The sequence below is a fragment of the Loxodonta africana genome, chromosome 11 (assembly GCF_030014295.1).
Source record: "Loxodonta africana isolate mLoxAfr1 chromosome 11, mLoxAfr1.hap2, whole genome shotgun sequence".
In the NCBI taxonomy this organism is placed as follows: Eukaryota; Metazoa; Chordata; class Mammalia; order Proboscidea; family Elephantidae; genus Loxodonta; species Loxodonta africana.
Genome location: NC_087352.1, coordinates 47064658 through 47208836, shown reverse-complemented (window position 1 = coordinate 47208836; position 144179 = coordinate 47064658). Strand labels below are relative to the sequence as shown.

Genomic DNA, 144179 nt, shown 5'->3' with positions numbered 1-144179 from the left:
AAAGTCCAATCTTCTTAAAGTACAAATAAAGGAGTTCTTTTCAAGGAGGCCATCTAAAATTACACACAAATGCAGAGAGTGACTGGCTGCCTGTTATGTCACATAATTGCACCTGAACAGCAGAACAGAGTGACCTCAAAAGCTGCCCTAGTACTGGTCACTATGAAAAGCAATGTCAGAAGTGCCATTTTTCTTCTCTTTTGTGCGAACTCCCTCTCACTCTCTCTTTGTAAGTTTTCTGAGTATATGCTTCCCTTCACTACTGACAAAGTAAACACTTTAAGGAAAAAGACTGTGAGACATTTTCTGGTTTGCAACATGCTTTTTCCATGTAAACATTAAATCCTGCTGCTGTCAAGTCGATTCCAAATCATAGCAAACCTATAGGACAGAGTAGAACTGCCCCATAGGGTTTCCAAGGAGTGGCTGGTGGATTCAAACTGCTGACCTTTCTGTTAGTAGCTGAACAATTAACCACTGCGTCACCAGGGCTCCTGTGGAATAACAATGAACCCGTTGCTGACTGAGTCGATTCTAACTCATAGCGACCCTATAGCTAATGTTTATTTAGTGTTCTCTGTAAAGTATCCACCAGCTGCTGGCCTGGAAACCTTATGGGGAGGTTCTACTCTGTCCTATCACAATAACCCTGAGATAGATCCTAATATTATCCACACATTGTAGATTGAATTATTGAAGTACCAAAAACCCAAAACCAAACCCAGTGCCGTCGAGTGCATTCTGACTCATAGCAACCCTATAGGACAAAGTAGAACTGCCCCTTAGGGTTTCTAAGGAGCACCTGGTGTATGTGAACTGCTGACCCTTTGGTTGGCAGCCGTAGCACTTAACCACTACGCCGCCAGGGTTTCCTAATGAAGTACAGATTGGTTAAATAGCTTGTCTAAGGCCACACAACTAATAAGTGGTAGAGCTAGTATTTAAAGTCATATTCTGTTTCTCTCAGGGATCACACACTTTGCCTTTGCATTTTATTGCTTCTCATTGGGTAAAGCTATTGGATGACATAAACAGATTTTTTTTCTTTTTTTAATATTTTTTTTTTGTGTGTGTGTTTCAGGTGAAAGTTCACATAGCAAATTATGTTCCCATCTAACAATTTTTTATACAAATTTTTCCATGACATTGGTTACATTTTTCACGATGTGTCAGCATTCTCATTATTTCCATTCTGTTTGTTTTATTTCCATTGATCTAGCTGCTCTTTCCCTCCTTGCCTTTTCATCTTTGCTTTAGGGTAAATGTTGACTTTGGTTTCATATGGTTGATGGTTTAAGGGAGCACAGCACTCATGGGTGATATTATTTATTTTATAAGTCATTCTACTATTAGGATGAAATGTGACCTCTGGATGTGGCTTCAGTCCTGAATTCAAAGGATATCTTAACATGATAGTCTTGGAGTTTCCTCTAGTCTCTGTCAGTTCATTAAGTATGGCTTTTTTAGAAATTAAGTTTTGTTCTACATTTTTCTCCCATTCTTTCTGGGACCTTCTATTTTGTCCCTGGTCAGAACTGTGAGTAGTGGTAGGTGGGTGCCATCTAGTTCTGTCTCAGGCTAGATAAGGCCTTGGTGCACGTGGGCTATTAGTCCTGTGGACTAGCTTCTGTTTTGAGTCTGGTTTCCTTCCTTCTCTTTTGTTCTAGATGAAAAGAGATCAATAATTGTATCTTAGATGGCTACTCATAAGCTTTTAAGACCCAGACACTACTCACCAAACTAGGATGTAGGACATTATCTTTATGAACTATGTTATGCCAAATGACCAAGTTTTCTCACGAGACTATGGTCCTAAGCCTTTTAACCCAGTAAACCAATCTGGTGGGGTATTTGGATAGGTCTAGGAAGTCTTCTAACTGTGCCCCCATGACCTCTTTTATATATATGAATATATATGTAGCATATACAAACATGTATATACATATGCCTATAGATACATGTCCCCCATGTGTCTGTCAGTTTGTCGTACTGTGGGGGCTTGCATGTTGCTGTGATGCTGGGAGCTATGCCACCAGTATTGAGATACCAGCAGGGTCACCCATGGAGGACAGGTTTCAGCTGAGCTTCCAGACTAAGACAGACTAGGAAGAAGGATCAGGCAGTGTACTTCTGAAAAGCATTAGCCAGTGAAAACCTTATGAATACCAGCAGAACACTGTCTGATATAGTGCTGGAAGATGAGCCCCCCAGGTTGGAGGTGCTCAAAAGATGACTGGGGAAGAGCTGCCTCCTCAAAGTAAAGTCGACCTTAATGACGTGGATGGAGCAAAGCTTTCGGGACCTTCATTTGCTGATGTGGCATGACTCAAAATGACAAGAAACAGCTGCAAACATTCATTAATAATCAGAACCTGGAATGTATAAAGTATGAATCTAGGAAAATTAGAAATCATCAAAAATGAAATGGAACGCATAAACATTGATATCCTAGGCACTAATGACTTGAAATGGACTGGTATTGGCCATTTTGAATTGGACAATCATATAGTCTACTATGCTGGGAATGACAACTTGAAGAGGAATGGTGTTGCATTCATCATCAAAAAGAACACTTCAAGATCCATCCTGAACTACAACGCTGTCAACGATAGGATAATATCCATACACCTACAAGGAAGACCAGTTAATATGACTATTATTCAAATTTATGCACCAACCACTGGGGCCAAAGATGAAGAAATAGAAGATTTTTATCAGCTGCTGCAGTCTGAAATTGATCAAACATGCAATCAAGATGCATTGATAATTACTGGCGATTGGAATGCAAAAGAAGAAGGACCAGTAGTTGGAAAATATGGCCTTGGTGATAGAAACAATGCCAGAGATCAAATGATAGAATTTTGCAAGACCAACGACTTCTTCATTGCAAATTTCTTTAACCAACATAAACAGCGACTATACACATGGACCTTGCCAGATGGAACACACAGATATCAAATTGACTACATCTGTGGAAAGAGACAATGGAAAAGCTCAATATTATTAGTCAGAACAAGGCCAGGGGCCGACTGTGAAACAGACCATCAATTGCTATTATGCAAGTTCAAGCTGAAACTGAAGAAAATCAGAGCAAGTCCATGAGAGCCAAAATACAACCTTGAGTATATCCCACCTGAATTTAGAGACCATCTCAAGAATAGATTTGATGCAGTGAACACTAGTGACCAAAGACCAGACGAGTTGTGGAATGAGATCAAGGACATCATCCATGAAGAAAGCAAGAGATCATTGAAAAGAAAGGAAAGAAAGAGAAGATCAAGATGGATTTCAGAGAAGACTCTGAAACTTGCTCTTGAATGCCGAGCAGCTAAAGCAAAAGGAAGAATTGATGAAGTAAAAGAATTGAACAGAAGATTTCAAAGGGCGTCTCGAGAAGACAAAGTAAAGTATTATAACGACATGTGCGAAGAGCTGGAGATGGAAAACCAAAAGGGAAGAACACGCTCGGCATTTCTCAAGCTGAAAGAACTGAAGAAAAAATTCAAGCCTCGAGTTGCAATAGTAAAGGATTCTATGGGGGAAATATTAAAAGATGTGATGGAAGGAATACACAGAGTCATTATACCAAAAAGAATTAGTCGATATTCAACCATTTCAAGAGGTGGCATATGATCAGGAACCGATGGTACTGAAGGCAGAAGTCCAAGCTGCTCTGAAGGCATTGGCGAAAAACAAGGCTCCAGGAATTGATGGAATATCAATTGAGATGTTTCAACAAACAGATGCAGCACTGGAGGTGCTCACTCGTCTATGCCAAGAAATATGGAAGACAGCTTTCTGGCCAACTGACTGGAAGAGATCCATATTTATGCCTATTCCCAAGATAGGTGATCCAACCGAATGTGGAAATTATAGAACAATATCATTAACATCACACGCAAGCAAAATTTTGCTGAAGGTCATTCAAAAACAGCTGCAGCAGTATATCGACAAGGAACTGCCAGAAACGCAGGCTGGTTTCAGAAGAGGACGTGGAACCAGGGATATCATTGCTGATCTTAGATGGATTCTGGCTGAAAGCAGAGAATACCAGAAGGATGTTTACCTATGTTTTATTGGCTATGCAAAGGCCAATGGATCGTAACAAATTATGGATAACATTGAGAAAAATGGGAATTTCAAAACACTTAATTGTGCTCCTGAGGAACCTTTACATAGATCAAGAGACAGTTGTTCAAACAGAACAAGGGGATACTGAATGGTTTAAAGTCAGGAAAGGTGTGCGTCAGGGTTGTATTCTTTCACCATACCTATTCAATCTGTGTGCTGAGCAAATAATCCAAGAAGCTGGACTATATGAAGAACAGGGCATCAGGATTGAAGGAAGATTCATTAACAACCTGCATTATGCAGATGACACAACCTTGCTGAAAGTGAAAAGGACTTGAAGTAGTTACTAATGAAGATCAAAGGCCACAGCCTTCAGTGTGGATTGCACCTCAACATAAAGAAAATGAAAATCCTCACAACTGGACAAATGAGCAGCATCATGATAAAAGGAGAAAAGATTGAAGTTGTCAAGGATTTCATTTTACTTGGATCCACAATCAACAGCCATGGAAGCAGCAGTCAAGAAATCAAAAGACATATTGCATTGGGTAAATATTCTGCAAAGGACCTCTTTAAAGTGTTGAAGAGCAAAGATGTCACCTTGAAGACTAAGGTGCACCTGACCCAAGGCATGGTATCTTCTATCACATCATATGCATGTGAAAGCTGGACAATGAATAAGGAAGACCGAAGAAGAATTGATGCCTTTGAATTGTGGCGTTGGTGAAGAATATTGAATATACCATGGACTGCCAAAACAACGAACAGATCTGTCTTGGAAGAAGTACAACCAGAGTGCTCCTTAGAAGCAAAGATGGTGAGACTACATCTTACATACTTCGGACATGTTTTCAGGAGGGATCAGTCCCTGGAGAAGGACACCGTGCTTGGCAGAGTACAGGGTCAGCGGAAAAGAGGAAGACCCTCAACAAGGTAGATTGACACAGTGGCTGCAACAATGAGCTCAAGCAGAACAACAATTGTAAGGATGGTTCAGGACTGGGCAGTGTTTCTTTCTGTTGTGCATAGGGTTGCTACTAGTTGGAACTGACTCGATGGCTCCTAACAACAACATAGATACATGTATATATACTTGCACATGTACTCACATGTGCACCTTTCTATACACATGTATACATACATATCTACCTATGCAACCACACACTTATTTTTTGATTGTTATTACTGCTGTTGCAGAATTGTATGTTATAGCTTTTACTGAAATTGTCCCTTATTCTTGTGTTCTTCTTGGTGTCTTCATTTTGAACTAAACAGTTTTATAGAGACATTCACTGGAAATGTAGATGCATAAATCTGTAAAATTTTTCTACAAGGAAGGACAATAATATAAGTCTAAATGTTAATGCAAAGAAAATAAATGGGACTGTCAAGAAGAAAAGTCGTGATCTTAAATGCTTATCCATATCTCAGTCCAAAGGGAACTGTACCATATCCTGTAATCACTCATATTTCTGATACCTGTGTAGAAGTGAACAAAAATCTTTGCAGAAACTATGAATAAATGAAATAGAAAAATGCTAATTTCAAAGATGTTAATTTTAATGTCAAAAATGTTAATTTTACACTGAGGTGCTTCAAAGAAACTATGCTTTCTCTTTGATAGTTGTATGAATTACGAAAATTAAAAAGGTAGATCCTCTAAGTTTCAAAATGTAAATATGTAATTTTTATGCTTTTATTTCTACTTTTCTTATGCTCTCAGATATAAGTTAAAATTTTATCAATCAAATATCTATAGTTGTTTTTAACATCCCTTTTATTTAAAAAATATATATAGCATCATGATGTCTCAGTTTTAATCTCACTTTCTTTCTTTGAAATAGGAATACACTCATATTCTGCAACTATATTCAGTCAGGCTGTTACGTAAAGAATTTCAATTCCTAATTATTTTTGAGTATATTTAAAAAATCAATTTGAACTTTGAGATTTTCCATCAATCCTTTTTAAAACTACACATTAAATCCAAGCTTTCAAATGGAATTAAATGACTATTTGAATCAAATAAATTGAATTAACTCAGGATTTTTTATTTAATTATGACTCCGTGGTATCAATAGAACTTCAGTGCTCTAGATGAAAGCCAAGATCACCTTGGGGGTAGGAACTATTATTCAGGATCATCCCACATTATTCTGAAAACGTTTTTACTATAGTTCAATCACCCAGACTGTAAATTCTTTCCTCTTCAAAGATAACTTAGAATCTATAGACTATATAGTCCTTTAGGGAGCCCTGGTGGCACAGTGGTTAAGAGCTCAAGCTGCTAACCAAATTTCAGTAGTTCAAATCCACCAGCTGCTCCTTGGAAACCCTATGGGGGAGTTCTACTCTGCCGTATACGGCCACTATGAGTCAGAATCGACTTGATGGCAATGGGGAACAAGGTAGTCCTTTAGAGCTGAGGTTTTCAGTGGTTCTCCATGTTGTCTGATCCTGAATGTTATCCAGCTGTTATGGATTGAATTGTGTTCCCCCAAAAAGTATGTTGAAGTTTTAACTCCTGTACCTTGTTTGTGGAAATAGGGCTTTTCTTTTGTTTTCAATTAAGTTAAAAAGGTCATACTGGAGTAGGGTAGGTCCTAATGTCTTTTGAGTAGTGTCTTATAAAAGGTGAGAACAGACATGAAGGTAACGACTGTCGTAGTGCAAACACTAGATCAATAATAATAAAAAAAAAAAGATCAATAGTCTGATTAAAACAAAAGCTTTATTGAAGGAATAATTTTACTCCATGGAATGGAGGAAAAAACACAGCATCCAAAAGGGCTGCTGTGCATGTTCTGCTTTGCAGGCAGAACAATGAGGTATTTAACAGGCAGGGTAAACAAATGTAAATTGGTTCACATCAAAGCAGTTTCAAGGGAAGGAAAGAAAATTTACAAGGGGTGATTAAACTAAAAACTTTCTTAACATCAATTTCTAGTCTAACACATATCTCTCATTTTTGATACAATTTGACTAAGGCAATATTTCTAAAATGAAACGTATAAACATTCTTGATGTGGAGGTTTAGCAATGTATTGCCAGTTGAGTTAACTTAGAGTCCTTGAAAAGAGTGAAGATCAAATCAACACAAAATCTAAAGTCCTTTGAAATGCAAACATTGGTTATTTAGCAAAAAGGGGAGTAAAATAGAGCTCAGGCATCTGCTAGAAAAATTCTCTGAAAGTAGTTAAGACAGCAGATTTATTTACAAAAGTTAAAACCTAAACCTCTGCACTCTTGTGTTACAGTCAAGACTTTTACAGCTGTGATCTGCCTCCTTATTCTAACAAACTTAGTTTCTACCTAGTTACCACTTTACAAAGATCTAGCAGTTTGCAGTAGTAAAATTCTAATGAGTTAAAATTAATTTGGGAGTGAAAACAGCCATAGAGCTTGACATCTACTTATCTTTGGCTATCAAGTTATTTATTTAACATTTCAGTAAGGTGCTTTCTCCGGGGCCAGCTGCGTAAACATTCCTAACAGGCACTGGCTTGCTTTTGTTTTTCAAGCAGTAAAACCCTGACAAAAGGCCAAATGTTTTCTTAGAAGAGTAGAAATGCAAATCTCAGTTTAATTCAGAATGGAGTTCTTAATTTTAGGTCTGAAGCCACCTAATTCAGATATGCCAGTACTTCACATTCCAAAACTTGCATTTCCATGCCACCGAGGGAAAAGACAGGTACCATGTCATGACAAGGCAGATGCATGTAAAAGCAGCCAAGGAATGTCAAGAAATGCCCTGGGCTACCAGAAGCTGAAAGACACAAGGAAGGATCTGACAGAGTGCATGGTCCTGCTGCTGTCCCGAATTCAGACTTCTGGTATCCAGAATTGTGAAAATAAATTTCTGTTCTTTAAGGTCACTCACATTGTGGTATTTTCTTATGACAGCCATAGGACAGTAAGGTGCCAGCAAACTCATTTGTCTTGCAACTCTGGTTCCTGATACCCTGTGATGCCTGAAAATAGGAATTCACACAGACTTATTAAATATTAGCACTTGACCTTCACTCCACTGTGGCCAGTTCAGGTATGCTGGCTTCCCAGAGATAATACTGTGGTTAATATAAGTTCCTATTCTAAAATCACAAAAGACATGAGTAAATAATCAAATTAGTAAAGAGAAGCAGAATCTCAAACTGAAAAATTAGATTTCCCAAGAATTTCACATAATGAGATTACTGATTGTAAAAAAATTCATATTCAAAATAATAAGAAGGGAAAATGGAATTGAAAACATCAGAAAATAATATGATACACAAGAAAGAGAAAAATGAAAGAGCAGGAGAAAAGGGGGATATGAAGGGCAAGAGCATGTTTACAAAGAACTAAACAGGATTTTCAGACAAAAAAAGTAATTGAAATTAAAATGTAATAGGATTAAACAACACACTAGAGAAAAAAAAAAAAAACAGACAAAAAAAATGAGTGAACTGTAAGATATACCTGATGAAGTTACCAAGAATGAAGAACATTGGGGCATCTACTCTATAAAGATCAAGACAAAGGAAAATAGAGAGAGAGATATAAACATGAGGGAAAAAAATAAAAGGGAATGGCAGATAAAGTGGGTAAGCCCAATGGGAGGCTCCAGAGAACTGGGTGGAGAAAATAAGAAAGAAATAATATTCAACAATACAGCAGTTAAAATATTTCCAGAATTGCTAAGAGATTCAAAAAATAAAAAATCCCAATAGATAAAAGAAACCTAAGCCGTTGCCGTGGAGTTAATTCCGACTCAGAGCAACCCTATAGGACGTGCCCCATAGGATTTCCAAGGCTGTAATGTGAAAGATGTGTAGATCGTCACATCTTTCTCCTGCAGAACAAATCATATTAAAAGTTCAAATAAATAAATAAATTCAAAGCAACCAGAAAGAAAACAGAAATTACCAAGAAAAGAACAACTTGCTTGATAGCTAATAAACAACAAAAATATAGGCCAGAAAACTCCCTTCATCCATTAATATATTTTGCCAGACTAAGAAAGACTTACATTATTTCTCAACAAATGTGAAAAAGAATACTTTATAAAATTTAACAAATTATTACAAAACTAGGAATTAAAGGGAACTTCCTTAATATTTTAAAGATATTAATAGGAAAAAGGAAAATTCCTTTTAAAAGAGATGGGGCAGAGAGATTTAGGAGGAGCTTCAAAGAAAAGGCAATCAGCCAGTATATGAAGAAAAAAAAAAAAAACACAATGAAATGACATTTCACACACATAAATTAAAATGTCTAACAATACCAAGTGTTGGTGAGTACTTGGAGCGACTAGAATTCTCACATACTCTAGTGGCAGTGCAAATTCATATAAAACATACAGTACAATTTGTTGATAGCTGGTAGGATTGAAGATATTAACACCTTTTGGCTCATCAATTCTACTGATAAGTACTGTATTTAATTACATCAAAAACACCATCAGTAGAACCACTTAGGAAGAGAAAAAAATTATTCCAGTTATTATGGTTAGACTCCATGAATTGTGAGACTTATTCTAGTTTTAGAGATGCTAAAGTATTTTTAAAGAGTACATCTCAGAATGAATAAAATACTGTAGAAAAGCTTTCATACATGTGAACAAAGGGATATATATTAGAATGTTCGTAGCAATACTGCTTGTATTAGAAAAAATTTAGAAACAACTTAAATGTTGATCAGCAGGAACCTGGATGAGTACGTTAGGGAATAGTAATAGTCCCATATCCAGTGAAACTGAAAGACCTGGAGGTACTAAGTCACACGAACACAAGATTGAATGCAAAAAAAAATTAAGTATAGAAGGATATAAAACAGATACGCATAGTAAAAAAAAAAAAAAAAATTTTTTTTTTTTTTTTTTTTTAATACACCTGTTGCTGTTGAGTCGATTCCGACTCGTAGTGACCCTATAGGACAGAGTAGAACTGTCCCATAGGGTTTCCAAGGAGCACTTGGTGGATTTGAACTGTTGACCTTTTGGCTAACAGCCATAGCTCTTAACCATTATGATCTTTACATAGAATTTTAAATTATGCAAAACTCAAGTTCTTGGTTTCTTTGGTTGGGAGTAAGGGAAATGCTATCAGAGAGCAACTCCAAGGCTTTTATTGCATTTGTAGTGCTTTATCTTTCAAGGTTTCCATTGTGTACATGGTTGCTGGTTAACAATATTCTTCTTACAATTTTTATGTCTGATACATTTATAATATAGGCTTTACATATTTCAATGCAATCAGATATCACCTTTTTTTAACTTGATAAAATATATTCTATGTTCTTTAATACTTCAAGCCAATCAAGTGGTGGCAGAGTTAGGGGATAGTTTAGACGAAACTTCTCAAAATATTCTGAATGTGGTTCAGGTATGCTCTAAAGCCTTAGAGAGCCATTTACTCAAATACTGAAGTAGGTCCTGATTCCACACTAAAAGCAGATTTCACTGGGCTTTCCAATTTGCCGTGCTATTTAGCTGAGAGTGGTGAGAATTTCTCTTTTAACAAATAATCATTTCTATAGAATTCAGAAATTACTACACATTTCTAAGTTAATAAAGATCTTACTTAGTCTTGATCTTTTGAGTTTTTATCCCAACATTTAATTATAATTATTATTGCATTAAAAAATAGCAGGAAGCAAATCCTGTTATTAAAACATCATAGAGAAACACATGCTTTATTAAAGTATTCCTATGATCAAGCAGATCAAACGTAACCTCACTGCAGTTTGTATCATAGTCACTAAGACTTATTATGATGAGAAGAGGTGAACATTTATGTAATCAGCAGAGAGCGATGATGAAAATTGGAGATTTTACTTATCTATTTTAGCCTTGGAAGCCCAGGTGTCATATTGCTTAAAGAGCTACGTCTGCTAGCCAAAAGGTCAGCAGTTGCTACTTGGAAACTCTATGAGGCAATTCTACTCTGTTCTATAGGGTTGCTATGAGTTGGAATTGACTCGATAGCATCACGTTTGGTTTTTGGTATTTTAGCCTTATATCAATAGGTATAGAATATTACATTAAAAAAAATCAAAATAGTGTTATTTTTGCTTAATAATGGCCAATTGTTACTCTGTAATAAAAAATTAAGAAACATTCTTCTAAACTAGTAACTATATAGAAAAAAAAAGATGAAGATTAAAGCATTGGATTGTTATAGCTGTAAGAAAAAAACTGTTGGAAATTTTTAATATGACCCATTAGAGTGATTTAGCTACAATTTCTGTTTATGTCTTTTCCTAGCTGACCACTTTTAAAAGTTGGTATTTCTCTTCTTTATTAAGGTTCAAAAGTAAGCAGTTTGCCATCCTTCTCAATATCAGTCTTTTATTCACCCTTTCTATGTTTCTAGAAAGATCCATGTTCCACAGAAGTTTCCCCTTATTCATGTAAGAATGCCCAGGCTTGCACAGATAAAGGAAGCTTGGTCAAAAACTGCTTCTCTTGTAATCACTAAACTTTTTTTTAAAAGGGCAAGTGGATAAACAACAGAGTCATCCTGATCTTCTAACCAGATGGAGCCAGAGACCAAAATAGTTTAAATCCACAGTGTGGAACAATCCTTGGCAATTTCAATTTGTAACTGTAATCCAATCTCTCCTGAAAGTGTTTGCCAGGTTAATCTTTAGAAACCACTTCTGTTATGTCACTTCTCTGGTTAAACACCACTTGCCTCTTTTTATGGATTGAATTGTGTCCCCTAAACATGTGTGTCAATGGCTCGGCCGTGATTCCCAGTATTGTGTGACTGTCCACCATTTTGTCATCTGATGTCATTTTCCTATGTGTTGTAAATCCTACCTATATGATGTTAATGAGTCAGGGTTAGAGACAGTTATGTTCATGGAGCAGGACTCAATCTATAAAATTAGGTTGTATCTTGAGTTAGTTTCTTTTGAGATACAAAAGACAGAAGCGAGTAGAAAGACAGAGGACCTCATACCACCAAGAAAGTAGTGCCAGGAACAGAGCGTGTCCTTTAGACCTGGGGTCCCTGCGCTGAGAAGCTCCTAGACCACAGGAAGATTGAAGACAAGGGCCTTCCTCCAGAGCTGACAAAAGAAAAAAAGACTTCCCCTGGAGCTGGCACCCTGAATTCGGACTTCTAGCCTACTAGACTGTGAGATAATAAACTTCTGTTTGTTAAAGCCATCCACTCATGGTATTTCTGTTGTAGATTTTTGGGGTTTTTTTTAGCACTAGATAACTAAGATACCCTTAAGTTGGAATTATTTCTATTTCAGTTTGAATACTTAAAGCACAATATTTTTAAAATGTTTCAAAATGCTGTAAGCCTCCACAGACAACTGTGCTATACATTTGGATATAGTTGAAGCTTAATGCTGAGTCAAAAGGAACGTGTTTTAGGAAGACGTTGCCTTTAAGATCTAAGAGGTGTCAGAGAACAGTAGAAACAGAGCATCTCAGTCAGGAAGAAGGAGGAAAGAACTGCCTGTGGGTTTAAGAGATCAGAAGAACAAACTAGAATGTCTTAGGAAATTTCCAGAAAATGATGATGGTATGGGAGCAAAACCTCTTTCTCCCCAAACCTGATGAACAACACCACTAAAACAAAACAAAAACAAAACAAAAAAGTTGTCTTTAATGAAATGCACAACCACAATTACAATAATTAAAAAACTCTTTAGGTTCTTGTTATTACGCTCTGACTCATGGAGACCCTATGTACAACAGAACGAAACACTGCCCCGTCCTGCGCCATTCTCACAACCGTTGCTGTGTTTGAGTCCATTGTTGTAGCTACTGTGTTAATCTATCTCTTCAAGGGTCTTTCTCTTTTTCACTGACCCTCTACTTCACCAAGCATGATGTCCTTCTCCAGGGACTGGTTCCTCCTGATAACATCTCCAAAGTATGTGAAATGAAGTCTCACAATCCTTGCTTCTAAGGAGCACTCTGCCTATACTTCTTCCAAGACAGATTTGTTTGTTTTTCTGGTAGTCCATGGTGTATTTAGTATTCTTCACCAACACCACAATTTAAAGGCATCAATTCTTCTTGGGTCTTCCTTATTCATTGTTTAGCTTTCACATGCATATGAGGCAGTTGAAAATACCATGCCTCTCTTTATCACAGTCATAATGTATAGCAGCAACTACAGCACCATTGTATCACACTCTCTCTGGTAAGTAGGGAGGCTATATGGTATTTAGGAGCTTTGGTGGTGCAAGCGGTCTGTGATCAAGTGTGTTGGGAAGACAGTTGGCCTCTATGATTCCCATTCGGGCCACCTAAACTGAGGCTTTGGGCACAAAATATTCTCTGATAAGACGGCTGGGAATTGGGCCTCTCTTTCTCCCCCAGTCTCTTCTCCTTGTCAAAAAAGACTTTCTCCCTGTTCTGAGTTCACAGTAACTTTCTCTGTCTCTTGCTCAAGTGCAGGCACCGTATGGCACCTAGCCAACCCCTCCATTTTCATGACTACAGTAACATCAGAGAATGTGCCCCATGGAGAACAGGCTTCTTGGTGTTTTTATCATTAATCAGGAAACGCAGGTTTACAAAATTAATCTTGTAGCTAGAGTAGAAAGCACGTTCTTTCTGGTTATGCTGTGTGGGCCTGAACGAAAGACATTTCCCTGGTAAGAGGTGGTCAGGCTAGGTGTACTTGAACAAAGGCCCCTTCTTCTTACCTCCTTTCATCTTTTCTATGCAATCCAGCATGTATGCCTGTCATGAATTGAATTATGTCCCCCTAAAAATGTGTGTATCAATTTGGTTAGGCCAGGATTCCCAATATTGTGTGGTTGCCCTCCATTTTGTAATTGTAATTTTATGTTAACAGGATTAGGGTGGGATTGTAACACCACCCTTACTCAGGTCACCTCCCTGCTCCAAGGTAAAGGGAGTTTCCCTAGGGTGTGGCCTGCACCACCTTTTCTCTATCAAGAGATAAAAGGAAAGGGGGGCAAGCAGAGAATTGGGAACCTCATACCACCAAGAAAGCAGCACCAGGAGTAGGGTACATCCTTTGGACATGTGGTCCCTGTGCCTGAGAAGCTCCTTGACCAGGGGAAGACTGAGGACAAGGACCGTCTTCCACAGCCAACAGAGAGAGGAAACCTTCCCCTGGAGCCGAAGCCCTGAATTTGAACTTGTAACCTCCTAGACATGGGAAAATAAATTCCTTTTTGTTAAAGCCATCCACTTGTGGTATTTCTGTTATGGCAGCACTACATGACTAAGACAATGCCCCTCTGGTTTACACTATAAAAACATCAGACTTGAGTCCCCTTTGTTCTCTCATCCATGATACATTGAGTGGTGTGCATGGAAGTGACCAAAAATATTCTATGCTTGGGCGGTTGTCTTTTGGGAGAACCTGGCTCTTGATAAATCCTACTATGCTTATTGTCTTCCCAATTACTGTAAGTATTGAAAGCCTGTGACCACGTCAGTAAACAGTGTGATTATTCATCTGATTCAAAGAGCCCTGCGCTATCTGATTTATTTCACTCAGAACATCTCAACCTGCTAACCTAAAAGTTGGCAGTTCAAACCCATCCAGTGGCTTCACTGAAGAAAGGCGTGGTAAGCTGCTTCTGTAAAAGTTATAGCCAAGAAAACCAAATGGGGCAGTTCTATCCTGTAACAGATATGGTCTCCAATTCAATTCAATGGCAACAGGTTTCTTTCTTTCTTTTTTTTTTTTTAATGGTATTTAGAAAGTTAAGGAAAAAAAAAAACCCTATGGTAAGAGAGGCATCATCACTTTTCTTATTCTACCTGGCTGTAGAGAAAAGGGAAATTCAGAGACCAGAATATTTAAAGGACTCGAAACCAATGATTCTGTAGATAATCATATCGCAAAATACAGTTTGTAGGCACTTATTTACTACATTCAGTAGGCCTGAATTTTAAAATTTTGAAGGTAAATGAGTACTAGAAATACGGGACAAGGGAACATTAGATTTGCCAATGGGAACGTTAGACTTGCTAATGTTTCATGGATTTCCCAGTGTATGACAAGGAGAGAGCGGAAGACTTTAATCCAGACTTTGTTCTATCTTCTCTGTCAAGAAGTTTTCTCAGGCCAGGAGGAGAGGACAAAAAATGATAAGAAGAAATTGGAGATTAAGACTAGAGATGGGCTGTAAAAAAGGATATAATTGCTCCACATATGTTTTAAAATCATGCCCTAAGTAAATTACCTTAAAGGTTATTGACATGATTTATTAAGGTGATAGAATACAAATTTCATTAAAGATCAGAAAGAATTACACTGACACTTAGAATTTTGCAATGAATTATTAACGGAATGGTTTCTGATTACTTAGAAAATCCATATTGGTTCCTATGTTATCTGCTTTCTTATGTGGAGACAACTAATGCCACATGAACCTCCATTTCTTTCTTTCTGACCTATTAAGAAGTCTAATAGTTCAGGAAAATTTGGTGAACACTGAATAACCAGATTTTAGCACAGCATATTAGGATGCGTAATAGTTAACATGAGCAATACGAAAAAATGTGGGTGAAATGATAATAAGCTTAGTTGTTGTTGTTAGGTGCCATTGAGTCAATTTCCACTCACAGGGACCCTATATGACAGAGTGGAACAGCTCCATAGGGTTTTCAAGGCTGTAATCTTTACAGAGGCAGATCCTCAGGTCTTTCTCCTGCAGAGCTGCTGGGTAGGTTCAAAGTGGCGTTAACCTTTCAGTTAGCAGCTGAGCGCTGAATCGTTGCACCACCAGGGCTCCTGCTCAGTTGGTAAATGGTTTAAGGGACCTGATTAATGGATGAATGTCAACTTGAGGATGTTTATCCTAGTCCTGTCTTGCTTTACTTCAATAAAGCCAAAGCTAAATAGGAGAGTGACATTAAGCTGAAATGGATATTGAGTACGTTAGATGACAACCAAAATTTGCAGAATTATCAGTCTAAGTGTCCCTTTTAATAAAAGAGAAAAATATACCACATATTTATAAGCTGATAAAAGAAAAAATAAGTACTAGGAAAAAAATGGATGGTGTGGGGCTGGGGGCAACTTGTAATACAATAGCTTTGCAGAGGCTAGAGGAGGGGGCATTTAATGCATACAGGCAGCAGTTGGCCTTCTTAGGAGAAGAAACCATTCATCTACCAGAGGCAAGGTGAATTTTAGGGAGGCAGATGCTGTTAGGTGGGCAGAGGTGTGTTTAGGTGCATGAGGAAAGTTTTTTTTCCTGATGGCTTATATTTTTTTTAGTTAATTAAGAATATCATCAGCTGAAGGTGAGGACACAAGAGAAGGTTTTAGGGGTTTGAGGACAGAAGGAGAAGTGGCTAGTAGTTGTCTTGTACCATTTAAAATACAGCCATTACATGAAGTCGACACCACAGAAAGAAGACAGCAGACACAAAAAGAAACTGGGTCTTTAGTGTCCGGAAAGACTTGCCTGAAGCATCCCCTGGAATTTTCAGTTAACCCAGTACATTTCCTTCATTGCTAAGGTTGTTTTTGTGTTAGATTTTCTATTTAGTGCAACGAAAAGATTCTTTGCTAATACCAAACCAGTTGCCATAGACTCAACTCCAACTTACGGTGACCCCATGTGTGTCGGGGTAGAACTGTGCTCCACAGGGTTTTCTGATTTTTCAGAAGTAGATTGCTAGGCCTTTCTTCCAAAGTGCATCAGAATGGACTCAAAGCTCCAACCTTGTGCTTAACAGCCAAATGCTTTAACCATTTGCACCACCCAGGGACTCCACAATAAAAAAATTGTAGCAAATAAATCGGTGAAAATGAAACTAGAAAAAAAATAAGGGTAAAAAAATAGAGCCAATTATTCTAACACATACACTAAGGTAGTTACCGTGATTACGCATCCTTGGATTGCTGGAGGAATAAGACCAAAGTGTCATAAATATTAACATGTGTGTCTTCTAATGAGACACATCCTTGGCATAGGTCATTTTGATCCTTTCATCACTTCGAATATTTGGTGGTACTGAGTATTACGCACTAAGTACGTGGGAAATGACTGATTGCAACATAGCTCTACAACATACAAGAAAGAGTAAAATGAAGGAGGTGGAATCTGAGGAATACTTACCTGAGATACTCCTTATGCATTATTTTAAGTAACAATATTTTACTTTTTTAGATTATTGTTATCCAGGGCTCTATCCCAAACCCACTGTCATCAATCAGTTCTGACTCACAGCAACCCCATAGGGCTTCCACGGCTGTAAATCTCTACTGGAGTAGACTGCCACATTTTTCTCCCTGAAGTCCCTGGTGGTTTCAAACCACCAACCTTGTGGTTAGCAGTCTAGTGCATTAACCACTGTGCCACCAGGGCTCCATAGGGCTCTATCAAGCCCAAGCTCATTGCTGTCGAGCTGATTCCGACTCAGAGACCCTAAAGGACCGAGTAGAACTGCCCCATAGAGTTTTCAAGGAGGACCTGGTGGATTCGAACTGCCGACCTTTTGGTTAGCAGCTGTAGCACTTAACTACTATGCCACCAGGGTTTCCTAGGGCTCTATGTTGTTATTGTTGTTGTTAGGTGCCATTGAGTCAGTTCCTACTCATTGTGGCCTTATGCACAATATGAGCACAATTAAGTGTTCTGGAATTCCCATTCTTCGCAATGTTATCCATAATTTGTTGTGAGCCACACAGTTGAATTCCTTTGCATAGTCAATAAAACACAGGTAAACATCCTTCTGGTATTCTCTGCTTTCAGCCAGGATCCATCTGACATCAGCAATGATATCCGTGGTTCCACATCCTCTTCTAAATCCGGCCTGAATTTCTGGCAGTTGTCTGTTGATATACTGCTACAGCTGCTTTTGAATGATCTTCAACAAAATTTTGCTTGCGTGTGATATTGATTACATTGCTCTATAATTTCTGCATTCAGTTGGATCACCTTTCTTGGGAATTGGCATGAATATGGATCTCTTCCAGTCAGTAGCCAGGAAGCTGCCTTCCATGTTTCTTGGCATAGATGAGTGAGCACTTTCAGCGTTGCATCTGTTTGTTGAAATATCTCAACTAATATTCTGTCAATTCCTGGAGCCTTGTTTTTCACCAATGCCTTCACTGCAGCTTGGACTTCTTCCTTCTGTACCATTGGTTCATGATCATGTGCTACCTCTTGAAATGGTTGAACGTCGACTAATTCTTTTTGGTATAATGAACTTTGTGTATTCCTTCCACCTTCTTTTGATGCTTCCCGCATTAATATTTTCCCCCATTGTTTAGTATTTTCCTCCATAGAATCCTTCACTATTGCAACTCGGGGCTTGAATTTTTTCTTCGTTTTTTTCAGCTTGAGAAATGCCAAGCGTGTTCTTCCCTTTTGGTTTTCTATCTCTAGCTCTTTGCACATGTCAGTATAATACTTTGTCTCCTGGAGCTGCCCTTTGAGCTCTTCTGTTCGGTTCTTTTACTTCATCACTTCTTCCTTTTGCTTTAGCTGTTCAATGTTCGACAGCAAGTTTCAGAGTCTCCTCTGACATCCACTTTGGTCTTTTCTTTCTTTCCTGCCTTTTCACTGATCTCTTCCTTTCTTCATGTATGATGTCCTTGACGTCATTCCACAACTCATCTGGTCTTTGGTCATTAGTGTTCAACGCATTAAATCTATTCTTGAGATAGTCTCTACATTTAGATGAGGTATATTCAAGGTTGTATTTTGGCTCTCGTGGACTTGCTCTGATTTTCTTCAGTTTCAGCTTGAACTCACATATGAGCAATTGATGGTCTGTTTCACAGTCCCTGGGCTTGTTCTGATTGATATGGAGCTTTTCCATCATCTCTTTTCACAGATATAGTCAATTTGATTCCCGTGTGTTCCATCTGGAAAGGTCTGTGTGTATAGTCGCTGTTTATGTTGGTGAAAAAAGGTATAAAGGTATTTGCATAGAAGAAGTTGTTGGTCTTGCAAAATTCTATCATTCGATCTCCGGCCTTGTTTCTATCGCCAAGGCCATAATTTTCAACTACTGATCTTTCTTTGTTTCCAACTTTTGAATTCCAATCAGCAATAATTATCAATGCATCTCCATTGCATGTTCGATCATTTTCAGACTGCAGAAGCTGATAAAAATCTTCAAATTCTTCATCTTTGCCCTTAGTGGTTGGTGTGTAAATTTGAATAATAGTCGTATTAACTGGTCTTCCTTGTAGGTATGTGGATTTTATCCTATCACTGACAGTGTTATACGTTAGGATAGATTTTGAAATGTTCTTTTTGACAATGAATACAACACCATTCCTCTTTAAGTTGTCATTCCCAGCATAGTAGACCGTATGATTGTCTGATTCATAACGGCCAATATCAGCCCATTTCAGCTCACTAATGCCTAGGATATTGATCTTTATAGGTTCAATTTCATTTTTGATGATTTCCAGTTTTCCTAAAGTCATACTTCATACATTCCAGCCTCTGGTTATTAATGGATGTTTGCAGCTGTTTCTTCTCATTTTGAGTCGTGCCACATCAGCAAATGAAGGTCCTGAATGCATTACTCCATCCATGTCATTAAGGTCAACTCTACTTTGAGGAGTCAGCTCTTCCCCAGTCATCTTTTGAGGGCCTCCCAGCCTGGGGGGCTCATCTTCCGGCACTAGTGCTCTGTAGTCACTTATAAATCAATCTGTTCAACATCCAGCCATATACATTTCTACAATATCATGACCTACTGTCTAAATTCCTGTAAACCTATTTTTTTATGGTATTTGCGCTCCATTAGTCCTTTGAACTAATCTTTTCCTTGTCCTGCAAATTTCTTTTGTTCTCTTTAAGAACTTATGTTTCTTTTTTATTAAACTGAGATAACCTTACATCACATTTTACACTGATTTATAATAAGCTACATGTCCATTCAGGAGCAGATTATGCCATAAACAAGGTAAGCAGGGGCTTACTTGTGCTTAGTTACTAATGTCTTAATGTTTTAAAAAGTAAATTTCGTGCAGTGAAATTGTTCACTACAGATTAGTAAGTAAGCACAAGTAAGCCTGCGTTTCCCTTGCTTACTGGGTCATCCACCCCTGTTGGGATTCTAAATTTGAAAAGAGAGTTTGATTCTGTAGGAAGGTGCTGTGGTATTGGGAGAGAGACAGATACCAGCCATATCTAGAAGCAGAATCTTAGATGTGGTGAAAATGTGAAACTGTTTACTACAGACGATGTGGTAAGCAAGGTAAGTGCTGTGCTTACCTTGCTTACCGTGTCCATAACATGAAATGTAACTTAAACTGCATGAGTAAGCCACATCTTTCTCACCTATGAAGTAGCACACAGTATCTGTGACTTGTCTTTGATGTAGTATGGCCAAATCTTTTGTCCACAAGGTGACACTCTCCTACTTAGAATACACACATGTTTATAGAATGTAATATCGTTGCTAATTATTCATGATTTTGCTGTTTTATCAGATAATTTTTAAAAACTACAAAACAAGTAACGTCTGGTAAAAAATTTATAAATTGTACATTTTAATGTGGTATTTTCTCCCATTTTTTATTTAACAGGAAGGAGATGTATAATGTGATGAGTTAAAAAGTATAAATGCATAAGATAAGGTTGGGGGAAGAAGACGCCAATACTCAGGTAAATGTTAACGCTGTTGCTGTAAATGAACATACAATTTAGCACTTATCTTCCTGTAGCTAAGGCAAAAAGGAAATGTAATTACTTATAGAACTTACCTTCCTGTTTCCAAAGCAACCTATGTATATGTCTAGAACTGAACTCATCATATTGTTTTAAAATTAACTTGTTTAATGTGTCTCTCAGTAGATTGAGTTCTTTGAGGTTACAGACTTTGTTTGCAGAAAGTAATTCCCCCAAAAAGCATTTTTTTTCCACAAACTAGGATTCATCGGCCAGGAAGATAGAAATTACTCAAGTTTGCATAAGACAATAGGTTTCCGTTTACTAAATCCAAAGGGAAATTTCTTGTTTGGGGTATTATAAAGGGTCCATTGTGTGACACTTGGCTGCTAACTGAAAGAAAGGTTGGTGGTTTGAAATGACCCAGCTGCTCTGTAGGAGAAAGACCTGGTGTTCTGCTCCCCTAAAAGATTACAACCAAGAAAACCTTATGGGGCTGTTCTGCTCCGTCACAAGGGGTGGCTGTAAGTCAGAATCGACTCAACAGCACCTAACAACAACCACACTGTGTGACACACCAGACACTGTCCTCTACAACAGCTTTAAAGCAAATGCAGTAGTGAAATCCACATGGTTTAGACAATAGCTATTAGGTCCAATCTCAGCAAAACAGAGATGGAGGAGGAAGTAATCTTCAGTTCTCTTCTACATCCCATCTCTGGGCCCTTGTTGACATTTTGATATCTTCTTGAACTGTTTTCCCAGTTTTCAGGCTGTCTCTCTGATTTACTTTGGCACCATGGAAGGGCTAACTTTAATCAGATGATTGTCTTTGATTCAAATGCAGGTCCATTCTTTAAGCCCATCACAACCTGCATTTTCTCAGGTCAGAATCTTCCATCTATGTGCTATAGTGTAAGGAAAGTTAGACTGGAACAAATAGGTCTGAACTCTGATATTGGATTTGCTGTTAACTGTGTGACCTTATACCACTCCCTTCATTTCTTTGACCATGAGTGCTTCCATTTGTCAACATAACTAGTCTGACTGTGATCTCTTAAGGTATCTTTTAGCTCTTTCATCTTGAACTTCTGCAATCTGCACAGCAGAAGCCTGGGTTCAGACCTAGTTTAAAAAAAAAAGAAAAGAAAAATTGGCTCCTGTTTTACAAGAGGCTTCCTTCCTGAAATGAGTTTTATATCAGTTTTTGAAGTCCACGCACTTGGTGAGTATATCTGCTTCTGCTGGCTACTTGGCCCTCATCTTGGGTTTCATCCCCAATTTTTCCTCTCTGCCTTTTGACACTGGCTTTGGTCTTTCTTCTGGAATTGTCCTCCCCATTTTTTTTTTTTTTTTTAATTTCTCTTGCCTACTGACTCATTCTTCCAGTCCAGGCATTTAACTGGGGCCCATGACTGAGCCTGTCAGAAGGGCAACTGCATTAGCTGGTTTCTAGGAGGAAAGGCTCTAATAAAACTTTGTAGGAATTGATAGATCTTAATTGTAAATAATTTAGAGTAATATCACATAGGAGACTGCCTTTTTTGTCCACTGATAAAGTCATTGTGGGGAATCAATTTTCTTTCTTTTTCTGCACAATTACCATTCCTGAGAGATTCCACTAAATAGTCCTGCTTAGAAAAAGTAAGAGTCAATTTTTGGTGTTGTATTTTACTTAGCCTTTGCTTCAAAGTCAGGTAGTTTAAAAGGGCTTATACACTGAAGGAAACTAGTCTTATCTAACATCCTTTTTATCACTCACTGATCTAGAGACTAAGCCTAGCAAGGATAAAATAGATATGAATAAACAAATTACAATGGGAAATGATTTTTTAAATAATCCAACCATTTTGGATAAACTATTGAGTTTTAATTATATTTAAGTTTAATATTAACCAAAACCAAACTCGTTGCCATGGAGTCAATTTCGACTCATAGCAACTCTATAGGGCAGAGTAGAACTACCCCTTAGGGATTCCAAGGAGTGGCTGATAGATTTGAACTGCTGACCTTTTGGTTAATAGCCAAGTTCTTAACCACTGGGCCACCAGGGCTCCATAATGTAATACTAGCTTATTGTTATTGGGCACATTGGGACTGTTATTTGGATGTAACAGGCTCAATTTAAGATTCAGTGTTCTCTGATAATATTATTCTTATAATTATTATTTAATCTCTCAATAGAAAAATCAGTCCTTTACATCTGATTTCTTAAAGGTCTTTCTCTAAAATTGAAAGCTAAGAAAACAGCTAAGTTTTAACATTCAAGGGCAATGAAACTTTTGGAAATACAGATCGTTATTCTTCCTGTTATAACTTACTGTTCTGAAAGAAACATCTAAACAGCATGACAGGAACAGTTTGAGTAGATGTTAAGACTTCACAAGTGAACCATGATCAAGTTGCATTGTCAGTATTAAAGTCAGGATTGGTTTTAAAGTGTTTCCCATTGGATTCTTTTGACTTGCCTTTCATACATTGCATTGGCTAACGGAAAATGTACATGTGTTTTGATTCAAAACTAGACAGAATAATAAAACACATGCTTTTCAGGGGAAAGATTTGACTCTCCTTGAGGTACTTCAGAATTTCATTGCTGGGTCGCGTTCCTGCTGAAGTAGCCTCGGAAGTCACAGCAGCTTCCTGTCGTTGTTGTTAGTTGCCATCAAGCTGACTACGACTCACGGCAACCCCATGTGTGCAGAATAGAACTGTCCTATAGGGTTTTCAAGGTTGTGACTGTTTGGAAGCAGATTGCCAGGCCTGTCTTTCAAGGTGCCTCTGGGTGGGTTCAAATTGACAACCTTTTGATTAGCGGTTGAGCAGCTTCCTAAAGTCTCCTGTCCTCAAACTCCTGACTACAGAATACACAACACACACCAGTCGCCAGCCCTGTAATACAGAGTATGAGCTTTGGAGTAGAACAGATGGTGTGAATACAGTAAATAGGAAGGAATTCTCTGTTTACTGATTGTGTGCTTTTGAGAATGTTGTTTGACCTCTCTGAGTTCTAGATATCGCATTAGCGAAAAGGGTATAACAGTATGTATCTACATCATACAGTTGTTATGTGTAATAAATAAGATAAAAATCTCTGTCTAGCATCTTTTAGCGTCACAAATGATTAAATGCTCAACTACTAACCAAAAGGTTGAAACGTCTCAGAAGAAAGGGCTGGAGATCTGCTTCTGAAAAGTCACAGCCTTGAAAACCCTGTAGGGCACAGTTACACTCTGCACACATGGAGTCACCATAAGTAGGAATTGACAGCAACTGGTTTTTTGGTAGCATCTTTTAAATATGCTTTTTTTTTTTTTTTTTTTTAAAGCATCTTTTAGGGCCCTGCAAATGATAGGTACTATTATTGCATTCTTAGAAATTCTGACTGTGGTACCACTTTACATGGAAAACTCAATCTAATTATCCTGTATTTTTTTTTTTTATAAGAATGATCCTAGCCTGCTGTGAAACAATAGTCTGAGCATGAAACCCAGCAGAGTTAATCATCATTGCTAGACTGCTTTCTCCCTTATTAAAAGTTCTATCCCCAGGATCACCTGGGAGGCATCTGAAACAAAGTCTAATGTTAAAAAAAAATGTTAGAGACTCATAAATTAGTTTGATTTTGAAAATGGTCAAGTGAAATTCATGAGGAACAAGAAAATAAACGGGTTTAAAAATACAGCTACGCTTATTTTCCTGGTCTTCTAAATTTTTAAAATTATAACCTAACAATCTATGTTGTTAACAACAAAACAAATTATGTTTTGCATACAGGGTCCTTGTTAAGTTAGTGCTGTTCTAAATAGTAGTATGATTAATGAAATATTAGGAGATGAAGACAGACATAATAAAAACGAACATACACATTCATTTAAGTACACCAACAGACTAAGGGATGTTACCTTATGTCATGGCTTGAATTACGCCCCCCCCCCAAAATGTTTCAGCTTGGTCAGGCCATGTGTGGTTGTCCTCCATTTTGTGATTTTCCTATGTGTTATAAATCATAATCTTTGCCTGTAGTTAAAAGGATTAGGTGGGGATTGTAACACCACCCTTACCCAGGTCACCTCCCTGATCCAAGGTAAAGGGAGTTTCCCTGGGGTGTGGCCTGCACCATCTTTTATCTCTCAAGAGATGAAAGGAAAAGGAAGCTAGCAGAGAATTGGGGACCTCATACTACCAAGAAAGCAGCACCAGGAGTAGAGCTTGTCCTTTGGACATGAGGTCCCTGTGCCTGAGAATCTCCTTGACCAAAGGAAGGCTGAGGACAAGGACCTTCCTCCAGAGCTGACAGAGAGAGACAGCCTTCCCCTGGAGCCAATGCCCTGAATTGGACTTGTAACCTACTAAAAACCAAACACAGTGCCGTTGAGTCAATTCTGACTCATAGCAACCCTACAGGGCACAGTAGAACTGCCCCATAGAGTTTCCAAGGAGCGCCCGGCAGATTCGAACTGCCGACCCTTTGGTTAGCAGCCATAGCACTTAAGCACTACGCCACCAGGGTTTCCTGTAACCTACTAGACTATAAGAAAATAAATTTCTCTTTGTTAAAGCTATTCACTTGTGGTATTTCTGTTATGGCAGGACTAGATAACTAAAACACCTTATTAAATCACTTTTAAAATTACTGTTTTATAGAATAGAGTCCTTTCTGAAGCTTTGGCTGTTTTCTCTTTGAATTAAATGCTACCCTATGGGAAGAAGCACCTACAAAATATTGTTTGAAAACGTTTGGCCCTAAAAATATCGAGACAATGCTCCAGAGCAGTGAAATATGTAGATATGCTCTTCCCAGGCCTACCAGAGGTGACCTGGGCCCTGCTCCTGTCAGGCTGGGCCACCAGCCTCCCTGTCCTGACTTCCAGGACCTATATCCACTTCAGGGGATGTCCTCTCTCCCATCCGCCCACACAGACATTTGTTGAATTCAAGTTTTGTGAGTAAATAGTTTTAACAGGAAAAAAAAAAAAAAAAGGGGGCCCAGAATATTGCTAGAATGTCCTTAGTAGTAATATTTAAACAAAAATAAACTAATATTATTAACTAAACATTTAAAAAATCACATTAAAACTCCTAACATAACTATAGAGCTATGATAAGTGGTTTGGGAAATATCTAGAAGACAAACTGGGCAAAAATTGTAAAGTTTTATAGTATATTTTGAATAGGAGTCATAATTAGAAGACCCGAGACTTGCCATTCTACACATTTCCATTGAGGTTGGATAAACTCAAAGACGCCTTGGAGGAAAGTTAGTACCAGAGTAACAAATTTAGCTTTATGTAGTTTAATGTGAAAATGGCAAACTTTTTTTTTTCACTTTTATGTGTAACTCACTGTTGTCATTTTGGAAATATGGCAATTTTTCACCATAGACATCAATCTATGGCATTCATCAAAAAGTTTTTCATAAATAAATGTTGTGTCGAGAAATCATACACTTATGGGTATATTTAGCTTTGAACTATGATGAATGTGAAGGTTTTATGATCTAGGTTGGTTGTCAGAAGACTGATACTTTCGTTTGGGGGAAAAATATAAACTTTTAAGAATAAATACAAACCACTGTTGAGCAATACATAAATCTGAAGTACCAAAGTCATTTTGGAAAAATATGTAAACATTGCCAACTTAATATAAAAATAGAGTTATTGAAAGGACATGATTAAAAAGAAATTTACGTTCATCATCACAAGCTAAAATTGATGTGCGATAGTAAAATAGAGAAGGCTTCTATATATTCAGCAACTAAGAAACCTTATTCTAACTTAAAGCTGAGGGTCTGGGTACGGCTGTGTTATTTTTATTGTTTCCTGCTTACCGACTCTCAGAAGAAATAAATCTGGAAAAACTGTATATGAATTAGAACCATTGATAAACTGAACAGGTCACCTTTTTTTCTTGTAAGACTTTATGTAGATATCTTCTATATGAATCTCTGATTAAACTACTGGTGATAGTTCATGAGAAAGTGTCAAAACTGTATTGACTTAATCTCTGAAAATTAAGTAGGTCTGTGTCATTGGGCAATTTATTTAGCTTCAATGAAAATAAATTTTCGTAGCTGCAAAACATGGATGATACAGTGTCAGAGGTTGTTTTCAGAGATCAAATGCAATTACTCTATGTAAATAACTACGTGGAATTAATTGTTATTTTGTTTGGGTTTACATTAATATAGTATATAAATCAAATTAATCTTCAGTAAAAGGGTTAATCAATTTTCCTCAAGATCCCTCATAAAACCCCAAAATTCTAAGGCTTAAATCTATAATCTAATTTTGTCTGGGTGAAATACAGTAATATGTTATCTCATCTGCTGTTTTTAAAACATACTAATTAGTTTTAATTTAAGTTGGTAGAAAGCTAGTTGAATCTGCTTACCCATTTTCAACTTTATTATGACATATTTATAAAAACACTCAAAAAAAAAGATCTAAGGGTTTTGCTTTGATCATGATGAAATAATTGGCACTGCATTAACCCTATTGCCATAATTTATAAAAAAAACAGGACAAAATATAGGAAGCAATGTTTTATAAGGTTTGAACAATGGGCAAAGCAAGACTGTGATACTTGAGTGAAGAGAAACTTACCAAGCGAGTTCCATGATCATACCTAGATCCCTGCCTGAGGACAATTTCCTGACTACGTACAGAAAGCCCAAGCAGAGCATGTTATCTGACCTGAGGAGGTAAAAATGAGATTAAGGGGCTATGGAAGCAGCTGAAATCTATGGGATATGGTACCAGAGAAGAACAATCTGCACAGAGGAAAGAACCCAAAAGTCTTACAGGGTTAATTTGAGTCCTTTTCTGAAGGCTGTGCAGTGCATATGCAGAGAGAGACTGCTAGAGGTTATCAGAGAATGGTTGCTAATGGAAGAGAGGGAACAGAGATGCTAAGGTTAAGCAATGCTGAGAGATAATGGAGTTTGAACCTAGAGTGGAAAGATTTTGTTAACAGCTGTGGGCTTCCAACTGAGACAACAGAAAGCCTACCCTATAGAAGTAAGAACCCACCCTTAAAAAGTCTATAACCAGACTGGAAAAGGAAAAAAAAAAAAAAAAAGCCACAGTGGAGACAGAATATGGAAGTTCAGTTCCAGAAAGCTAGAGGGTCTTTAAAAACACCTTGTACTTTCCACAGATTTATCCTAATGAAAACTAAAAAGATTCAAGGTAATCAGCTAGCAATTGAATACCTTCTAGAACTAAAATCAAAACACCTTAGAAAAGTTAGCAGAATCCAGAATCAGACTAAAATCAAAACACTTTGGAGAAAGCTAGCAGAGTCCAGAATCTACACAATATTACCCATAAGGTTCAGCACAAAATAAAAATTATTATACATGCAAATAAATGAAATATGTAGCCTACAGTCAAGAGAAAAGCAGTTAGCAGAAACTGAATCCAAGATGGCCATTATAAATATGTTGAAGGAGTCAAAGAAAAATATGGTCATAATGGATGAACAGGTAATAAGTATCAGCAGAGAAATAAAATGAAAACTATACAAAACAAAAAATTTAAAACTAAAAATATAATAACAGAACTTAAGAACTCATTGTATGGATTTAAAAGTATATTTAAAAACATACTGGAGACAGCGGAAGAGAGAAATAGAGAATTTGAAAAGACATCAATAGAAAGTGTCCTATCTGCATCTGGAGGTTAAAAACCAACAGCCCTTAAAAACAGCAGACTTCACCACCAGGCGCCGCCCAGTTTGACATTTTCTAACTGGATATTTGGACTCTAAAATCAGGTAAGAACAATAAAATCTTCATTGTTTTTATTTTTATTTTTTAAAAAGCAAGTGTTCGGAGGCGGGGCCAAGATGGCAGACCAGGTAGACGCTACCTCGGATCCCTCTTGCAACAAAGACTCAGAAAAACAAGTGAATCGATCACATACATAACAATCTACGAACCCTGAACAACAAACACAGATTTAGAGACGGAGAACGAACAAATACGGGGAGGCAGCGATTGTTTTCAGAGCCTGGAGCCAGCGTACCAGTCAGGTAACCTTCAGCGCCTGATTTGGGGCAGAGTCCAGGGAAGCAGATGGCACAAACAAGGGGCCCAGCCCTAGCCCCCGAACTCACTCCAGGAGGGGGCCCAGCCAGTTCGCGTGGCCAGCGTGGCAAAGCACCTGGTGGGAGAAGTCCCCGGGAGGCAGTGACTGATCTTGGAGCGGGGAGAGCAGCGTCCCAGCCGGGACGCGCGGTCACGGCACAAGCACGGGGAGCTGCTCCACTCACCTGAACTAACCCCGGGAAGGGGCCCAGCCGGTTCTCAGAGGCGGCACGGCGACGCGGCTGGCGGGACGAGAAGTCCCTGGGAGGCAGCGACTGATTTTGCAGTCGAGAGTGCACCGTCCCAGCAGGGGAACCTTAACATTGGGCGTGGGTCTGGCAGCAGAGGATCTGACTGTGACTCCAGCGGGACAGAGCCCCCCGGGAGCAATCTCCACACAGCCAGCACACATAGGCGAAGCGCCCTGGGGGAATCTCAGATATAATAGTCATTCCAAGCAAGACAAGCAACTCTGGCTATATTCTGAGGTGCTACTCTCCTATCTCTCTGATCCCTCCCCCACCCTCCCCAGGCGGCTTCATTAACATCCGAATAGCCTGAGCCAGAGGGAGAACTCTGATAGGGATCTGACTGTATTTTTTTTTAGCGGATTTTCTGGAAAAACTAGTTTCCCAGTGATGACTCGGAGACAGCAGTCCATATCAAACCACATAAAGAAGCAGACCATGACAGCTTCTCCAACCCCCCAAACAAAAGAATCAAAATCTTTCCCAAATGAAGATACAATCCTGGAATTATCAGATACAGAATATAAAAAACTAATTTACAGAATGCTTCAAGACATCACAAACGAAATAAGGTAAACTGCAGAAAAAGCCAAGGAACACACTGATAAAATTGTTGAAGAACTCAAAAAGATTATTCAAGAACATACTGGAAAAATTAATAAGTTGCAAGAATCCATAGAGAGACAGCATGTAGAAATCCAAAAGATTAACAATAAAATTACAGAATTAGACAACACAATAGGAAGTCAGAGGAGCAGACTCGAGCAATTAGAATGCAGACTGGGACATCTGGAGGACCAGGGAATCAACACCAACATAGCTGAAAAAAAAATCAGATAAAAGAATTAAAAAAAAATGAAGAAACCCTAAGAATCATGTGGGACTCTATCAAGAAGGATAACTTGTGAGTGATTGGAGTCCCAGAACAGGGAGGGGGGACAGAAAACACAGAGAAAATAGTTGAAGAACTCCTGACACAAAACTTCCCTGACATCATGAAAGACGAAAGGATATCTATCCAAGATGCTCATCGAACCCCATTTAAGACTGATGCAAAAAGAAAAACACCAAGACATATTATCATCAAACTCGCCAAAACCAAAGATAAAGAGAAAATTTTAAAAGCAGCCAGGGAGAAAAGAAAGGTCTCCTTCAAGGGAGAATCAATAAGAATAAGTTCAGACTACTCAGCAGAAACCATGCAGGCAAGAAGGGAATGGAACGACATATACAGAACACTGAAGGAGAAAAACTGCCAGCCAAGGATCATATATCCAGCAAAACTCTCTCTGAAATATGAAGGCAAAATTAAGATATTTACGGACAAACACAAGTTTAGAGAACTTGCAAAAACCAAACCAAAGCTACAAGAAATACTAAAGGATATTGTTTGGTCAGAAAACCAATAATATCAGATACCAGCACAACACAAGGTCACAAAACAGAACGTCCTGATATCAACTCAAATAGGGAAATCACAAAAACAAACAAATTAAGATTAATTAAAAAAAAAAATAATACACATAACAGGGAATCATGGAAGTCAATAGGTAAAAGATCACAACAATCAAAAAGAGGGACTAAATACAGGAGGCATTGAACTGCCAGATGGAGAGTGATACAAGGCGATATAGAAAGATGCAAGTTAGGTTTTTACTTAGAAAAATAGGGATAGATAATAAGGTAACCACAAAAAGGTATAACAACTCCACAACTCAAGATAAAAGTCAAGAAAAACGTAACGACTCAACTAACATAAAGTCAAACACTATGAAAATGAGGATCTCACAATTTACTAAGAAAAACCTCTCAGCACAAAAAAGTATGTGGAAAAATGAAATTGCCAACAACACACATGAAAAGGCATCAAAATGACAGTGCTAAAAACTTATTTATCTATAATTACGCTGAATGTAAATGGACTAAATGCACCAATAAAGAGACAGAGAGTCACAGACTGGATAAAGAAACACGATCCATCTATATGCTGCCTACAAGAGACACACCTTAGACTTAGAGACACAAACAAACTAAAACTCAAAGGATGGAAAAAAATATATCAAGCAAACAATAAGCAAAAAAGAAGAGGAGTAGCAATATTAATTTCTGACAAAATAGACTTTAGACTTAAATCCACCACAAAGGATAAAGAAGGACACTATATAATGATAAAAGGGACAATTGATCAGGAAGACATAACCATATTAAATATTTATGCACCCAATGACAGGGCTGCAAGATACATAAATCAAATTTTAACAGAATTGAAAAGTGAGATAGACACCTCCACAATTATAGTAGGAGACTTCAACACACCACTTTCGGAGAAGCACAGGACATCCAGTAAGAAGCTCAATAGAGACACGGAAGACCTACTTACAACAATCAACCAACCTGACCTCATTGACTTATACAGAACTCTCCACCCAACTGCTGCAAAGTATACTTTTTTTTCTAGTGCACATGGAACATTCCCTAGAATAGACCACATATTAGGTCATAAAACAAACCTTTGCAGAGTCCAAAATATCGAAATATTACAAAGCATCTTCTCAGACCACAAGGCAATAAAACTAGAAATCAATAACAGAAAAACTAGGGAAAAGAAATCAAATACTTGGAAACTGAACAATACCCACCGGAAAAAAGACTGGGTTATAGAAGACATCAAGGAGGGAATAAGGAAATTCATAGAATGCAACGAGAATGAAAATACTTCCTATCAAAACCTCTGGGACACAGCAAAAGCAGTGCTCAGAGGCCAATTTATATCGATAAATGCACACATCCAAAAATAAGAAAGAGCCAAAAGCAGAGAACTGTCCCTACAACTTGAACAAATAGAAACTGAGCAACAAAAGAACCCATCAGGCACCAGAAGAAAACAAATAATAAAAATTAGAGCCGAACTAAATGAATTAGAGAACAGAAAAACAATTGAAAGAATTAACAAAGCCAAAAGCTGCTTCTTTGAAAAAATTAACAAAATTGATAAACCATTGGCTAGACTGACTAAAGAAATACAGGAAAGGAAACAAATAACCCGAATAAGAAATGAGAAGGACCACATCACAACAGAACCAAATGAAATTAAAAGAATCATTTCAGATTACTACGAAAAATTGTACTCTAAGAAATTTGTAAACTTTTTAGAAGAAATGGATGAATTCCTGGAAAAACACTACCTACCTAAACTAACACATTCAGAAGTAGAACAACTAAATAGACCCATAACAAAAAAAGAGATTGAAACGGTAATCAAAAAACTTCCAACAAAAAAAAGCCCTGGCCCGGACGGCTTCACCGCAGAGTTCTACCAAACTTTCAGAGAAGAGTTAACACCACTACTTCTGAAGGTATTTCAAAGCATAGAAAATGACGGAATACTACCCAACTCATTCTATGAAGCCACTTTCTCCCTGATACCAAAACCAGGTAAAGACATTACAAAAAAAGAAAATTATAGACCTATATCCCTCATGAACATAGATGCAAAAATCCTCAACAAAATTCTAGCCAATAGAATCCAACAACACATCAAAAAAATAATTCACCCTGACCAAGTGGGATTTATACCAGGTATGCAAGGCTGGCTTAATATCAGAAAAACCATTAATGTAATCCATCACATAAATAAAACAAAAGACAAAAACCACATGATCTTATCAATTGATACAGAAAAGGCATTTGACAAAGTCCAACACCCATTTATGATAAAAACTCTTACCAAAATAGGAATTGAAGGAAAATTTCTCAACATAATAAAGGGCATCTATGCAAAGCCAACAGCCAATATCACTCTAAATGGAGAGAAGCTGAAAGCATTTCCCTTGAGAACGGGAACCAGACAAGGATGCCCTTTATCACCGCTCTTATTCAACATCGTGCTTGAAGTCCTAGCCAGGGCAATTAGGCTAGACAAAGAAATAAAAGGTATCCGGATTGGCAAGGAGGAAGTAAAGTTATCACTATTTGCAGATGACATGATCTTATACACAGAAAACCCTAAGGAATCCTCCAGAAAACTACTGAAACTAATAGAAGAGTTTGGCAGAGTCTCAGGTTATAAAATAAACATACAAAAATCACTTGGATTCCTCTACATCAACAAAAAGAACATCGAAGAGGAAATAACGAAATCAATACCATTCACAGTAGCCCCCAAGAAGATAAAATACTTAGGAATAAATCTTACCAAGGATGTAAAAGACCTGTACAAAGAAAACTACAAAGCTCTACAACAAGAAATTAAAAAGGACATACTTAAGTGGAAAAACATACCTTGCTCATGGATAGGAAGACTTAACATAGTAAAAATGTCTTCTACCAAAAGCCATCTATACATATAACGCACTTCTGATCCAAATTCCAATGTCATATTTTAAGGGGATAGAGAAACAAATCACCAATTTCATATGGAAGGGAAAGAAGCCCCGGATAAGCAAAGCATTACTGAAAAAGAAGAAGAAAGTGGGAGGCCTCACTCTACCTGATTTCAGAACCTATTATACAGCCACAGTAGTCAAAACAGCCTGGTACTGGTACAAGAACAGGCACATAGACCAATGGAACAGAATTGAGAACCCAGATATAAATCCATCCACATATGAGCAGCTGATATTTGACAAAGGACCAGTGTCAGTTAATTGCGGAAAAGATAGTCTTTTTAACAAATGGCGCTGGCATAACTGGATATCCATTTGCAAAAAAATGAAACAGGACCCATACCTCACACCATGCACAAAAACTAACTCCAAGTGGATCAAAGACCTAAACATAAAGACTAAAACGATAAAGATCATGGAAGAAAAAATAGGGACAATCCTAGGAGCCCTAATACAAGGCAGAAACAGAGTACAAAACATTACCAAAAATGATGAAGAGAAACCCGATAACTGGAAGCTCCTAAAAATCAAACACCTGTGCTCATCTAAAGACTTCACCAAAAGAGTAAAAAGACCACCTACAGTCTGGAAAGAATTTTCAGCTATGACATCTCCGACCAGCGCCTGATCTCTAAAATCTACATGATTCTGTCAAAACTCAACCACAAAAAGACAAACAACCCAATCAAGAAGTGGGCAAAAGATATGAACACACATTTCACTAAAGAAGATATTCAGGCAGCCAACAGATACATGAGAAAATGCTCTCGATCATTAGCCATTAGAGAAATGCAAATTATAACCACAGTGAGATTCCATCTCACACCAACAAGGCTGGCATTAATCCAAAAACACAAAATAATAAATGTTGGAGAGGCTGCGAAGAGATTGGAACCCTTATACACTGCTGGTGGGAATGTAAAATGGTACAACCACTTTGGAAATCTATCTGGCGTTATCTTAAACAGTTAGAAATAGAACTACCGTACAACCCAGAAATCCCACTCCTCGGAATATACCCTAGAGATACAAGAGCCTTCACACAAACAGACATACGCACACCCATGTTTATTGCAGCACTGTTTACAATAGCAAAAAGCTGGAAGCAACCAAGGTGTCCATCAACAGATGAATGGGTAAATAAATTGTGGTATATTCACACAATGGAATACTACGCATCGATAAAGAACAGTGACGAATCTGTGAAACATTTCATAACATGGAGGAACCTGGAAGGCATTATGCTGAGCGAAATTAGTCATAGGCAAAAGGACAAATATTGTATAAGACCACTATTATAAGATCTTGAGAAATAGAAAAAACTGAGAAGAACACATACTTTTGTGGTTACGAAGGGGGGAGGTAGGGAGGGAGGGAGAGGGTTTTTTATTGATTAATCAGTAGATAAGAACTGCTTTAGGTGAAGGGAAAGACAACTCTCAATACTTGGAAGGTCAGCTCAATTGGACTGGATCAAAAGCAAAGAAGTTTCCGGGATAAAATGAATGCTTCAAAGGTCAGCGGAGCAAGGGCGGGGTTCTGGGGAACATGGTTTGTGGGGACTTCTAAGTCAATTGGCAAAATAATTCTATTATGAAAACATTCTGCATCCCACTTTGAAATATGGTGTCTGGGGTCTTAAATGCTAACAAGCGGCCATCTAAGATGCATCAATTGGTCTCAACCCACCTGGAGCAAAGGGAAATGAAGAACACCAAGGTCACACGACAACTAAGAGCCCAAGAGACAGAAAGGGCCACATGAACCAGAGACCTACATCATCCTGAGACCAGAAGAACTAGTTGGTGCCTGGCCACAATCGATGACTGCCCTGTCAGGGAGCACAACAGAGAACTCCTGAGGGAGCAGGAGATCAGTGGGATGCAGACCCCAAATTCTCATAAAAAGCCCATACTTAATGGTCTGACTGAGACTAGAGGAATCCCGACGGCCATGGTCCCCAGACCTTCTGTTGGCACAGGACAGGAACCATCCCCGAAGACAACTCATCAGACATGAAAGGGACTGGTCAGCAGGTGGGATAGAGATGCTGATGAACTGATGAAGAGTGAGCTAATTATATCAGGTGGACACTTGAGATTGTGTTGGCAACTCTTGTCTGGAGGGGGGATGGGAGGATAGAGAGAGAGGGAAGCTGGCAAAATTGTCACAAAAGGAGAGGCTGAAAGGGCTGACTCAATAGGGGGAGAGCAAGTGGGAGTACGGAGTAAGATGTATGTAAACTTATATGTGACAGACTGATTGGATTTGTAAATGTTCACTTGAAGCTTAATAAAAGTTAATTAAAAAAAAAAAGCAAGTGTCCAATCTGAAGAACAGAGAACAAAGATTAAAGAAAAGTGAACAGACAGAGCCTCAGTACCTGTGGAAAAATATATGTGTTATACATAGACAGTATCTGGTCTAATATATGTGTAATTGTGGTTCCAAAAAGAGAAGAGACTGAGAATGGAACAGAAATAAGATAAAAAAGGAAGACATACGGCCAAAGATTTTACAAATTTGATGACAAACTTTGATGTAGACACAAGAGGAAAAAAAAACTGACAGTGAGAAAACAGAAAAAGAAAACAAATCAAAAACACTTATGCACAACGTAGTCAAACTCTGAATTAAAAAAAGAGAGAGACAAACAGATAATTTGGAATGCAACCAGAGAAAAATGACACATTTAATACAGGTAAATTATAGTCTTAATGCACATGATGTCATCAAATATAAAAGCAGCTAAGAAAACAATGAAACAAAATATTTAAAGTGCTGAATAAAAACAAAACAAAACAAAAACCTGGCAATCCAGAATTTTATATCCAGCATTTTTCCCAAAAACCTAAGGTGGATTGAAGACAATTTCAGATCAACAATAACAGGTAAAAAAATTTGTCAAAGGTTCACCTGTACTATAAACAATATGACCACACATTAAATGATAATGCAGCCTAAACTTAGTTTTTTTCATGCCACAGCAAATTTTAGCAAATAAGAAGAGACAACAAAGTATAAATTTAATTTCGCTTTCCTTTTACAAATGATAAAGTGTTCATACCTGAAGTAGTCAGCTTTTCATATTATATTAGCAATCTTCGGTGCTTACTCTTTGCACTTATTTTGGCAAATGGGCAAACTAAGATTTATTAGCCCCAAATTCCAACATCAGAAAGCTTTAATCTAGAAAGCTGAATCCAGATACCTTTCTACATTTTTAAATCAAGGGCTTAAAGTAATTTTTGGTAGTCAGTTCAGACTTGAAAGATTTAAAAGCGGAGAAAAAAAGACTTTGTGATTTCCTTTGAGGTCTTTCTATTTTTGTTTTTTATATGCTCCTGATAATTCAATTTTACAGTAAAATTATAGGTGCCTGGCATGGCTCATTATTTCCCTCTTCTAAAGTTATACTCCTTATTGCCCTCTGGACAGAAAGAATCTATCCTTCTATGACCATGAACTTAGGCCTGTGAGACCTTTGGTACAGCAGCAACAGAGAGCCATATGGGCTTGAGCCAGTTGACCTTGCTACAGCTCATCACTGCAGTCCTGAGTCAACAGCTCCATGGCACTTCGACACCTGACAGGGTGATTCTTCGTAACAGGGTTAGTATATGGACTCATCACGGTTTCTCAGCCACAACATAGTCACAGTAGGTCAGAATTAAATCATGACAATGAGGAGCCCTCAGCAAGTGTTACAGATGACATGAGCTTGGTGCCACATTTGTCATACCTGGCCATTTCAGCACAGATTGCTAGATCCCCTTTATTCATGCAAAGTAACATGTGAATTTGGGACACAAAGGGGGAAAAAACATGCAGTTTAAATTTGATTAAAGAAATCTCAAATACACGGTCAAATGAAATACAAGACAGCCTAATGAGTAGTAAATGAAGGAAAAGAGAATGTCTGATGAACAAAATCTCTTACTGCCTTTTGCAATTATTAAGCCATATTTATATTTTCTAATATTTAGTTTATTTAAATTTTCTGAAAAGCCAACACGTTACCCAGTTTAAGATTATTAACTTTTTTTTTTTTTTTTTACTATCTTTTAAGAGCACAACAAACACTGACTAATACAGCTGTGCTTTTTATTTATCCTTCTGGAATCCATAAACACCAAGTGCTTAGCACATACAACTTAGACAACTAAAAGAAGGAAAAGCTGCATTTTCTAGTACAAATTAGTTCTTGTAAGAGAAAAGTGATTGGTCATTTGCCACCACTAATTCAGAGATTTGTTTGTCTAAAGTGAGAATGCATAAAATAATTGATTTCATTGTCAAGAATAAGACTCACAAGCACCCGTTTTTATAGCTTCAGATCAGATTACTGAAAGTCAGGAAGCTGACTCACAGGAAGAAAATCCTCAATGACACAAACCTCTCCAACAAAGGAAAACATCAGTCTTCTTTCTTCCAATATTCAGATATAGTCCTTTGGTGGAAAGGGAAGATTATTGTAATTTAAAATAAAATAATCAAAGTTATTCTCTCCATAGGGTTTCCACTACGTGCTCAGTTGAGGTGAACTAAAGGCCATTTTGCCACTGACGTTAAAAAAAAAAAAAAAAAGCAGCCAATAAATCATGCACCCAGAAATAAAGTGTGCATTTCAAATAATGCTGTCTATCACACATATTGTTGCAGAAATCCAGATTCTTAGCAGTGGTTGAAAATGTCAGCAGGCAGTCAGCAGTGGGCACATTACTGGAATGGAATATTACCCTCACGCTCTGCATTATTAACTCAGAGGCTTCTCCTGGAATTGTGTAAACACTATATATTTGCTGCCTTGAGAATGTGGTCTTGTGAGGTGTCATCACGTGGTATTCCCTGAAATGCAATCATAGAGCCATCAGTTTCACGGCATTAGAGTGATAAAATAGTTTCTGCTACTTCTCAGCCTAGTGCTTTATCCAAGTGCATTGCCAAATGGTGATACGCTCCATTTATGAACATAGCCTCTTCTATAAAGCATTAGCCGTAGACAGAAATGGCTGTAATCTTATAGTAGTTCCATTCACTCACTTCATGAATTTTTAGGTCCCTGCAAACATCCTACAGTTTTCCTTATAATAACAGTAATTGTAATGTATAGAGAGGCAAGGCAGTTTTTGCTTTTACTGATACTCTCACAGAGCCATCAATTTCTTTAACCTTTCAGGGTGTTCCTACTTTAAGGATAAACAAGTTAGGCACTCACAAGTGACTTCAAAGGACGAATGGGCTGACTTCATATGAGTCAGAACTCTGACCACCAATTCTTATGTACATGACCATTTCTTTCCCATGACACCACTGCTGGACCAGGACTTTGGAAATATATTCCCCATTTTAGAGTGTGGACCTTATAAAAACACAAACCCACTGCTGTTGAGTCGATTCTGACTCATAGCAACCCGATAAGACAGAGTAGAACTGCCCCATAGAGTTTCCAAGTAGCGCCTGGTGGACTTGAACTGCCAACGTTTTGGTTAACAGCCGTAGCACTTAACCACTACACCACCAGGGTTTCCGTGGGCCTTATAGTGTTTTGGAATTAAGCAGGCTGGGATTTCAGATCAAACTCCAGAATTTACAGTCTATGTGAATAACCTCATTTTCTTTGAGCTTCATCTTTAAAGTCGAAATAATAAATAACTCTTGCAGGGTTGTTTTGAAAGCTACTTCGTGGAAAGATATGGTCCTCCAAGTAGTGATGGAAATTAGACAAGGCACCTGTGCATTCGTAACATCATGAACACTGTATCCATCCTAACCTTGTGGCGATGTACCTTAGCTGGTCACTACAGGCTATGTCCTCTGTTCTACACTGCCTGATGCACAAGTACTTAGCATATTACAATTACTATAATCTTATTAGGAAGAATAAAGATAGTAAGAGTTCCTACTGCGTGCCAGGCATCGCTCAAGGCTTTAAGAATGCACTTGTTTTGCGCTTCCAGAGCTTTGCTGCAGAGACAGCAGTGTCCATACTTAATTCACAGTCAAGTGAGTGCTAGCTATTCTTCAGGAAGAGCTATTGTTTCATTTGTCTGTAGGCTCGCTTGCCTACACATGGTATATGCTCAGGGAAGACCCTGAAAAAATCCTGGGAGGTGGCAAGATTTCAGGCTGTGTTCTCACTCCAGAAAAACTTGCAAGCAGAGAAGACTTAAGTTTTGATGTCAACATGCACTACAATGACAGGTAAAGTCACCTAGCACCCCAGTGACACTCCTATCTCCTAATATTTGGGGAATTCTTTTCATTGTCCATCTGTCTTAGTTACTTAGTGCTACCTTAACAGATATGCCACAAGTGGATGGCTTTAAAGAACAGAAATTTATTTTCTCACAGTTCAGGGGGCTAGAAGTCCAAATTCAGGGCATAGTTCTAGGCGCAGGTCGTTCCTCATCTGTTTTAGCTTCAGTAACTGCCAGCAATCCTTGGAGTTCCTGGGTTTGTAGCTGCATCTGCCTCTTTTGTTTATCTTACTTTCCCCCCTGTGTGTGTCCCTGTGTCTATTTTGATCTTTTTATAACTCAGTAGTGGTTAGATTTAAAATCTACCCTACGTTGGTATGACCTCATTAACACAGCAAAAGTAACCCCTCTATTTCCAACAGGATCATATTTACAGGTACAGGGGTTAGGATTTCAACACCTGTTTTTGGGGAACAGAATTCAGTCCATAACACCATTCATCCACTTGCCCTAGAAGGACAGATTTATATCATAGGCACATATTCAAATGCAATGATTGTGCTGTGCCAATTAAAGTAGAATGGTTTACTATGCAAAGATTATGAACAACGATGAATCCATGAAACATATCGTAACACGGAGAAATCTGGAAGCCATTATGCTGAATGAAATTAGTCAGTTGCAAACGGATGTATGAGACCACTATTATAAGAACTCAAGAAATAGTTTAAACACAGAAGGAAATATTCTTTGATAGTTATGAGTGTGGGGAGGGGCACTCACTAAATAGATAGTAGACAAGGACTAGTTTAGGTGAACAGAAAGACAACATACAATACAGGAAAGGTCAGCACAACCAGACTAAACCAAAAGCAAAGAAGTTTCCTGAATATAACTGAACACTTTGAAGGCCAGAGTAGCAGGGATGGAGGTTGGTGGACCATAATTTCAGGAGACATCTAGGTCAATTGGCATAACAAAATGTATCAAGAAAACGATCTGCATCCCACTTTGGTGAGTGGCTTCTGGAACCTTAAATGCTAGCAAGTGGCCATCTAAGATGCATCAATTGGTCTCAACCCATCTAGAGTAAAGGGGAATGAAGAATACCAAAGACACAAGGTAAATATGAGCCCAAGAGACAGAGCTGTTGTTGTTGTTGTTGTGTGCTGTCGAGTCGATTCCAACTCATAGCGATTCTATAGGACAGAGTAGAACTGCTCCATATGGTTTCCAAGGAGCCTCTTGGGGATTCGAACTGCCGGCCTTTTGGTTAACAGCCATAGCTCCTAACTGTTATGCCACCAGGGTTTCCAAGAGACAGAAAGGGCCACAAAAACCAGAGACTCCATCAGCCTGAGACTGGAAGAACTAGATGGTGCTGGCTGTAACCGATGACTGCCCAGATGGGGAACACAACAGAGAATCCCTGATGAAGCAGGAGAACAGTGAGATGTAGACCTCAAATTCTTGTGAAAAGAACAGACCTAATGGTCTGACCAAGACTGGCAGGTCATAGTCCCCAGACCTTCTGTTAGCCCAAAACTGGAAACATTCCTGAAGCTAAGTCTTCAGACAGGGATTGGGACTGGACTATACGACAGAAAATGATACTGGTGAGGAGTGAGTTTCTTGGCTCAAGTAGACACATGAGACTATGTTGGCAGCTCCTGTCTGGAGTGAGATGAGAAGGCAGAGGGGGACAGGAGCTGTTTGAATGGACATGGAGACTACAGGGTGGAGAGGAGGAGTGTGCTATCTCATTAGGGGGAGGGCAGCTAGGATTACACAGCAAGGTATATATGTTTTTGTATGAGAGACTGACTTGATTTGTAAACTTTCACTTAAAGCACAGTAAAAAAAAAAAAAAATGAGCCAAAATAAAAATAAATCCTCATATGTTGTCCAGTTTAGTCACAAAAAGATATACAAGCTTGCATTTTTTTTTCATATTGATTTGTGCTTCCTGGTTTCTAATAAAAAAGAAATTCTAAAATATAAGGTAGAAATCTCTTACGTTGTGTGTGTGACCCTTACTATTATTAAAATTGAAAGAATTGTTGATTTAGTTTTTATTATTGCTGAATATGTTTATTAGAAATTGAAATAATAAATATCAATGTCTCCAGCAAGACACAGTACTGAGTTGAAGTGGCTCCTTTCCCATGACAAATAATAATAAAATGCTGAATAAAATACAAAAATAAACACCTAAAATGCACAGCTAAGTTCTAAAGAAAGAAAGCAAAACTTTGAGTGCTAGAAATGGATAAGACACTCAAAGCAGAGCAATAAACTAGAGCTGATAATTTTACAACTCCAGGTGGTGGGAAGAGAAGGGAAGAGGTCCAGATATAAACTCTAGAAACTTGGGGCAGGAGTTCCAACCCCACACAGGGCCTTATACCAATTATGTCTAAATTAATAAAGTTATAAAGCTGGGCCACAAAGGTTTGCCTTTTCTGTGAGAACAAAATCAGAAAACTCTTTCACCAGCCTGGAGAAACTGAAAGGAAGAATATCTTGTCTGGGGTACAGGCTACCGTTGGGGTAGGGAGTATCTTACAAACATTAAAAACTCCAAAAAAGGTGCCACTTATGAGTGGCTTTCACATTTGTGGTACAGGGAACCAAACTGAAAGGATAAACATAATAATTGGACCTTACTTCTAAAAGCTATGAGGTTTGGCAGTAAAAGCAAACAAAAAATTGTACTGCAGGCATACTCCCAAAATTCAGATCATATGAGATTCCATAGGAGGAGAAGTCCGACAAAGAAGGGATCAATATTAAAAAACAAACAAACAACAATGACAACAAAAAACCATGACCGTATACAAAATGAACTATCATGAAAGTGTATAGCAACAGATGCACAAAAAATGGAATTTGTATTTCAAGTACTAGAAGCACTAGTGAAATCTTAAAATGACTATGCCATAAAATCTAAGAGGATAGTAGCTAAAAAAGCAAGACATCATAAAATAAAGAATAGGCTTTCTTAAGAAAGAACCTTATTATCCTGAGGTTCGAACATGTCAACACTCAGTAAACATAGGCTAATAATACAAAAATTACAAAACAAGGGTGGTTCCTGTCTGGAGGCAGGATGAGTAAGCAGGAAGGAACAGGAGCTGGTTGAATGGACCCAGGGAACCTGTGGGGGAAAAAGGGAATGTGTTGTCACATTGTGGGGATTGCAACAAATGCCACACAGACACAGACACAGACACAGACACACACACGATCACAAAACAAGCCATCATGAATGAGTCAGCAGAAGCTGAAAATGGCAGAATTTAACTCTAAGAACTTAGATAATGAAAATTATTACAGATTATAAAATGAAGGTCCCAAAAGCTTGACTCCATCCACGTCATTAAGGTCTACTCTAATTCGAGGAGGCAAGTCTTCCCTAGTCGTATTTTGAGTGCTTTCCAATGTGGGGGGCTCATTTTCCAGCACTATATTAGATAATGTTTCACTGCTATTCATAAGGTTTTCACTGGCCAAGTTTTTCAGAAGTAGACTGCCAGGTCCTCCTTCCTAGTCTTCTTATTCTGGAAGTTCCACTAAAACCTGCCCATCGTGGGTAACCCTGATGGTATTTGAAATACCAGTGGCACAGCTTCCAGCATCACAGCAAAATGCAAGCCACTACAGTACAACAAACTGATAGATGCATGGTAGCTTCAAAGTAGAGTCAATCTTAACGACATGGATGGAGTAAAGCTTTTGAGACCTTCATTTGCTGATGTGCCATGACTAAAAATGAGAATAAAAATAGCTACAAACATCCATTAACAATCGGAATGTGGAAAGCACAAAGTATGAATTAAAGACAATTTGAAGTTGTCAAAAACGAAATGGAACAGCCGAAGACCTATATCTTAGGCATTAGTGAGCTGAAATGGACTCGTACTGGCCATTTTGAACTGGACAATTATATGGTTTACTATGCTGGGAATGACAAACTGAAGAGGAACAGCATCACATTCATTGTCAAATAGAACAAATCAAGATCTATCCTGAAGTACAATGCTGTCAGTGACAGGATGATATCCATATGCCTATAAGAAAGACCTGTTAATATGACTATTATTCAAATTTATGCACCAACCACTAATGTCAAAGATGAAGAAATTGAAGATTCCTACCAACTTCTGCAGTCTGAAATTGATTAAACATGCAATCAAGATGCATTAATAATTATTGGTGACTAGAAAACAGACGTCAGAAACAAAGAAAAAGGATCAGTAGTCGGAAACTATGGCCTTGGTAACATGAATGACACTGGAATAAGACCAATTGCTTATTCACTGGAAATAGCTTTTCTCAACAACATAAAGGGTCGCTACACACATGGGCCTCACCAGATGGAATATGCAGGAATCAAATCAACTAGACCTTCAGAAAGAGATGATGGAGAAGCTTAATATTATCAGTTAAATGGAATAGATCATCAACTGCTTATATGCGAGTTTAAGTTGAAGCTGAAGAAAGTTAAAACAAATTCATGAGAGCCAAAATATGACCTTGAGTATATCCTACCTGAATTTAGAGACTATCCAAGAACAGATCTGACGCATCGAACACTGATGATCAAAGATCAGATGACATCAAAGACATCATATATAAAGAAAGCAAAAGGTCATTAAAAAGACAGGAAAGAAAGAAAAGACCAAAATGGATGTCAGGGAGACTTGGAAACTTGCTCTTGGATGTTAGCTAAAGAGAATGCAAGAAATGATGAGGTAAAAGAGCTGAACAGAAGACCCCAAAGGGAAGCTTGAGAAGACAAAGTAAAGTATTATAATGAAATGTGCAAAGACCTGGAGCTAGAAAACCAAGAGGGAAGAACACATTCAGCATTTCTCAAACTGAAAGAACTGAAGAAAAAAGTCAAGCCTCGAGATGCAATATTGAAAGATTCTATGGGCAAAATATTGAACGATGCAGGAAGCATCAAAAGAAGATGGAAGGAATACACAGAGTCACTATACCAAAAAGAATTGGTCAACGTTCAACCATTTCAGGAGGTAGCATGTTGTCAAGAACCACCATTACTGAAGGAAGAAGCCCAAGCTGCACTAAAGGCATTGGTGAAAAACAAGGCTCCAGGAATTGACGGAATACTAATTGAGATGTTTCAACAAACAGATGCAAACCTGGAAGGGCTAACTTGTCTATTCCAAGAAATTTGCAAGATGACTACCTTGTCAGCTGACAGGAAGTGATTCATATACGTGCCCATTCTAAAGAAAGGTGATTCAATGGAATGTGGAAATTATTGAATAATATCATTACTATCACACGCAAGTAAAATTTTGCTGAAGATAACTTAAAAACAGTTACAGCAGTACACTGACAGAGAATTCAAGCCAGATTCAGAAGAGGACATGGAATGAGGGATATCATTGCTGATGTCAGATGGATCTTAGCTGAAAGCAGAGAATACCAGAAAGAGGTTTACCTATGTTTTATTGACTATACGAAGGCGTTTAACTTTGTGGATCATAACAAATTATGGCTAACATTGCAATGAATGGTAATTCCAGAACACTTAATTGTGCTTATGTGGAACATGTATGTAGACCAACAGGCAGTTGTTCAAAGAGAACAAGGGAATACTGCATGGTTTAAAACCAGGGAAGGTGTGCATCAGGGTTGTATCCTTTCACCATACTTATTCAATCTGTATGCTGTGCAAATAATCCGAGAAGTTGGACTATATGAAGAAGAATGCAGTATCAGGATTGCAGGAAGACTTATTACCAACCTGTGATATGCCGATGACACAACCTTGCTTGCTGAAAGTGAAAAGGATTTGAAGCACTAACTAATCAAGATCAAAGATATGGATTACACCTCAACATAAAGAAAACAAAAATCTTCACAACTGCACCAATAAGCAGCGTCATGATAAATGGAGAAAATATCGAAGTTGTCAAGGATTTCATTTTACTTGAATCTACCATCAAAGTCCATGGAGCAGCACTCAAGAAATCAAATGACATATTGCATGCAAATCTGCCACAAAAGTCCTCTTTAAAGTCTTAAAAAGCAAAGATGTCACCTTGAGGACTAAGGTGTGCCTGACCCAAGCCATGGTATTTTCATTTCCCTCATATGGATGTGAAAGCTGTACAATGAATAAGGAAGACCAAAGAAGAATTCATGCATTTGAATTATGGTGTTTGCAAAGAATATTGAATATATCATGGACTGCCAGAAGAACTAACAAATCTGTCTTGGAAGAAGTACAGCCAGGATGTTCCTTAGAAGCGAGGATGGTGAGACTTTGTCTCACTTACTTTAGCCATGTTTTCGGGAGGGACCAACCCTTGGAAAAGAGCATCATGCTTGGTAAAGTATAGGGTCAGTGAAAAAGAGGAAGACCATCAACAGGATGGACTGAAACAGTGGCTACAACAATGGGCTCAAGCATAGCAAGGATTTTGAAGAAGGTGCAGGAATGGGCAGTGTTGTACGTAGGTTTGCTATGAGTCAGAACCAACTTGAAGGCACCTAACAAAAACAACAACCAGCAATTCCTGACCTGTTAGTTTCCCATATACCTTACTTAACTTTTTCTCCCCAAATACTGTTTTCCCGGGTTCCTTCCTCAGTAAGGATTTACAAACTTGGAAACCCTACAAGGCAGTTCTACTCTGTCCTACAGGGTTGCTGTATGTCGAAATTGACTCAACATCAATGGGTTTTTTTTTTGTTTTGTTTTGTTTTACATTGTTATAAATGACATTGGACTAGAAGTCTTGGCTACTTTAAATTTTATGTTTGTGATTTGCAAAATGAAATGGATATCTGCCTCTCCATACTGTTACTAAGATCCAGTGAGGCAAAGTGTGCTTAAGTGCTTGAGAAACAATAATGTACTTTTGAATTATAAAGTATAATCATTAGCTATCATTCAAATACCACCTTAGACCCTTCTTGTCTCTGCAGTTATTCTTACCTATTTTAGCTTATACTGATGACAATAATGACTAACACTTCGAGATATATGCCAGATAGTGTCATAAATGCTTTACGCATGTAAGTTATTTTACCCTCACAACAACCCTAACATGTAGGTTATATATCATTTCCATTTAACAGCTGAAGAAACTGAGTCACAGGGCTGTTAATAACTTGCCTGAAGTAAAACATCCACTAACTGATGGAATTGAAATTTGAATCTTAGCCTTCTAACTAGAGTGTTTTGTTCAGAACTATAATGTCAGTATGATCTGTGCCAATCACTTTTGCATTTAAACATATGAAGTAATTAAATAGAATGTTGCAGCAATTACTTCTTGTCTCCCTAGTGTGTTTATAAATTCCTTGAGGTAAAAAAACAAACAAACAAATGCATCTCATATTTCATTGGTACTGCACATGGCAAAGTATATAGTATGTTGTTGTTGTTGTTAGGTGCGGTCGAGTTGGTTGCGACTCATAGCGACCCTATGCACAACAGAACAAAGCATTGCCTGGTCTTGAGCCATCCTTATAAAGTATATAGTATATGCTCATCAAATACTTCATAAATTAACTAAATTAGAGAAAATACTGACTGAGGTTGAGTTCCCTGGGAGACAGTCTGTGAGACAGAGACTTGAGTGTGGGAAGTTTATTGGGTAGCAATCTAGGGGAAAACATCAGTGAAGGAAGGTGAACTGGGAGATTAACTGCAATGCAGTCACTACCATGGCCTCAACAAATGCCATGTAAAATTCAGAACTGTCTCAGTTGAGGCAAGGGGCTAGAACTTTTTACCTCTGCGTCTATCAGTCATTAGATATGGCCTTCTCCATAATCTCTTCTTGAGTAAGGCAGTTCACCCTGGCTAGAGGCAAAGAGACTCAGCTCTGAGCCATTTGCTCCAAATACTCTTGGCAGCTGGGGTAATTGGTATCTCCGATTGCGATGGCATGCCACAATGTCCTCTCTACTTGATTTCTTGCACCACACACTTCTATTTGCTTTGTATAATAAGTTCACACCACCTGGAAACAGTGTCTCTAGGATTTTGTCTGGTCACTTTTCCTAGGAATCTTGCAAGAGTGATAATGGAGTGTCCTACAACTGCAAGCACTGCAGCTAGTCTCAGGGTAGCAACTACCACTCATTACCTCCTTCCATTCTAGATTCCTCTCACCCAGCACATTTACCTGGTGCAGTAGCACAGATCCTCATACTTAAGGGCTCTGAAGCCATGGTTATACAATGCTCTTATTGGAAGTGGCTGCTGCACTTGTCTGTAGACCATTAAAATTGAGTGAAGGAGTAGAAATAGATGACCCTTTGGATCATCTAGATGTTAAGACTATTTTTTCCTTCTCACTTTGTGTAAGAGCAGAGTTATCTCCTCCTGATAAAAAAAAAAATTTTTTTTTTTTTTTTTTTGATGATCAGGGTCAATTACCGCTGCCAGGATGATTACTCATTTCTTTGCCTGCAGGTGTCATGACACCACAAGAAAAACCCAAAATAACCAGGCAGCAGTTGCAGTTTAATGGGCATCTTGCTGTGTCCCTTGGTTGAAGTGTTCACTATCTGGAAACCAAAAACTTTGTCTTAGTTTGCTATGGCTGCCATAACAACATACCACAAAGCGGGTAAATTTAAAGAAGAAGAATTTATTTTCTCACAACTCTGAAGGCTAGGAGTCTAAATTCAGGGCATCAGGACAACCATTTTTTCTCTTTCTTTGTCTGATGTATGGAAGATTTTTCCTGTCTTTTCCAACTTCTGGTAGCCTCAGCCATCTATTGGCATGTCTTGGCTGTTTGTAGTTGTATCTTTTCATGGCATTTTCCCCCTATAATACCCTCTTTCCATGTCTTTTATTCCCTTTTATAAGACACCACTCAGAAGAGATTAGGACTGGGACCTACCCTGCTCTTCTATGACTTAAGTGATAATGTCTTCATAGAATAATCTATTTCCTCCAAAGTCATATACACAGGTACAGGGGTTAGGAATTCAACCTATCTTTTTGGGAAACACAATTCAATTCCTAACAGCCTCTGAACCTGAAATGACCAGAATTGTGAGGTGAGAAGTATAAGGTCCTCAAATGGCTCTGTGGGGAGTAATGTAGTGAGACACTTCTACTTCAACTCGTGTTTCCTGAACCCATGATTTCTATTTCTTTGTGATATAGCACATTATGATGGTTGTGATTTATGATGGACATGTTTTCCTGAAGGATGGCACCTTATCCTCAAGGGTATAATCTCCTAGTTGCCCCTCAACTGCAACTCCAACAGGTGATTCCATCACTCTATTAGGCTGGCAGCTGATAGATGATGCAGTATGTGATAAAACCAGTAGATCCCATGCCACACATCACTGTCCCATGTCACTGGTGCACCTCCTTTGTTATAAAGTGGGTCTTTGGTCTTATGCAATGATACATGGAATCCTGTGTCAGTGGAGAAAATTTGTAAGCCCTGTCCGTGGTGCTGATCGAGGCCCTGGGACAAGGAGAGACAAAACCATACTTGGACCATATTGTCTATCCCTGTCAAAATAAATCACTGCCCTTTCTAGGTTGGGAGGGGTCCAAATGAACCTATTTGCCACAAAAAGATTAAAAATATCTTTTACAGCTCTGACAATCTAGTAAGTGAACGAGTCATGAAAATTAAACATTACACGGCATCTGTTTCGTGAACCAAGTTCACTTAAGAAAGAATTAATCACTTGGGGCTGGTCAGGAAGGACTCTTACCCAAGAGCATGAGAAGAAGAAAAAATTGCTGCTCTTGGTTTTGGGGTCTCTAGACTGAGGCTGCATTAGCATGGCTCTCAAAAGTTTAGTAAGAGGGGTGGCACTTGCTGACTAACTAGTGTAATAATAGGAAGTGCTTTATGACAGAAATAAAAAAAATGACTGGATTTCAGTGAAGAAATAAAGACTATAGCTCATGGATAGCAAAAAGCTTGGTGACTATGGTGACATTTGTACTCAGTGTTAAATGTTTGGTAGGATTTTGACTTAAGAAGGGATAGGATTAAGAACACTCATCTCCATCAAAAGGAGCAACTAGATTTCAAACACCTGCATCATAAGATGACTGTTTGAATAAACTGAATACTCTGAATATGGATAAAAAAGAATTTATCTTATTGTGGGAATTTTGAATCAATCACATCTAAATCATATTGCTTTTTGCTCTCTACTTGACCTCTCCAAACCAATAATGTCTTTTCTAGAACTGAAAAACATAGACCTCCTAACTTACTATAAATCTCACTATCTGATTTTATCAATGATTTTCCTATGCTGTTTTTAAAAAAAATCCTGTATAAGTAATATAGTAGCCCTATTTTCTTTGTAAACTGTAAGAAGAAAAAACCAGGATTTTGGCTATTAAATACTAAAAAAAGCAATACATTTTTTTCCTGGTCTGGCCTGGTAAACAAAGAAACTGATCATGCTGAGTTAATTTCTTGAGTTTTCTCATTCACAGGCTTCCTACATCCGATTGTAAGTACAAGGGCGCCCTCTATATCTCATTTTTTGTGCAAAATTCCAGTGTTTGTAGATTAGCTTAACAGAATGATCAAGAAGGCAAAGTCTAGTAGATTTATATCCTCAAAATAAAATAAGGAGAAAAACTTAATCACATAATCTTGTAATCTAAATAAAATGCATAATGCTATTTCCTACTTTTTTAAATACTGTAACTAGATACTTTGGTCTTCTAATAATATAGATAACAGGAAGAGTTTTAAGCCTTATACATTATATTCAAATATTACCTATGATATTTCCAAGGTCATATTTGAATTAACAGAAATTTAAAAAATTTCTTTCTTAAAAAATTATGACCTCTTGGAGATGGAGGCAACATGGTGCTATAGACAGAAGCAATATTCCATCCCTCCATAGCAAAGACCTGAAAAACTAAGTAAAACAGATTCAAATGCCAATCCTGGAACCCTAAGCATCAAATGAAGGGATAAAGAACTTGATGAAGCACCAAATGGAATAAGAAACTGACAGACAACAGAGAATGAGGAGAGCTATGGAGGGAGGTCTCCCACCAGCTAACGTGGCATGGATTCTCCGTCTTGGATTACAGCCACCAAGGAACACAGATACGGAGTATGGGAAGGCAACTTCACAGAGCTCTCAACAGGACGCAGAGCACCCGTTAACCAGGGACATACGTTTTCCCACCTCCACCCTTCTTCCCTCTACTCAGCCTCTGCCACTTTCCAACAGACCATGGTAACTAGGCCAGAGGGACATCAACTATCTGCCCCAGGCCCACCCTTCCCTCAGCAGCTGGCTCCTTCAGTGCTTTTTTTGTTCTTGTTGTTGTTGGGTTTTTTTTTTTTTTGGCTTTTTTGGTTTATTTTCTCTCCCTCTTCCTCCCTTCCTTTCCTTTCTCCTTCCCACCTAGCCCTGTGCACCATCCCCTCCCCTTCTTGATGGACTGTGCCACACCACTCAGCTAGAGAGCCACTGGCACATGGCCTCCCCAGGTCTGTGCCATGTCCGCCAGCAGGCTCCCTCAGTGCCATTTTTTTTTCAGTTTCTTCTCTCCCTCTCCCTTCTTTCCTTGCCTTTCTCCCACCCACTTAGCCCTATGAGCTGCCCCCACCCCTTCTCGATGGGCATGTTGCACCAGTCAGCTAGAGAGCCACTGGCACGCAGCCTCCAGGGTCTGTGTTGCCCCCATCAGTTAGCTCCCTCAGGCCTATTTTTTAATTGTTGTTTTGTTTGTTTGTATCTTCTCTCTCTCTCCCTTCCTTCCTTTCCATTCTCCCACCCACCCCATATCCCCCCCCCCACCCTTTTTGACAGGCTGTGCTGTACTGCTTGGCTAGAGAGTCTCTGGCACATAGCCTCTCTGGGTCCTTGCAGCATTATTCAGTATAGCAAAAGAATGGAAACAACCTAAGTGCCTATCAACAGATGAATGGATAAACAAACTGCATACACACAATGGAATACTATGCAACAATAAAGAACAATGATGAATCTGCAAAACATCTCACAGCATGGATGAATCTGGAGGGCATTATGTTGAGTGAAATAAGCCAATCACAAAAGGACAAATACTGTACGAGACCACTATTATAAAAAAACTCATGAAAGGGTTTACACACAGAAAGAAGCAATCTCTGATGGTTACAAGGGAGGGGAGGGGTAAGAAGGGAAAAACACTAACTAGACAATAGATGAGTGGTAACTTTGGTGAAGGATAAGATAGTACACAGTAATGGGGAAGTCAGAACAACTTGACCAAGACAAGGTCATGGAAGCTTCATAGTTACATCTAAACTCCCTGAGGGACTGAATTACTGGGCTGCGGGCTGGGAACCATGATCTCAGGGGACATCTAGCTCAATTGGAGTAATATAATTTATAAAATAAATGTTCTACATCCTACTTTGGTGAGTAGCATCTGGAGTCTTAAAAGTCTGTAAACAGCCATCTAAGATACTCCCCTGGCCCCACCCCACTGGCAAGGGAGAAGGAAGAAAACCATAAACATAAGGGAAAGATTAGTCCAAAAGGCTAATGGACCACAACTACCAGAGCCTCCACCAGACTGAGTCCAGTACAACTAGACGGTGTCTGGCTACCACCACCGACTATTCTGGCAGGGATCACACAGAGGATCCTAGACAGAACGGGAGAAAAATCTAGAACAAAATTCTAACTCACACACATACACAAAAGACTAGATTTACTAATATGAGAGAAACTGGAGAAACCCTGAGAGTATGGCCCCTGAATAACTTTTAACTTGATACTGAAGTTACTATTGAGGTTCACCCTTGAGCCAAGTATTAGACAGGCCCATAAAAAAAGAGACTAAATGGGCACACCAGCTCAGGGGCAAGGACGAGAAGGTAGGAGGTGACAGGAAAGCTGGAAATGAGGAACCCAAGCTTGAGGAGGGGAGAGTGTTGGTATGTTGTGGGTTTGGCAACTAATGTTACGAAACAGTATGTGCGTTAATTGTTTAAATGAGAAACTAATTTGTTTTGTAAACCTTCATTTATAGCACAAACAAACAAACAAAAAATTATGACCTCTGTTATAAATGCAATCTCTAAAGTTTATCTCCACTTGGAACTAATGGAGCTAGATTTTAAGAAGGCCTGATCCTATTTTAAATCTTTTGTCTTTCAGATCAAGCAACTCTTAACTTGCCAGCTATTATTAATTGTCCTTAGTATTCTCTACTTAATATCTTAATAGATTTAGAAACAGCACCCTTTTCTAAATGATTTCACCTAATTAAAGTAATAGCAGTTTCATTTTACAGATTCCATTTTAATTAACTATGTGCTTCATTTGACTGATTTTTAAGAATTTTGATGATGTGCTGAAGAACTTTGTTATCATGACCAATTCAGTTATTTCTGAACGTAGAAAATTTTTAATGTGGCCTAATTTATATGTAGCAGCAGAGTTCCCATTAGATGTGAAACTTTATTTTGTGATTGAAAGTACTGTTTTCATAGCTAAACTCACTGAGTTCTAAAGAAGTAGTTCAGCAATACAAATGTTTTTAGAAAGAAACAACAAAACAAATAATTGATCGAGTCAAAAAATCATTATTAGGTGTTTAATATGTACCACCACTATTCGGGGAGGTAGGGATACAGAATCAAATAAGCTGAAAGCATCACAGCTCTCATGGGAAGGTGTTCAGACAATAAAGACATGAAGAACACTGCCAACCAACTGTAAAACACTCCACGGAGCTAAGAACAATACAAATTCTATTTAAGTATACATGGACCATTCACCAAGATAAACATTGTGCTGGGCCGTAAAACAAGTATCAAAACATTTAAAAGATTTGAAATCAGAGTATGTTCGCATCACATTGGAATTAAATTAGGAATCAATAAAAAAAGATATCTAGAAATTGCCCCTCGTCCCCCATTTGGAAATTAAACCACACACTCCCACTGAACAATGAGGAAATTACAAGAAAATATCTTGAACCAAATAGAAATGAAAACACAATATATTAAAATTTGTGAGTTACAGCTAAAGCCATGCTTAAAAAGATATTTATAGTTTTAAAATCTTATAGTGGAAAAACAAATCTAAGATCAAATGCTGTAAATTTCTATCTTAAAAAAAAAAAGCATTGCCATCAAGTCAATTCTGACTCATAGCGACCCTGTAGGACAGAGTAGAACTGTCCCATAGGGTTTCCAAGGAACGCATGGTGGATTTGAACTGCCAACCTTTTGGTTAGTAGCCCAACTCTTTACCACTACGCCACCAGGGTTTCCAAATATCTCAATAAGTTATAAAATGAGTAAAGTATATGCAAGAAAGAAGGAAAGAAACAAAAAAAAATTATATGCAAGAAAGAAGGAAAGAAATAATAAAGATAAAATAAAAAATCAATGAAAACAAGACAAAATAAGAAAAAAGATTTAAAAAAATTGGAATGAAAGTTGAGAAATTATTACAGATCCTATAGATATGAAAAGGGTAGTAAGGAAATAGTACAAAAAATTTATGGCAATACATTTTAACTATTTAGATAAAATGAACAAATTTCTTGAAAGTTGCAAACTACCGATTTATTAAAACTTTTTCCAGAAGGAATAGAATATCTAACTGGTCCTTTTATAAGAAAACTCCAGACTCAATGGCCTTACTTGTAAAAAAAATAGCGACCCAATAGGGCTTTACCAGTACGCTCTTTAAACATGAAAGGAGAAATAATGCCAATACTACAAAACTCTGAGAAAATAAAGGAGGAGGAATTACACTTCCTAATCCATTTTATAAGGCTGACATTACCCAGACACAAAATTAAACAAAGGTATTTGAAGAAAAGAAATCAATAGGCCAAGTTCAATCAAGAATAAAAAGGTGTCAAAGTCATTATCAATATATTTGCACATTAAATCTAACAAAATCTAAAAAGAGACCACACCATGAATAACTTTAATACCAGAAATGCAAAATGAATTTAACATTTGAAAAATTAAACAGTGTAATTCACCACATAACAAAATAAATAAAAAAAAAAACATATGAATATCTCAATAGGTATATAAAAATTATTGGACAATATTCAATGGTTTTCATGATAATAACTCTCAGCGAGGTAGGAAAAGGAGGAAACATTTGCTACCTGAAAAAGGTCATTTATGAAAAACCTACAGCCAACACGCTTAATGATTGAAAATGATTTCCCCTTAAGATTAAAAAAAACAACAAAAAAAGAGGCAAGTGTATTAGTTTCCTACTGCTGCTGTAATAGATTACCACAAATTTAGTGACTTAAAACAATGCAAATTTATTATCTTACCATTCTAAAATTCATAAGTCTAAAATGGGTCTGCACAGCTCCGTTCCTCCCAGAGGGTCTAGTGGACAATCTGTTTCCGTGACTTTTCCAGCTGTTAGAGGCCACCTACTTTCCCATTTCTTGGCTTGCAGCCCCTTCCTCTATCCTCAAAGCCAGCAGTGTAGCATCTTATCTCCTCTTTAACCTGCTTCCTTCTTACAGGGACCCTTGTGATTACATTAGGCCCAGCTGGATAATCCAGGAAGCTCCTCCTATTTTAAGACTCTTAATTACACCTGCAAAGTTCCTTTAGAATGCCAGGCATCATATTCACAGGTACCAAGGATTAAGACGTGGATGTCTTGCGGGGGCGGGGGCAGAGGGTGGTGGTGGTTATTTAGCCTACCACAGCAAGGATAATGAATCTCACCACTTGTAGCCAACATTGCTCTGGAGGTCCCAGATTTCACAAAAAAAATGGGAAATAAAAAGAAATATGGCTATATAATAGTGTAAAAATATCAAATACTGAAGAATACATTTAACAGAATACATGCAAGTCCTCTACACAGAATATAACAAAATTTTGCTGAAACAAGTTGAAGAGGACCTGAATAAATTGAGAGGTTTTCCATGCTTTTGGATTAGAAGACTAATTATTGTCAAATATTTAATCATCTCTGAATCGAAGTATACATTTAACTCAATTCCATTTAAAATCCCAGTAGTCTTTTTTGTAGAAATTGACAAGGGGAAATGGAAAGGACCTGGAATAGCCAAAGGAATTTTGAAATAAAAGAACAATTGCACTCCTTACCTTACTATAAGGCTATATTAACACTGTGGTATTCATATGAGAATAGGAAATTGGTTAAGGGAATAGAATAGAGAATATAGGAATAGACTCTCATACATACGGTCAATTGACTTTTTACAAAATTGCCAAGGTGATTCAATGGGGAAAAGGTAGTCTTTTTTTAAAAAGTGGTGCAAAAAAAATTGATATCCAGAGTCAAAAAAATGAACCACAATTCTTATATTAAAACAGGAGCCCTGGTGGCCCAGTGGTGAAGAGCTACGGTGAGCTACGACTGCCAATCAAAAGGCCGGCAGGGTGAGTCCACCAGCTGCTCCCTGGAGAGCCTGTGGTGAAGTTCTACTCTGTCCTGGGCTGTTACCGTTGAGTCAGAGTTGACTTGACAGCAACGGGTTTGGTTTCTTTATATTAAAACATGGCAACTTCATGACTTGCAGAATACACCTGCTCCATAGGGTTTTCTTGGCTGTAATCTTTATGAAAGCAGATCTCCTGGACTTTCTTCTGTTGCACCATTGGATGGGTTCATAGCCTTTAGGTTAGTAGCCAATCACAAACCACTTCCACTGGTTGCATGAGTTGGAATTGACTCAATGTCAACAATTTTTTTTTTTTTTTAATTTGAAACAAACTCAAAATGTATCATGTAAGAACAAAAATCCCAAAACTTCTAGGGGAAAATCTTTGCAATGAGATGATGAATGCAGATATAGGGGACGCACTCATTTTTAAGGCCATTTTCCACTGTAACAACTTTATTTTGACTGGCAATGGCCATGACGCTGGTTTGCTTCAACAAGACATTTTATTTGGGGACTCTTCTACCATAATTAAAACAATTGGATCTGTGCAAGGGAGACTCTGAAACAATTAAAATAACCATTTGTTATCTTAAATCATAACTAAGCTTGAGACACTAAAATTAACCTGTTATGATCTATCAGAAAGGACTAAACACTAACCATGAATTTTGGAAAGGAGTTTGGAGTTAGAATATTTTAGCAATATTTCACTTATCCTTTGGGGGGGGATTGAAATAGTTTTTAATTAGGTTATTTAAACCACATGTTAATGGTTTGGCTAAAGTTTTCGATTGGTACTCAATTGGCACACGTGTTAAAGTCTGACACTGTGAAATAGGAAAGGCTAGATAAATTTAGATAAAAAAAAATTTAGATAAGCTAAGTAAAAAACCGAATATCTAATATTTATTCTTCTTGCTTTAATTCTCTAATGGTAATATGCAGCTTTAAAATAGTCTTTTATTCAAAAACAAAAGTTTGAGCATAAAAAACACATTGAATTTATTCACAGTCGACTACGCCTTACCTAGGTTTTAAGGAAAATTCTATCATTTACCAGTAGATATTGTGCTCGATGTCAGCAAAGTCTCTAAGGGGAATAAATGGCTGTTCACAAAGACAAATTTACAAAGTTATCATAAGCAATGCTCACACTTTACATTCTAATGTGAGAGAAGTCTAAACTAAGCCCCAGCATTTTTAATACATTCTGAAACAAAAGGCTTACGAAAATCAAGTTATAATCATGAAAACCAATAGTGTATTCTATGTTTTTCTGGGCTGATACGAAAATTGTAGCTATTCTCCAAATTAATCATCATCCACCGTGTGGGAACTGAAAGTTTTAAAGAGAAGATTGATCCAGTATTTTCATCTCTGCAAAGAGGATGAAGTTACTTGAATACCAGAGAGACTATAAAGGAAAATTCTAGTTTAAAAGAAAATGATGCATCATTTGACATCAATATTCCAGAGGAAATACTGTAACTTTGGTAGAGTAGTTAAATGAGACTTGATTTCATGACAGAATGTGTCTCTAAACTTATACTAACAATGATTGCTGTAAAATTTTAAGTTCAGAACTTGCTGAATTGATGTAAGTGATCCAGTCAAGCTATTCAAGTTTATTCTGTTCTATTATTCTCTGTCCCCCTCTGCCTTTTTTTTTTTTTTCAGAGACCCAGCTTCAAAAGGTAGGGGAATATAGAGGTAATTATAATTTTTTTTTTTAATTACAGGATAACAATGGTGATTATATCTTTCAACTGGAAGACACTCTACTTCCTTTTCATTTGTCAAATTTTACAACAGAACAAACTTCTATGGCTCGAACAATACTTGAATGAACACTAATTGAATTTCATGCCTCATCAGTCAAATTTATGAATATTCCCAATTACTGTCACAGAGCACAAAGCATGGATTTCATTATACTCAACATAGAACAATGTCCTTTAGAGCTGCTGACCTTCAGATCTTTGAGGGACTGAATAAGGACAGGTCCCTTTAAAAATTAGCAAGCCTTCTGATGGTTTACCTAACAAAATCATCCTTTCCATGCAACACTAAAAAGCTAAATACCTGTATATTTGCAGCACTGACAGTAATAAGGAGGTAAAATGGTTGTGCTTCTTCTCAACTCTTTGACTTTCCAGGTTGTGTGTGTGTTGGTTAGGAATCATTTCAATTCCAGCCACCCTCTCCTTGGTACTCAGGGTAAGAGAAGTGATCACTTGGGCCCTGACAAAGCAGCCTCTTGAGAAGTCCCACCTGAGAGGAGGGAGGGAGCAAGTCAAGGTCAGAGGGGAGAAAGGCTCAGGAAATGCGGAGTACCAACCGGGATTTAGAGGATGGATCCCTGCAGATACAATGCAACAGTTCAACTGACTATTTCCCAGGGGGAATTCGAACACCCCTCCTCTCCAGGTAAGCTTCTACTACTGAGTACTTATAAGACATGCAAAAGGGTGTCTCAGGCCAAGTGAATGCAGGCAGCATTGATCGATTGACATTCCCACTGCCCCATCTCCAGTCTGACGCATTCAACACACTGCAGTGTCCACTATTTCCTTAGTATGAAAAGGACCTTCAGATCTCTTCAGACCACAGTCTTCTTTGCTTCGGATGCTCTCTTCCAACCTTCTTTACAGCTTTACTTCAAAGTCTAGTTAAATGGTACCCTCATTTATGAAAGCTTTCCCAACTCTCTCAAGCAAGTTGGCTATTCTCTCTCTGTGCTCTCACAGTATTTGATACTACACACGCATATAGTTTTAATATTGAATTCGCATGAATTGATTATAGACCAGTTTTCTTTTTTAGGATGCACGCAACCTGTGAGAGAAGTCTGGTAATTTTTTCAAGCTTACTCCCCTGAGTAAACCCATAATAGACAGTGTTTGTTTACTACACTCAGTTTTTTAAAAAGTGTTTTTATATATATTATTTAATTTGGCATTTGCAAATTTTTGTGGTTTTCTGAGCAAAAATTACTAAATCCATCTCACAGTGACTCTAAAAAAATTGTGACTTGTGGTACAAGACCACAGGTGGTTCATTTATTGATTTTTTAAATTAAGCATATAGGCTAGCTCCTCTTTTGTGCCTCTCCCTAAACGTCCTCTTCTTTCAGCCTTTTTCCAGAAATATCCAGTAACCTAAAATTGTTATATATTCTTCCCGCTTGTGTTAATGTATTTTTACTACATGTATTCTTAGTACTTTATAGGAGTTGAACTTCTAGCACCTCTGCCTGCTCTCCAACATAAGGTTAAATAAGGCCAGGTTTTCAGTCTCAGTCACACCTATGTATTTTGTTGTGTGTGTTTTTTCTTATCTACAGAAGATTTGATCTTGCTTTTGATCATGGTTTTATTTTTAAACACGTATTTAAAAAATATTTTACTCCTTTTTACTATCGAATAAATGGGGTATACCACAAAGTATGAATTTATAATTCATCCTGATTGAAAATTCTGTTTTCAACTTTTATTTTTACCAACCTCTTTTTCAAAAGCTTTGAAGCAAATGCCATGAAGGAAACAATAGTATCGGGTCTTGAATTTTGATAGCCACCGCTCCAATTCCGGTTTCAGCTCTGATGCGCTAGAAAGATTAGGTCAGTTGAGTTAAACTAGCCCATACTGAACACCTCCTGTGTGCCAAATATTCTTAGGGGATGTTGAACATTCCAAAATACATAAATCAATGAGTCAATCAACAATATCTCTTGAACACCTATTCTATGCTGTCAGTGGGCAGTGTACAAAGGAAGATGTGTATTGAACAAATAGTTTCTAAGGTAAATATCAGGTGTAGTAGAAACATGACAAGGTGAGAGGGGTTTGACTCAGTCTAGAACCTCAGGAGAGGCTTACCTAGCATAAAAAATTTAAAAATGTATTAAGTTTTCTACTTGAGGACGGAGAGAAAGAGAGAGAGGAAGAGTGTGTTTGAGTGGCATTGGGGTAGGAAAGGAAAGGAGAATTTTAGGCACAAAGATAAGTGGCTTACAGAAGAACAGCATGGAATAGTGAAGACACTCAATAGTTTGTGGTGAAGATGGTCAGAAAGTGAGTGAGGCAAGGGCAAGTTCATAAAAGCCTTGTGTTCTGTGTTAAATATATTGAAAGATTTTATGAAGTAAGTTGTCATCATGTTTAAAAGTGCTTTTCTGCTCAGTTTGGATACAGAAGGGACAACAGTTTGGAAATGGCAAGAAGACACATGGATTCCCTTATCCCAAAGACAAAATTGTTAAGTGTTTAAGGCATCAGTGTTAGCACACAGCCTTGAGTAATCTATGTTGCAAGTGCTGGCTCTAGGCTTTCTTCTAAACCATAGTGTAGGTCACTTGCCACAGGATCTTCATTCCCTACAGCCAATGGGGCACAGACTTAGACTGACATATGTGCAAAAACCTACTTGTAATTACTTTCTGTTTTCATTTTCCTAATCAATGACATACAACTTACTTCAAGATTGTTTCTAAAGGAAACTTCATTTATCATTCCCTTAGGGTCAATTTAAGCCTTAATTAGATGCTGTTCGTGAAGTACTTCACACTAAGAGCTCTCAAATGTCAATAAAAACAGAAAATTGGATTTAGAATGTTCTTCCTAAAGTCTCAAAGCTTTTACAAACAGCCATCAGCTTTTGCAGTTTCAACTGATCATGTATTCAAATAGTTTTGCAATTATTTAGTAGTTGTTATTTTTTCCCTGTTAACCATTTCAGGCTCAGATTCTCATTCTATACTCATATCTTCTCCTCTCAAAGTCTGTAATCTCTTTCTGCCACTCCTCATAATATTTATTTTAGGTGTGTATTTTGCTTTTCTGAAATGCTTTTGATTCAGTGAATATATTTCTTTTATTTGAAGACTTGTTTTGTTTTGTAAAACATTTTCTCCCAGGTATCACTGATACTCCCTCTCTTTGAATTCTTTGTAAGGTATCGAGGTTAGCTGCTTTCTTTTCCAACCATGAAGAGCCTAGTTGTATGATGAATATGCTTCTATTCAAGAGAGATGGACTTTGAAGTGCCTGCAAGAGGTTTGGCCCTATTTATTTTGTCCATATAGAAATGTTAGGAGAAACAAATATTTATAAGGCTGACAAAGCAAACACACAGGAAGCGAACACAATATAAAAGTCTATAGGACTTTTTTTAATTGTGCTTAAGATTGTGCTAGGATTATTAACTGCATGTTAGCCTCAGATTCATTTTCAGCAAGTCTTAAAAACATTTTATGTAAAAGCAGACTATTCACATCAGTCAGAAGTCAGAAATTTCAGTTAAAGAAATGTAGCTTTATTAATTCCTGGTTTATCATTTGGATTTTAGTGCATTTAAGTGTAGCCACTAGTGCCAAAATGCTGCTGTTCAGGGATTTTATTATTATTTAAGACTACTCCCATCAGGTCTGAGGGAAGCCATGCTAAATGGTGACAGTATTTAACGATAAACCAAAACCAAAAGAAAACCCATTGCCATCGAGTCAATTCTGACTTATAGAGACCCTACAGGACAGAGTAGAGCTGCCCCAAAGGGTTTCCGAGGAGCATCTGGTAGATTTGAACTGTTGACCTTTTTGGTTAGCAGTCATAGCACTTAACCACTATGCCACGAGTGTTTCCATATTTAATGATAAAAAAAAATTTAATATATTTAAATTAAAATAAATATTTAATATATTTAATGATAGGATCAATAAAATGTCATGACATGAGGAAGGGATAAAATGGCGGTGTGCTTACAAAAGAGCTGTAGGCTTTCATCTATTTAAGAAATTAATCTCATTATAACCACGCAATATATGTTACCTCTTACATTGTTTTGTTTTTCCTATCCTGTAATTGAATCTCCAAAATGAAGAAATAGCATAACTATATGCCACCATTAGTATTTAATTTGATATAAAATATTATTTTTAGAAACTAATTTCAAATGTAAGTATGATACTCAATGCCATCGAGTCAATTCCGACTCATAGCGACCCTATAGGACAGACTAGAGCTGCCCCATAGGACTTTCAAGGCTGTGGTCTTTATGGGAGAGCCCTGGTGGCACAGTGGTTAAGGCGCTCGACTGTTAACCTTAAGGCTGGTGGTTCGAACCCATACAAGTGAGGTCCATGCAATTAAGTGAGGTCCATGTGACTGAGTCCTGGCCAAAACGATGTGGGCAGAAATGATATATACCATTTCAAGCACTGGCTGTAAGTTCCCACATTGGTCATCTGCTCTTTGTCTTCCTTTTTACAGCAACTGCGGGGGACACGTGTTAAAGGTGATGGCTTCATGCGATGGACTGCGTCAGGATGCCTGCAGCATGTTTGGAGGAGAGTTGCCCAGAAGGCTGCCCTAACCTCACTGGGTTTTGATAAGAGTGAGAAATAAACTTATGTTTCATTAAGCTGGAGCCCTTGGGTGGTATAAGCAAGTAACATGTGCTGCTGCTAAACAAAAGTTTGGGCGTTCGAATTCACCTGAAGCTTCCTTGGAAGAAGGCCTGATGATCTACTTTTGAAAAACCAAACACTGAAAATCCTGTGGAGCACAACTCTACTCTGACCCACATGTGACTGCCATGAGTTGAAGTTGACTCCATGGCAACTGGTTTTCAGTTAAGTTTCTGAGATTTCTGGGGCAGGCATTGGAGCTAGAGTCATTATCCTGACTAATGCCATGGCTAAAAGGAAAGTTTTTTGCATACCTTTCAAGGTAGAGGAGTTCCTACCAAGATATGGTTTTTATCTGCCCTTCTCATTCCCTGCTTGGCCATTTTTTAAAAGAAAAAAAATATGCTTGCCTGTCCTTTGATAAAAAAAAACTAGATATATATTTCCCCATTCCTCTATTCTAAGAGAACCTATCAAAGGAATCACATCTGTTATCAAATTTAGCCTACCTGGTCCTGGCTCTTTTCTGAAAGATTATTGAATGAGCCATCCATGGATATTCATTGTCATACTTGAGTGGGGGGCAGTATGGCACCTGGTCCTTTGCAGACTGTGACCTGTAGAGGAGCTGTGGAGATCAATAGCTGTGCTCAATCTCAATCAGAGAAGGCTTGCAGCGTTCTCCGGGGTACCATGCCTTCTCTGACTGAGACTAAATGGAGCTTCTGACCCCCACTGCTCCTCTGTAGGCAACTCTCTCCACAGAACCATAACGGATTTGCTGACTATTTTTTAGGGCACCATCTCTTTAAGTATCTGTATTCTGTAGTCCTACCAAAGATTTTGTATTATCCTCAGGGATCTGTTAGTATGGAGCATGAAAACACTGACACCTATGCTCAGTATCTATCTCTTATTTCGGTAGGTTACATTACTGGGGTAAGGCTGGAGCTCCACGTCCCCTGAAAGCCAGGCGAACTGTAAATTCCATCTTGTAATAGTAGATAAAAAGCCAGTTTATGATCTAGAAATGTAGTAACAAATTTTTACGTTATGTAGCTGAATATTGAATACTTCCCATTTTCATGATGTTTGAGAAAGGACTGTGAGGACTTACGTAAAAATAGAGCACAGTCAGAGATAAGTCTCTTAAAGCAAATCCTCTTACAAAATGACACCTTACTGGATTTTGCAGATTCTGGCTCTAAAATCCTAGGAGTAGTAGATAAAATTTTTCCAATGTACATCTGGCTATCTGTTCATCCACCCATCCGTCCTCCATCCATCTGTCCATCCGTCCATCTATCTAGCTACCTATCTATCTATCTAAACAACCTTTTTCTTAAGCTCAGGACTTCATGGAGTTAATTTATTGAAAAAGACTATTTCTCATTTTGGAACATTCCAGTTTTCCTCTCACCAAATAATTATAGTCATTTACCAATATATATTCTTTTTATTCTGAACTGATGATGGGTGCTCCCATGACACAATAGGGATCCCAGAACAAGTTATCTGAGCAAATGCATCAGCAACGAGTAAGAATTTAATGTGCTCTCCAAGTTCAGGCTCAAAGACCATTTCTATAGCAACGTATTTCTGTGGAAGAAATTCCCTGACTATGCTAAAAAAAAAAAAAAAAAAAAAGAGTGTTCTGACTTATAAAGGCAGTGCCTACATTTATGCAGTACTTTAGCTTTTTATCCAAGATGCTCATTCTACATTATAGTTGGAGGTTCCGATTTCTGTAGGAAGAGGATGCTACACTCTGGCATTTTAAATATCTGTCAGCTGCTGAGATTTTACTAACTGCTTAGAGTCCAAGCCTTGAAATAAACCATACCGTGGTACCTCATGAGGGAAAAAAATTAAAGTTGAAAGTATCTCCCTTCAGCTACGGACAATAGCAGCTCTTTAAGAGTACAAATTAAAAACCTCATGCCCAAAGCACATAAATGTAGTACTGTTGTTGTTTTGTTGTTAGGTGCCATCAAGTTGGTTCTGACTCATAGTGGCCCTACGTACAACAGAACAAAACACTGCCGGATCCTGTGCCATCCTCACAATCCTTGCTATGTTTGAGCCGATTGTCGCAGCCACTGTGTCAATCCGTCTTATTGAGGGTCTTCCTCTTTTTTGCTGACCCTCTGTTTTACGAAGCATGATTTAGTACTAGAACTTCATGAGGTCTAGAAAAAGACATAAACACGGTGAAATGACCAAGATTTGAAGCAGTAACATGCACTAATTGAATATCAAGAAAGAATTGTACTTTTAGATTGAATTAAAAAAGTACAATTCTAGATTAATGGAAACTAAAGAAACATAGCAGCTAAATGCAAGGTATGATAGAAAGATAGATGTTAGGTGATGTCGAGTTGGTTCTGACTGGTAGCGACCCCATGTAAACAGAACAAAACATTGCCTCGTCCTGAGCCATCCTCAACATCATTGTTAAACTTGAGCTTGTTGTTGCAGCCATTGAGTCAGTCCATCTTGTTGAGGGTCTTCCCCTTTTTTGCTGACCTTCTACTTTACCAAGCATGGTGCTCTTTTCCAGGGGTTGGTCCCTCCTGAAAACATGACCAAAGTTTGTGAGATGAAGTCTCTCCATCCTTGCTTCTAAGGAACATTCTGGCTGTACTTCTTCCAAGACAGATTTGTTTGTTCTTCTGGCAGCCCATGGTATATTCAATATTCTTCACCAATTCCGTAATTCAAAGGCATCAATTCTTTTTCAACCTTCCTTATTCACTGTCCAGCTTTCATATGCTTATAAAGTGACTAAAAACACCACGGCTTGGATCAGGTGCACATTAGTCTTTAAAGTGACATCTTTACTTTTTAATACTTTACAGAGATATTTTGCAGCAGATTTGCCCAATGCAATGCATCATTCATTTCATTTCTTGACTGCTGCTTCCAAGGGCATTGATTGTGGATCCAAGTAAAATGAAATCTTTGACAACTTCAATACTTTCTCCATTTATCATGATGTTGCTTATTGATAGGTAATTTTTTCTTATGAAGAACATTAATAACTAACTTACAAATTATATTATTAAAACTCTCTCTAGTCTTATTAATTTTTTTTATCTCTTTATCAAAAAGAGAAGAGCCCTGGTGGCACAGTGGTTAAAGTGCTTGGCTGCTAATCAAAAGGTTGGCTGTCAAATCTACCAGCTGTTCCGCAGAAGAAAGATGTGGCAGTTGGCTTCTGTGAAGAATACAGCCTTGGACGCCTATAGAGTTCTATAGAGTCGCTATGAGTCGGAATCAATTTGGCCCTCAATGGGTTTGATTTTGGTTTGGTTATCAAAGACAGGTATGTTAAGCTCTCCCACTCAAATTCTAGATTTTTCAATGTTTTATTTCTGTAAAGTTTTGATTTATAAGGTTTTGTGCCTGTAAGTAAATGTAAAATTAGAGTTTTTATGTTTGAAAAATTGATAACAATAACAATTACTGTGCAGTCACTTATTTGCCCCTAAAAATCCTTTTGCCTTAAAATCTAATTTATTAATGTTAATATACCTAGCTTACCTTTCAGATAAGTTTTATCTCTATATGCATTTTTTATCCATTTACTTCCAAGTTTTCTGTATCCATGTGCTTTTGGTTTGTCCTTTGTGGAAATATTTACCTTTATTGTTATATAACAGTATAACAGCAAATTTCTATCCCAATTTTATTGTAATTGCTGGTACAAGGAACTCACTTGCCCTAAATTATTTTGTGTTAATCATTTATGATGCTTTTCTTTGCTTATTTATCTTCCCCTTTCTGCATTCTGTTATATTCATGGATACTTTGTATATGCCGCCTTGTATGAACTCAGTCATGAATAAGTTAACCCTTATCTTTTAATAAAATCATTCCTTCTCATATCTTCATTCTCCCTGAAGTCCTTCTTTGGTACATGAAGTCTATTCATGACAAAATTTCTCTGATTCTCTACTCTCTATTCTATGGCACTGGAGTGGAGCATATTAGAATATATCTTTATTTCAACTTTATGGCTGAATAGTTATACACCTGGGTATGGAACTCTTAGTTTGTCCATTATCTCCTCTAAATATTTGAAATATAATAGCACTGCTTTTTCAATCCATTCTTGATTTGAAAGGTTGGCTGAAGCTCTAATGATCACTTTCTTATAGGCAACCTGAATATCTTTATTTTTGCTTTGAAGTTCTCTTTATCTTTGGATATATTGGCTTTATTAAAATATGTCTAGATACAGATTTTTTATTTTGTTTGCATTTATTTATCTTGCTTAGATTTATTTTGATCCCTAGATGTAGATTTTTTGTTTGTTTATCCTACTTGGGTTATTGTTTTAAGTGTGAAGCACTCAAGTTTTTCAGAATTTCTGGAAAGATTTCAGCCATACTTCTTTGAATATTATTTATTTCACCCCCTATCTATTTAGTAGGTTGAACCTATTATACAGGTGAAGCTGTATAAAATTGCAAATATTTGACCAATTTTAAACTATAAAAGTTCATACTCTTCATGTTTGGAATCCTTAACCTTCTAATTCTATTCTCCACATTGCCTAACCGTGTTTTGTTGTTTTTCATCTTTTTATCTCCTGGTCTGCATTTTGTAATTAACTGATTCTCAATTCAGGTAAGTCTAATCTCCTTTTGACTTATGCATAATACAAAATATTCTAGTAGTGTAGGGAAATAAAGTATGTCTATACTGGCGGGGCCAGTGAAGCCTGCCTGGTGGGAGATAAAGGTGGAAATCTAGCATCGGGTTATATCTCAAAAGGTCTCCTGTGCTTGATTAAAAAGGTAAGGATAATTTTTATTTTATTAACAAAGAAGCAAAAAGAAAACAAGCAAACAAACAATTACCGTCAAGTTGATTCCAACTCTGGCGATCCCATGTATGCAGGGTAGAACTGCAATCCATGGGATTGTCAAGGCTGCGAACTTTCAAAAGCAAATTAGTAGGAAGCACTTAACCTTGTGCCACGCAGGGACTCCTAAGAAGAAAGGTTCTTATTTTATTAACAAAGAGGCTTGAGGGACATTAATGTGCTTTAACCTGATCTGTGTTTTAGAAAGATCATTGGGCCATCAATGTGGAGAATGAGTTGGAGAAAAGAGAGGGGATAATAATAATTTTCCTATTAGGAAATCAATACGAGGTACAATGCTTTTCTTTTAAAGATGAGCTTCTTCTAAAAGAATAAAAAATAAAGTAGTTTTTCCAAATTTCCTTGTGTCTTATAAGGTATACCAATAACAAAAAACAAAACAAAAAAACCCGTTGCCATCGAGTCAATTCCTACTCCTACTGACCCTAAAGGACAGAGTAGCACCTGCTGGATACGAACTACTGGCCTTTTGGTTAGCAGCCATAACTATTAACCACTACGCCACCAGGGTTTCCATACCAATAATAGTATTTATTATTATTATTTTTTTTTCTAGTGGGTAGAGAATGGCTGTTTTATCTGTATTGTGACACAGATAACATGGTGTTTTGGCATCAATTATCATCAGTAGAGGAGTCAGTAAAATGATGGTATCTCCTTGACACTGTTTAAGAAAATTTCCTGAAGAACATTCTGTTTGGTGGACATCAGAAGACAAATTAGAACTGACTCAATGGTGTATATACCAGTAACTGGAAGCAATAATAAACTCTAAATAAACACTAATAGATGAAAGTCTTAAGATGTAATAATTTCAGGGGTTTTAAGTGAGTACTTTTTTTTGGAGTGAAAATGTAACCTACAAAATAATATATTTTGTGAGATCTTTTTGTTTCAAGTTTTCTTTTATCTTTAAAGCATGATCTACTTCTGAATAAAAATTTGATATACATTACGGCATTCACCTCAATATTTCAGTAGAAACAAAATTCTCAGACAATGTATTGTATTTAATAATATAATTCATAGTAACCTTTCCATTAAATTAGATTCCCCTCCCCCCTCATGGAGTTCATTATGTGTGAATTAGGTCCTGCATTATTAGCAAAGGTAAGCATATTATTTTGTTCTAAAATTGTTACTTGACTTTTCAGAAATGATTAGTGATTTTGTGGCCAAATATACAAGGCATCTAACCTTTAAGCAGGAAATTCGAAGAAACGAATCTTGCTATAATTGTAAAAGGAAACTCAGGTAAAGCAATGGTGAACTAAATGTATGAAACATGTAAGAGAATAGGCAACTCTGAGAGAAAGTAGCTGATATTTTTGAGAGTTGGATGGGCGCAAGGTTAGTCCAGTTTTCAGGAATCAAAAACAGTTGAGGCTTCTGTAAAATATATATTACTAAATTACACATTGATGAAGAAATAATGGAAAGAACTGGTTGGACTTTGTTGTTGTTAGATGCCATCAAGCTGATTCTGACTCATAGCGACACCATGTACAACAGAATGAAACACTGCCTGGTCACAATCATTATGCTTGAACCCATTGTTGCAGCTGCTGTGTCAATCCATCTCATGGAGGGTCTTCTTCTCTTTTATTGACCCGCCACTTTACCAAGCATGATTTCCTCCTCCAGGAACTGGTTCCTCTTGATAACATGACCAAAGTGCGTGAGACAAATCCTAGCCATCCTCCCTTCTAAGGAGCATTCTGGCCGTACTTCTTCCAAGACAGATTTGTTTGTTCTTCTGGCAGTGTGTGGTATAAAAAAAAAAAAATTTTTTTAATATATTCAATATGTTTCACCAACACCATAATTCAAAGGCATCAATTCTTCTTCAGTCATCCTTATTCATTGTCCAGCTTTCACACGCATATGAGATAAATGAAAATATCGTGGCTTGGATCAGGTGCACCTTAGTCCTCAAAGTGACATCTTTTTTTTTTTTTTTAACATTTTAAAGAGGTTTTCTGCAGCAGATATGCCCAATGCAATACATCGTTTGATTTCTTGACTGCTGCTTCCATGAGTGTTGATTGTGGATTCAAGTAAAATGAAATACTTGACAATTTCAATGTTATTACTGTTTATCATGATGTTGCTTATTGGTCTGGTTTTGAGGATTTTTGTTTTCTTTATGTTGAAGTATAATCCATACTGAAGGTTGTAGTCTTTGATCTTTGTCAGCAAGTGCTTCAAGTCCTCTCCACCTTCAGCAAGCAAGATTGTGTCATCTGCATATAGCAGGTTGTTAATGCGTCTTCCTCCAATCCTGATGATGCATTATTCTTCATATAGTCCAGTTTCTCAGCATGAAGATCGGATAAACACGGTGAAAGTTTACAGCCCTGACACACACCTTTCCTGATTTTTAACCACACAGTTTCCCCTTGATCCATTTGAACGACTGACTCTTGATTGGACTTAGCTGACAGCAAATGTAGAACGCAATAACAGATTAAGTATCATAAATTCTCATTACGTACTGGGCACATTTTACAATAATGCTATTGAAAGAACATATCCTGAAGTTTTATTTTTAGCATTTATTATATTTCACTTTAGCGTCTTCCTTAGTGCTTAAGAAAATTTCTCCAACAATTTTCTTCAGGCTTTCTTTTCACTGTAATAAAACTTGAAGTATTGTTCATTAAGTGTAAAACTTTAGGGATAAATAGTCTTAAAGTAAATGAGATGTATTTTTAAAATAAAAATTATACTTTTTAAGTATCTCAAGTAAATTAGGAATTTTTATCTTTTAATTTATGTCATCTTGGAATATTTAGATCTCTTTATGGAATTTCACACAAGATTAAAAAGCCGAGAGAAAAAAGTTGCAGCGCAGTGCTTTGGGCTGAAAGCAAATGACAATTTAAATGATAAATTATCATTTACCTTCCATTCTAAGTGAAGAAACTCAGTACACTATTTTTTATTATAGCTCAGGTTGACATATTTACAACTGGACTAATTTTTAGAAATCATTTGCATTCAGGGATACTAGAAAGAAAATGGACAGGAACAATAGCCAAGAGAAGGAACAAAAAAGAAAAGGAAGGACTTTTTTTGTGTGTAATTTCGATATATTATATGCCTAGTACTGTTTTTTTTAGTACTGTCCTTAGAAGGAGTCCTGGTGGCATGAACAGTTAAGCGCTCAGCTGCTAACTGAAGGGTGGTTTGAATTCACCTATTGGCTCTGAGGGAGAAAGCCCTAGTGTTCTGCTCCCATGAAGACTACAGCCTAGGAAACCCTATGGGGCAGTTCTGCTCTGTCATATGAGTCACTGAGAGTCTGAATCTACTCAATGGCACAAAGCGACTAAGAATTTCAAATATGTTGTTCTATTTTTTTTTTGCAACAAATATGCCAGGGAAATATCGTTATTATAAGCTTACAAATGTGGCATCAGAGCTAAGCTAACTTTCCAGGGCCATCTATTAATTTTAAAAGCGGGTTCAGGATTTGGGCCCAGATCAGTCTGGACCCATTCACATTTACATTACAGTCACCAGTCCAATTTCCTTTGGGAGAGATGGAGCGAGCCAGGTAAAAAAGCACATCTAAATAAAAGGAGTCTAATGTAGGACTCCTCAAGGAGCCATGATGCTGCAGTGTTTAAGCACAGGGCTGCTAACTGGAAGGTTGGTAGTTTGAACCCCCAGCCTCTCCATGGGAGAAAGATGTGGCAGTCTGCTGCTGTAAAGATTACAGCCTTAGAAACCCTATGGGGCAGTTCTACTCTGTCCTGTATGAGTTGAAACTGACTCGATGTTAATGCGTAGGCATCATCTTGATGCCTTATTTGAAGGCAGAGGCTTTTACTGTCAGGCATTCAATTGTGGGATTGAAATAATTATTTTGTTCATTTTGAAAAACTCTTAAGTGAACATTTACTATGTGCTAAGCATATTCAAGAGGCCAGAAATACAGAAAGCAAGTACAGTTCCCAACCCTGAAATGACCAAAGTCTAGTTGGAGACATCACTTGGTTTGTACCTATGAGTGGCCATCACTCAATGTAATTACAGTGGTTTGAAGATCTACTGGGAGAAGTGAGCTAGATGCAATGGATTCTGGAGCTGGTTTGGAAGCATGAGTAAATCAGCTGGATAAGAGTAAGAGAAAGAGTATTCCAGGCAGAGGGAATAATATGAACAAGGACACATAGAGAAACGTTTAACTGCTTAACCATAATTTATATCTGCTCTGAATAGGTAGATTTTTTCCCAGAAGTTTTTTCCAGAAAGGAGTAACTAACCCTTCTTATGCATTGTTAAAAAAAAAAAAAAAAATCCTTGAAAGATTCCGTTTTGGAGAATTAAATACAACAGGAAGGAAAAATTGATGCAGGGCCTACATGAGACTGGTAGGAATTAATCTAGAATAAAATCAAGCTGATGACTTATTCTGTTACAAGACTTATGATTTTACCCTATGTGATGTATAAGATAATATGTACCTATGGAAGTCTCTCATAAATATAAGGGAAAAAATGGTTACTAACTCATTTATAGAATAATCCCCTCAACTGTATTTATTTCAAAAATTGTTGTGCGTTTCATAATTAAACCTGTAGGGTCGCTATGAGTCGGAATTGACTCGACAGCAGTGGGTTTGGTTTTTTTTTTAGTAATAAAAAACCATAATTAATTTAAAAGCAATGTGTGGGATGGGAAAGTCTAGATTAGATGATTTCATGAGGTAAGTAACTGTTATGGATTGAACTGTGTCCTCAAAAAATATGTTCTTTAAATTCTAGACTCTATGCCTGTGGTTATAATCCCATTTCAGAATGGGTTGTCTTTGTTATGTTAAGGAGGCAGGATTAGTGTAGGGTGTATCTTGAGGCAATTTCTTTAGAGATATAAAAAAGACTAAATGCAAGCTAGCAAGCTGAGATGGGAGAAGAGAGAGGAGAATCCACATGAAGATCTCCCAGGAGCAGGAGCTCAGAAGAGACAAGAACCTTCCCCCAGGGCCAACAGAGAAAGAAAGCCTTCCTCTACAGCCAGCACCCTAAATTTGGGCTTCTAGCCTCTTACGCTGTGAGCAAATAAATTTCTGCTTGTTAAAGCCACCCACTTGTGGTATTTCTGTTACAGCAGTACTAGAGAACTAAGGCAGTAATTAAAAGAAAATCAGTGTTATTAATGCATGTTTCATCTTTTCCTCATGAAAGTGTTTCTGGGTTAGAATAGTTGCAAAGAATTCCACCTATTTTATGTTATTTACTTCAAATTTTTGAAAAATCAAGAAGCAAATTATAGCCTTTTTGCAAATGTATAGCTTTTCAGGAAGAAAATAAATGTTCCATTTTGAAAAAAGACCAGGTTGATTTCTCTTCAGAAACCCTAGTTACTACATTCTGAGGATGTTAAAATTTGAACAGGAATTTTGACAAGTTTGTCAACAGCCTAGTAACAGGAAATAGCCCCTGTGATGGGAGGATGGGAACGATAAGACAGAAGGATGGTGGTAACAGTATGAGGAATGATATAAAACAAAACAAAAAAACAAACCATATTTTTTGGTTGCAAAGAAGTAGCCACAGTGGTAATCATGATCAGAGTTGTCAGGTGGTGATTCTCTGAGAATTCCTCCAAAGAAATAGAAAGACAAGACGAGTTGTGCCTTAAATATCTTTTAGGATGATGAAATACCATTCCTCAAAAATTAAGGAGAAAGAATCCATTTACTCACATTGTAATAATAAACGATTTCATTTAGCCCAGTTTTGAGAACAGTGTATTTGCCCTTAATTTATTTTCTATTCAACCTGTAATTTATCTGATAAATTGAAGATACTTCCATTTCATTATCCTGTTACAGATGCCATCTCAATTTCATTTAATGTCCTTCACAGTAATCAGAAAAATATTCTATCACAATTTTTAATATCATTTCTGAGTTTAATGCCAATTCTTACAAATCAACTTGTTCAGAATGAGTCTACAGAATTAAGGAGACCCTCGAGAGCTTTTCCACATTTTAACAGCATCCTCAGCTTGTCCCCTTCTAATCACCTCTTCCCTTACAAGTGGAGAGAGGATTAAACTCTAGAGACTTTAATATTCTTGGTTTTGAGTTAACTCTGAAAACCTTACTGTTCCACTCGTGAATCAAATTGACTATGATCCACATTATGGTCAATAACAATGCTGTTAGCATTTTGAACTTGCTCACTCAGAGGTATTGAATTAAGGCCTCTTATAAATTATTGACCTTATAATGTCTACAGAAATATAGCATGAATTTGAGGGCCAGAATCCAAAGGCTATAGAGGAAATGGAGGGGTTACTAAATATTTAGCCCTTTTCTTGCATAGTAGTTTAAATAACATAACTTAAGCAGTCTTTAATATATTTAGGGCTTCTTGGTTTGTTTTTTCTTTTTTTTATAAACTTAAGAGAATGTTGATAAATGTTATCTTGCTTTATGTACGACACATCACATATGCGAACCAAGAATTTGGAATTCACCTTTCCACCAAAACCCGCAGGATTCCAAACTTTAGGAATTAGTCTCCATGAAAGGGAATCTGCCTCAGTTTCTTAGTCTTGTACTCCAGTTTATTTATTTATTTCAGGAGGACTAATATTTAAATTAGAGACCACTTCAAGCATACAGAAAAATATAGAGACTGGTATAAGGAATATCCATGTATCCACTCTCAGCTTTGTCAGTCTTAACATCGATTGTGTTTAAGGTTTTTTACAACTTTGATATGCAACATTTGATACATAAAAAGGAATACATTCACCGCAAATGTAAGCTAAGAAGCAGAATGATAAAACAACACCTATAAATCAGACAGAACATTATCAGGACCCTGCTTCAGATCTTTTTCTCAGAAATAAAATATTCCAGATGTAGTTGAAGCTCCCTATGTTCTTCTTTCAATCCTCTTGCCTTCCTTTTCTGCTACCTTGAATTTGTCATTTGTAAAAACAAATATATGAAATCATAAATAATGTGTACTCGTTTTGCATATTTTTCAGATTTTACACAATTTACCATTGCATTTTCCTTCTACAATTTGCTTTTATTGGTCAACATTATGTTTTTAAGATTTATTGAGCTGGTACTTGCAGCTCTAGTTAATTTTACCTATCTATAAAAAAAAATTTTTTTTTTTCTTTTTTATTACATTGGAAACCTTGGTGGCGAAGTGGTTAAGAGCTACATTGGAGCCCTAGTGGCTCAGTGCTTAAGAGCTCAGCTGCTAACCAAGAGGTTGGCAGTTCAAATCCACCAGCCGCTCCTTGGAAACCCTATGGGGCAGTTCTATTCCGTCCTGTAGTGTCATTTTGAGTCCGAAGCAACTGATGGCAACGGGTTTGGTTTGGTTTTTGGTTGCTATATTACATTGGATGACTACACCAATATTATTTGTCACTTTTTCTATTGATGGACTTTTGAACGATGTGTTTGGATAATGTTTTTGTTTTCTTTTTTGTGTTTTTGTTTGGTTTTTACAGTTTTTATTAATATTTCTATGTACATTCTTATGTAAAAAAATGTAAGGTGCACATAAATATGGATGCTTCTCTAAGGTTGAGGCTCTTAACTTTGTACATTGAAACCACCTGGACTGTGTTAAAAAAATCCTGATGTGTGGACCCCCCCCCCCCCGCCAGGGATATTCCTACTTACTAGGTCTGCAGAGTGGGCTGGCATTAGGATTATTTTAAAGTATCCCAGGTGAACTGAGTTTAACTTGGGCTGATAAACCTAGAATTAGAATTGCTAGGTTGTAGTTTATATGTATAAACACTTTCTACTTTACTATACATTACTAAACCGTTCCTCCAAATGGATGTACTGTTTTATACTTCTAGCAGAAGTATATGAAAGTTGTCCTTTACTCTATCCTTGCCAGCATTTGGTGTTGACAGGTATTTCAGTTTTCGTCAATATACTAAGTGTAAAATGTTATCATCTATTGGTTTTAACTTGCTCTTGCCTGATCATTAGTGCATTAGTGAGAAGGAGTACTTTTTCAATTTTATTGTTCATTGGGGTTTTTTTTTTTTGTTTCGTGAATTATTTAAGAGATTTTAAGCACTTTAAATCAAAGATTAAAGCATTTTTCTTTCACATGTAAGCCATTAACCAATTCAACATTTTTACTTGCGTATCATATGAAAGAAGTCCTACATGGCGCAAATGGTTGCTCAATGAACTCTAAGGCTCTGGTTTTGCTTTTATCATGTGAAAAACCTTTTTTTTTTCCTCCCACATGAATGACTGATGGTCTCAGCATCATGTGGTCAAATGTTGTTAGTTGCCTTGGAGTCAATTCCAACTTACGGTGACCCCATGTGTGCAGAGGAGAACTGCTCTATAGGGTTCTCAAGGCTGTGATCTTTCAGAAGCAGATTACCAGGCCTGTGTTCTGAGGTACCCCTGAGTGGGTTCAAACCACCAGCCTTTCCCGCTAGTAGTTGAGTGTGTAACCATTTGTGCCATCCAGGGAATCCATGTTGTCGAATAGTTCATCCTTTCTGCACTGATGTGCACTGTCACTTCAGTCATGAATTGTTTCCACACATGTGTGGGACTGTTTCTGGGCTCCTTATTCCGTCCTAGTAGTTTGGTTTCCCTTCACCGGTGTGACTCTTCCTTAATAACAGCTGTATAGGAATTATATCTGTTAGGGCAAATCCTTTGTTTTCTTCTTCAGCGTTATCTTGGCCATATTGAATCTTTTTATTTTCCTTACAAGCAGTCTTTTCTTTCCCACAGGTCACGACTGCTGATATCTGATTGTACCTTGTGCTCATATCTGTTCAATATATAACAGGGAGTTTAAAAATTTCAGGTCAAATGAGAGGAAAGTGGATATTTTAATCTGATTTTTTTTTCCTGTGTGAAACAAATGTTATTTCTTCAGTCATTTATCTTGTCGGGAATTAAAAATCCTACCCACAAAGGAAACATCTCTTCATCAACATAGAAAGAAGGCAGATTTACAATTAAGCGTACAGATGAAGAGACTCATGTAGTCACAGCATGAGCATGTAGGTAGCTCACAAAAGACTACAAAAAACCAAAAATAAAACCAAACCCATTGCCACTGAGTTGATTCTGACTCATAAGTGACCCTATAGGACAGAACAGAACTGGCCCGTAGAGTTTCCAAGGAGTGGCTCGTGGACTCAAACTGCTGACCTTTTGGTTAGCAGCCAAGCTCTTTAACCGCTGTGCCACTAGGGCTCCAAAAACCAAAAACCTGTTACCCCCGAGTCGATTCCAAAAGTCAGGGTAAAATTCCACACAATTTATACATCACCATTGAGGTCCAGCAGATTCCAACTCATAGTGACCTTATAGCAAAGCAGGTACAAAGTTCACTTCAGAATTGAGATAGCTATTTGTTTAATTGAACTCCTCCTAGAGAATAATAAAGCTTCTCTTTTCTCTCAAAAAACAGAGGGTTATACCTTGAGTAGCCCTGGAGACAAATGGTTATTCCTGGAGGTTGGCTCCAACTTCCATTCCAGAGATAAAAGCTTCCTGTGCCCTTGGCCTGAGAGAAATCTGCATTGTAAAACTGAAGACCGGACTTTCTATTCCCTAGACAGATTTGTCTACATTCCAAAGGCCAGGCGAAAGGATCTCAGCCAATTTTGTTTCAGGAGAACTTTTCAAGAGGGCAAGAGGAGGCAGCTGCCTTTTTCCCTTTGTAAGCAAAGAAAATTATTTTTATTTTATTCATCCCCACAATTTCATACATAATAGAAGTAATTTATACATTGAGTTTTTCCAAATTTGTTTAAAATTTACATTTGGGAACATTTGAAAATACATGATAACATTTAATGGAAAACTGCAAGTTCAAAAGGAAGAGGCATCAGACTGGATTACACCATCCTAATTAACCAATGATTTTCATTTTCTTCCTTTTGAAAACCCGAAATACACTAGATTTAGAAAGAAGTTCATTTCCTGATTTTTAAAATAAACGTTAGAAAATAAGATTTTATCTTTCTAAATTACCTCTATAATTGTAATAGTAATGATTGTAAAAGAAATCATTTATATAGAATAATTTTAAGCTTATTGGAATTTTAGAATATTTAAAAAATTTATTAACATAAATCGCTATGCAATAAATAGCATCATGAATAAAGATTTTTTTTGCATTATTGTATTTTGGAAAATTAGATTGTAGTGCTAAAACATGCTCATATTTATGAATTTTCTGGTCAGTCCACAAAATTCTCAAATGGGCAAAAACAATAATTATAACAATAAATACCAAAACTAGCAATGTTTGCATGTGTCAGTGTCTTCACAGGGTCACTGGCATTGTATAACATTTTTCCATATTTCAGCGCAAACAATAACTATTGACAAATGTTTACAAAGCAGAAATTCAAACAGTAAATGTCAGTAGGATAAAGAATAATATGCCAAAGTTCTGAAATCCTTATATTTCTTATGCAGTTTAGGGATTTTTTCTAAGATTTCTGGCTTTACTACTTATTTGCTTAGTAGTCCAGTGCTTAACCTTTTTCACTACCCAAAGACTCATAAAGTGATTAAAAAATTACATGTGCTTAAATCAGTCAGCCTCAAGTAAATTCAGATTACCTTTCACAATGTAGAAGCTGAAGGCCTTAAGAGCAAAAAGAGTTCCCTAGAGTGTGTTCTACCAGATTATAAAAAGACATTTTGCCTGAATACTCTTACTCTTTACTTTTATTGTCACCTGAACTACAAATTTTGGGACATAAGCCTGAGCCAATTCCTAGAAATAAATGTCTCTCGATATAGATGTAGACGTATGATGTATATAGCACACATTTGCGCAATCTTTGCAGCAGATCCCTTGGTTTATTAATCTTAAGGGAACCAGCATTGTAGCTGGACAATGAATAAGGAAGACCAAAGAAGAATTGACGCCTTTGAGTTATGGTGTTTTTGCAAAGAATATTGAATATACCATAGTTTGCCAGGAAAACAAATAAATCTGTCTTGGAAGAAGTACAGCCAGAATGTTCCTTAGAAGCAAGGATAGCAAGACTTCATCTCACATACTTTGGACATATTATCATGCTTGGTAGAGGGTCAGTGAAAAAGAGGAAGACACTTAATGAGATGGATTGACACAGTGGCTGCAACAATGGGCTCAAACATAACAATGATTGTGAGGATGGTGCAGGACTGGGCAGTGTTTAGTTCTGTTGAACATAGGGTCACTATGAGTTGGAAGCTACTTGATGCACCTAACAACATATGATGTATAGAAATAGGTATCTCCAGCTTGCTTTAAATTTTAGAAAATGTAGAAGCCATTCCTTAACTAAAACCAATTTCTAGTTAAGGATGGAGGCCAGCTGATGTGTTTAAATACATTTCTTCAAACATACACTCCATTAATGAGCATTAAGGATGATTTCCAACATGTCCTAAGAAGCACCTCAGTATTTGTAATTCGAAGTGAAGTATGTTAATTTAGATGTAAGGTCTGGAACCAGGTGGCAGTTAGGAACAGAGTTTGAGGAAGAAGCATGAGGCTGTCAGACCAGGCAATTGTCTCCATGAAGGCATTAAGTACCTGAAGATCAGAGGAAGAAGTCAATAAACACATCTGAAGTTTATTCACTGCTTAACACTTAGACTTTCATTTTCATTACCATGTATGAGCCTCACAATGATTTGTGGAGGAGAAAATCGCCCTATTTCATAGATTGGGAAGGCCCCAAAAGGTTGAAGGGACTTGAACGCACAGTTAGCTGCTGTGGTACTAGAACTTTCCTTCCTTCCTCCTTTCCTTCCTCTTCCCTTTCCATCTCTCTGTCTTCCCCTCCCCTCCCCTCCCCTTTTTTTCTCTCCCTTTTCCTCTTTTCCTTTCCACTCCTCTTCCTTTTCCTTCTCTGCCTTCCCTGCCTCCCTCCCTTCTTTCCTTTATTTTTAAACAATAACTTGGAGCCTATTTTCTTTACATCAATGTGTAATACAGTAATGTAAGATCATCAAATATTGTATTTGGCTACTTTGCAGTTTTCTTTCGTATCTTTTGTTCTTATTTTCATTTTACATAGTTAAGTCCATTATAGCTTTCTATACACGATTAAGCTTTTAAATTACTGCAACATTTTCAAGTCTCTCTCTCATTATTTGGGAAATAAAATTTTCCCTGAGGAGAAATTATGATTAACTTGGAATACCTTTTATCTGGAAAATAACAGAGAACTATTTTCTAAGCCAGGTTTTTAAATAAAAGTTTCCAACAATTGATTAAAGTAAGTAAAATGTCAAGTGTCCCTTAAGGTCTTTAGCTGTGTATTATTGTTATAAAATATCTGAAACTTTTTTCTTTGTAATTTTTTTGGAAGCTTTTCTTGGGCTTATTAATTTGAGTGATATATATGTATATATAAATACACATATTAGTATATATACCTTCTATTTTATGCCAAGTAGAGGTTTTTTTAGGGCCAGATCAATGAATAAACCAAAGCCTTCAAAAACTTACACTCTAGTTGGCAGAAACAGATAAAGAACAACTAAATATATAAAAATTTAGGTGCAATCTCTGCAGGGGTAGCAAATATGAGCAAGTTAAAGCAATGCTTTCATAAACATTTACATAATCTTACACATTTGCACAATCTTTGCAGCAGGTCCGTTGGTTTATTGATCTTAAAGGAACCAGCAACGCAGCCCAGTTCACTTTCTCTAACAGCATTTGTTATGTAAGTGCCTCTTCTTACTGCGTCCTCTATACACTTGCAACTCTGGTCTATCTGAAGCATGAATCTGATAATGTCACTCCATGAAAAACTCCTCATGGTTTCCTATTTCCTATAATGGTCTTCTCAAGCTGTTTCACCGAAGTACCCCTGGTAAGAGTAAAGGAAGGTTTGATAATAAACGCTCAAATGACCATCTATGATTGTGAAAGTATTTACACCATGCCTTTTATCATAAGTCTACTGGCAGATTTATATTTTATTCAAGATATGTTTGCGTTAATATAAAATATTATTTATAATTATATATTATAAGGGGAAAAAGCTTGCTGCTACCTCATTGATTATTCGATGAAATATTGGTACATTTACCTATCAATTTTGAAAGTATTGAACTAAGGAGAGCTGATGTTTATTTTACATTGTTTTAGTATCCAGTTGAGTTTATATTTTTTTCAGATTTTATATTTCACTATTTGGTCAATCTTTGTTATTTATTACCCTACTTGAATAACATTATTAACAAAGGAAGATATAAATGACATAATACTTCTTGAACTACCAAGATTTCACTTTATCCTCTGTTCTCTTTTTAGCTGTTAGAGAAAAGACTTTAGCATAGCAGGATATTTTTGGTTATATGTAGCATAATTTCAACTTGAACTAGTGAAGCAATAATAATAAAAAGAAGGGAGGGTGTTGATTGGATGCTGGAATAGTTCATACAACAGAAGCTACTATTCCAGAAGAAAGGGTCATGCCACGGTCCCTCGAGGCCCAGAACCAGGGGCTGGGTAGAGCCAGGACTTGCTCCCTCTTCCTCTGTTCTCTGCTTCCTCAGCCTGAATTGTAAACTGTTACTTCTCGAATAAACCCCATAATCATGAGTATTGTCTGTGAGTTCTGTGTGGCCATTGCAATGAATTATTGAACCCAGCAGAGAAGCAGAGAGTGCCGTGGGAGGGACGGTTGGTGCTAGAGTTGGTGAGGATGGTGGAAAGAGAAGGCATGCCTGACCTCTGCCTTGTAGGAATCAGCTTTAGGCTGTCGATCTTGATTCTCCTTCCCCCTTCTGAAGTCAGAGGAGATCGGACACTGCCCCCATATCATTTTTACAGTAAGTGACATTTGCTTGGCCATAGCTTTTAGGATTAGAAGAAAAATTAATTTCTTGATGAAGGAATTCCGTTAGGAAGCTATTGAAATATTCTGGGCAATTTATAAAGTGAAGGAGGCAAAGGAATGATTAAAACATGATTTCAAAGGCTGTAAATGTGATGTGACAGATGCTTTGGATGTCCTAGCTCAAAATCCCTTGGTGCTGGAAAAGTCCCACCTCAAATGCCATTGGCTCTGCTTTTCTGGCTGGGCACATTCTCTGCAGCCCTGAAGCAACAGGGATTTAATGTTCCCGGGGATAACCTTCAACACACAAAGCAGAGGAGGCAATGGACCAACATAGGGCAATTTCAAGGTATATTCCCTATACTTCGTGCAGGATCACCAACTGGAATGATCCGCAGTTGCCAACACTGGTAACTCTTATTGGCTTTTCTTCCACTTCTACCTCACTTTCCTTACTCCCTCATTTCTACTTCCTAGGATTACCTTTCAGATAAACTACCTGCACCCAAGTCTTTGTTTCAAGGTCTGTTTAAAGGAAATCCAAATTAAGACTTTGACAACTATTAATAGATGTGAGGGAGACACAAGAATAAACAGGTTTGAGCCATCAGAAAGATGCAAATCAAAACGACAATGAGATAATATTTCACTCCCACTGGGATGGTTAAGACTTAAAAAAAAAAAAACCAAAAATAACAAATGTTGGAAAAGATGTAGGGAAATTGGAACCCTTACCCATTGCTAGTGGGAATGTAAAATGGTACAGCTGTTATGGAAAACAGTGTGGTGCTTCCTCAAAAAACTAAAAATAGAACAGCCATATGACCCAGCAGTTCCACTCTTAGGTATATACCCAAAAGACTTGAAAGCAGAGATTCAAACAGAGACTTGTACACCAATGTTCATTGCAGCACTATTCACAATAGCTAAAAGGTGGATACAACCTAAATGTCCACAAACAGATAAATAGATAAACAAATTGTGGCACATACATACAATGGGTTGCTACTTAGCCAGTAGGAGAAATGAAGTCTTGATACATGCTACAATATGGCTGGAGCTTGAAGGCATTATGCTGAGTGAAATAAGTCAATCACAAAAGGACAAATATTGTATGATCTCCATTATATAAAATGAAATAGAGAAGAAAGTGTATTAGTGGTTACCGGGGAAGAGGGGGAAGGGGAGGTTAATGGTGATGGAAATATCACATTAAAGGTAGGATTGCACAGCTGACTATTGTAATTGCTGTCAGTAAGTTTTATACCTGTAAAAAGTTGAATTGGCAAAAGTTGCATGATAGACATATTTACAAAAAAAAAAAAAAAGAGAGAGAGTAACTGCTCAGGCTACTTATGTACAACCAAAAACCTAATGGGATTTGGTTTCTTTGTGTGAAGGTTTAGGATTATAGTTTCATGGGACATCACAGTTAATTGGCCTAATATCATGCTTAGTGCCTCTGTTCTACCTCTTAGTTCCTTGCATAGTGTCTGGGGTCTTAAAAGCTTGCAAGCGACCATCCAAGTCACAACAATTGGTATCCATTTGCCTGGGGCAATAGAGGAAGAAGAAGCATCAGGAAAAAGAAGGATATAGAATGTGTGGCTAATTACCTCCATGAACAACTGTGCCCTTTTCCATGAGACCAGAAGAACTGGAAAACGCCTGGCTACCATTGCTGAACATTTTGATTAAAGATTGCATAGAAGAATCCTGATAAAAGGGGAAAATTGCAGAACGGATTTTCAAATTCTCATGGAATCCAGACTTCCTGGATCCATGAAGGTTTGATCAACTCCTGAAACTATTGCCCTGAGATAATCTTCAAACATTAAACCAAAAATATTCCCTAAAGTCTTCTTAAAACCAAACAATAGTTAGCTGAGCTAGTAAAAATTGTCTGCCTTGAGCATTATGCTCTTTTGAGAACTATCTATATAGGATCAAACTGACAACAGCAACTTGAGCAATTAGATAGGAACCTTGGGGGCAATTAATTTATGTTAATGAGGGCAAAAAAAGTCAGCAAAGGAGGATGAGAATGGTTACACAACTCAGAGAATGTAATCAATGTCACATATAGAAACCGTTGAATTAATGTATGCTTTTTTTTTTCTTGCTGTGTATAGACTCAAAAAAAAAAAAAGAATAAATAGGTTTGGAGTCTTGGAACTACTTTCTGGTGATAATATTATGAAAATGATCTATCATAAAAATTTTATCCCAATATACATTTATAATCAACATTTTATATTCATAATTTTACAACAAAAATAATTATCAATGAATTTAAACATTATTTTCAGGGTGACTCACATCATTTTAAAATTCATTAAGCCCTTGTCATAGGAAAGAGATTAGTATTAGTATTTGTATAGCTGAAAGACTAAAATGGGAGTAATTTCTGAAGGATTTCACTTGAATTACTAGTGAAATTTGATTATTCATCATATTTCCAACAGTCACTTCTCCATATAGCCTAATATTTAGTAATTGGAGTTTTGCTATATTTTAGAAGGAAAAAAGACTACATTTAGCATTGATTCCAAGATTTAAGAACATAGGCTTTTTTATTTTACAATAGGAAATACTATAGCATTCTCAAATTCTTATGCAATAATAATAGAAAACATGAAAACGTTACTCTTGACTTTCTTGTGAATAAAATATGGTTTTGGGCCCCTTCACCAAGAGATTGGCTGGAGCTGCGCTGAGTCAGAATTTAAGCTATTTAACTCACTTCAGTTAACATGAAATAACCACCTACCAAGTGCTCAGTTTTATACCAGATCGTTACAGACAAAGCTGAGTAAGACACAGGAACTGATGATCTATTCAATGAAATGGATATGTATAAATAATTAAACTGCATGGTATAAGTACCCTAAGGTAAAAAGGTTCTAGGTCAACACTGCGGGACTGGGAAAGACTCAAAGGAGTCCTTTAGGAGTTAGTAAGGTTTCATAAGATAAAGGAAATTTTGAGAAGGCATTCTAAATTGAATAAAGGGCAAAATGAAGGAACTGAACCTTTAACTGATTTAAGTAAACTTTCACAAAAAATTCAGTATATTTTGGGCATATTAAAGACCCTGTCATCTTACATGTATACATCACAGAGGGGACTAATAGAGAGTTAATAGATGAATAGATTTCTTTTCTCATTCCCACAAAAACTAGAGAAATGGGAGATAAATATATCATTCTCTGCTCCCTTCTGGCTAATCATTATCACATCTGACAGTTTTAAAGTTGTCTAAAGTGTAAACAAGAGTCAAGCTATTATCTCATTTCCAAATGATGTTCAATTATGTAAATCTCAATCTTTCATCACTGCTTTTATTAGCATAGCAATGGTCAGTAACTAATGAAAAGGCATTTTCTTAGTCATTTATTTATGGATCAAAAATTCTGCATAACACACTTACTGCCTCCTACATAAGATCAAACAGATAAATAATTCAGGGAATATTTATGAGTTTTTTCATTTGTTTTGCAAACCTTGCTTATCTTTAGGTGAATTAATGTGGAAATTAAATATTCATGAGCCAATTTATGTTATTGGTTTATTTTGTGATACCCAGATGTTATTTTTTCCTCTTTGTAATCAGTGGTGATCATTTGAGATTCAAATTCAACATTTAAGTATGATTGTCAGATCTGTATATCATTAAAAAGATGAATAACAAGGCTCCATAAACAAAACCATTTAATCTTTGTCTCTTTTTAACTAGACAACACCCCTGGGAATTCTATTTATTACCTCAGAATAATTTGAAATCTATAACACCTATGTTTGTGAAGGTAACATTCTATAATGCAGCAGTTTAAAAACTTTTTGGTCTCAGTACCCCTTAACACTCTTAAAAATTATTGAGGACCCTAAAGTGTTTTATTTCAAAATGTGAGCTGTATCTAATAATATCAACTGTATTAGACATATTAGAAAGCAAAAGCTGTAAAAATTTTAAAATATTTATTTATTCATTTATCTAAAATAGCAATTATAAACCACTTATATATATATGTTTACATAAATAACATGGTTATAAACAATAACTATTTTCTAAAACAAAAAAATAGAAAGGTGACACTGTTTTACATTTTGGCAAATCTCTTTCATGAATGACTTAATAAAAAATATCTGGATATTCATGTCTGCTTCTGCACTTGGTGAGCTGCAAAATGCTGTTTTAGCTAAAGTAACCAAAGGAAATCCAACTCAAATAGCTATGTGGTAAGAAAAGGCAAGAGTATTTTCATAACTTTTTCAGCTAATTATGCTTATTTTTCTTTGATACTTATCAAAAATGGCAAGTGGTAGTTTCTTAAAAGTTAACTGCAATGTGGCATTTTATCAGTGAACTTTTCATTTTCTAATACTTTAAAATCTTGCATTTTGAAGGTATCTTTACCAATGCATGATTTGGAATATGCATCGGTCATTTGGAACAAATTGATTTACTGGTTCACAGGGATCTTTTAATATTATGACTGACTGCAACAGAAAATCTTTAGGTATTGGGAGGGACTGATTAAATACATGTTATATGACTGCGTGTATCCTGTTAATTCTCATGTACTAGATTCAAAGTTCTGGATTAAGCTGTATCCTTAGATTAATCACGTACAGTGCAACCTGTGAGAGCCAGAACTCAATGGGACTGCCTTGTTTTTCCCAGTCTTGCAAGTTTTCCACATTTGACAAGGTGCAGTCGCCTCTTTCCTACTGTTCTCTGTTAAGTGGAAAATCTTTGAGTTTCCTTCCTCTGACAGGTTTCCACTTTACACAATTTCCAGCTTTCGCAGGTTTTAACTGTAGTAATGAAGTAGGTGGAACTCTGGTGGCAAAGTGGTTAAGAGCTTGGCTGCTAACCAAAAGGTCTGCAGTTCAAATCCAGCAGCTGCTCTTTGGAAACCCTATGGGGCAGTTCTAATCTGTCCTATAGGGTCGCTACGAGTCGGAATCCAGTGGGCAGTAATGCATTTGGTTTTTTGGCTTTAATGAAGTAGGTACTATTTAGCCTACTGTTTGGTTTGCATAAGTAGGATCACTTGAGACTTTCTTGATGGCCCAAGATTTACCCAATCAGCACTGATGCTCTAGACCTGGGTCAGACCAGGTGACACTAAAGCTGTGAAAGTCAGCCTGTAATGACCTGTTCCCATTAGTGACTTCTGTAAATCATTCCTCACAGTGTAGCCTTGGGAAACACATGGGAACTTTTGAGTAAAATGCGAATTACATGTGCCAACAACGGAATCTAGAAATACAAATGGCAAGTCAGTTTTCCTGTGTAGAGAACCATTCAGAACACCTCAGCTAACTCAGATGATCAGTATTGCTTTACATATTAATACTTTATGCTCAGTAAAAACCAGCCGTTGCCTGAAAACAATTTAAAATATTGAACATATGGCAGGGTCTGCCTAAAGAGCCATGAGATGATAACGAATAGTTAGTATGTTAGGTTGTTTTGTCAAAATTGAGATTAAGGTTAGAAGATTTCCTTTTCGGTTTGGGGTCAAATCTACCCTGTTACAGGCTAATTGTATTTTTTAGAGTTAGTTCCCTAAGCTTTGTGAAAAACAGTTATTGTACTGAAGATATGTGGTTAGAATTATATTTCTGAATAATATGGATGGTGACTTACAAAGAAATAAGCTCCTTTTTTTCAACATAAAACACCAAGTTAATAAAAGGAAGATGCCCTATAGTCTAGACACACAAACCACAAAGGACAATATAGTTCCTATTATATTTATAGGAATTGATTTTTTTTCTCCTTTTAATGTAGGTAAATAATAAGTTTTCAAGTGCTTATAGGAAAATGAAAGTGAAATGAAAGATGAACAGATCACATGAATATAAAGACCAGATATTCCCACAAAACATGAGCTATTTTCTGTGTACATTGTGTACTTAGAACATCCAGCTTCATGGCATTGTTCAAAACAATTTCTCAGAGATGAAAAGAAATTCTCCCAGGAGAGATCAGTGACTTATGAAAACAGATGAAGTCAAACCTTACATAATTTCAAAGTAAACACTTATCAATACACCTCCCTGGTGTTTACTAAGTTATTATATCTTCATGTTTCATAGCTTTAGTTATTCATGCTGTCTTCAAACTTATTTTTGCTATTTGAACCCAGATAATCAGAAATTATGTGGAAAAAAATCTAAAAAGGATGTCTTGGGGAAAGGGATGACAATTCTCCTTTGGATTTTACAGTGTGACTAAGCACACTGTAGATGTGTAAAGAATTGAATGATATTAGACCCCATAAAAGTATATAAGGAATTGCATATTTTTTCTTATATTCAAACTTCATAAATCCAATTTAAGAGCTATAGTATCAACATATGTGAAGTTAAAAAAAATAAAGTATTAAAATTTTGGATAACAACTGTCACAATCTTATATGCTCAATAACATGGTGAAATTCTAAACATCCTTTAATTCATCACATAAAAATCTTTTTTTTTTTTTAAATTCTGTTGTTGTTTTTGGGTGCCATTGAGTCATTTCAACTCATAGTGACCCCATGTGACAAAGTAGGACTGCCTCATAGGGTTTTCATGGCTGTGATCTTTATGCAAGCAGATTGCCAAGTCTTTCTTCTGCAGAGCTGCTGGGTGGGTTGAAACCACCAACCTTTCAGTTAGCAGCCAAGCTCTTAACCATTGTGCTACCAGGGCTCTTGTTTTCAACTCTACAAGTTACTAAATGTATAAATGTGGGCGAAATATATAACCTTTGTATACTTCCCTTTCCTTGTCCAAAAAGTAGTGCTAAAATGGTATTTATCTGTGGCAAAAATTATTAATTTTCCACCAATATCCTCTCACCTTGTTTGTGTTTTAGCAACGATAAACCTCCACTCCCCCAACACCCTTATCCCCACCACACACACAGAGTGTTAACAAGGAAAATGAACACCCAATAGGAGACTATCATTTCTATCCTAGCCTCCTGGCAGCTCTGTGTGGCCATGTCAGCTGTATCTGGCCCTGTGACTAAGCTTTGGCCAATGGGATGTGTGCAAGTTCTAGATCACATCATTTAGCAGTGGGCTAATTTCCCTTATCTCTCTTTTCCTCTTCCTTGGCTAGAATTTAGGAGCAGTGCTAGTGATGCTGCTTTGTGGATAAAAGTGGAGGAAAACAACAGTCTTGATCTGTGTTGTCCAATGCACTGGCCACTGGTCGCATGTAGCTACTGAGCATTTGAAATGTTGCTCATACAACTGAAGAAATTAATTTAGATTTTATTTCATTTTAATGTAAAATTAAAAACCAACACTCAATATTGTTAATGGAAAACTTTTATGTCTTTTTGAAACAACTTGGGTATGCTAATCTACTTTTTCAACCTTAAATTTTGTGAAATCTAAATATTGTCCAAGTATTTCCAATGAAATTTAGCAGTATAATGGAGATACATTGCATGTTGAAATGGTATTTTATACATTTTGTTGTCTAAAACATATATTAAAGTTAATTTCACTTGCTTCTTTTTACTTTTTTTTCAATATAGACTACTAGAAAATTAAGAATTACTTCTGTGACTCACATATATTTCATCTAGATAGCACTGACCTCGGGGATGGTGGAACCACAAGGTAGAAGGAACCCAGGTCTTTGGATGACCTCATGGAGCATAACAGTGTGATGTCCCTGAACCATCTACTAGTTCAGACTTTCATGTAGAAGATAAATAAATCTTCTACTTGATTTAAGTCACTACAATTTTCTGTTAAAACAGCCATACACTATTTTAACTAACAAACTGCTTCATAGAGTTGTTAAATGTCAAGAGTTTAGAAAACAGCCTGCCATATTCTAAATGTTCAATGCTTGTAAGTTATGAGTATCATTCTTAATATCACTCTCAACTGAAATGAGATTCTCTTTCCCCTATAATTTTATAGTATTTTTTATATCTGTATTATGTAGTGCCACGGATTTAATTTCAATTCACCCGGGAGAATTGTGCCAGATTGCATATGTTCTACAATTTCTGTTTATCTCTGAGAACATAACTCACACAAAGTTATACTAAGATACTTAATGAATACTTTCAACACTGTCCATTGCCATTGCTTCCACAACCATAAGGAAACCATGATCATGTCACTCCCCAGCTCAAACCATTTCAAACCCTTCTTTTTTTTTTTTTTAAATTGCTCTAAGGATAAACACCAAAAAACATTAAGGTGCCCTCCTACTTTCCCAGGGTAATTACTTCCTGGTGGTCTTCTGGGCTGTTCCACACTCTGGCTTTCTTTCATTTCCTCAGTTGGCAATGCTTCTTGCTCTCTTAAGATTTTGTACATTTGTTTCATTCTTCCTTGAAGGTGATTCTCTTCACTCATTACCTTGTTAAATGCTACTTATCATTCATATTTCAACTCACCTATCAACTCCATTAGAGAGCCTGAGATGGCCTTCCAGACTGTGTTAGCTCTCTTGCTAAACATTCTCTGAGCACCTTGGTGGCGCCTGCCTTACCACCCTGTCCTATGTCTCTACTAGGATCTATGATTGCCATTTTATTATTAATGTAATGCTTTTCACATTAGTAAAACAGGGCAGATTTCTGTTTCTTTCTACCAATTATTCTTTCTTCTGCTAGACTGTAACCTCCTTGAGGTTACATGTTGTACCTCCCTGCCAATATCAAGACAAAACTTCTAATAAATGCATTAAACTGCCATATAAACTGTACAAAACCAAAAACTCCTTGCTTTTGAGTTAATTCTGATTCAAGATGACCCCATGTGTTACAGAGTAGAACTGCTCCTTGGGGTTTTCTTGGCTGTAATCTTTGCGGAGGTAAATTGTCAGGCCTTTCTCCTTTGGTGCCACTGGATGTGTTCGAACTGCCAACCTTTGGTTAGTAGAGGGCAAACTGTTCAAACATTGACACATATTTATGTAATAATTCAGAGGAAAATGAAGATCACTTCAGCTGAGTAGTGGAGATAAAAAAAAATCTATGGAGTTGCTAAGATGTGACTTGCACTTTTTAAGATAGAAGTCAGTATAGTGGTTAAGAGAGTGGAGTCTAGAACTAGACTGGTTGAGTTTGAATCCTGGATCTTGTGCTTCCTAGCTGTGTGACCTTTGGCAAATAACATGTTTGTCTGTGCCTTAGATTTTTCATCTGTAAAATGGACAAAGTGAATAGCAATGTATCTTACTGGGAGAATTAAAATGAGTGTCTTAGTCATCTAGTGCTGCTGTAATAGAAATACCGTAAGTGGATAGCTTTAACAAACAGAAGTTTATTCTCTCACAGTCTAGTAGGCTAGAAGTCCAAGTGCAGGGTGTCAGCTCCGGGGGAAGGCTTTCTGTCTCTTTCAGGTCTGGAGGAAGGTCCTTGTCATCAATCTTCCCCTGGACCAGAAGCTTCTCCATGCAGGAACCCCAGGTCCAAAGGATGTACTTAGCTCCTGGCGATGCTTTCATGGTGGTATGAGGTCCACCTGTCTCTCTGCTTGCTTCTCTCTTTTATATCTCAAAAGAGGTGGTTCAAGACACAATCCAATCTTATAGATTGAGTACTGCCTCATTAACATAACTGCTGTCTATCCCATTCCATTAACATCATGGAGGCAGGATTTACAACACGTAGGAAAATCATATCAGATGACAAAATGGTGGACAATCACACAATACTGGGAATCATGGCCTAGCCAAATTGATACACAAATTTTGGGGGGAGCACAATTGCATCATGATAATGAGTTAATGTGAATCTAGCTTACAACGGTGTTTGGCATGTAATAAATGCTCAGTAAATGTTGGCTCATTGTTATATGTAAATTTTGGATTAGAAGAAAGGAGGAGGGAAGATTTAAAGCAGATAAAACTGCATGAAACATATTGTAGGAAAGTAGCAAAAAGTAATGTGTACAATAAAGAGTGGGTGGGCCTATTTTTGAGATACCAACAGTTTCTATAGATGAGTGGTAGATGGTAAGGCAAGAAAAGAATCTTCCACAACTAGAATCCATCTTAAGCACTGAGTAGTAGAGTAAATGGGGAGTCACTGAAAATTTTTGATCAGAGAAATGGCATTATCAAAACTGTTTTTTTTAAAGGAAGGATTGTCTTTCAGGATTGCCAGAAAAAAGAATGGTATAAAGAATTTGGAAACCCTGGTGGCGTAGTGATTAAGTGCTACGGCTGCTAACCAAAAGGTCAGCAGTTCGAATCCACCAGGCGCTCCTTGGAGACTCTATGGGGCAGTTCTACTCTGTCCTATAGGGTCGCTACGAGTCAGAATCGACTCGACAGCAGTCGGTTTTTGGTTTTATAATTTATAGATTGTTATAAGCACTTTAGGAGCATTAAGTCTTTTGATACCACAAACCCATGAGTACTTATTATTACAATGACTACTTTATTGATAGGTGAACTGAGGCAAGGGAAATATGATATAGAACAAGAGAATAATAATACCTAATTCATAGAGCGTTTATGAGAATTTACCATATGAAAAAATGTTTAACATTCTATGAAATAAAGTATGGATCCAATGAAAGAAAGCTATAGGTTCAGTGTTAGTATTATTATCAATCCTAAGAGAAGGATATTAATCCTCTTTCCCTCATTTTTACTCTTAACTAATGCAGTAAAATATAAGAAAGTTTTTGTGTGCTTCGTAGAAAAAAAATTTTGAGTTATTTTCATTTCAATATATATGTATCATATAAATGTATAAAATTAGGCTAAAGTAAACACATATACACACACATCAATTTCCCCTTGGTTGGGAAGGTCAGTTTCATTCTCAGCATAGCTATGAAGGTCTAATTGTCAGAGCTAGGATATAAAAGAAAGAACTGAAATGGTAGCCGGAGAGGGCTTTATGACTCCAAATTCATTTCCTCATAATTGGGGTTATCTGCCTCTTTTGAATATAGAGTGTTAGTGGTTGTAAGGTAGAGGGAGGACCAGGTAGGATGAGGATGAGAAAGGGTGAGGGAGGGAACTTTGCAGGGGGTCTTCTCAGTGCTGAGGATGGAGGAGAGTTCATCACAGTTGGTACAAGCAGTGGAAGAAGGGAGATGAGTAGGTCTCCAGGAGTCATGAGGAAGAGTTCAACGCTTCAGAATGAAGATAATGGAACAATCTTTCTGAATGGACATATTGGCACTTTTAGAACAAAGCAGCTGTGCAGACCATTAAGAGAAATAGCTGTGTCTGGACTCCTTGTAGCTTTGTAGCTTCTTTTTTCTATTGTTCCACTTCTATGTTGCTTACAATCATTGATCATCTCCACTGGAGAGTGATGAAGAAGGAAAACAAGGAAACCAAGAAATGAAAACAAAAACCATTGCCTTCAAGTTGATTCTGATTCATAGAGACCCTATAGGACAGAGTAGTACTGCCCCACAGGCTTTCTAAGTAGTGGCTGCTGACCTTTTGGTGAGCAGCCGAGCTCTGAACCACTGTGCCACCAGGGCTCCTTGTTTGTTAGAAGATCTAGTGACTATATATATATTTTTGTTTGTTTGCTAGCAGCTCTAGTAAACTCTTTAGTGAGCAAAGAATTGAAATAACTGGCCTAAGTTAGGTTTGGAAGTTGTCAATGGATTTTGACATTCCCTAGAATTCTTTGTTATTACTTAATCTGTTTATAAACTGCACTTAAGTGCTTACACAGAGGCCAAGTGCTTTTGTTATATGGAACCCTGGTGGCTCAGCTCTGCTGCTAACCAAGAAGTTGGCCATTCGAATTCACCAGTAGCTCCTTGGAAACCCTGTGAGGTAGCTCTACTCTGTCTGATAGGGTTGCTATCAGTCAGAAGCAACTGGATGGCAACAGGTTTTTTTTATTTTTATTTTTTGGTTTTTGTTATATGGATCATCAAACTATTCATGTTCTTTCATTAACTGACTTAGAACTTGTTTAATAAAGAAAAATAATTCTGAATAGCACATTACTCAATAGCTGAGTAAATCACAAGGTTTAAGTTGATATTTGATGAATTCTTGAGAAAATGTGATCCTGAAATTGTAGCTCAGAAGTGATGATTATTATATGGTTTTGGATTCTTTTAAGTTTCAGGGTTTCCAATTCAAAAGCAAAAGTAATTCCTGTGTTACAAGGATATGAATTTTACTATTAATGTTCATCCATTTTTCTGCAGAATGTTAGTACCTAATATTTTACTCTGTAGATAAAAGTTGTCAGTCATCAAAGGGAAGTTGAAACTCATTCCTTTTTTGTTACTAAATTATACTTTTAAAAAGCATTCCAGTTGGTGATGTTTAAACACACATACGTAACACAACCATTACTCAGTTAATTCTCTAAACAAATAAAAGCATTGTATCCCCACCCATCTTACAAATAACAGAGTTGCCCCGGATCTTCGTGCCATCAACAAAGGACTTTAAGAGAGTCTTTATTATAAGTTGTAGCAGCTATAAATTCGAAGAGTCCAGTTCTTTTCCATTGCATAAAAGGACACTCTGGATCTAAGTATTCTTTGGAAGCAGATTTTATTTTTTTCACAGCACATGGATTTCAAAGAGTGTGGATATAGCCTGGCAAGTAAGTTGAAATTTTGTGAGAGGATGGGAATTATTAACCAAGAGAGTCAGTGTTCCTAAGGCTACCTGTCAAAAAAACAGTGGATTGTGAGTCTTGCTTATTTTATGTGATTATTAACATATTTGGACGGAAGAACATATTAATGATTTTTGTCTAACTTGTGCACCTAAAACAACTACTTTGTTACTAAATTTAAATTTCATATAGTTTTTTTAGTTATAGATTCAGTGTGTAGTTAAGCTACTAATTATCATTTCCACGTCAATATATCGAATCTATCAATTTCTACATAATGTATCTGTAAAATTTCTATAATACTGCTTTACTTGTCCAAACAAAAGAATATTGTTTTATGTAGAGGATTTTTTTTTCATATTTTCTTGTGACTTTGTTTTCATTGATTATTTAAAAGAAGTAACACTTCGGTTACTTTAAAATTTATTTCATTGGTTAAAGCAGTGAACCTTAGAAAAGGCAACTTTCCTCTAGTAAAATAAGTATTGCAAAAAATTAAACTAATATGTTTACCAGGTCAGCATGTAACATGGGAGTTATTTTAAGTGTATGCCTTGCAATTCATCTCACATTTTTGTAATTTTCACTTTGATTATGCACAAAGTTATTATATACCAAGATTTTTGTTATTTATAGAAAAAGGTATATAATAGAGTATTTTTGTCTGTCACATATAGACTTTTAAAAATGCTTAAAAATTATATCCACGTTTAAAAAGAATCAAATTAATCTTACTGCTGTCTTAACAAAGGCAATTCCTTGAATATATAAGGAAAGAGCTCATTTTATTTTAAGAAAAATCTGTTACAACCAGGAATGATTAGTACTACAAAGCTTATAAAATATAAAATTTGGCCACAAGTAATTTTCTGATTACTTCAGGTTTTTTCTATCTAGATATGGGTAAACACCTTTGAGTTTATGAACTATAATTTTTACTTTCTTTCCACCACATGGCCCAGAATATTAAAACATGTTTGGTTCAATATTTTTATTAAAGAGAAGCTCAGGACCTACTCTTTTCAAATATTAATTTTTATAGAGAATAACTTCATGGCCTTTGGATTCAAATGGATCTGTATATAAGTCAAAGTTCTACCACATAGTGCTATTTGTTAGTAATAATAGTACTCGTGTCATAACTCTGTTATGAGTGTTAAACATAATATGTAAGATGCTTAGAACAGTTACCAGAGATATATGAGTGTTAAACATAATATGTAAGATGCTTAGAACAGTTACCAGAGATATAGTAAGTACTTAATAAATGTTAGATATTACTATTACTTAACTCTATAAATTTGATTATCTACATGCTGGAAAAAAATGTCCTTTATTGTAGGGTTATTTTGAGGATTAAAATGTGTGAAAGCACTTAGGACTCTTAGTAAACCAAAAAAGCCCAAAAACCCAAACTCATTGCTGTCCAGCCGATTCTGACTCATAGTGACCCTATAGGACAGAGTAGAACTGCCTCATAGGGCTTCCAGGGCTCTAGTCTTTACTGAAGCAGACTGCCATATCTCTCTCCTGTGGAGTGGCAAGTGGGTTCAACACATTGACCTTTTGGGCCAAGGCTTAACCACTGCACCGCCAGGGCTCCTCGCTCTTAATACCTAGGAAATATTGATATAAAAAAAAAAAAATTTTTTTTTAATACATATAGTTAAATGTCAACAGCAGGGTCTTAGTGTATAGCAGGCATTTTAATTAATACTTAAACTGATATTTCTTAAATACTACCTTGCTAATCCTGCACACTAAACTGAAATGAGACCAATTAATTATTCAAATTTTGTCTTTTGCTCTCCATATGGGTATAAAAATTCCCTTACGTTATTTCGGAAACCCTGGTGGTGTAATGGTTAAGTGCTATGGCTGCTCACTAAGAGGTTGGCAGTTGAAATCCACCAGGTGCTCCTTGGAAACCCTATGGGGCAGTTCTGCTCTGTCCTATAGGGTTGCTGTAGGGTCGCTATGAGTCAGAATCGACTCGACTGCAGTGAGTTTGGTTTTTTTTGTTTTACATTATTTCAGTAGAGTTACGGCTTCTTTCCAGTTTACACCTATCCTCTAGAGATTGCTCGTGGGTGGAAATTAAGAGCTACAATCATTATGAATTCCTTAGAGGCATCAGTTTGGTTACAGATAAGAGCAGTAAATATACATTATTAGCACATTTTAATAATTACAAAGTGTTTTCCTTTTTAACTCAGGTAAGGAACAGATGAGAAAAATGTCTATTCATACTTTGCAATCAACTGAAAAAGACATGAAAAAAGGTGCTCACAATGAGAATTTAATGACTAATTTAGCAAATGCTTATGCTTCAGGTAAGAACATGATTAACAAATATTTCCCCTTTTATTTTTTTTTAATAAATGGATTCTTTGTGATCTACGTATTTATTAAAGTAATTACAATTTCCTTTAAGATCTCTTCCTTTAACTTACTTTTAGAAGTACCATGACCAGATCATTTTTTGGCAAGACTCATTCAAACAAAGTTCATCTCTAGGAGACCTTGGAAGGCCCGTTGTTCTAATGGCATTAATATAAAATTGTTTATTTTTGATGAAAACTGTTATCCACTGTGACTTTGAATAAAGGTTACTAATAGGATTTGGGCAAATGCTACTTCATTTGCTATTCGACATAGCTCTTTAATATTTTTAATTTCTGTTATAAATCCATCCCTTGGAGATTTGCTTTGCAACTGTGGTTACTGATCTTGCTGTTTATCTCTGTTTTTCTCTAGATTTGCTGCCATCCAAAAATGGCAAAGAATTAACAAATTATTTTCTGCGACAAGTGGTAGATGTTCTCCTGCATTACATTAAAAAAACCTTTGATGTTAAGAGTAAAATACTGGACTTCCATCACCCTCATCAACTCCTTGAAGGTTTGGATGGGTTCAGCTTAGAACTGCCTGACCACCCTGAATCCCTGGAGCAGTTGCTTGTTGATTGCACAGATACGTTAAAGTATGGTGTTAAAACAGGTGATTTCCCAATTAGTGAGCGTGAATTATAGACTGACTGAATGGCTTTAGAGTTTACATTTGTGTTGCAAAATGGTCATGATTTTATTTATTTTTGTTTAAAACATGTGTTTAGTTTATTTTCAAATTGGTGTTATCATATATAAATTGCTAAGTAATTAACAAGGCAAAGTAAATAAAATGGTAGTCACATTACAATGGTAACTAAATGTATGATTTTTTTATCTTTTTTTCATTCCTCAATTTTCATTTTTGCCTATTTAATATTGATGTTCAAGTTATTATCCTTTGACGCCAGTAAAATATAAAGCAACAAAATTATCTAGTATGATTTGGGAACTTACGTTTCTTGAAAAATTTAATTTTACTCTACCTTGATTCTTAAACACTTGAAGCAGTGATACTTTCAGGAGCAAATAATGTTTGAAAGGCTATAAGGACTTCTTTTTCTAAAATCTTAAACATATACCAAATAGTGTATTGGAAAGAGTATAGTTTTCGGAAAGAGACCAAAAAAAAAAAAAAAGAATTCCAACTATGAGCTGTATCCGTTCTGTGCTTATTATTCATTACTTATGAATAACATATTAGAGGGGAAAAAAGAGAGAGATTCACAAATAACCATGATGAAAGTCATCTGTGAGATACTTGGAAAAATAAATACAAAGAACAATCTGCTTTGGAACTAAGGAGGGAAAGGTTAATTTAAACTGAGTTAAATACAGATGGTTCAATTTGACAATTAAAAGGGGCTAATATTTTGTACAATGTATAGTTTTTGAGTGGAAATTATTTAATCTTTTAGGTGGCTCTCCCCCATTTATCCAGGTGGTTCACTAACGTAATCTCACACATGCTCCCTCTCGCTTTTTTTTGTTGTTTGTTTTACAGTACTACAAATTGTAATTGAACACATGTATGTGTCATTATATGTTCAGTGGCTTTCTCTTCCAACAGTCTGTAAATTCTACACGGCAGCAACTATGTCCATCTGTTTTACCACTGTATTCCCTAATACCTAGCACTATCCCTGAATATGTTAGTTGCTCAGTAATATTTACTCAATAAAAGAATTGGTTTAAGTACACTTGATTTCTGGTTACCTATTACCTGAGAAACTGTTATAAAATTTGGCCAGTTTCACAGCCCTATGCTTTTATTTCAGCCCATTTGTAATTTTGTCTTTTCCTAGGACATCCTCGCTTTTTTAACCAGCTCTCCAGTGGGTTAGACATGATTGGACTAGCAGGGGAATGGTTGACAGCTACTGCCAATACCAACATGTGAGTATCCGTCTACTCTTTAGGACTGTGAGACTAGTAGACACATTTAAGTAACACTGAAGATGCAGATGGTAGAAGTTGTATTTTGCTGGATGTGCTTTCTGTATGAAGAACATGAGAGAAATATAAAGGAACTATTACAAGTTCCCTGGTGACATCCCTGCACATCCTATGGACATTCTCTGCAAACTTTTAGGACCTGAATACTCTGGTGTCTTAGGGTTCTCTAGAGAAAGAGCTAGTAAGAAAAAGGGAGAGATTAAGGTATTGGCTCACACAATTGTAGGACTGGTAAGTCCAATATCTGTAGGTCAGACAATAGGCCAGAGATTTCATCGGTCTTGTGTCCCAAAATCTATAGGCCAGGCAGAGAGAAGAGTAGAGGAGTTCTGGCAAGATGTCTTCTTACGGTCTAGAGGTCGAATACCCCCTAGGGAAACTTCCTTTTTGCTCTTAAGGTCTTCATTCCTTTGGATGAGACTCGCTCACATTATGGAGGCCAATTTAAGGCCAATTGATTTAAACACACGTTAACTACTTCATAAGAGCATCTAGACTAGTGTTTGACCAGACAATTGGAGACCATAGGCTAGTCAAGTTGACATATAAGATTAACCATTGCACTTGGTAAATCATAAAGATTAGTCAATTAGCCTAAGTCATTAATGTGCAGAATGAGAATCAGATTCTGGGTCTGGATTGTTTCAATGCTACTCAAAACAGCCACAGTACATATTAGCTTAAAACACACACACACACATACACACACACACACATACACACACACACTTATGAAAAGTTGCCCGAATATAAATTAGAACCTCGATCTTATTGAAGGTGAATAATGCAAACTTTTGAAGAAAAGTTGAATTTCTCTCCAATTGTGATTCTTTTAAAATACTGACCTTTGCCACAGCAAAACATTTAGCCCTAAGAAAATTAGATACACTGCTTGCAGTACTTTGAAGTGAAAGTTAATTTTAGGGCAATGTTTTTCAAGGTCAAAAGGGATAGGGAACTGATTGGATACGAAATTGCAAAGAACAGCCTGTGTTAATGCTAATATAACTTAACTAGCAATCAAAAGAGATAGCTGGTAGAAATTTAAACTTTAAAACCAGGAACTAGACTTCTATGAGGAGAGACTGGTTTGCTGTGTGGTAAAATTGAGGTTTATTTTAACTGTTTAGTTATCATTGAGATTTTAATGATGCATTGTTCATTGTTGTAATCAGTATTTTATGGTTGTAGAATGAAAGCAAAAATGGCCTACACAGTTTACTGCTACTTTTAATTTTTCTTACTTGATTATGATCCTTTATTTAAACATGCATAGAGCAATGCTTCACCTTAAACACCACATATTTTGAGGCAATATGATGTATTCTTTATACTATGCAAATTACTACATAAAAATCAGTTTATGAATCATACTCTATTGTTTGGAGTCTCATTGTTATCAGAGTTAATTTTTCTGTATGTGAAGAAAATATAGATTCTTGGGTTTAATAAGAGAAAAAGCAGAAAGGAGAGATGGAGGATGCAGAGAAGGAACTTAAGAGATGGTCTTCATGTTGGGGGTGTCCTCATTCTTCTTTAGTGAATCTATGGCTTTTAGCATCATCTGGGATAGTGGAAAAGCATGAGAAGTGGAATTAAAGGGAACCAAATTCAGCTGCTGATTCTACCACTTTACAAATACTGTGACATTCAGTGAATCTCTGTCGCTGGAAAATAACACCTACTGCATGGAATTGAAGTAGGATCCAAAGGGTAATCTGTGCAGAAGCCAAAATTGACACAGCACATTCTGGCAGAAATGTGCTTTGTTAAAACAGAGGTGTGTTAAGGCTGGCTTCTTACTTGGTTCCTCTTAGAACTAGAACCTTAATTCTTATAGTCACTGGGGTTTTCTTAGTCTGGGTCTCTGAGTAGAGCCTGAAGCAACAGCTATGAGTTACTACTTTATTAGGGTTTGCCATCCTTAGGAGCAGGGATGAAGGGAAATGAAGGCAGGCAGGAAAGGGCTGAAGGGCAATATGAGGGCACCTTAGAGAACCTGGCCACCATTTGCTGTAAGCGCAAGGAAGTGCTTGATTTCCTGGGATGTGCTGCTGTGTGAATGACTGCTTCCTAGGACAGTCCATCTGTCTGGAGGAAGGGGAAAGAATTGATTCTTGAGCAGGTCTCCTATCGGTCAAAATTTAGCATTGTGGGATATTAGTATACCCATAATTAATGCTGGGCCATTTGGTCTCATGTATCTGATTGAACTATGAAGCACACTCCTCATGTGTATTATTTTTGGTTTTATAATCCTGACTATTCTTTGCCTGAAGAGTAGGCTTCAGGAATGGTATCAGTTCTGGGTTAACAGAGGTCTGGGGCATTGGCTGGTTTTCTGAAGTAGATTGCCAGGCCTTTCTTCCTAGACTGTCTTAGTCTGGAAAGTCCTGTGAAACCTGTTTAGCATCACAGCTACACAGAGCCTCCATTAACAGATAGATGGTGGCTGAGCATAAGGTGCTTTGGGCAGGAATCAGACCCTGCAGGGAAGGTGAGAATTCCACCACAAAACCACCACAGTAAGGACAATTAAGGGACTCTTTTCAAAACTGTGCAGACAACTAAAAGGATTTGTTGAGAATAACTGAACCTACCCTTTGATTTTAGAACTCGTAAATACTGTATTGCTTCCTATACAGTGTATGGAAACCCTGGTGGCGTAGTGGTTAAGAGCAACAGCTGCTAACCAAAAGGTGGACAGTTTGAATCCAGCAGGCACTCCTTGGAAACTTTATGGGGCGGTGCTACTCTGTCCTATACGGTTGCTATGAGTCAGATTCGACTCAACAGCAACGGGTTATACAGTGTATAGAAAAAGCTTATAGCCTTCTTTTTAATTACAATTTCCTAGCCTTCTTCTTAATTCCAGCTTCTTTTGAAGTAGCTAATGGCAGTCTCACAGTGGGGTCCAGAGAAGGTTTTCTCCCATCATGGTCCTTTCTCTTTTCTGTGGGTCGCACGTTGTTCTTGTCTTGTATCATCTTGCTCAGAGCTCTTATTACTGAAAACATAACAATTCTTAATCTTTTTTAGTTCTTAGTCCTTTTGAGTATGTTTTTTTCAAAGTACAATCTTTAGAGAATGTTTATTAATTAATTTCTAGAAAGGGCTTTTTATTCCTCTTTCATGTTCTACAAAAAGTTATCTGTGGCTCTAGATCTTGGTCTGTCTAGCTTGCCTGCCAGGAAGCATATACATATTTTCTTGACAACGGGGCATTTTCTAGCCCTAATAGTATTGTTTGTGTGCTGAAGGAATGGAAGTTGCTTTCAAAAAATCTTTTGGTGAGAAAGAAATTCCCAGCTATGGCATAGAACAATGGAAGCCATGATACTTATTTGTAAAACTAATATCCTCTTTAAAAAGAAAAGAAAAAAAATATTGTGCTTTTTTAATTCATATAGTTAATTAAGTTCCCAATGGACAATTTCTGTACAAATTTTTCAGTCACGTTAGTTACAGTTTTCACAATGTGTTAACATTCTCTTTAATTGCATTCTGGTTGTTCTGTTTCCAGTATTCTAGTTTCCCTGCCCTCTTGTCTTCTCGTCTTTGCTTTAGAGTAAATGTTGATCTTTTGGTCTCATATAGATGGTTTTTTGGTAGAGCACTTAGCTTACAGGTAATATCTTTATTTTGTGTACCACTCTGTTGTTTCGCTAAAATGTGAACTCAGGATAGTTTCAGTTCAAAGTTTAAAGAGTATCTCAGGGCCATAGTCTCAAGGAGTCTTCTGGTCTCAACTGGTCCAGTTAGTCTGGTCTTTTTTAAGAATTTGAGTTTTGTTCTACATTTGTCTCACTTTCTATATGGGACCATGTATTGTGACACCGGTCAGAACGGTCAGTAGTTGTAGCCAGGCACCATCTGGCTCTTCTGGTCTCAGGGTAGATGAGGCCATGGCTCATGTACGCTATTAGCCTCGTAGACTTGTTTCTTCTCTGAGACTTTGGTTTCCTTTGTATAACTAATATACTTTTAATCTGGAAGCACCAATTCAGAGCATATAAAATTTAACCACTTCTTGCCCAGTCTATTATAGAATACAAAGATATTTATAATCTTGTCTAGCACATTAAAAGCATTGCCCTCTTCCCTGAAATATAATTCATTGCAGAATCCTATATATGTATTATAGGTTTACATATGAAATAGCCCCAGTATTTACTGTCATGGAGACCATTGTTCTCAAGAAAATGTATGAAATTATTGGCTGGAAAGAAACAGAAGCAGATGGACTGTTTTCACCTGGTAAGAAAAAGCAACAAATCATTGCTATAAGTTAAATGAAAGATGTAGAAGAGGATGTTTCAAGTGCATTTCAACTAACATTATTATTTCGAGAGGTCTATTTTCATAAGCTATTGAATGGATCATGAATGCAAACGAAGTGCTAGAAATTTAAAAGTGTGAATTGTGCTTTTAATCTTTCAAGACTTCCATGGAATCATATTTTTGAAACAACGTTAGTAATTTGGCACCATTTTAGCTTCAGAAATCTCTCAGGTTGTCATGATTTCAATTAACATTTATGATTTTTGAAATTTGATTAATAGTCATTGTTTCCCTGCCATAGGTGGGAGTATATCAAACCTCTATGGAATATTAGTAGCTCGTTACAAGCAATATCCAGAGATAAAAACAAAAGGCATGACTGCACTTCCACACATTGTATTATTTGTTTCTGAACAAGTAAGTATCATTCTAGGTTTTTTCAAACCTCTAGAACTAAAAAAGGAATTTAACAAAGTTAAAGGCAAACAAAAATCAGTTGAGTTTTTATACACCAGCAGTGAGAAATCTGAAAGGGAAATTAGGGAAACAATTCCATTTATGATAGCATCGAAGAGAATAAAATACTCAGAATAAATCTAACCAGGGAATTGAAGGACTTATACAATGAAAATGATACGACACTGCTGAAAGAGATTAAAAGAGACTTAAATAAATGAAAAGATGTTCCATATTTATGTATTGGAAGACTTAATATTGTTAAGATGTCAATATTACCCAAAGCAATCTACAGATTCAACGCAATCCTGATCAAAATTCCAACAGCCTTCTTTACAGAAATGGAAAAACCAATCCCCAATTTTATATGTAATAGCAAGAGGCCTCAAATAGCTAAAGTAACGCTGAAAGAGAAGAACAAAGTAGGAATAGTCACACTTCCTGGTATAACAATAGACAAATAGACCAATGGGATAGAATTGAGCGTCCAGAAATAAACCTACACATCTACGGTCAACTGGTTTTTGACAAGGGTACTAAGTACCTTCAATGAGGAATGAAGGGTCTCTTCAATTAATGGTGCTGGGAAAATTGGATTTCCACATGCAGAAAAATGAAATAGGACCCACGCAAAACATTTCTTATATTGACAATCTACCCACTGATGTCTCCTTTAGTTTTAATGTTCCAATCTTGTGCACAGAATTAAAACTTCTTAAAAAAAAAAAAATCAATTTATCCATTTAATACATCTGTTCACTTTCTTCTTTACCATGGAAACATTTAAGATTTCAAAGGGGAATGGTAGTGCTGGTTTGAGAACCTGGAGACAGGTTGTTTTGTTTTTTTTTTAAATTCCCATTACTAAATTCAGCTGTATATTCAATGTAATTTAGTATAAACTGCAGTATAATTTTACATGCTTGTTTGTAAACGTGATTTTTTATCATTCGACATGTGATTTTTCAAATATATTAAGCATAAGCTGAATATTCCTTAACACAGATTTTTTTTGATTATTTCCTATCTAACCTTCTGAATTCTTTAACCTTCTGAACTCTCCATTGAAATGAAAACATGGTTAGAGTTTTTTATTTCTGAATCATTGTTGTCACATATCTGGTCTTTTCCTGACAACTGAAAGTATCCCGGTCCAAGTTTATCTTCTGAGATGCTACCACCACCATCTTACTGGTGTTATTTACAAAAGGTCAAACAATATAAGGAAAGAGTAGTTAACTAAACAAACAAACAAAAAAAAAAACCCAAACCCGTTGCTGTCGAGTCCATTCCAACTCAGAGTGAAAGAGAGAGTAGAACTGCCTCAGAGAGTTTCCAAGAGTACCTGGTGGATTAGAACCGCCAACATTTTGGTTAGCAGCCATAGCTCTTAACCACTACGCAACCAGGGTTTCCAAGTAGTTAACTAGAAGGTAGGAAATCAAACTTGGTGTCAAAGTCAGAACTCAGAATTACAGACACTGGAAGAGTCAATTTATTTCTCTTGGCCTCACTCTCTTTAAGAAAATCTGTAATGCAAGAGTTAGAGCTGTCAAGAACAGGAAAAGATTTACCTCGAGGATGCTATCACTAATGGTATAAAGGACGTGATTTTCTGTATATACAGAGGACTAGAATATGCAACTTCCCACTGCATGTAAAGACTCGTAATTCTGTGACAGTGCTGTCTTGCAGGAGGTGTTACACCCTCTTCATCTCAGTGAAGGCCATGATGAGGGTCTGGACCTATGCCCTGAACCTGTACTGTGTATATACATATACACATGCACAAACCTTTTCAAAACTGGGCTTATATACCACCAAATGCCCTGGATAGAAAGTGACTGAGTACAGGAGAATTAATGACTTTCTGCTTCCATTTTTGCCCAAGGGTCATTATTCAGTAAAAAAAGCTGCAGCCATCCTTGGCATTGGAACTGATAATGTGATTGAAGTAAAATGTGATGAAAGGTATGTTTCTTATTCTTGAAAATGTTTATTATCATGTTTCATAGATTAAAATTACATTTTCCTGTTACTCAAAATTTTAGCAAGAATACTCCTTCAGACTAGTTTTGTTTAAATTTTAACTAGATGTAATTATGAAAGAAGCACCAAGGTTATCCTATCTCATTGCTGAAGTTCCTTTACTCAAATATTTTATGATCATATAAATAGAATTGCCACATGTCTGTTCCCTGTCTTATGTTTATTAAGTTTATTGGATTATCACTATAATGATTTTGGGAGAAAAAAAATCAACGGGGTTAGTAGGGTAAAAATCAAAAAAAACCAAAAAAAACCCAAACCCACCGTCATAGAGTCGATTCCGACTTCTAGCGACCCTGTAGAACAGAGTAGAACTGGACCATGGAGTTTCAAAGGAGCGCCTAGCGGTCCGAACTACTGACCTCTCGGTTAGCAGTCGTAGCACTTACCCACTAGCTACCAGGGCTTCCAATTAGTAGAGTACAAAGTGAAAATATATTCCCGTTTGCCTTGAATCTCATTCTTCAGAAGTAAACAATGTTACAAAATCTACGTATATTCTGGAAGGCATTTTTATGCACATCAAATTTATTTATACTTAAATTCTGTGTTATATTCTGTAACTATAAGGTCGCTATGAGTCGGAATCGACTCGATGGCAGTGGTTTTTTTTTTTTTATTATTCTGTAACTTGGTTTTTTGGGCTTTTCTTAGCTTTGAAATATATTTTGGGAATATCCCATGAATTCATACAGACCTTCTCTATTCTCTTTTTTTTTAATGACTTGAGTTTTCCATTTTATAAATGTAACATAATTTAACAAGTCTTTTTTAAAAAAGGTATTTAAGTTTTCCCCCTTTTGACTTTTGTGTTTAAAAACAATGCTTAAATGAATATAATTATACAAATATATTTGAGCATCTTTGTATGAATATTTCTCACACGAATTTCTAGAAGTAGGATTATTGGCTCAAAGATGCTCAAATTTAATATATATGTTCCATTTACTCATCAAGCATTTTTGAGTTAATTGACACTCTCATCTACAGTGTGAAACCTTAGCATTATTAATATTTGTACACTTGAAAAATGTAATAGACAAAAATAGTGTTTCATTATTGTTTTAAACAATGGACATCTTTTAATACATGTATCTGTCAATAGTGTATTTATCAGGAATTGCCTGTTCATATCCTTTGCCTATTTTTATTGGTAGTTTATTATTTCTTATTGGTGTGTAAGAAATATTTGCATATTTAGAAATTTTGAAATACAAGAATATAAAATACTTATAAATATATTTTATATGTTCATTATTCAATTATTATTTCTCAAGTTGTTTTACATTTCTTTATATACCAAAAACTGTTGCCATCAATTTTAACTCATAGCGACCCTATAGGGCAGACTAGAACTGCCCCGTATGGTTTCCAAGGAGCGCCTGGCGGATTTGAACTGCAGACCTTTTGGTTAGCAGCCGTAGCTCTTAACCACTATGCTACCAAGTTTTCCATTTCTTTATATAACCTCTGCAAATTCAGAAACCCTGCCTCCAGATATTTTACATATATATTTTCTATTATAAATGGCATATCTTCTATTAGCTAGTCACACTCATTAGTGTTAGCAAGTAGGAACATAAGTTACTTTTGTAACCACCCAATTTACTCAACTTTTATATTATTTACAAAAGCTTTTTAATTAATATTTTTAGATCTATTTCACAGATTATTTCTTCAGAAAAAATTATACTATATTGATGATCGTGAGCATCCTTGTCTTATTCCTGACGTTAATAGGAATGCTTCTAGTGAGTCAGCAATAAGCATGCTGGCTGATAGTCTGACAGCTGGATGGAGAAGAAACATAACGGCTCTCATTTTTTCTCAGAACTTTGTTGTGAAGAAACGTGAGGTCCACTTGATTTGTGGCACCACCCCCCGCTGTTTAAGTATCTGATTTTTCAATCTTGATGCCTAATGATCCTTACTTGATAATTAAAGTTTAATAACTTTAAATAAAGTTTATCATTCTGTATCTTTCTTAGAAAGACTTGAATCTTCCTATTAAATGGTCATGTAGATTTTAAGGTGACTGAAATAATAAACTAAACATTCTTTACCTCAAACAACAATGTGGTCTTTAACATTGGTTTTAGGAAACAAGACATTCCCCTAATGTCTGCTTATATGCCTAACAATTCCTTTGGGAGACACTAAAAACTAATTTTTTTCTTAGTTTAAATGTCATTTATTTTTCTAATTGATAGAATCAGTATGTTTCTTCATTTATGATAAATCAAATTTGCATTTTTAAGGGGAAGGATGATTCCAGCTGAGTTAGAGAAAAATATAGCACAAGCTAAAAGAAAGGTATGTTCTACAGTTCCTTATCTAAAATGCAAAGGAATCGTTATTGTTTCTTTACTTATTTCATTAAACCCATTGCTGTTGAGTTGATTCCGACTTACAGCAACCCTATACGACAGAGTAGAACTGCCCCATAGGGTTTCCAAGGAGCGGCTGGTGGATTTGAACTGCCAACTTTTTGGTTACCAGAGAAGCTCTTAACCACTGTGCCACCAGGGCTCCACTTATTTCATTAGTGGAAAACAACTGATAGGAAAACTGTGAGAAGTAAAACAATTCTAAACATGGAAAATTCTCTATAAAATCGAAGTGGGATAATTAAGTAATGTTGCAGTATTTCTTTAATAATTTTGTTTCTGCTAAATATAAAAAGAAAAGTTATCAGGGTACTTCCTATATACAGGAATTTGATCATCTCTATTTTCTGGTGTTATTTTCTGAAAACAACTTCAGAGAGATATAATAATTAATAAAATCCAAATGCAGTGATATCCATTTTATCTTATGATTAAGCTACTTTCTCCAGTACTCCAAGTTCTTCAAATATATGACAGCGCTAAGTACTTAATGTTTGCAATCAAAGTTATCAAGCTTTCTGATGTCCAGAAACGTTAAATAACAATATTAGCTTTCTTTTGGGCGGTACGAGATTGTAAGAATGACTCATTTCTCTATCACCACCAGGGCCAAACTCCATTTTTCGTCAGCACCACAGCTGGCACCACAGTGTATGGCGCCTTTGACCCTCTCTGTGACATCGCTGATATTTGTGAGAAGCACAAACTCTGGATGCATGTGGATGTAAGTCACATCTTTTAGCCTGGTTTATAAAAAAAAAAAAAATGGTTTATAGTTTCCCTTAAAAATGAATCCTATGAACAACCTAGGAGCCCTGGTGGCACAGTGGTTAAGGGCTTGGCTACTAACTGAAAGATGGGCAGTTCAAATCCACCAGCTGTTCACAGAAGAAGAGATGTGGCAGTATGCTTTTGTAAAAATTACAGGCTTGGAAAACCTACTGGCAGCTCTACTCTGTCCTGTAAGGGTGCTATGAGTCAGAATTGATTTGATGGCAACAGGTTAGGTTTTTGGTATGAACAATCTTGAAGGATTCTTAATAGGTATTTCAGTCAAGACAAAAATTTCTCTGTATTCTAATTTTTTATAGTAAATAAATATGGAGACAGAATACTCTTATTCTCATCAATTATTTTTAAATGGCCTTAATACATAATAAAAAGAGTTACAAAAATATCAAGTGATTTTAAAAAGTCTAAACATCTATGAATATTCATTCAACCATAAATTTAGAAAATCAACTTGAAGAACAGTCAAACCTGATTTGAAATTGGGAGAAGATTTAGCCCACTACTCTAAAAAAATAAATAAATAAATACATTGCTTAATAAATACCTATTAAAAAAATTTTTTTTTTTAAGGAAAGCAAAACTTCTGTTGGTACAGTGCTTTTTGGCAACCAGAACAACAAAAAAGTATTTGGCTTCAATTAGAATTGGACAAATTTAAAGTTACATACTAGAGATTTTAATTTTTCTGTAGTATTGCCAAATTTGACAACTGAATTTTTACTTTATCTGCAGGTGGAAATTATTCAGAAGATGTCATTTGAATTAATTAGGAACCTAAAACTTTACTGCCATGAATAAATAGACAATGAGAATTTATATTAGGAAATTTTAAGTGCATTGTTCTCATATGCAGGATAATTGTAGCCAAGCTTATAATTACCTACTGTAGCAATTAAGTCTTCATCAACTTTCAAAATAAACTTACCATAAAAAAAGTAGTTGGTGCAATTTAAAATGAAATACTTTATATCTGAACACTGGTCCTTTGTACGTGTTGCAGGCAGCTTGGGGAGGTGGATTGCTGCTGTCCAGAAGCCATTCCTATAAACTCAGGGGCATTGAAAGGTGAGACTGTGGGCATTCCGTGTGAAAGGAAATAATGTATATAGGCTTCTATTCTCTTCCATTAGACTGTGAATACTAACTGGGGCTGTTTTATCACCCAGGGCCAACTCTGTGACCTGGAATCCACACAAACTAATGGGTGCCCCCCTTCAATGCTCTGCTATCCTGATCCAAGAAAAAGTAACTATTTCTATTTTTAAGTAGAAAGCGATGGATGGATGTGTTAGTATTGACTGCCTTCATTGTGAAAGTCAGCCTATTGAAATGGCTAGAAAAAAGCAAACTAAATGGATGGGTTAAACAAATGGGTAATTTTATGCTCCATCTACTGTGGCCATCTGAGCAGTTTATCTGACTGACACCTATACTATGGGTTCATAGGAGTGCTTAGGCAACTAAGTGTACGAAGAACTTGGTTCTCCTTAACTACATTGCAAGATAGTCACCAATTTCTAAGAGCTGCATGACTTAAGTTGAAGAAAAAGTAGACAAGTATTAATGCAATTATATACCTGCTGTTCCAGATAGGTCCAAATATACTAAAATCTTTGGAGGAAATTTACTTGTATTTTTTATTTAAAATATACAAAATTCCATTTAAATGTACATGTAAAGTAGAAATAGTATGTTAATTGTAATGAATAATTGCAGTTCTTATCAAAATATATATGACTTACATGTCAGATATGTTATCCCCTTTTTTAGGATCTTCTGGAAGCATGCAACCAGATGAGAGCAGGATATCTTTTCCAGCCAGATAAACTCTATAATGTTGAATTTGACACAGGTGATAAAACCATACAGTGTGGCCAACATGTTGATATCTTCAAGCTATGGTTAATGTGGAAAGCAAAGGTAGGAATCTCAGAGGAATGAGACTAAAAATATGGAAATCAGGGAGAAGCAAGGGATCCAACAAAGGGAACTCAGAAAAAGTGGCCAAAGATATAAAAGGAGAACTAAGATAGTGAGGAAAACCCTGGTGGTGTAGCGGTTAAGTGCTATGGCTGCTAACCAGAAGGTCGGCATTTGAATCCACCAGGTGCTCCTTGGAAACTCTTTGGGGCAGTTCTACTCTGTCCTATAGGGTCGCTATGAGTTGGAATTGACTCGACAGCAATTGGTCTGGTTTTTTGGCTTTAAGATAGAGTTCTGGTGATACAAATGATTAAGTGCTTGGTTGGTTATTAACCAAAAGGTTGGTGGTTTGAACCCACCCAGTGATTCTGTGGGATAAAGACCTGGCAATCTGCTTGTGTAAGGATTACAGCCAAAAAAAACCCTATGGAGCAGTTTTATTCCATCACATGGAGTCGCTATGAGCTGAAATCTACTTGACTGCACCTAACAGCAAGAACAAAAGATAGTGATGTACCTACAAAGCCATGGGAAGAAAGCATTTCAGAAAACAAAAAATAATACTGTCAAACTCAGCATGTCACTTGAGTAAGATCAGAACTTAGAATTGCTTGCTTAATATGGCATTTTCGTTCAGTAGTGATCCACACAAGAAGAGCTTAATAAAGTAAAAATGGAAGGAGGAAACGGAGACAGCGAATATAGAAAAGCCTTTTGAGGAGATTGCCTATAAATAGAGCAGAGAAACACACAGGTAGTTTTTTTTTTTTGTGTGTGTGTGTGATGTTGTTATTGTTGTTATTTTAGGAAGAATTTATCACAGTATACTATTATTCTGTTGGTAATGATCCAATGGCCAACCAATTGGAAGAGATGCATATTTGTGCCCATTCCAAAGAAAGGTGATCCAACAGAATGTGGAAATTATTGAATAATATCATTAATATCACTCACAAGCAAAATTTTGCTGAAGATAATTAAAAAGTGGTTGCAGCAGTACATCGACAGAACTGCCAGAAATCCAAGCCAGATTCAGAAGAGAACATGGACCAAGGGATGTCGTTGCTGGTGTCAGATGGATCTTGGCTGAAAGCAGAGAATACCAGAAAGATATTTACCTGTGTTTTATTGACTATGCAGAGGAATTTGACTCTGGATCATAGCAAATTATGGATAACATTGTGAAGACTAGGAATTCCAGAACACTTAATTGTGCTCTTGTGGAAACTGTACATAGACCAAGAGGCAGTTGTTTGGACAGAACTAGGGAATACTGTGTGATTTAAAGTCAGGGAAGGTGTCTGTCAGAATTTTATCCTTTCACCATACTTATTCAGTCTGTATGCTGCACAAATAATCAAAAAAAACTAGACTATATGCAGAGCCATTCAGCACTGGGATTGAAGGAAGACATATTAACAATCTGCAATATGCAGATGACACAACCTTCCTTGCTGAAAGTAAAAAGGACTTGAAGCACATACTGATGAAGATCAAAGACCACAGCCTTCAGTATGGGTTACACCTCAACATTAAAACAAAAATCCTCACGACTGGACCTATAAGCACCATTGTGATAAACAGAGAAAATACTGAAATTGTCAAGGACGTCATTTCACTTGGATCCACACTGAACGCCCATGGAAGCAGCAGTCAAGAAATCAAATGATGTATTGCACTGGGGCAAATCTGTTGCAAAAGATCTCTTTAAAGTGTTAAAAAGCAAAGATGTCACCTTGAGAATTAACATGCTCCTGACCCAAGCCATGGTATTTCCAATCACCTCATATGCATGCAAAAGCTGGACAATGAATAAGAAAGAATTGACACCTTTGAATTATGGTGTTGGCAAAGAATACTGAATATACCATGACTGTCAGAAGAAGGTACAAATCTGTCTTGGAAGAAGTATACCCAGAATGCTCCTTAGAAGGGAGGATGGCGAAGCTTCATCTTACATACTTTGGACATGTTATCAGGAAGAATCAGTTATTGGAGAAGGACATTATGTTTGGTAAACTAGAGAGTCAGCTTCCTCTTTTTTAAGAGGAAGACTCTCAACAAGATGGATTGACATAGTGGCTGTAATGGTGGGCTCAAACATAGCAATGATTGTGAGGATGATGCAGGACTGGGCAGTGTTTTGTTCTGTTGTACATCGGGTCGCTATGAGCCGTAACTGATTCCACAGCACTGAACAAGAACAACAACAACAATGATCCAATAGATGGAAAAACTGATAGGGATGACATTCAGTGTTAGGCAAGAGGTGAAGAAGTGCTATGGTTTAGAGCTGTGTAGGTTACTCCATTTAGGGTTGTCTTAGTCATCTAGTGCTGCTATAACAGAAATACCACAAGTAGATAACTTCAACAAAAAGAAGTTTATTCTCTCACAATCTAGTAGGTTACAAGTCCAAAATCAGGGTGTCAGCTCCAGGGGAAGGCTTCCTCTGTTGTTTCTGGAGGAAGGTCCTTGTCATCAATCTTCCCCTGGACTAGGAGCTTCTCTGCACAGGAACCCTGGGTTCAAAGGACATGCTGTGCTCCCAGCAATACTTTCTTGGTGGTATGAGCTCCCCCTGTCTCTCTGCTTGCTTCTTTCTTTTATCTCTTGAGAGATAAAATGTGGTGCAGGCCACACCCCAGGGAAATTCCTTTGACTTTGGATCAGGGATGTGACCTGGGTAAGGGTGTTACAATTCCACCCTAATCCTCTTTAACCTAAAATTACAGTCACAAAATGAAAGACTACCACACATACTGGGAATCATGGCCTAACAAAGTTGACACATATTTTGGAGGGACACAATTCAATCCATGACAAGGGTCATGTACAGTTCATCTAGGAGATCCTGGGTGGTGCAGACAGTTTAGTGTTTGGCTACTAAGTGAAACATTGGCAGTTCAAATCCACCCAGAGGTGCCTCAGAAAAAGGCTTGGTGATCTATTTCCTAAAGATCACAGTCATTGAAAACACTACGGGCATAGTTATTTTCTGACACACATAGGGTTGCCATGGGTCAGAATTCACTCGATGCCAGTTGGTTTACTGGTTTTTTACAGTTCATCTACTCACAAGGCATCTCTCTTCCCCTGTTTGTGCCTGCACGTCTCTTAATCTGTGTTGCTCCTTATAACTCAGAAGTGATTAGTTTTAGGACATACCCTACACCAACATGGAGTCATTAACAAAGAAAACCCTATTCTGAAAGGGGATTATATCTACAGGTATGGGGGCTATGATTTCAACACCTAGTTTGGGGGAGGACACAATTCAATCCATAACACTGAACATGGGGCATCTTGGTGCCTCTTTTATGACATATATTTAAAAATTTAATATTACCAATTGAAAAGAAATGAATGGACATGAAGAAAGCATATACAGGAGTCATTTCTATGTGCTGTCTAAAAGAAAACAACCCAAAACTTAAGCAGGTAAAACCTTCAGTAACTCTACCAAATCTACCAGAGATTTGGGAGGTGGCAGTAAATACTAAGACTCAAAATTACTCAAAAGTAAGTATGATGGCTATTAAAGTTTATTAGGTACTGTTAACGTTAAAGCAGTTCCAATCCATCAGCTCTTCCTTGGAAACACTGTGGGGCAGTTCTACTCTGTCCTATAGGGTTGCTATGAGTCAGAATCGACTCGACAGCAATGAGCTTACAGGTTAATGTTAAAAGACAGATGTTTCTAAAATAAAATCTGCACAAAAGGAGATATTTATTAAAATCATCAGAATGTAGGCAAAGGTTCAGGCATAATTAACAATAATTATTTTATTGCAATTCTAGGGTCAATATTAAGAGAGTCATTGCATATTCACATCCCATGCCCAGAATATGGAAATTAATGATGTCGGGTCACGGGTGCAATTATAATTAGTATTTATGGAGAACAAAATGGTGAAAGTCACAGACTCATGGGTCAAGAAGCTTGAGGTCAATACAGAATCTCTGATTTGAAGGTTTATTTAATGCCTGAACATTCAACCTACCTTAGATTTACATTTAAAATATTTTTTATATTTAAATATATTTTATATATTTCAGAAACTTCTTCAGTATAATTTAAAGAAACTCACTTGAATTGAGCCTTCATTTTGATTTTTTTTGTTTGTTTTTTTTAATTACAGGGAACCTATGGTTTTGAGGCACAGATCAACAAACATATGGAACTTGCCAAATACTTTTATAAGGTTTTAAAGGAACGAGATAACTTTAAACTTGTGTTTGATGCAGAAGTAAGGACTCTTTTAGCTATTTTTCTTTTTTTTTTTTTCCCGAGATAGTTTAATGGATCTATACTATCTTTGCTGCATGTTCTTACCTGAATCTATCATCTGTATAATACTTTGAGAGAATTTTAAAAGTAGTCATAACAATTATTATAAATATTTTACTGTAGCTAAGTTCAAGTAAGTTGGGTTTTAAAGCTCTTTTCATTTAAGTTTTGTGTCTTTTAAGCTAAGGTTTCGAAAGATAAGTTGATTATTCAATCTTTTAATTTTTAAAACAATGTAAGCTATTTGGTTACAATTGCTTTCTTGATTTCTCTGGCACTGAATCTAGAGTGGCTGCATTCCTCCTAGCTTTTTTTTTATTGAATGTTAGAGGTTTCCTGGATAGTGGACGATTAGAGAAGACAGGCTTTAAATTATATGATAGCCTTGGATAAGTCATTATATAAAACCAAAAAAACCAAACCTGTTGCCATGGAGTTGATTCCAACTCATAGTGACCCGAGCCAATAGGACAGAGTAGGACTGCCCTATAGGGTTTCCAAGGAGCGGCTGGTGGATTCGAACCAACAATCTTTTGGTTAGCAGCTGAGCTCTTAACCACTGTGCCACCAGGGCTCCTTATAGGCACTAAATAGATATTAGTGAAAAATCTGAGATAGTTGCTATCATTATCTCCTTCCCCCCTTTAAGGCCAGTCAACCATTCACTGGGAGGGGTTAACTTATGCTATTAAGAGTAACTATTAGGAAACAAAGATGCTTTGTCTATCTTCAAAATGTCTCTACCTTACCATTTTATTACCTTAATCTTTGCTAGTTTCTTTCGGTCTTAAGTGGAAACCTGAAATAAAGGAGTTTTTTGTTTTGTTTTTAATACTACACGTTCTCTAATCGTTCATTTTTCTCTGTGAAATAAGTTTTGATAGTTGATTTAAGTAAAGTTCTCTTTTATTCTTTGTCTTTGTGGATGACGTCCAGTTTTTCAAGCCAGAAACCTTGAATTCATCCTGAAAATCTAGCACTGATCATCACGCTTCAATTCTCTCTCTTGAAAATCTCAGGAATGTGAACACTCAGTCTACACTCACGGCCATTGCTTTGGTGAAGCCGCCTCTCCCCTCCTCCCTGAACTACTATAACATGCTGTTTACTAATAATCTCACCTCTTCCGTTCTGATTGCCTCTAAACAATTGTCCATACTTAAAGCCGAGTGAAGTTTCTCTCGTATAAAACTGGTGTTATCATTCTTTTGTTTAAAATACTTCAAGGAATGATCATGGATAGCTGAAGATCTTTGAGGATCTTCTGAAGAGGTATTAAAATTATCAAGAACTATGATAGGATAGGAGCCCTGGTGGAGTAGTGGTTAAGAGCTCAGCAGCTAACCAAAAGGCTGGCGGTTCAAATCCACCAGCCGCTCCTTGGAAACCCTATGGGGCAGTTCTACTCTGTCCTACAGGGTCACTATGAGTCGGAATCTACTTGGCAATGAGTTTTTTTTGTTTGTTTGTTTTTTAATGATAGAGGTTTTAGAGACTAGGCACTCTCTACAAACTGTGGCCATTTCTTTTTATCTGTATCCAGTATCTGCCATTTACTGGGTCCTGGATAATTATTTGTTAAATATATTAAAAAATTAAATTGATTAAAATATTTCTGAAATAAGTCACTAAAGAATTAAGTTGGGCTTTAAGGATTACTTGTAAAATTTTTATCTTTGATTTAGCCTGAGTTCACCAATGTCTGCTTCTGGTACTTACCACCAAGACTTAAACATATCCCAAAAGGTTTTGAAAGAGATCAAGAACTCCAAAAGGTAAGGGGTGTGTGTGTTTGGTTGTGGTGTTTTTAATGTCAATTTTGCCTTTTACATAATGTGATCGATTACTTTGTTTAGTGGATAATTAGCCTGGTCATCATTTGTATATTAAAGATATTTATTGAGTGTCTAATATGTACTCAACTGACCTTTTATACTTTGGTTAATTCATTCACTAATTAATATTTGCCAGGTGTTCCAATAAGAGCTAGGAGTGTAACTACTCAACATTCTAACTGGGGACTCAATAGATGGTCCTGGGTAGAATGGGAGAAATTTTTTAACAAAACTCAAATACCTAAAAAAAAAGGCCAGAGTTAGCGGACTGGTAGAGACTGGATGAACCCCTGATGTTATTGCCCTTTAAACTTAGAACTCAAACCACTTCCAGAGGTCACCTTTCAATCAAATGCTAGACTATCCCATAAAATACATAATACCATATATAAGTACTGTGTTCCTCTAAATAATCATCTAAATTAAACCGAATGGTAAATATTTTCCCCGTACCAAAGATGAAAAGGTAAGGGTGGGTAAGGAAGCTAGATTAAGGGAAACAGAACAATGAGAATGGAAAGAATGAGAATGCTGATACAGTGTGAAAAAATGTAACCAAGTTCATTGAATAATTTGTACAGAAATTGTTAAAAGGAAAACCTAATTTGCTTTGTAAACTTTTACTAAACACATGCACATACGCACACACACACACAAGAGCTAGGAGTATAAATTGAGTAAGGTAGAATCCCTGTCTACAGGCTAAATTCCTTGGCTAGAAGGTTTAGTGGGAGGGAAGGCAAGAATATAAATTACTGTAATTCTGAAGAGCAATAGAAGAGTTACTTAGGAAAGTTATTAAATTTGAAATACTTATCATAAGGTCACTTGAACAAGAATCTGAGCAAAAGATATTTTATACCTTCACACACCCATAAAAAATACTGAAAAAATAATCAAAATGAAAGTCATTAACAATAGGAGCATTTCATCTTTTCCTGAATGATATAAAGAGGACATCAGTCCCACTACACGGTATTTAGCACATATATTTATTATACATTTTTAACCTCTCTTAAGCATGCAACCCATATATTCATTTTATGATATTACCAGCACTTTCTGAGTCATACCAATATTACAACCATTTACTTATCTTAGGTCATTTGATGCCCTAGAATAAGCTGAGCACAGACTATCTGATATGTTTAAGGGCATCAGCTTTTTATATTATCAGTAAATTTTGCTGGGCTCCTAAGTCATTAAAAAATTAGGGGTTTACTTTTCTCTGTTTTGTTTTTCTTTTTTTTTTTTTGGTTTTTGCTTTTCACAATACTCCCTATTTAAATATTTCATAGTTTGAACAAATATGAAGTGAAGCTCTTAATTTTTTTTAATGTATAATTTTTTAAAAATGTGTAAGGAGCCCTGGTGGTGCAGTGGTTAAGCGCTCGGCTACTAGCTGAAAGGTCGGCAGTTGGAACCCACCAGCTGTTCCACAGGAGGAAGATGTGGCAGTCTGCCTCCTTAAAGACTGCCAAAAAACCAAACCCCCTGCCGTCGAGTTGATTCCTTTTCATAGCAACCCTATAGGACAGAGAACTGCCCCATAGTTTCCAAGTAGTGCCTGGTGAATTCCAACTGCTGAGCTTTTGGTTAGCAGCCCTAGCTCATAACTACTACCCCTTAAAGATTAAAAACCCAAAAACCAAAACCATTGCCATCGAGTCAATTTCGACTCATAGCCACCCTAAAGGCCAGAGCAGAACTGCCCCATAGGGTTTCCAAGGAGCACCTGATGGATTTGAACTGCCAACGTTTTGGTTAGCAGCCAAGCTCTTGACCACTACACCACCAGGGTTTCCCCTTAAAGATTATAGCCTTGGAAAACCTGTGCGACAGTTCTATTCTGTCCTGTAGGGTTGCTGTGGGTCGGAATCAACTTGATAGCAATGGGTTTGGTTTCTAGTTTTTATAAGCATGATCGTCCGCTAGGGTAACTACCATCAGCTGACAATAGGTGAGGGGCTTATTTGCACTGACTTTACCAGCTGGCTCCTTGAGGCCCACATAACCCACTTACCACAGAGCTATCCCTCTCAGGGCCCTGCACTTTTTCCTGGACAGAGGGTAAGGGCGGGGGTTGTGGGACAACTTCTGACAAATACTGCAGACAATAACTAACAGTTACTTTATGGTTGTGTTGATTAATTAGAAATCGTGAGGGATATCAAATGGTAACGAAATAAAAGGTATAAATAAACATATCTTTTTTTTGCTTCTACACTGCTGTTATACAAAGATATAAAGGAAAATCAAATAATGGATGGCATCTGTAGATTCAAAGGTAAACCGTGTACAGAAACAGAAGGGTCAGGGAAAAGTATCAGGAAAAAGAACATAATGAGTAGTCATAGAGCGTCGCGCTCTGGCTTTTCCAAGGTACCAGTGCCACTTGCGCTAGAATAATAGCTTAAGAATGTACTAATGTGTCACAATGAGGAGCCCTGGTGGCACAGTGGTTAAAGCGCTCAGCTGCTAACCAAAGGTGGGCAGTTTGAACTCACTAGCCGCTCCACGGGAGAAAGATGTGGCAGTCTGCTTCCATAAAGATTTACAGCCTGGGAAACCCTCTAGGGCAGTTCTACTCTGTCCTGTATGGTCACTATGAGTTGGAATTGACTCAGCGGCAGGGGGTTTGGTTTTTTGGTAATGTGCCACAGTGCCACATGCATGGTATAGTTTTAGGAGATATACAGGACAATTAGACAGAGCTTGTCTCTGCGAAGTTTACCAAAAACAAAAACAAACTGCTTTGCTGCAAAACAGTGACCTTGGAGAAAAACTCAAGATGTATTGCGATAATTCAGATGCTGCAAGTTACAATCTAAAGTATGCTACTATTGTTCCATTCCTTATTTCATTTTAAGTCTTTCCCAGGCACTTCTATTATTTGTATTGCCATGTAAATACAAGCAGCTACCACATGACTTCCTTTAATGCATTCTAGCAGATGTACATGACTATGAGTTTGGTAATCACGAATCATGGAGTAACAGGAGGTGCAGTGTGAATACAGATCGTAGTGCTTCTCCGTACAAAACCACTTCTTAAAAATTATCCCTGACAACTTTAAATTGTCTGCAGTTTACTTCTAGCTAAAGATAGTTATGTAGCCATATACAAAATGGAAGAGTATTTACTTGTAAAATTTATTTTTAATAATATTTATGTTTACACACAGATTGCTCCAAAGATTAAAGCTCTGATGATAGAAGAAGGCTCAGCCATGATAAGCTACCAGCCATGTGGGGACAAAGTAAATTTTTTCCGAATGGTCTTTTCAAATCCTGCCACCACGCAAACAGATGTTGACTATCTTATTGAGGAAATTGAAAGGCTTGGGAAGGATTTATGACGCTTCAATTTGAGTACCAAATGTAAACACCAACTGTAAACAATCTATTGCTAGACATAACAAGAAATGGACACTATAAATGGAATCCTCTCTTTTACAACTTTTAATTCTCTTTATGTGCACGTGTGTTGTTAGCTGCCATCCACTTGAACCCTGATTCAGGGCAGCCCTGTGCATAATGGAATGAAATGCTGCCTGATTCTTTTCCATACCCAGGATCAGGGTTTTTGTTGATTTTCTGGAAGTAGACCTCCAAGCCTCCTTTCTTCCTAGTCCATCTCAGTCTGGAAGCTCCACTGAAACCCATTCAGGATGATAGCAACACTCAAGCCTCCACTTAGAGAGGGATGGTGGCTGCACATGAGGTGCCCTGGACAGGACGCAGACCGAGGTCTCTTACATAAAAGATGAGAATTCTACCACTGAACCACAACTACACACATACATGTGCACACACACACATACGTATATACGGATAAGTTCATTTATGCATCTGTTATTTTCATTTGTTCAATAGTACATTATTGAGCACCTGTTAAATGGTTCAATGTCAGGTACTTTCCTTGGTGTGCTTAGGATTCATCAGTAAATAAAATAGACAAAAATTTGTCCCCTTGTAAAGAGAGGAGAAATTCTATTGTGGACATTCAGTAACTTAACATAGATGTATATGCTTGAATTAATTAAATAAAGACTTCCTCAACTGAAATCCTTTTCAGTATCATAGTAGTATTTTGTTTCTGTCAAAAATAAAATAGCCCAGAAGATATTTCTCTTTATCAAATATTTAGGATATCCAAAATGTTCCATATCTTGGAGTAGAGAGTAAGAGAAAGAAATGGCGAAGGCTGACATATTTTCCTTTTGATCCTTGACTTTTTATCTAGCAGTGGCTATAGCTCATACCTAGCTTCTATGCATTGATTTAACTCTTTTTTTCCTACGATATGATCTTTACCGACTCCAAAGATCAACAGCAGTGACACCCTTTTACAATTCTCCAAAAGTACATTAGCCATATTTCACAAAATGGAATAATATAGCTCTCTATTGATGATATGTTTAGAATTTTTCAGGTCCATTTTTGAGATACATAATAGCTAAAGCTAATTGAGCACTTACTATGTATCAGATGTTATGCTAAGCATCTTACCTTGCATCATCCATTGACTTCTTTACTAATATCATATTTTAAATGGTTTATTACCTCCATTTTGTGAATGATGATCTAAGGTTTAAAGAGTTTAAATAACATCTAGTTTAAATAATACATATAACATGATGCTGCTGATAAGTAATGACACCAAAACTTGAACCTAGCCAGGTTCTTGAATGTGTATGATGAAGAATCTGCCAAATGCCTTGCTACAATTTATGTACACAACAGTCAGTTAAGCCATTTGTCAAATCATTTCACTCAAGCAGGTCTCTTTCCTTCTCTTTTAGTAGGAATAGTACCAATGCCCATCTCAAAGTGTTGTTGGGAGTATAATAAATTAGGTCAAATATTTTTTAAAGTATGAGTCACTTTATATGTGTTAATTTTTCATATTTAATTTTCTCCCGTGTCAAACAGAGTCAAGAAAAAGGGAAAAAAATTAAATAAAAATGAAGCTCTGTATCATTGGTTTCATCTTTATTAATCACTCAGAGTACAGCCAGGTATTGCCATGGTTTTTCGTTACAGGGGACATTATACCATTCTGTTTTCCAAGGTATGTTGCCTTCAATTGAGTTGAATGTGTGAGAATTTCTATATTTTAGAAATAAAACAGTGGACTGGAATAGAGATTCTTTTCCATTATTTTTCTACCAAATAAAGAAGACATTTCATGCCCAAAGTTTTTCTCAGAGGAAACGTAAAATTGATTATCCTATTGACTTTGATAGTTTATGTCTATGTGAAATATAGGGAATAGCAGGTTCATTACCAAAGTGCTGTGTATCCCTTGATAAGAATTACTGCTGTAGACAGGACGGGCCGTCTGAATGCGGCCTGGATCATCAGACTTAGAGACATAAATCTTTCTCTTCCTATGTAACATAGATGATTGCCTTTTTTTATCATTATATAAAGGTTATCAAACACAGATTAAACATTTCCTTTTTTTAAAAGTGAACCTGAAGTTTCTTTGTCCCTAAATCTGCGATTTTAAGTTTTGGTTTTATTCCTTAATAAACACTTTCAAATAAGAATGTAATGAATCCTAACAAGATTTTTGATTATGTGGGTTATATGGACTAGTTAAAATACTGCTTTCTTCCACTACCAATGTGATTAATTAAGGCACATACATTTTTCAGAGTTTCTAGAAATCTACACACAGATTTATTCAACAGTCTCCTGTTAAACCCAAGGAATCTAACAAGAACTGTTCCCTCTATTATTGTGACGTTTGCAACATTTTCACTTGTTGGGATACTGTTCTGTATGTTGCCGAAAATCTGTTTATAACATTTAAATTACAGAAAGGAAAATATTCATTAACCTATGTCATTCCCTTCCCACTTAAACTTGGATTTTTTTTTTTTTTTTTAATTTCACAGTCACCCATAATTATTTTACCCACATTATATTTAACCTTTGTTCCCACCATTATGCTCTCTCAATCAAGGATTTGGCACTAGCTCTGTATTTCATGAAATAATGTTTTTTTTTGCCATCTAGAAGTTATATGAATTCTATAAAAAGTGTGCCTTTCTTGTTGCTACAAGACTTTAGCTTAGTATAAAAATTCTCAAAGGACTTTTACTACTTTTTTTTTCTTTTTAACTTTTGAAGGCCCTATTACAATATATTTTTAACATTATAAATAACATTCATTTAACCAACAGAGATTGGGGTCCAGAGAAACTGGACATGTTATCTAACACACACGTGCTATTAATATCACAATTTTAAAGACTACATATGCAAGCTTTAAAGGTTCTTTTTTTGAAGTAGTCCTCTTCTTCAAAACTCATGTTCTTTCTAATTTGCCATTATGCCTTTCCATGTGTAAAGGAGTAGGTAGATTAAAAAAAAAAAAAACTATAAAACTAAAACCAAACCTGTTGCCATTGAACAAATTTCAACTCATAGGGACCCTATAGGACAAAGTAGGACTGCCCCATAAGGTTTCCAGTAGCAGTTGATAGATTTGAATCGCTGACCTTTTGGTCAGCAGCCACGCTCTCAATGGCTGCACCACTAAGGCTGAAATATGACCTGGAGTATTTATGTATATATAAAAAATATATATATACACAATTACATACATATATACATATACAATTATGTCTATCACTAGATTGAGAGTTCTTGAGGTCAGACTCTTATATAAATCTGTGTTTAGCATTATAATAAAGGCAAAGAAAGATATGGAAAGGTAGGCCAGATAAATTCCTCTGAGCAGGGAATTTGAGAGACCTCCATGGAAGAAACATTTAATCTGGGCTTGGAAATAGGAGTAGAAACTTGGCAGATAGTGGCAGCTAGAAAGGTATAATCTGGAGCTATTCAAAGAAGAAAAATGTAAAGCTTATGAATCTATTACTCAAGTTAAAAATATTTCAGATAATTTGACAAAACTAAAAAAAAAATTTTTTTAGCTACCTTTCAATTTCACCTTGGTCCTAGAATTGGCACAAACAGTTTGTGCTATACTACTAACCTGAAGGGAGCCCTGGTGGTGCAATGGTTAAGTGCTCAGCTGCCTACCAAAATGTTAGTGGTTCAAACTCACATAGTAGCTCCACAGGAGAAAGACCTAGCAATCTCCTCCCAGAAGCTTAGAAAATCCTATGGGGTAGCTCTATTGTCATATGGGATTGCTGTAAATCAGAATCGACTCGATGGTACACAACACAACATTACCCTAAAGTTGGGTGTTCAAACCCAACCAGAAGCACTATAAAAGAGGCCTGGTGATCTGCTTCTACAAATATCACAGCCACAAAAACTCTAAGCAACAGTTCTACTCTGTAACACTTGGGGCTGCCATGGGTTGGAATCGACTCAGCAGGAATGGGTTTGGTATTGGTTTTAAGTGTAAAGAAACACCATTTCTCTAATAAAGCGACCGGGTTTCATTAGAAAGATATAACATTAAGCTAGAAGGAAGAGACATATCCGTATCAGGTAAAAACATTTTATAAGAATTTCAACCATGAATTATCCTTAATCCATGGTCTGTTTGTCTGCCTGTTACATTATCTCGCCCCGTGATCTCAGCATCTACAAGTCCAGGATAATATAAAGAAGAAGTTATTTCTGTGGATCCTGCTCCCTGTGTTTACCAACATAAAAAGATCTATGAAGAAATTCATGAGAGACCAGAGCATTTTTTTGACTCAGCAAGAAACAATGTGGATCAGACAATGAATGCTACATTTGCTGAGATTGGTCTGTGTTCCCAGGCAGACCTCATCATCTTGGCCTCAGAGACCTTGTAGTAAAACAGATTGGAACTGACCCGTGGTCTCTCACATTTCCTTTCAGCAACACTGCAATCCTTTCTGAGACCATTTTACCACTATAGTCACCTGGGAATATTTTATGACACATTTAATCTTTCTTAGATAGAAAACTCAGTATTTCCAAGTCTTAGCTTTCCTATTCCTTTCTGTCAAATCCTTAAGTGTAAATAGAAGTAGAAACAAAGCAACACATTCACTGGAAAACCTAATGCGACTTCACCCACAAGGCATAGGGGAGATGAAGCTAAGGTTTATGTCTTTCACACAATTCTGAGCATTATCCTGCTTACACCACTGAGGCAAGCCATAGCTAAATTACCCTTGTTTTTTTTTTTAGTCCAGATCTAGTGGTATGACATAATTCATAGTTTGTGTTCATTCCCTTTGCCCAGATCACGTAACTCAGGAATAATTGACATAATTGAAGGTGCAATCATCTCATTCAACACAGTTAACTTTAGCACACGTATTACATTTCTGTGATTTATGAATGACTTTGAAAATCAACATGACTCAGCCCCTCTCAAATTCTATGGATTGATCATGGTTTAATTATAGCAAATTCATTCAGCAACTGTGTTACAAATTAAAATTTCCTTTGAACAGATGATTTACTCTGACTGTTAAATGACTCTATATTGAAATGTTAAATACCTCCAGGAAGATGACAAAGGTTTGAAAATGTCAATTGTATAGAGTTGTTTTATAGCCTTGTTAAATTTTGTCTTTTATTTTTCCTTTGATTTCTAAAATGCATAAATATTTCTGTGATTTTTTTCCCCTTAAGTAAGAGGAGCCATTTTTGCATATTATGCTTTTAATTCTTTAGTTGCCTTTCCCTCATAAACTGCAGGCGCCTGTAAGGTTAGAACCAAAAAAAAAATGAAACTGGTTTCTACCGAGTGGATTCCAACTCATAGAGACCCTGTAGGACAGAGTAGAACTGCCCCATAGGGTTTCAAAGGAGTGGCTGGTGGATTTGAACTGCTGATCTTTGGGTTAGAAGCCGAGCTCTTAACCACTGCCCCACCAGGGTTCCCTCTAAGGTAGAGACTTGCCTAATTGAACTTTGTGATGGCAGAACTTGACCGAGGACCTGGCATATGGCAGACACTACTAGGGGCTGGATTGTTTTATTGATTGATTCACATATTCATAACTTCCTACAAAAATGCACATAATCGAAGAGATCATGGATAATTGAAAATAGATTTCAGGGACACGGCTAACTGTTACTACTTACTTATGACATTTAAAACTTATTTTGAAAACCACAGAATTTTAAGTTTTTATCTGTTTCCCAGGAATGGTATATGCCTCATAGATTTATCAGATTTAAAATTGGCATAGGAAAAATCTATGTCCAAATATTGAGACATTATATTCAAATGAATCAACTTTCATATATTTCTTTCTTAATATCTTAAAACAAAATTCTTGCACTATCTTAGTTCAAATCAACAGCATGACATTCAGAGCTACTAAAGGCAATAGCTGTTCAAAGGAAGACTGATGATTTAAAAGTATTTAACAATGATATATGATCAATATGCAAAAATCAATTGTATTTCTATATACTAGCAATGAGCCATCTGACAACTCAATTAAGAAAACCATTCAGCTTACAAGAACATTGAAGAGAATAAAATACTTGGGAATTAATTTAACAAAAGAAATGCAAGACTTGTACACTGAAAGCTACAAAGCATCGTTGAAAGAAATTAAAGATCTAAATACATGAAAAGTCATCCTATGTTCATGGGTTGGAAGAATTAATATTGTTAAAATGGCAATACTCCCAAATTGATCCACATATTTAATGCAATCTCTATCAAAATCCCAGCAGCTTTTTTTTTTTTTTGCAAAAATTGACAAGTTGATCCTAAAATTTATATGGAAACATAAGAGGCTCAGAATAGTCAAAACAATCTTGAAAAAGAAAAACAAAGTTGAAAGACATACTCTCTGATTTCAAAACTTAATACAAAGCTACAGTAATCAAGACAATGAGGTACTGGGATAAGGGCAAACATATAGAAGAATACAATAGAACGGTAGGCTGGAAAACAAGCCCTTACACTTATGGTCAATTGATTTTTGACAAGGGCACCAAGACAATTCATTGGAATTTAAAAAGAATAGTCTTTTGACAAATGATACTGGGACAACTGGCTAGGCACATGCAAAAGAATAAAGTAGGGCCCTGACCTCATATCATACACAAAAATCAACTCATAATGGATAAAATACTTAAATATGAGGTAAAACTATGAAATTCTTAGAAGAAAACATAAAAATATATCTTAATGACTTTAGGTTAAGCAATTATTTCTTAGATATCACCAAAAGCACAAATAGCAAAAGACAAAAAACAGATAAATCAGATCATATCAAATTTAAAAACTTTCGTACTTCATACGACACGTAAAGGAAATGGAAAGACAAACCACACCACAGCAGAAAATATTTGCAAATCATATATCCAATAAGAGACTGATGTCCAGAATATAAAAAGAACACTTTTAGTTGAATAATATAAAGACATATAACCCAAATAAAAATGGGCAAGGGACTTGAACAGACTTTTCACAGAAGAAGATATGCAAATTGCAAGACTTACTACAAACATTACTATTTACTACATTAATCAAAATAGCGTGGTATTGGTAAAAGGATAGACCCATAGATCGGTGGAACAGAATAAATAGCCCATAAATATATCTGCACAATAAAATAAATTGATTTTTGACAAAGGAGAAAAGATACATTGATGAAGAAAAGATAGTCTTTTGAGGAAATGGTACAAAAAATAATAATCTTGACCCACAACTCAAATATCATGCAAAAATTGACTGAAATGGATCACAGACCTACATGTCAAATGTACCTCTATAAAACTTGCAGAAGAAAAACTCTTTGTGTTAGGAAAAGAGTTCTTTGATGCGGCACCAAAAGTAGAATCCATAAAAGGAAAAAGTGATAAATTGGGCTGTACCAAAATTAAAAACTTTTTCTCCTTGAAAGATGCTGTCAAGAGAATGAGAAGACAAGCCACAGACTGGAAGAAAATATTTTGCACATCACATTTCTGACAAAAAAACTCTCAAAACTCAACAATAAGAAAAAAACAACATAGTTTAAAAAAAAATGGGCAAAACATCTGAACAGACACTTCACCAAAGAAGATGTATGGATGACAGATAAGCATCTGAAATATGCTCTCCAAAGTTATTCTTTAGTATAACATGTATAAAAACAACAGTGAGATATCACTGAAAACTTATTAGAATGACAAAAAAAAAAAAAAAGGAAGTACCAAGAACTGGCAATGATGCAGACCAACTGTAACTCTTAGACACTGCTGGTGGGAATGTAAAATAGTACAGTCAAATGGGAAATAGTTTGACATTTTCTAGTGAAGTTAAACATGTACTTAACCATATGACTTAGCCAATCCTACTTCTTATTTACCAAAGTATTGCCTACTTAAGTATTTACCTAAAAGAAATAAAAACTTATGTTCTATTTCAACTCACACCAACTCTATAGGACAGAGTAGAGCTGCCCCATAGGATTTCCAAGGAGCAGCTGGTGGATTCAAACTGCCAACCTCTTGGTTAGCCGTCAAACCCTTAACCGTTGGTGCCACCAAGGATTTACCTAAGAGAAATAAACACTTACGTTCACTTAGATCCTGCATATAAATGTTTATAGTAGCTTTATTCCTTATAACCAAAAACTGGAACAACCTAGATATTTTTCAACTGGTAGGTGGATAAACAAACTGTGGTACCTATCCTGTTGTATACACTCAGAGAGAAAGAACAAACTATTGGTTCATGCAACAACATAGATGTGCCTCAAGTACATTTTGCTAAATTAGACACAAAAGATTATGTATTGGATGATTCCATTGATATGACATTCTGAAACAGGCAAAAATTATAGGGACAGAGAACAGATCAGCAGCTGCCAGGGCTTGAAGGTTGGGGAGGAGGATTAGGGGTTGGCTCTAAAGGGACAGCATGTGGGAATTTTAGGGGTGATCAGTCTACTCTGTGTCATGACTGTGGTGGTATACACATTACTCTATGCCTTTGTCAAAACCCATACAAATGTATACCACAAAGAGTAAAGTTTTTACTATTTGTAATTTTAAAAATTACAAAAAAATTAGAGCAAAATAGCAATACTTTGTCCTATAGGGTTGCTATAGTGGCTGCAACAATGGGCTCAAGCACAGCAACAATTGTGAGGATGGTGCAGGACTGGACAGTGTTTTGTTCTGTTGTGCATAGGGTCACTATGAGGTGGAACTGACTCAATGGCACCTAACAACAATGACAACATAGTGTCTCTATGAGTCAGGATCAACTCGATGGCAATGAGTTCGCTTTCTTTGGTTTTTGTTCTAGGTTGTGCTCTCCCTTCCTCTGAGTCATAGGATGATATGATCCAACCAGAGATAATTAGGAATTACAAAATACAATACGCCCTTAAAAAAAAAAATTATCCTGGCACTATGTTACTGAATTTTTTACTATTCACAGTGCTTGTTAATAGTTATTTTAAAATGTGTACTAATTGTGGCTAATAACATAAATGGACTTTATGTTTGCTATGTTCTACAGGCGGGGACTTTAAGATGCCAAAATTCTAAAATCTAAAAATTCTTTATGGACTCATCTAACAAATAATATGGGTTTTAGATGCTATTTCCATTATATTTGGAGCAAAGTCATCTGTGTTTACTTCCATCTCTAAGAATGAAATTTTACTATGGTCTATTGGTATACAGATATTCCTTCATTGTAGAATCATTAATGGTGAGATAAAAGGAGACAGATCATTGACTTGAACTTGCTCTTTAGATGTAAGTCAAGGAAAGACAGAGAGAGAAAGAATTTTGTAAATATAACATGCAAAGAACTGCCCTATTAAAAGAGCCTTATTTTTTTATAATTAGAGCTGCATATAAAACTTTGCATTTACTTTAGCAGAAGATCTTAAATATGAGAATAACACTGAATCACAAAAATTTGGGAGAAATCAGTGTTTAATAGCATTAATTTCATGGGATTCTGATTGATTCTTTCCAAGCAAAGGAAAATACAGAAGTTTATATCATATTTTCTCTCATCAATAATGAATGACTGATCATTCAGTGGGTCTTCTCTCTACATGACAACAGAATTGTGGAAATAGAGAAATGATGAATTATGGCTCTTTAGAAACTCAATTATATGTTTGGTAGTGTGATGCAGTTAATAAAAAATTATTGTGCAGTATGTTGCTCCATAAGGCTCAGTTTGAGTTCTCCTTCAGAGAGTAAGTTGTCTTCCTAACCATCCCATCAATTGTTATGCTATCAAGCCCTGTTATGTTATCAAGCCCTGGAGAATCATTTGTTCTTGATCCAAAGATCCACATAGACTAGTGTTTCTTTAGACCACATAAATTTCCACAATGATATCCACTGTGTACCCAGTACACAATTATTATTAGGTTGAAAGCTTTTCTGAAGCTTGTTCATCTGCAGCAGAGAAGAAAATTCTTGTTCAACTGGCCCCTGAAGACAATCATCAGAACTATGAATTCTAACTCTATGTATCCTCACTGCAGATATTGATTATCCATGGAAATTTTTTTCCCAGATCATTTTTCCATTTATAATAAGTACTTCTTATATTCAGATGGACTATTAGCTCCATAAGGGCAGGGACTATCTCAGGAATACTACATTGAAAGCAATGCCAATGACATGGTGTCAAGTATACAATGAATACTCGTGTACTGATATTTGATAGGACTGAATGCACTACATTGAAATGATAAGCTTGGTGATCTGGCACTCTTGCTGGGCAGTTACCTCTTGTTGGCCAGGGAAGATGTCTTATTCTATTCCTGGCAAATAATGATGGTGCAATGATACTTAATATATCAATGAGTATCATGTACTCAGATGTGCCAAGGTAATGCTTCAGGGTTTTGATAATATTATATGATGGTAGAGTTTAGTATTGTTCTCAAAATTCTTTTGTCATCTTCCTGCTCATAGTGAGGAAGAGAAATGGTAGAGAAGGAGTACAGAATAATCTCACAGAAAGAACATGTTGTTGTTGTTAGGTGCCATCTAGTCGATTTTGATTCATAGCAGCCCCATGTGACAGAGTAGAACTGCCTCATCAGGAACAGGTTGCCAGATCTCTCTACTGCAGGGTCATTGGGTGGGTTCAAACCACTAACCTTTCAGTTAGCAGCCAAGTGCTTAGCCATTGTGTCCCACGGGCTCCTGAGAAAAAACATATACTACACAAACTACATGTATGCAAAAATTACATATCAACAGGAGCAATTCCCAGTTCTTTTATTAACTGGATATGGCCTTAAATAAGTCATGTAATGTAATCTCTTGAATTCTAATGTTTTAGGTGGGTATATAAAGAAGAAAGCAAAACTAGACTTTTAAAATATAGTGACTTTATCTGATTACTTTCAACACATTATCATGATAAAGGAAAAAATACTGAAGTTGTCAAGGATTTCATTTTACTTTCATTTGAAAATCCAAAATTAGTGCCCATGGAAGCAGAAGTCAAGAAATCAAACGACATATTGCACTGGGAAAATCTGCTACAAAAGATCTCTTTAAAGCGTTAAAAAACAAAGATGTCACTTTGAGGGATAAGGTGTGCCTGACTCAAGCCATGGGTATTTTCAACCACCTCATATGCATGTGAAAGCTGCACAATGAATAACGAAGACCGAAGAAGAACTGACGCCTTTGAATTATGGTGTCGGCAAAAAATATTAAATACACCATGGACTGCCAGAAGAAGGAACAAATCTGTCTTGGTAGAAATACAACCAGAATGCTCCTTAGAAGCAAGGTTGGCGAGGCTTCATCTCATGTACTTTGTTATCAGGAGGGACCAGTCCCTGGAGAAGGACATCATGCTTGGCAAAGTAGAGGGTCAGCAAAAAAGAGGAAGACCTTCAAGGAGATGGATTGACACAGTTGCTACAACAATGGGTTCAAACATAGCAATGATTGTGAGGCTAGTGCAGGACCGGGTAGTGTTTTGTTCTGTTGTACATAGGGTTGCTACAAGTCAGAACCAGCTTGATAGCACCTAACAAAAATCTTGCCAAGGTTTTTTTTTTTGTGTGTATATTCTTCTAATCATTCAGTAGCTTTCTACTGTACTCTCTCTTAGAGAAAGACTATTTAACAAGCATTCAGTGCTTTGGTGTTCTGAACTTGTTAGGCCACTGGTAGTTCTTCAACTCCGGGTCATAATTCTTGTGTGTTGGTCTGATCCAATAGTTCTCAACCTTGTCTCACATCAGAATTACCAGGGAAGTATTTAAAAAAATACCAATCCCTGGGCCTTACCCAAGACAAATTAACTCAGAATTTCTGAGTGTAGAATCAGAATGTTGGCATTTTTTAAAGCATTCTCAGTGATTCTAAAACGTAGTTAACACAGGTCTTGGAAGTGGTATAACCAGAATGTACCTTAGAAGCGAAGATGGCGAGTCTAAGTCTCATATACTTTGGACATGTTATCAACAGGGATCAGTCCCTGGAGAAGGACACCATGCTTGGTTAATTAGAGGATCAGTGAAAAAGAGGAAGACTCTCAATGAGATAGATTGACACAGTAGCTGCGACAATGGGTTTAAGCATGGCGATCGTGAGGATGGTACAGGACTGGGCAATGTTTCATTCTGTTGTACATAGGGTTGCTAAGAGTCAGAATTGACCTGATGTCACCTAACCACCACAACAACAACATGTTCCAATAGAGCTAAGTAGAGAACCCTGACTAGTAGTCACTGAGATCAGTCCCCAGAGACATCAAGAAATTGAAATTAATTTGCCAGTAATTTCCTAGTTACAGTTGAATCAATTCTGACTCATGGTAATACCATGTGTTCAGAGCAGAACTGCATTTCATAGGGTTTTCAATGTGCCAACCCATGTAATTCCCTGGGATTCACTGAGTAGAAATACAACGTGCTTTGAATTTTACCTGGGTTTGACAGTCAGCTCGTATTTGCCAAATGGTTGACTACAGTTCTTAACTCTTCTTGCTTATTCTTCTGAGGAAGCAATTTTGATGATATCATCAATGTAATGCACTAACGGGCTCTTAATGACTATCATTTTGAAGTCCATCCTCACTTAATTATGGCAATATGCCCATAAACTCAAATATCCCTGTGGGAAAACAGTAAACGTGTACTGGTTTCCATCCATAAGAATGCAAGCTGAACCTGGCTGGCCTCCAATTTTGTATTGAAAAGACTGCATTAGCTAGGTGTATAATGGCACACCAGTCCCATTTGTTGACCTATTGTTCTTCCTGTACAGTCTTTTCCATATTAGACATGGCTGAGGCCATCAAAGACACCACCTTGAGAGAATTAGAGAATTAGTGGGAAACAAAACTTCTACTTAAACTATTTTCTTAAAATGAGTGATCTCTCGCTGCCCTCCAGGCCACTCTAAAAGTTATCATTTAGCATGACCAATTAAAACTTAGCAAAGGATGGACTTGGTCCTTACCCCATGAAAAAAGTAAGGACTACATGACCATTCACTCATTATATCCATCCAGGTAATAATACATTTGGATAATAGCAAAGAGACTTCACCATTTTCATTCCAATTACAATTGCTAATTTGTAACCCAACCTACCTCTAATATTGTTATCTCCACCCCTACTACTTTCCCCCAACACCCTACCTCCCACCTATCTTAGGGACTTTCAGAACACCATTGCTATCTCCCTAAAGATTACTAAGGATCCCTGGGTGACACAAACAGTTTTCACTTGACTGCTAAACTAAATGTTGGCTGTTCAAACTCACCCAACAGTATTGCAGAAGAAAGATCTGGCAATCTGCTTCCTTAAAGATTACAGCCAAGAAAACCCTACAGAGCACTTCAACTCTGTAACACATGGGTCGCCACGAGTTGGAATTGACTCAACAGCAAACATGGCTTATTTGTTTTTTTAAGGATTATTAAACATTGAGCACCCATTCTTAGTAAAATACCCTGGTCGCTTCACTCAAATTGTTATGTAAGACCTAAGATTCCCCCACAAGGGGTTGGATGATTGAGTAAGCAGCTCATGGGCTCTCAATCTTTTCCACATTCGATCACTTTAGCTGAGAGGGTAAACTCAGCCCTGGTTGAAGTATTTTTCATTCTAAACCACAATCTTCATAAATAAATTTGAATTTTTCAAGGCCAATCTTCATTCAACAGTTGCTAAAGGAGCCCTAAGGAGCCCTGGTGGTGCAGTTAAGAGCTTAGCTGCTAATCAAAAGGTTAGCGGTTCAAATCCACCAGGCAGGGGAGAGAGACGTGGCAGTCTGCTTCTGTAAAAATTGCAGCCTTGAAAACCCTATGGAGCAGTTCTACTCTGTCCTGTACGGTCCCTATGAGTTGGAATCGACTAAATGGCAATGGGTGTTTTGGTTTTGGAAAGAGGCCTTGAAGAACTCTGAATATCAAAGACTACAGCCTTCAGTATGGATTACACCTCACCATAAAGAAACAAAAATCCTCACAACTGAACCAATAAACAACATCATAATAAACAGAGAAAATACTGAAGTTGTCAAGGACTTCATTTTATTTAGATACACACTCAAAGCCCATGGAAGCAGCAGGCAAGAAATCAAGCAATGTATTGGATTGGGGAAATCTGCTGCAAAAGATCTCTTTAAACTGTTAGAAAGCAAAGATGTCACTTTGAGGAATAAGATGTGCCTGACTCAAGCCACGTTATTTTCAATTACCTCATATGCATGCAAAAGCTGGACAATGAATAAGGAAGACCAAAGAAGAATTGATGCATTTGAATTATGGTGTTGGGGAAGAATATTAAATATACCATGGACTGTCAGAAAAGCAAACAAATCTGTCTTGGAAGAAGTACAGCCAGACTGCTCCTTAGAAGCAAGGATGGCAAGACTTTGTCTCACTTACTTTGGAGATGTTATCAGAAGCGACCATTCCCTGGAGAAAGACATCATGCTTGGTACATATAGGGTCAGCAAAAAAGAGGAAAATCCTGCCAAAGATGGATTAACACAATGGCTGGAACAATGGTCTCAAACATAGCAACGACTGTGAGGATGGTGCAGGACTGGGCAGGGTTTCCTTCTGTTGTACAGAGGGTAGTTATGAGTCAAACTGACTGGACAGCACCTAACAACAACAACAACAACAAGAGCAACCCTGGAGACGTGAATGGTTAAACACTTGGCTGCTAACTGAAAGCTTGGCAGTTCAACCTACCCAGAGGCACCTTGAAAGAAGGAATTGGTGATCTGTTTCTATAAAGATTACAACCAAGAATAGCCAAAAAAATCCCTATGGGACAGTTCTACTCTGTCACATGGGATCACCATGAGTGGAGATCGACTCGAGGGCACCTAACAACAAAGTTTTGTTCCAGCAGTCAGTTCAGTTACTGGGGAACATATTTCATCTTGTCAGGCTTGGTTTTATTCTTAATCATGGCAGATCTTCACTCTGCCTGAACTGAACTCCAAATTCTGTCTACGCTATTTGACTTCTGTTATCTCTTTAGTTTCAGCCTCACAGCAGCTGCTGTCTGCTAAGCCTCAAGGAGCTTCCCACTGTGCACGCATAACCCCGCCCAGGAGACACTTCCATAACCTCCATCTGCACAGCTCCCCCTCTCCAGTACCAAACCAGACCAAACCAGTTTTTGTTGAGTGGATTCCAACTCATGATGACCTCATGTGTGTCAGAGTAGAACTGTGCTCTGTAGGGTTTCCAGTGGCTGATTTTTCAGAAGTAGATCACCAGGCCTTTCTTCCAAGGCACATCCAAACAGAAAAACCAAACCCCTTGCTATCGAGTCTATTCTGACTCATAGCAACCCTATAGGACAGAGTAGAAATGTCCCACAGGGTTTCCAAACAGCAGCTGGTGGATTTGAACTCCCAGCCATTTGGTTAGCAGCCAAATGCTTAACCACTGTGCCAACAGAGCTCTAGGTGGGCTCAAGTCACCAACCTGTCTGTTAAGCAACTGAGCTCTTTACCATTTGTACTGCCCAGGGACTTCCTTCTCCAACACACCTGCAAATCCAGCTGCTTCAGTGGTCCACAACTTCAACTGTGCCTTCTCAGTTCAGCAACTCCACCGTCCACCCAGCCTCTACCTTCTGACACAGCAGCAGGCAAGTGTCCCAGCCAGAAAGGGCGAATGACTGTGGCCCGTACATTGTGTTTCTTTGCTCTCAACGATCGGCGCTACCTTTTGTTCAATGTCAGAATAACAGTTGCCTTTTATGTTGTTGACCAGTTTTCTGGTTACTTCTGACTGGAAGGCAAGTACAGTATCAATTAGTCTGTCATTGTTGAAAGTAGATATCTGAGTGTCTTTTTCCAGATTTTTTAAACAGCCAAATTAGTATATTTCCTTGAAAATGCCAGCAGGTGTCAGCAAAAGATGAGTTAGTGATACATGAATTTTGTATTCGGATGTCAGATATTTAACTATCAAATTTAGAGTTCAGTCAAATATCTCAATTTTCTAAATGTAATAACTCCACCTATAGTTAATTCTCTTTTGGGGTTGGGAGAGGTGGTGGTGACAGGAGGAACACTGATATCAGATCTTGCATGGAAGCAACAAAAGTGCCAATCACTTAATTGCTTAGACCTGTCACACACAATCATACACAATAGTTTTCTTAGATCCATCTTGAAGGGGCCAATGCACTATTGCACAATACGTCAAACAAACCCAAACCTGTTGCCCTTGAGTTGAATTCCAACTCATAGCGACACTATAAAACAGTAAAACTGCCCCACAGGATTTCCAAGGCTGTAATCTTTATGGGGAAACCCCGGTGGCATAATGGTTAAGTGCTACGGCTGCTAATCAAATAATTAAAACTAAGTCAGTAAGAAGACATAAAGCAAAAAAATGACAGAAGAAAATATTGCAAACAAAAGTTAGTTGTAAATAAAAATTTTCATAAATCCCTTGATAAACTGATCAAGGAAGAAAGAGAAAAGAGGCAAATCAACATATTCAGGCATAAACATCACTACCAACCCTACCAAAGACATAAGATTATAACTAGGCAATATAGATTAAAAAAAAAAAAAAAACCTAGAAGGAAATCAATTACCAAAAGTGACTCAAGAAGGAATAAAGAAACCGATAACAAGAAAGTGAATTTGTAATTAAAAAAAAAAAAAACCCTACATGGAAATGATCAGGTCCAGATAGCTTCAATGGTAACTTTTTTTTTTTTTAATTGTGCTTTAAGGGAAAGTTTGCAAATCAAGTCAGTCTCTCACACAAAAACTTATATACACCTTGCTACATACTCCAATTGCCCTCCCCTTAATGATACAGCCCACTCCCTCCCTCCACTCTCTCTTTTCGTGTCCATTTCCACTGGTAAATTTTATCTACCAGTAAAAGACAAACAAACAAAAAGTAGCACTAATTTCTCACAAACTCTCTCAGAAATAAAGGAGGACATACTTTCCAAAATACTTTATGAGGCCAGTATTTCCCTGATACCAAGGCCAGACAAAAATGTGACAAGAAAAGAAAACCACAGACAGCTATCTTCCATGGACATAGGCAAAAAGTGTAATAAAAATTAACAAATTCAACAACATATAAAAAGGATTATACATGATAACTAAGTGAGATTTATCCCAGGAATGCAAGGTTGGTTTAACCTCTGAAAATCAACTAATATGAAACATTAATTCAGTGTACCCTGTTATACATTAAAGATTTATGCCGTAAATGCTAAAGTAACCAATAACAAATAAAAAAGAGATATAAACTAATAAGACACTTGTGGAAAAAATGGAATAATAATAATGAAAATCTTAATTCAAAATAAAGATGAAACAAAACAGGAAAAAGAGTAAATGGGGCAAATAGAAAAATAACTACTAAGACAGTAGTTTTAAATCCAACCATATCAAAAATTATATTAAATGTCAATGTTCTCAATTAAAAGGCACAGATAGTGAGATTGAATTAAATAGAAGTAAATAAAAAACATAGAATTAGAAAGTTAAAAGGTGGCGTGAGGGATAAAAAAAATGATAAAGGGCTCAATTCACCAGAAGATACCACAATTCGGCAAAGAAAATCTAAATATATTAAAACCAATTTGATCTAACTGACATTTGAAGCATTCTCCATGCCAAAAAGAAGATATATGGATGGCAAATACACGCACAAAAAGATGTTTGCCATTTTCAGTCATTAGAAAAATGCAAATTGAACCATAATGATAAACCACTACACACCTACAAAAAAAAATTAAAAAGACTTATTAAAAAAGGAATCAAAAAATGCTAATAATACCAAGCGTTGATGAAAATGTGATGAAACTGGAACTCTCACAGATTGCTAGTTAAAATGCAAAGTAGAACAATCACTTTGGCAAACAGTTTGGCAGTTTCTTCCATTTTTAAATGTACTTAACCATATGACTTAGCAATTCAGCATCTGGGTATCTACGCAAAGTAGATGAAAATGTACATCCACAAAAAAAAAAAAAAGAAGCTGTATACAAATATCTAGAGTAGAATTACTCATAGTAAATCCACACTAAAAATAATCTATTCATCAAGTGATGAATGGATAAACAAGTGTGGTATAAACATACAATGAAATACCACTCAACAATAAAAAGTAACAAACCACTGCCACATGCAGCAATATAAATGAACCTTTTAGCATTATCGTAAGTGGAAGAAGTCAGACACAAAAGACTCCATACTGCTTGATTCTGTTTATATGACATTCTAGAAAAGTCAAAATGGTAGAAGCAAAAACCATAGCAGTGGTTGTCAGGACCTGGGGGTTTTAGGGAACAGACTGACTATAAGAGGCACAAGGGAACTTTATGGGAGAATCGGAATTGCCTGTTTCTCAATTACCATAGTGGCTACATGGCTGTATGCCACCAAGTCACCCACCCCACCCCTCATGGCAACCTCATACATAATGGAACAAAATGCTGCCTGGTCCTGCTCTAGTTTCATGATTGGTTGTAAATCAGACCACTGTGATCCCCAGGGTTTTCAGTGGCTGATTTTGGGAAGTAGATCACCAGGCCTTTCTTCCTCTTCCCTTTTAGTCTGGAAGCTGCACTGAAACCTGTTCTGCATCATCAAAACACACAAGCCTTCACTGACAGAGGGGTGGTGGCTGGACGTGAAGTGCATTGGCCAGGAATTGACTCTAGGTCTCCCTCATGGGAGGTGAGAATTTTATCACTGGACCACCAATGCCCCTACATGGCTGTATTGATTTATAAAAACTCATAGAAATGTACATCTAAAAATGCTGGGTTGTGCTTTGTGTGAATTACATCTCTGCAAGCCTGAATTAAAAAAAAAAAATGGTAAAAGAACCGCTAGAGAGGGTGGATACCCCTCCTGCATCTTTACTGCAGGTATCAAGGAATGACTCAAGGGAACCCAGCTGGGGCAGGGCATTTGTCCTCCCCATCAGCAGTTAGAGACACACCCTGAGGGCAGAAGAGGAAGGGGTCCACCCTCAGATTCCACTGACTCCAGTGGGCTCCAATGCCCTGCTCAACTGAGAACAGGCATTGGCTTCCCATGCTTCCTTCTGTTGTTAGTTTCCATTGAAATTTGTGTTTAACAAGATGTCATCTTTCCCCTATTATACCAACGTACTGGCTGAAAAATATTCTTGTCTGTGTCCAAATGGACATCAAGTCTGATTTGGTAGTGTCTTTGTTTTAGAAAACACTTCCTTTATCCACTTTATAGGAGTTTTGCATATGTAAAATCAAATGAAATATAAACTGTGTTGTATCAATATGAAACTATCAAAGCAAGGGGAATTTTGTGTGCCATCTAGCCAAAATCCTAATACGCCAAGTAACATTCAAAGCATTGACAGGGCTGGGAGGATTAACTGCTGTAGAAAGCCTAATTTGCTTCAAAGCACAGAATTTGATTTCTCACTTAAGAAACATAATAATATTAATATATTCCTTGCAGTGTTCTCTTGTGAGAATTTACTGTGTTTTTTTTTTTTTTTTTAATATACGTAAATTATCTGGTACTCAGAGAAATTAAGCAATTTGCTTAAGTCACCCTGTGTAAATGACAGATCTGGTACTGATCATAAGTAGCCCTTGACATATACTAGAAAAAACAACCCAAACTCATTGCCATCGAGTCCATTCCAACAGAGAACTCCCGCATAGGGTTTCCAAGGAGCACCTGGTGACCTTTCCGTTAGCAGGCGACCTCTTCACCACTATGCCATCAAGGTTTCCAGGTATAAGAGGGAAGAGGTTAATACGAGGCTCTTAGGAACTGACCTTTTTGTAGGTTTAAATTACATATGTTACTTTGACGTGACTTCACACAAGAAGGTTTAATGTAATTTCTTGACCGCTTATTCCCTTTGCCCAACACAAACATACAAATATATGTGTACCCAGAAACTTTCCTTGCATTTACTAAATTTATCCACCAGATGGCACTATTAGTCCACAAACCCGTTGCCGTCAAGTTGATTCTGCCTCAGCAACCCTATAGGAGGTAGAACCGCCCCAATAGAGTTTCCAAGGAGTGGCTGCTGGATTTGAACTGCCGATTTTTTGGTTAGCAGCCACAGCTCTTAACTACTGCACTACCAGGGCTCCTATTAGTCCATAAGCTGTTGAAAATTCTTGTAAAAGTTCTTGTAAAACTTTGATATCTTTTATGTGTGCTGAGTTAAGTACCTACACCTTATCCACGTTAGTTCCCGTATATGTTGATGTTCTTTTAATGTTACTGAAACACTACTGGAAAACCCAACATGTTAAGTATCCTTTAAATTTTGTGGCATGTCTATTCGTGTTTCACACAGTTGAAAGTCATTCAGACAGTCCTGTCTTGTTGAACACTGAGGCTCTTACTCTTCATCTCTAAAGTCATGTTTATAAGGGAATTCTGATAGAGAGTGAAGCCCCCTCTGCCAGGCAATACTGTGGCAATGGGAAGGGTTAGTTAGCCTGGCAGTATGGGCCATTTTCTTCTTCGTGTCTTATTTTCCTTTTCTTTAAGTGAATAGGTTGTACTAGATAGCAAAGATTTCTTCCTCCTCAACTTGTTGTTAGCTGCTGTCAAGTAGGCCCCCTATTCACGGTGACCCCATGAAATACTGCCCAGTCCTGCGCCATCCCCATAATCAGTTGCAGATTCAACCATTGTGATCCGTAGGGTTTTCACTGGCTGATCTTCAGAAGTAGGTTGCCAGGCCTTTCTTCCTAGTCCATCTCAGTCAGGGGCTCAGCAACACAGCAATACATGAACTTCCACTGAGGGGCAGATAGTAGCTGCCTATGAGGTGCATTGGCCAGGAATGGATCAAGCTGGGTCCCTTGCGTGGAAGGTGAGAATTCTACCCTGAACCACCAAAGCCTCATTTCTCCTTACCTAACAATGGTCTAGTCCTAGGACTGAGATAATGGTGGGAATGACTACACCTGCTAGAGTTAGTGGAAATTCATTATGTAATCATGTAATATGTAATAAAAAGCAAATATTTTGGATTTTGGCAAATAGTGAAATGATTAAAAAATGGGCAAGATGGCATAAAATCTAACAGAAAGGATAAGGCAAACTAAAAACCTGTTGCTGTTGAGTTGATTCCAACTCACAGCGAATCTGTAGGACAGAGTAGAACTGTTTTCCAAGGAGTGGCTAGTGGATTCTATCTGCCAACCTTTTGGTTAGCAGCTGCGCTCTTCACCAGGGCTCTGGATGAGGCAAAGGGGGAACAATTTGAAAATTGAAACCTGGAAGCAGTAGCCCAAGTTTATATCAAGTACCCCAAGTCCTTCCCCATTCCACAGAAAAAAAAAAAGAAAATCAGAAATTTCTTCTTACCCACATGCAAAAGTAAATAGTCTCCCAGTAAGAGGGTTCTTTCTGAAGGTTCTCCACTCCGCTGTGACCACCAGGTTGATAGCGTGTAAGCGGAGTGCTCACATTTATACCCACCCCTGAAGCAGGAACCAGGCCCTGCAAGATCTCACCGTGATTGAGACCAGAAGCCCTTTCTACCACAGCTCTAGGGAATACAGCTGATGATTTTGCTTGTGACAAAGACAGGCATAGCCATCACGCTGACTGACTGGACAACTCAGTATGAATAGAGAAGAAAGAACAGAAAAAATATTTTAGAGATAGTATTGTCCTGGGGCATACCAGTAAAACAGGGATAGCACTATCAGAGCAGACAAATGGAAAGGTGTTCCAGAAGCAGCAAGATAAGCCCAAGTATAATGAAACTGTATGACCAGTTCTGGGAGACAAGCTAACTAGAGGCACGTGAAAGCATATTAGAAAATGCAAAATCCTAAGCTTTTCTATTATTACCAAAACAGCCATAGTGCTTGCCTTTTAGCTAGTTTGGCACAAAAATAAAATCAGAATTTATGTTTGTCTAAATTAAATATCCCATGTTTTACAAGTAGAAAACCGATTTGGGGAAAAAAATTGTATAGATTCGTAGTACAGCATCTGTTTTCAAATTAAGCTAATTGATTGGCAGCATGCCAACACTGAGATCTCCACTGTATCAACACCTCTCCCATTCTTCATGTTGAATAGAAATGCCACTTTCCCATGACTCCCACCTGCTTATTTGCCTCTATTAAAGTTTGCTATATTTTATTATAAATATATGTTTTTCTGACGATGCTCTCTACGAGGCTACCAATCCCTAATATATTGCCTGTTCATCATTTATATTTTCCAAGGCCTTGCATATTACATTCCATATACTGGGTAATTAATATATGTTGAATGAATGCACGAATAAGTGAATATCCAGATTTGGAGCTTCCAGGGACAGGAATGGAACCCAAATGGAAGTTGGATAAAATATCACCGTAGAGTTGTAATTGAAAAAAACCAACACACAATGGCCTGGCTCATTCTAATTTCCTGTCCCGGAGTTTCACAATTAATTTTTACTAGGGAATAGGTAGATGATCACTAGTAAAGAATAGCCAATAGTAGACCAAGAATGGATAACTACAAGTATCAAAAAGTAGAAGTTCTTTTTTGTTTAATTTTTATTTTAAAAGCAATGCACTGACAATAGAATATAATTTATTGTATTGTGACAGACAAACCCAAGATAAATCTTATTGGGGTGCCTAGCACTTCAAGGGGGAAAAGGTATACAAACAATATGTAGGCAAGAATTCAATAGTGACTTTTTTAAAAAACATTAAATTTTAGATAAGATTTCTACCTTATTTCTAATATTTTTCCACCTTCTCTTTTAAATTATGCCTCACAGTTTATGAATATTCAGATTTTAAAGGCATTTACAATAGTTCCCTGTGAATACATTTACAGACTTTGGTTCTGATTAGGATTTTCATTTTACCTTTACATTTAGTTATTTTGTGGTTTGAAATCACAGAATGTATTCTCCTACCCTGGACAAGTCTACAGTGGCAATGTTTACTTAGTAAGTGCTGAAGATTTTCTAGAGATAGGCATACAATCCTATTCCCGTAGTAGTTACTCAAGGTTCAAAGAAAAATGTACGTGCATAACAAATTCTATGAAAGCTCTTCGAAGGCAAGGACGTTTGCCCATTTTGTTCATTTCTTATCTCTGCTTCTTACAACTGTGCCTGGGATGGTAAGTCCACAATACATTTATTTTATTGACTGCGTTAGCACCAACTGTCATTTGTCTATAGTTTTGTTGTTTTGAAGGAAGCAGAATAATCATGGTTGAATCACTAGACATTCTCAAAAGGAAAATGAATTAAAAAACTGCCTAAAATTACATACAAAATAGTGTTTGGAGAGTCAAAACTATAGACTTTGAAAGCTGGAGTGTAAAAGATAGTCAACACAGATATAGTCAACTGTAATAAAGAACAAAGAAAACTGAATGGTGCAGAATTAGGTAAGGATAGTTTTGGTAAAATAACTGAACATAAATTCCTTTCAAAAGGGTGCCTTGCTACTTTGTTACTTTTTCTTTCCCCCATACCTGAAAGAGTGCAGTGTGTAAACCAAAAACAAGAACAAAACCAAACCTGTCACTGTGGAGTCAATTCCAATTCATGACTCTACAGGCAGAGTAGAACTGTCCTATAGAGTTTCCAAGGAGCAGCTGGTGGATTTGAACTATCAAACTTTTGGTTAGCAGCCAAGTTCTTAACCATAGCACCACTAGGATTCCACACAGTGTGTAGTGCGTGTTAAATTACTATCTGCTGAATGAACGTGTGACGCCAAGGTTGAGTGGTTCCACATATATTGCAAACAGGTGGCCCTTGTTCTTCCCCTCTAAGTTCTACACTAAGGAGATACAGAATACATTATTCTGAAAACACATGGTTGAGTTCATAGTTTGAAAATCACTGGCAAAGAAAGAAGAGGAAAATGGGGCCAGTAATAAAAGAAGGGGAAAAGTTAGTTTGTCAACGTACAAATTTATTGAACTTATTTTAGGACCTGTCAGTGGGAGCGCTGGTGGTTCAGTGGTTAATTGTTAGGCTGCTAACCAAGAGGTCGGCAGTTCAAATCCACCAGCCACTCCTTTGGAAACCCTCTAGGGCAGTTCTACTCTGTCCTATAGGGTACTATGAGTAGGAATCAACTTGATGGCAATGGGTTATCAATGGTATTGGTCAATTGGGAATGTCCAAGAAAGACTAGGATAGTTTGTTTTCAGTTATTTGGACTTCTTTAAGCACCTATGACAATGTTTTATTCTTCGTTTGGTATATCTTAAATATCTGCTTTTACCATTTCTTCTAGATCTGGACATTTCTGATTTCTATATGTCTATCGACTCGACAGCACTGGGTTTTGGGTAATCATGCGTATTTTGTATCAGTGGATCTTTCCCCCAGTATGTTCACTGTTTTTGCTGAGGCCAAGGTCAAATTACAACACATCTTTTAAAAGACAATAGTTCTGGAGTTGCAGAATAATTACTTTTCCAACTTTTGCAATAAATTTTCTTTTAAAACACTATCTACAGTGTGAAATGGAAAGACATCTGATGGAGCTCAACCCATTTATTTTTCCTCTCAAAAAATCATTAAGTTTGAGTCACATTGAAAACTGTACTGACACTAAATAATGCATTTTATTGCTTTAAATTGCTTCCCTACCTACATATTATCCCAGGTACAAAAACACCTCACAGTATTCCACATTTGGAGCTGGTACGTTTTAAACACACATGTGTACA

At 36.9% G+C, this 144179-nt stretch overlaps 1 protein-coding gene across 1 annotated transcript; it reads left to right on the top strand.

Annotated features, from left to right (window-relative positions):
- The first annotated feature begins 39151 nt into the window (after positions 1–39151).
- Positions 39152–119419, top strand: LOC100662733 (glutamate decarboxylase 1-like). The gene is made up of 15 exons (XM_064293211.1): positions 39152–39374; positions 95921–96037; positions 96462–96704; positions 97897–97987; positions 102192–102304; positions 102630–102745; positions 104676–104755; positions 107092–107146; positions 107828–107944; positions 109013–109077; positions 109179–109257; positions 109783–109932; positions 114078–114185; positions 115912–116001; positions 119246–119419. The coding sequence occupies exons 1-15, from the start codon at positions 39152–39154 to the stop codon at positions 119417–119419; spliced, it is 1821 nt and encodes a 606-aa protein (XP_064149281.1).
- Positions 119420–144179: the final 24760 nt, after the last annotated feature.

What these genes read in the sequence shown, in the direction of transcription:
- LOC100662733 (XM_064293211.1), top strand. Translation starts at nt 39,152, where the DNA reads ATGTACCTTAGCTGGTCACTACAGGCTATGTCCTCTGTTCTACACTGC. An exon ending in CATACTTAATTCACAGTCAA is followed by an intron (nt 39,375 to 95,920) that starts GTGAGTGCTAGC and finishes TTTTTAACTCAG; the next exon opens with GTAAGGAACAGATGAGAAAA. An exon ending in CTATCCTGATCCAAGAAAAA is followed by an intron (nt 109,258 to 109,782) that starts GTAACTATTTCT and finishes CCCCTTTTTTAG; the next exon opens with GATCTTCTGGAAGCATGCAA.